Raw genomic sequence first — 122,369 nt, 5'->3', positions numbered from 1 at the left:
GAAGCCGGAGGAAACCCACTCCACGTAAACTCCACACACGGTCCAAACACACTACTCATCACAATAACACCCATTGCCAGTCAAACAAAATTTGTTCACTTACAGAGAAACAATTTTATGCAATGTCTCAAAGCATATAGGCTATTTGCATAAAAAAATGTATATATTGTGGGTTTTCTGGGTCACCAAGGTCAGTAATGGTCAACCAGCCGCATTAATGCATGGATATTTATTGTTTTCATGAAGAAACAAGAGAAATGAACCTGAAGAAATTAATCTGAAATTAAACTGACTACGAATCTAAAATGTAGCTGACTACGTTACTCCCTTTGAGCAAAATCACAAGCATCTAATGATGAACAAATAAAATACTAAAAATCTATGAAAGAGTCAACTTTTCATTCAGATAATTCACATAGGATTTGAAATATATGCAAAAATATAAAAACTCAACATATCAGATCTAATATTCGACATTCTACATCTTGAGCAGGCCCAGCTGGCAGGAGAAGTCTGGGACTAAGCCTTCCTAATTATGCAAGATTCTTCACGTAAGGAGAAGGATGAAAATGAAGTGGCATAACTGATGGAGCCACATTGAGGAGATTAAAATTCTAAAAGGAGAAATGGGAATGTGCCTGAGCTTGTGTGGGAAGACGTGGGCCAGCCAAACCTCGGTGGATTTAATGCTGCGGTGACAATTTCGCTTGTCTGAGGTTGGGAACCTGGCAGCGAGGCATGTCATAACTGGCAGTTCATGTAGAGACACCATCATGCAGCAGGCCTGGGACTACTGTCGGTGACTAATTAAAAGCCCAATCAGAAGGTCACTCATGTAGGGGGTTCAAATTTAGGGGTTGGTGAGTGTAGAAGTCAAGTACGGAGTAGCTGCACACTACAAGTCAAAAGAACAAAACTGAAGACATAGAGCTATGAAAACACACACATCAGGTTATGTAATAAAAAATAAAAAATACCCAACAAGAGGAAAAGTTCTCTCCACCACCTTAAGTTAGAAAACAGTGATGGTTTCCAACAGTCCTGAAGGTTTATGCTGAACACTTTCTTATCATTCTGTCCCCTAATGAGCATCTCATGAAGTGGCTTTGATGATGACAATAGTGAACAGTGTTTTTGTTCTTGCGTTGGATTCTTCTAAATGCCACAGAGTAGAGGCATCCAAACGTTTGACTGGTTGTGTTTAATGAAGATATTGTTAATAAATGTTACCTGGTACCTGTATATACGTATTTTATTCTATAGACTCTGCTTATTTAGATCGATTTCTCACTACATAATTAGCTTGAACAGAAGCAAATCACAGTAATTAGCTTGCTTATCCCATGAAGGTCTCAATGCCTTCCACTTCTGCCACTGTCTCTGTAACTCCTTATTAGGGCGCTTGCAGAGTATTCGCCAGTGAACTCAGCCGGCTCCCATGCAAACTCAGATCCTACTGCTACCATTCTGTCCCTTAGCAACACACGCAGGAAAATGTAAATGTCCCCCACCTGACTGGCCACGTGACCTGCTTCCAACGTGCAGATGTGGGCGTTGTAGAGACATTTCTGTGGCCTTTACAGGCGGATCATATCACAGACAAATACGTGTACGTGCTGATGGACAGGAGCAAACGAAACCCATCCATCCGTTCATCCGTTTTAACAACTCGTTTATCCGGCCACTGGAACCTGTCCCAGCCATCTGTGTCCAAAGGCAAGAACAACCCCCAGTCCACTGTGGAGGGAACGGTGAAGCTACACACCGTGGAGTGCATGTAAAAATCATGTAAAACGCAGAAAAAAATCCAGACAGGAATTTGTCTCATCCAGCCAATTGGTTAGTGTTGCTAATTAGCTGCATTTAAGAAAATATGCAACAGCATACAAATGAATAGCCATAAGGAAGGCAAGACAATCACTGGGGCAGTGGTGGCCTAGTGGTTAAGGAAGCGGCCCCATAATCAGAAGCTTGCCGGTTCGAATCCGATCCGCCAAGGTGCCACTGAGCAAAGCAAAGTCCCCACACACTGCTCCCCGGGCGCCTGTCATGGCTGCCCACTTTTTTTTTTTTTTTTAAGTGTACGGTGAAAACATCCACACGTGCACATTTCTTAATCCGTCAAACAAGCTCACACACTGCTGTCTGGCTTTGATGCTCTGAGTCCCAGCGCAAAGAATAAGAGTGCGAATCACACCTTATCATACCAGCTTCAATCCTCTTATCATCATTTGCATATACAGAATGTGAGGAAGGGCGGAGGCTTTATTAAGCCCGGCTCGGGCATTCGGTGAAGTGCGGGCCGTCCTCATGGCGACTCCAGCGAATGGGGCTGCTGTGCATGCTAAAATATCCGCATAATAAACTGGCAGAGACGCCAGGCCTGCCGAAGCGGGATGCCATGGTAGATGGTAGACGTGAACATGAATGAATAATTCAGCGCTCGGTTGAAGGTTCTTTCATCTCATCTACAGCACATGACTCAACGCTTTGCTTGTGTTTGGTTCAAAATCCAGATCAAAAATCTGCTGCGGATCCTGCAGAATGCTCAGGTCATAATTTTGCCTCTTGTGCACCCCCACAATGGACTTGGAATGAAGCGATTGGTGTTCAATTAATTTATGGACTTTCACCTTTAATTTGAGGGCGTAAGATGAAGGCGTTCTGGCAAATATTGAATGCTCCTTTTCAAATGTTTGTATGTGTATATTAAAGAGACTTCTATTTAAAGCAGAAAACAGTCAGAACCGAGACTGCAGGAATAGGACACAACAGAAATCAATGCTCTGTTGTGCTCCCTGGAAGGCAGATGCTTTACAGCTCACCCATCATGACAAAAAGTCTAAGTGGGCAATCTGACAGGGCTTCTCTGAACCATTTATTATGCGCAGTCAGATCCAGGTCACATATCCAGGCCAGGGTCAGAGAGCGGGTCATAAGACAGCATATATGTCATCAGCCTTAAATTTGATCTTCACACAGATTTAGAAAACTAAAAGAAGACCCCCGACACAAATATAACTGTATATCAGAATTTAATATTTAAATGTAAGCTACATTTAATCAAACAAAAACACATTTATACATGCTCTGCAAGATGTACAGGTATTTAAAAAAACATTTGTTGAACACATAAAAAGCAGCATGACATTGTCAAAGCAGTAATGCTGAACTTTGGTATAAATTGATTAGAGTGGGGGACTCACTTTTGATGCAAAACATCTTGTTCAGAAAACAGAAAATTCAGATCATACTCAGTTTTTGCTCATCATTCAACACAGGACAAAAAAAGCACTTTTATTATAGACTTCAACTTCTGGTCTTCGGAAACAGGCTTTAAAGGAAGTAGCTAGTGGCTTCATTAACAACAGTGGTTACTTGAAGAATCTCTACAGATCCAATAAAAGGCAGAGGAGCAAGTCCACAAATTAAATTGCTTTACTTTAATAAGGGGGGTTGATTGTTGTGGTATCTTGGATATTAATGCAACATTTTATTGCCTCTGACTTGCTTGTTGCAAAAAGCTCAGGAACATCAGTATTCTAGTAACAAGGCGTGGAAATGCCTTTACTGGGAATAAGGGGAGGAACGATTATTTGAAACAAGGATGAATGTGAATTTTAAATGTGAAGGAAATGCACAAAAGATGTCTTTAAATATTGTGTCACAACTCCCCTTCAGGGATTTTTTTATAGCACCATTTGGAGATTAGAACTTTTCTAAAGTAATGCTACTGAACCACTGATGCAAAAAAAAAAACAAAAAAAAAAAACACAAATAAATATTTCGTATCAGGGGGAATGTGTGTACAAGAAAACAGTAACGCACATGTTACATGGCGGCAGAACATGCTCAACAAAACCAGGACTGATTATGCATAAAGAGCATTCATAAATATGCATGATGCATTTGCTTCTGGACTTATTGGATTTAAAGAGAGCTCTCTTTAAATCCACGAAAGTGGTGTAGGTCTGGTGGAGCATGCTCACCTGGAATCTGTTTTTATGGGGACAGCAGGAATCATGAAAAAGCACAATAGAGATGCATTCAGCACATGTTCAATGAAACATACCCTCTGGAATGAGGTTCATGTGTTAATGAAACTCAAACCTGAAGAAAGCAAAGAAAATGCATATTTGGCCAAGAAAAATATCCTGAACTCCCAAAAAGTAAAGGATTGGGTCTGCATAAAAAAACAACAACCACAAACTACCACAAGTAAATTGGCAATACTGTTCAACACCACTGATGTGTCACCCATTTACTTTGATGTACCTGAAGGACTCATGCTGGGAATCAGTTTGCAGCATATCACATGAGACTTTTCCTGAATTATTCACGACCCAAACGTATGTAACCACAAATGCATACATACACGCTAAATTTGCATAAACATGCCCCGGAGACAAACATGTTTAACTGTACCCTCGGTCCCATTAAAAGATGTGTGCAGACTGCATTAAACAACCTTCTGTCAAACAACTGACAGAGGGAAAAAAATAGCCTGAGTTGCATCCAAATGAAAGCAATATGAATAATTAGTGAGGATTCAAACCAAGAGAAAAGACATGGAGCCACAGTGATCAAAAGACATGGAGCCACAGTGATCCAGGGCAAACTTGCATGCCCCGTGTTCTAGCACATTCACATACACATGCCCTAAGAGAGCCACTAAGACACCACAAGAGCCTGATTGTCGAAAGGTGCAATATGCGTCTTTTTAAGCTTGCTTCATAATGCGCTTTCCTTAAAACAATAAAAAAAAGATATATAAAGAGAACATAACATTACATATATATATATATATATTTATATACTTGCTCTGTTTATAATGCAGGAAAAAAGTCTGGAAAAAAATTAAAAAACATATATCTGCAGTGGCAGAGCAGAACCTTCGTACCACAGCAGCGGATAATGAACCTTAGACTCCCATAGGGGTTGTAAGGAATGTAAAAAGGCCGCAGAGGAGCTCATTTCATCTGGACAAGGGAGCAAGACACCCTGACAAAGTACCTCAGAGAAGTCTGACATCAACTGTCAAGTCCTCGACAAAATGCCACAATCCGGTCACAGCGCACTCATCACACACACACACACAATTTGATGCTTTGCCGTCCAGACCACAGACGAAGATTGTGGGGATGAGGAGTATTTTCAGAGTTTTAAGGTTAGCGGTGTACAGTGAGTCGTGGGACGAGTACATTCACAGTCTCAGACAGGGTTGGGGAGTGTTGAGCCCGCCGATGCTCGGGCCCTTGTTTGTCGTTCCCTTCTGCAGGATGTGAAGGTGTAAACACACAAGAGTAGACTTTTTTTTTGGCAGATAGTGAAGCTCGTCTTTGGAGGTAGTGGGGTGTAAGACACAGTGACAAGGGTGGGCGAGGCAAAGGATGAAAGTTGTGACCCCTAAGTGGGTGCAGAAGTAGGCTCCTGGTGGTTAGTCCTAAATGAGGCGCAGTTTTGCCCCTCCTGCGAGTGTGCGGAGGGGGTGCTGTCACCCTGCTCTCTCCTCTCCGCCCAGCCCTCACCCACAGGACACACTGGGGGAGGCTTGTGCACAGTCACTGCCTGCTGCTGCTGCTGAGGGGCAACAGCAGGGGGTGCCAGAGCGTGGTCCTCGTGGTCTGACCAAAAGAGCCGAGGTGGGTCGCCTGGAGGAGCAAAGGGGAGATGCAACGTTAGCCATGACGTGCTCTCAGAAGTGGGGTGTGTGTGTGTTTGGTTCTCCCTTCATCTGTAAGTATGAGCACAGCTTCAGGGCCCTTCAGGTGTGTGTGTGTGTGTTCTCCTGTAGTACTAGAAGTTACTGAAGTTAAAGCTGAAGCTCCAAAACCGTGAAAATTTGAGCATGCATGTGCCTGTTCCACAACAGCTTCTGGCAGTGTTGGGAACACTACTTTAAAAAAGTAATTAGTTATAGTTTATTTAAAGCTGAGTTTGTAACTGAGTTGTAACGTTAAAGTAATGTTAAAAAATGTGTAGGGCACTGCTCCGGCTCCTCCTTCATTAGCAGAGCTCATGTTAGCCCCACCTGAGTTTTCACTGCCATCAGCTTCCACATTCTTGGCAGCTAGTTTTGATGAAGCATGAGTCGAAGAGATGAGCTACGTCAGATTTTAATATCTTGTCATCAATGTGGATAAAAACTCACTTCCTGGGGATAATTTACATTTAACATATACATTCTACCTTCAATAAGGTTCAATCATGTTCGTATTTCCACTGTACAAACACTCCTGTGTCTCTCTTGCGTCTGTATATTTGAATTCATGGAAACAAAACACACCAGCCTCTGGTTGGCTTATCATCAACCATAGCCAATCATCACTTATGCAGTTGTCTTACCCGTCCTCTCGCCCCTCACCAAAGACAATAAAATGCGTTCCTGCACTTGTGGCTGGTCGGACGAAAACAGCTTAATTAATTACAGTAACATGCTATATGTTACTGTGAGTAACGTATTGCCGTGGTAACGATGTAAACAGTAAATGCTTAAGATTTTGTAGCCCTTCTGTTTTTCAGTGACGCCGTTATTCCCATCACTGGCTATCGGCTCTGCTGCACTGTGTGTAGGTGGGTGTGTTCTACAGCAGTGTGTAATGAGTGTGTGTGTGCCTTCTCACCACAGCCGCAGGGCTCTGCTGCAGCATGTGTGCTGCACTGAGGGTCATGGCTGGCGAGAAACACTGAGGCGTCAGGATTGCTGATGAGGCTCTCCAGTGCCGTATCCTCGTGTTGAGCATGGCCACCCCCATAGCCCTCGGGTGGCAGCTGCGCCATCATCCCAGACAGGCTCTTGTCCAAGGGGTCGTCCTCAGCCAGGTATGCATATGGGCAGTACTCCCGCGTACGAGAGTAGATGTTGGCATTGTCGTAGCAGTCGGGACAGATAACCAGTGGTCCGGCACCTCCTGTTGAGGAGAGACAAATGCCCCAACCAACCAATTCCATGAGAGTACTCACAGCTCTCTTACTACACTGTAAAATCTATACCTCATGCATCTTCTACGGATTAATCAATTTTTATTTTTACAATGTACGCTTGCACAAAAAGAGCCTCACATCTAAAACGACATCACTTAAGGATCCTAGTGAGCAAGCCAAAGGCACCAAGGGCAACAAAAAGCTCCCTGAACAGATCAATCACAATATTCAGTAAATGCTCGGTTAATATCAGTATCACGATATTACATTACATATTACTACATTTTGGACCTCTCTTCCTCTAAAAACTGTAGGCCTTTTTTTTTCTTATAGGACAATCACAAACCCTGCACTTCTCTCTCCTAGAGTTTTTCCTTGTGTGCAGAAGGGTCAAGTGTGGGGGCGTGTCAGCTGTAGGGTCTGTCCAAACCCATTGAAACATACTGTATGTGATGCTTTGCTCAGTGGCACCTTGGCGGATTAGAACCGGCAACCTTCTGATTACGGGGCTGCTTCATTAACCACTAGGCCACCACTGCCCCTGTGGGTGTACCTGCCGAAGTCGCCAGCCCCTCCCGTGGCTCTGCGGGGTGCAAGCTGGTGTGGGTGTGGAACAGGGAGCCGACTCGGTTCGGCAGCAGCCCGTTCCCCTCTGGATCCATCTCGCTGCTGGGGTCTCCGTAACACACACCTAACAGTCAGCACACAAAATGTTTTTGTTAGAAACACATTAATTGGACCATTTGCCCTGCCAGAATGAAAACAGCATTATATCGTTGTATTTGACAAATTACAACACAGAATCACACCCAACCAATACATTTCTGGGGTTCCAGGGTGCTAGTATCCTAGACACTCAACTTTGAACAAGAAGACCACAAAGTCACAGGTTCAAACCCCACTCACCACCATTGTGTCCCTGAGCAAGACACTTAAGAGTGTCTACAGGGGGTCTGTCCATCTCACTACTGATTGCAAGCTGCTCTGGATAAGGGGGTCTGATAAATGTAAATGTGAATTTCTATATCATGTCGTATATTTTTTTGTGATATCACTGCTTTTATATCACTCACCTGTTTTTTTCACTCAAGCATTTCACTAGTTATAAAAAAATGATTTGATGGTCGCATTGTAAAATTGGGAATGTTTGTAATTCTGATTACCTGAACCCAAAACCCTTGTGAAACAAATTGCTATATACTAGAATTTATATTGCAATACATTGGTAAATATATATCAATATTTGAGAAATGTCCCCATATATTTGCAATGCACTTTTGCAATGCCCCTAAATATATAATCTAATTTAATATAATTTAAATTTAATATAAATTTAATAATTTTTCAGTATATATAATAATATATTCAATATTATAACAATGTATTTATTCAATATATGAAAACAGCAATAATTGCAGTATTTTCATATTTTGTCATATATCCTTTTTCATATATTCACATATTGCATACAAATAAAAAAATATTATTATAGAACATATCAACATATATTACTATGTACAATTCACAATATATGAATACACACAAAATATATTGTCACATAATAGACTGAGAAATATGTTATTGTTGCATATGGGATCCCAGACTAGTTATTCATCCATCTCGCAAACCCCCAAAGCCATTCATATGTGAATCAATGGCAACGTACTGTCCGTGCCCTTGTGTGCATATCCGTTGGCCAGTGGGGGCATGAGCTGCTGATGGCTGCCGGCCTCTGAGCCACTGTATCCCTCCTGAGGCTCAGACAGGGTGCCCTGAGAGGACAGGTAGCTGGGTATGTCCGCTGGGAGATTCATTTCATCTGTAAACACAATACACACAGACACAGAGACTGTCACGCCCGTCACACCCTGCAGTTCATTCTGACAGCTGAGCAGCTAGTGTCTGAAGGTGGATTTGCTTTGAAACAAACACATCAGAAGCAGGGTGAACATCGTGTTGACTTTTTTTTTTTTTTTAAATGATCACAGAAGAAAAAAGGGAAGCTGCTACAGTAAAAGAAACTACAAAAGTGAACACTTTGATTTAACTACAAAGCGAAATTTGTGGCACCAGTCAACTGGAACCACACTTTTTTCAGGTACGATTCCTTTCCTTTTTGTAAAAAAAGGCCTAGGATTTTTATTTCAGAGATCTGTTGCAATAGAACCACAACAAGAAGATTTACTTATCATTACTTTCATTTTGTAACTCGGTTCTCAAACTGTGTGAGCAGTGGGCAGCCATGAACTACAAACTACTGCACACACACGATGCCATAAACTCACAACCATGTGGGCCACTGTGGACGACATTCAATAATAAATAATACTCATAATAAGAATGAAACTGCTTCCTGCGTAAACTAGCTAAATATACCTAAACTGTGCTGCTCAAACCCCATTTAATAATCAATAAAACACCAAAACACCCTCCAGTAGCAGCACTGGACAGACTTTTATTGGCTAAACACAACACCACTGACTGTGAGTTTAGCCCGGTTGGAGTAGTTGGAGTCAAAGGTGTAATGTACCCTGCTAACTCGTGAGAACATTTGAGAACGTGTATTTGATTGGCAGAAGGCACTGACCTGTGTTGGTAATGCTGTAGTCTTCGCTCCTACGACGCATGTGGTAGATGACTATGACCCACACCAGGGAGGTGCCCACCACGCAGCACACCACCACAATCACCACAATGCCCACCATGGCCCAGCCGTCCTGCTCAGCTGGGTCGCAGCTGGCGGACGGGGAGACGCTGAGGTAGATGTGTCCACGCTCTGTGCCCAGTGTGTTGGACATGATGCACGTGTACTTTCCAGCGTCTGCCGGGCCAGCGTCCACGATGATGAGTAGCTGGTTGGCAGCGGCGAAGAAGTGGCGATCAGTGAGCATCAGTGGGCCATCGTCTTTGGTCCAGTTGAGGCGGGGGGCCGGGCTGCCTCTGGCAATACACTGCAGCACTGCTGTCTCACCACGAGCAACGGTACGATCCTCCAGCGGGCGCAGAAAAAAAGGAGTCTCTGTCAAAAGAAGGAAGCGTCGCAAAGTAAACAACTTGAACACAGCTAATATTATTACAAAACCGGATTCCAAAAAAGTTGGGACTCTATACAAATCGTGAATAAAAACTGAATGCAATGATGTGGAGGTGCCAACTTCTAATATTTTATTCAGAACAGAACCTAAATCACAGAACAAAAGTTTAAACTGAGAAAATGTATCATTTTAAGGGAAAAATATGTTGATCCGTGAAATTTTGAATCAACATTTTTCCTTTAAAATGCTACATTTACTCGGATTAAATGTCAGACCTGTCATCTACGTTCTGTTACAAATAATATATGGACATTTGCCATCTCCACATCATTGCATTCAGTTTTTATTCACAATTTGTTTAGTGTCCCAACTTTTTTGGAATCCGGTTTGTAGATCACAACCAACTTCTCACATACTGTTGGTACTTCACAATGCATCCAAAGCAATTCCAGGGAGTTGTTGGTGGAGAAATGAAATATACAACAAAAATCCTAGACAATCCCATGATACAATAAAATCTCAATATGTTCTCCACAATAACAATGTCATGACACTGCTGTTCATTGTAATTGCAGGACTGTTCTCTATGAAAAAATGATCAGCTTTTAGAACTTTTACCATAAATTGCTGCGTTTTTAAAAGCATTGAAGAAATACACCATTACTGGATACCACTGTATTGAAAATAAATTACCAAAGGAAACATATAGTCATGATATAATGCAGTATAATTGTTGTCCTGTAACTATGTATCTAACTCAAGTCTGTGCATTTATTCATGCACAGCTATAGGGCATGAATAGGGCAGTGGTTGGCCTAGCGGGTAAGAAAGCAGATCCATAATTGGAAGGTTGCCAGATCAAATCCCGAACCGCCAAGGTGCCACTGAGCAAAGCACCGTCCTCACACACTGCTCCCCGGGCGCCTGTCATGGCTGCCCACTGCTCACTAAGGTGACGGGTTAAACCACATTTCACCGTGTGCTGTGCTGCATTGTATCGCAATCAAGTTTTTTAGCTGGCAACTGAAATAATTCTGACATGCCTACATTGGTGTGCGTGACAGAACAGGAACTCACCAAGCACAGTGAGGGTGGCATTGGCCGACAGGCTTCCAGCAGCATTCTGGGCCGTGCAGCTGTACACGCCCATGTCCTCGGTTTTCACGTTGGCGATAAAGAAGATGTGGTCATCGGGCATGACGTGCATGCGCCGCTCTCGGGCAGCTGGGAAGTCGGTGCCCCCATCCTTCTGCCAGGCGATCTGGGGGGATGGGTGACCGTCTGCTGCGCACTCCAGCTTGGCCATAGTGCCGGTACGGATGGTCAAATCCATGGGAGTCTTCAGAAAGGAGGGCAGCTCTGCCAAAAACACACACACACATATGCAGAAGCATAAGCCCCAGGCTGTCACAGAGTCCAGCTTGCAGCATAAAAAACATCTGAAATCACTGTAGTGTACCACGGCAGCATACGAGCTCCTGCACAACCCCCAGTCCACACTAAACCGGCAAGATGGTAACAGATAATTTAATTTGTAGCCATTTCAGGCCAGATGCTCGGAGGGCAGGATAAAGATGTTCCATGGACAGGAAATCAAATTCTAGGTACTAAGTAAGGAAAACACACACACACACACACATAAAATGAAAACATGTAGGGTGGTAGTAGCCTAGTGGGTAACACACTTGCCTATGAACCAGAAGACCCAGGTCCAAACCCCACTTACTACCATTGTGTCCCTGAGCAAGACACTTAACCCTAAGTTGTTCCAGTGGGGACTGTCCCTGTAACTACTCTTGATAAGGGCGTCTGCCAAATGCAAACATATTCAAACATATTCTGACTGACCTCCAAGTGAGGACAAAGCAGAAGAATGTGATGGTCAAGCTGCCGGAATCTCACACATTTCCTGTCTAATTTACGGGTTCCCAGCTAATGTAATAGTGCTGATCTGTGGAAGATTAACTAACTGAAGTCGGCACCATCAGTTTGGTGCAAAAAAGCAATCACACAAAAAATCTATGCAGACAAGTGTTAGACGTGCCTTGTCATAAAGCTGACAACATGTCAGCACACACCATATTCATTTGTATGATGAATTATTCTAGCACAGATGCAAAATCACACAAATAATAACATCATGCTCGTGATTGCAGACTTAATCTTGACAAGCACAGATGCCATGGAAAAAATAAGGCCTAAATGGTTTTTATTTCTTTATTAAATTGGACAAACACCAGTGACAACTAAGTCTCCACCGTCATCATCATTATAACACCACACGGAGGTTTCGATCCCTCCAGTAGATTAACAGAGACTGCTCCTCTAAAGCAGCACTTTATTGACTAACCAGCATGGTGCTCTACTCACCATTGACTGTGAGTTTGGCCCGGTTCGAGTAGTTGGAGCCAAAGTGGTTGGAGATGACGCACTGGTAGCAGCCCTCGTCCGTGAAGTTCACGTTAAGCAGGTGCAGTAGGGTGGTGTAGTGCAACTGGCCTTCCTGGTAGCGGGCGTAGGTCTGCACCTCAGCCTCATAGAGCACCTCCCCATCCTTCCTCCAGGCCGTGGTCATGGCGGAGTCGCTGCTACTGGAGGCGTGGCAGCTCAGGGTCACGTTGGTCCCGCGCAGAGCCACCGAAGTCTCCGGGTGGGTGGTGATCTGCGGTTTGGGGAAGTCACCTGTGGGACCAAAGGAACAGTCTCAGCTCAGTGGACAACTTCACAGCTAAATGTGCATTGATAAGTCCCTCCAGGATTTCGTGATTAACTTTAATGATTGTTGCGATCTAAAATGCCTTTGAATTTGCCAAAAAGTTGCAATTAAAAGCTGTGGTGTATTTTTCTGCTGTAAAATAAGTGAGACTCCATCGCGGTGAGTTGCCTTGGCAGGTCACGCATATCTGCATCTCTCTGTGAGGGCTTTGCGGTAGAATTTTTTTCAATTGACGACTATAGATTTTGTTCCACCACATTGCATGCTGTACTAAATAGTGTAATGGGAAGACTGAGAGTGACATTTGGCTGTCCAGTATAAATAGTTCCAGAGAGGCAGATGTGAGAGTGTTTTTGATTGTGATGAGCTGCCCGCCATGACATCTAACATGAGTTCAGATGTTGGAGCTAGACCGTCCATGTTCTGCAACATGTGATTTGCCAGTAATGGCGAAGCTGAACAGGATTCCTGTCACGTGGTCCAACAGCAGCGTCAGCCATTATAAGAAAAAAGGGACACAGGTCCCATGGGGGTAAATGAGCAGCATTCCTATTGCAAGCATTCCTATTGTCTACTTGTAAAACTGATTTCATTTCAGTGATGCAAAATGTAGGAAGTGCTGCAAGAGTTGCAGTGATTTAACAAAAGTGCAAAACGCAAATAATTTGCACTGTCAGAACTTTGGCTAATTGTTGCGATCGCAACATATGAGAATTCTTGGAAGGACTGATGTAACCAGGAATCAGTGTATACGTTGAGGGAGATAAGGGCTGGGGCCAATCACCTGCGGCAATGAATGCTACCTCAGACAGTATTTTTCCCCTATTTTACGCATGTTAATTATTTTTTCATTTAAGTATGTTCATTAGAATGCATAAATTGCTATATTAGTTAATTAATGTGAAAATAATCAAAAATTTGGGAAAATGCATTAGATTAGTTTAATAAAACAATTGTTTTGCCTGGCCCTATGGGAGACAAATCCTAGTTAGCTCTCGTTTGGATGGGAGAGAATGAAAAAAATTAAAATATAATATTTCAGCCCCACTGATTATACTGCATGCCAGCAATTTATAACACACTGGACTTTACTATCCATATAACCTGTGGAGTTCAGCTAAGCTTAACCCTCTTTTATTCTTTTACTGATGGCTTAAGGCAGTTTGGCCTAATATTATGAACAGCTTGTCTATTATTCTGATTTCACATTTACCAAATGTCAAATCCTGAGCTCAAAGAGATCATTGTTATCCAATAAGAAACAACTTGATCTGTGCAGAAACGACAAAGGCTTACGTAAAAAAAACAAATCCCACACAAAACCTTAAAGTCGACACAAATCAAATGTTGAGCCATGCACTCTGAATATTAACAGTGGAAAAGGCGCAACTGCATTCCCACGGTCCCCTGTGAAAAACACTCACCGCAGACGAACTCCTCCGGGCTCAGCGTCAGCACACTGCGGGCGAGCAGAGCGGAGGGGTGAGCGCACACCACCACCGCTGACTGGTCAATCCCACTATCCGCCAACCACTGGCCCAGCCACTGGAGGTGGCAGTCGCACAACAAACTGGTGGTGTTCAACAAGCTGAAGGGGGAAAGGAAGAGTTGCGTTTTAGTGGGCAAGAGATATGACAAAACGATGAAAACACATGAATACTGAAGTGCAGGACAAAAGTGTCCAATGCTCAAAAAGAAACAAAATGGAAAAAAGGATAAAACTTACAGCACTTTGAGTTTCATATGGGAGAAGGCATTAGGGTGAATGGACATAATCCTGTTCTTGCTCAGGTCCCTGGAAAATTAATAAAAAACTGATAAAAAAAACATCCTAAAATATTATGACTAATGGAAAAAATATATAATACAAAAGACACATTTTTGGTATGGAAATCCGAGCTGGTCACAGCTAGCTTTTCCACACCTCATGAGTTTGTAATGAATGTGGGCTTCATTTGTAATGAATGTGGGGACTCACAGGTGTTGTAGCTCCGACAAGCCTTCAAACGCTTTACTGGTGATGGATCTGATCTTGTTTTTCTGTAGAACGCTGAACAAAAAATAAAATGTATACATGAATAAATGACAAGACACAACTTTTCTGTTTTGCACAGAAGGCGAGGAGTTCTTACAGAGTGTTCAGTGCCTTCATTCCTACAAACACTCCGACAGAGTCCTCAATGGCCAAGGAGATCTCGTTATTGCAGATATTGCTGCAAGACACAAAATGACAATTAAAAAAACTGGTTGGATTAAGGTTGTTAAAAATAATGTGCATTTCAGTAGAATGTCAAGCCAGAACAGCTCCCCAAAGTGGAGCAGCCTCACTGCACACTACAGGACGAGGAGAACCCGACCCTAGACTCAATGTGCTCTCTGTTCTGCGTGCCCAATTAATACACTTAGCCCCACCCCCTTCCCAGGAATGTTCCTTTCACTGCTGGGTTGTAAATGGTTAATTGAGCCTAAATACTTTGTTAATGCTGAAGGGGTAAACATTAATTATTTTGCTCTACTTATGAATAAAATAGCTTAGACACAAACTCATTTTCAGCCAAGGGCAGGTCACATGACAGTAGCAGTTACAATGATTAATGTGGTAAATTAAAAAAAGCGGAGGCGTGCTTTGGCTCTTACAGCGTACGCAGGCTGGCCAGGTTACTGAAGACCCCTTCACCCAAGTGGTTGATCAAGTTGTCCCCCAGGTTCAAGTTGACGAGTAGGCCAAGGCCCGCAAAAGCAGACCCTTCCAGCCGGGTGAGGTGATTGAAGGACAGGTCCCTGGAGAAAAACAATTATGAAGCATGAGGGACCACTGGGAAATGCTTCCACAAAACTAGTCTGTGCTCAAGGGTGCTCCTGAGAAAACATACCTCCATGATCGTTTTACAATAGCACGGGGCGACACCGTGCTTTTATTAAAACGGGCCCGGTGCCATCACAGCAGAAAGGGAACAATGAGAGAAACGCACCAGGGGCCTGGAATGTATGTGGGAAGACTACGCGCCAACAATGACGTTTAGCCAATCAACATCCAGAGTGTTTCATTAGAGAGCAAAGCCAGTCCACACCGGGACTCATGGATCTTCTATATTTACATTTACATTCAAGGCATTTACCAGACGCCCTTATTCAGAGCGACTTACAATCAGTAGTTACAGGGACAGTCCCCCCCTGGAGCAGCTTAGGGTTAAGTGTCTTGCTCAGAGACACAATGGTAGTAAGTGGGATTTGAACCCAGGTTTTCTGGTTCATAGGCGAGTGTGTTACCCACTAGGCTACGACCACCCTTATTTCAACAATACAGTCAAAACCAAGTGACCATTAGCACAATTAACGACAGGCAATTTGAAATGACATTATAATGAATGAAAGGTAATTGAATAAAGCAATCGCCCAAATGTCAAGTGCCTCTCACGGCAGCTCCTCTTACATGGACAACATCAAGCAGAAATGCAGTGAAGCAAATTAAAAGTGGAGGCGTGATTCTTGTATGAACAGAGCAAAATCAAGAACTTAAGAAGTAATAACATCAAGAAATAAAAGAGTCATACCAATATTTTGCCTTGAATGAGGAAATGCGATACACAATTCTGCCTCCTTCTCATTACGTGGTAGAAAACCGCAGATTCCTCTATCAGTCTGAATCATAATAAACGGTGAACCACAAAGTCCCAGGTTCAAACCCCACTTACTACCTGAGCAAGACACTTAACCCTGAGTGTCTCCAGGGGGACTGTCCCTGTAACTACCAAGGGCGCCTGAAAAATGCTGCATTAGGATCAGTACTCCGTGCAACGCTGGTAGGGTGAAACGGGTCGGTAAGGGAGCACTGGACACTCACAGCTCTTCCAGCTTTTCGCAAAACTCCCAAGCGTCGGGCCGGATGAGGCCGATGGTGTTCTGACTGACCCGCAGCACGCGCAGCATCCGCAGACCGTACAGCCACACCTTATTCACCTCTGTCAGGTTGTTGTGCTCCAGCTCTCTGTGCATGAATCACAAATATATAATAAACTTAAAAAAAAATAATAATGGCATCACAAAAAAATATAGATGTACATGCAGTTATAAGTATTACTGCATGCAAACAGAAGGATATAAAAAAACAATTGTACAGTATTATAGGTATTAGGTAGGTATTATACAGTTGTGGCCTAGCGGTTAAGGAAGCAGCCCCGTAATCAGAAGGTTGCCGGTTCGAATCCCGATCCGCCAAGGTGCCACTGAGCAAAGCTCACACACTGCTCCCCGGGGCGCCTGTCATGGCTGCCCACTGCTCACCAAGGGTGATGGTTAAATACAGATGGTTAAATTTGTTGTGTCACCGTGTGCTGTGCTGCAGTGTATCACAATGACAATCACTTCACTTTCACATATAATAACCATTTCTCTCCATGTTAAACATGACCATGGGCTCATGAGACATGGATGGTGGATACTAATACAGGGAATCACTCACAACTCTTCCATGTTGTTGAGTCCAAAGAAGGCTCCATCCATAAGCTTGGTGATGCCGTTACGCTGCATCTTCAAGGACTTTAATGAGTCGAGCCCTTTAAAAGTCAAACTGTCCACGACCCTGATCCTGTTGCGTTTCAGTTCCCTGAGAAAAAAATATGGAAAATTACAGGGAAATACCAGGTATATTCCACCAACACTACACCAGCCACTGAAATAAGGCAAAAGGCAAAGCTGTTCTTACAGGTAGTGCAGGTTTGACAGCACAAACACTTTGGCTGGTAGGACATTCAGTCTGTTCCTGTTCATCTTCAGGACCACCAGAGAACTTATGTTGTCAAAGCATCCAGGTTCCAAAAGTGTTATCTTGTTATTACTCAAATTGCTGAAGAAATAACATAACAATAACACAAGAAAAAAATTAAATTATTGACGCTGCCTTTTTAAAAAATGATTTCTGAGAAGGACACCCACAGGTACTTCAGCTGCATGCGTGGAAAGGCGCCAGCCCTGATCTCAGAGATAAAGTTGGAGGTCAGGTCCAGGGTCTCCAGGGAGCCGAGGAGCTGCAACTGATCTGGCAGCAGCTCGGATATCCGATTATGAACGCTGGTCGCAGAAACAGAAGAGACATCAAGACAGGTCCGACAGAATTGAGATTTAATTTTTAATACGTTCTGCATGACTGCCGATTGGAATAATATTTCCACTAGAAATAGTATGTAGACCAGGAAATCAAGCACATCCAAATTCAAATGCATGGGGGGTGACTTACAGGGACAACGCTGTGATGTTTGTGCTTGCATCTCCAAAAGAGGGTATGGAGGTCAGGTCATTGTGATTCAAAGAGCTGAAAATAAATATATATTTAAAAATTATGTTTTTTGTCATCATCACAAGCAAAAAACTACTTTTCAAGAATAAACGCAAAATGACACTCAGGACGTGTTTACTGATCGCGACGCAGCGTCACACCACGTGACGCGCCGTGCAGCAAACGTAAACACATATTTACAAAACTAAAACGATGAAAAATCTAGCTTGGAAAAAAAATATGCTCACAGTCCATACAACACTCGAACGAATTCCCAGTTTCCCCCCCCCCGCAGGTGTCGTTTAACATTGTACATCGGATGGTGCGTCATTACTCCGTTACTACGGGTTACTTACACTTGCGTTACCCAGACAGGGACGTCTGCTGGGGCGGACGTCAACTTTTTCCTGCTGCAGTCGGCCAGGGGTCCCGAACAGGAGCAGGGAGCGGGGCAGAGGTCCGAGGCCGCGGCGCCCAGAACCAGCAGGAGCAGGGCCGGGGGGATGGGCCAGGCCTCCGCCATTTTGAGTGTCCTCGCCGCCAACACCTCTCCGACAAAGTGCGCCGCGGGTCCGTCTACAGCGGGCGGCCGGCGCGGTGGACGCGGGCCGCGACGCGGAGCATGCCCGCAAAGGCGTGCCGGTCCTCCGCCTCTACGAATTGCCCCCCGCCTCGGTCTCCGGAGCGCCGACGGCTCTTCCTCAACGGGACCTGGAAGTCCTGGAAAACCTGGCGTCCCGCCCCGCGCTCAGCCCGAGCAGAGGCGCTCGGCATGTGATGCGGGCGGACAGTCCGCTGGAATTTGACAGAAATAAGCCAAACGCGGCCAGAACCGCTAGTTATGGCCGCATTTCGGCGTCATTCCCCACGACATTTTTTTAAAGGGAAAAACAAAGGCGCTTCCTTCTGTGACACTGGATCCCTTGGATAAGGCCCGCCCACGCTGCGCGCTGTACGGCTCTCCCATTGGCCAACGGAGACCTCAATCAAAGTCCGGCCGGTCCGGAGCGAGTGGTGATGCACAAGGTCACAAATCAAAGAACTCGCAGCCAAGTTCGCGAAACCCTGCAGCACGAACCATTTTTCAACCAAAAAAAAGGTGCAACTGAGGTTAAAAGCAGAGGACACGTTTCGTTGTGTACACCGTGTGCTGTGCTGCAGTCATTTATGCACCTTTTTATAAAAACTTTGAACACACAGTGATTGGCTTAACAACAGCCACGACCTTTGGGAACATCTTGGGACAAACAACAACCGCCTTTATTTTTTCTTTAGCCCCAAATCACATACAGTATGACAAGGTAAGCTTCTCCAGGCCTTTGCAGTTGACATAACCCCAACTGGAAGAAAATGGAAGAAACCTTGGGAAGGACTTGCTTAGAAGAGGATCCCCATCCAGGGTACAGAAAGCATGTGGTCGGTGTCAGGGGAGGCTTGGACAACTACGAAACTTCCATAGACCAGAAGAGCATGAAGTCCCAGGTTTAAACCCCACTTATTACTCATTGTGTTCCTGAGCAAGACACTTGACCCCATTTTTTTTCTAGCATGATCACAAACACCCCAAAGCTCTCAGAAATAAGGCTGTAGGCATGGCAGGCCTACAGGCTTATTGACTTTTATTTTTATACCGAACCGTAATCGGCCCCCGGGGCCGCGCACGTCGCGCCCCTCCTGGGGCGTCGTCCGCAGATCCGCAACCAGGAAGAAAAGCGCCGGTTCAGCACAAGCCCGCACCACCTCAGCGCAGAGGCATCGCGGACGCCGCCCAGGTGCGAAACTAGGCCGTGGGGCCGCAGAACCGGCAGAGGGCCGCGGGGAGAACATGTTCCGGAGGACGGTGCGGCTGGAGGCGGGCGGGACGCGGACCGCGGTGTACGTGCTCGGCACGGAGCTACAGGTCAACCTGCACAGGTGAGAAGGCCATTAAAACTGCGAAAAACATGTTACGAAAACATGTCAATTAGTATTATTACAAATGCAGTCGTGGAGTCCAAATTAACGCATAAAACAGTTATAATGCTGTAAAGTGAGTTTCTTAACATTATGTATTATGTGTTTGACTTTATTTTAAATGAACCTTACACACGTTCAGTCGGCTATTTTATGTTCTATGCAACAGTGTATGCCTAGTTCATATTTTGTTTATAAAATTATAGAATAAACCTTTTTAAAAATTGCTTAATAAAATGATTGTATTTAAAAGGTGACGCGCGAATGTGTTTCTCGTCCTATGGGCTCTGTCGCCCCCTCGTGGTTGCGTGTCACCGTGCGTTTCCATTCCAACCCCACACGTCTCGAAGCCTAGACTCGTTTACTGTCAGGCTATTAAGGAAAAACATGAGCACGATAAAGCATCTCAAGAAACACTGCTTTATTCCATCGCGGGACCTTTAAATGTGCTGGAATATGAGGAGGCCACACCCACCTGTCTAAATGGTAATGGGTTGATTAATGTATAAGAGCGGGGAAAAATATGAAGTTGACACAGTGTTGCAGTGTTGTCTATGTTTTGCTGGCAGCAGGCAAATGTCACATCACTCATCGAGCCACTTAAAAATGGTTTGGATTATGCCGGAATAACAGGGATCATCAGGATTTGCACAAATTTGTGGAGACCACAAATCCATAATGTATGCAGTTTTTTCAAATGGTCACAAGACAGCACATTTCTGGAATAACTCTGCACATATATTCTGTAGTAGGTATTAATTTGTAAATTAATAGAAGTATTGACTTGATGCTTAATTCCAAATGAGAGTTTCTTAATTGTAAAAAATATACTCATTGAAGACTAGAACCTAAAGATATTTTCAGTTTCTGGATATCATGTTTCTCGAGTATAGTGTAGGATTAAGGAATGCACTCCTCCAGCCTGGCGAAGTGAAAGGATTCATTGTGTACATAGGGCAGTTTTTTTTCCAGTTTTGACTTCATTGTCCTGTGAAAATGTGTGTGATTCTTTTGTTGTTGGTGGTATTCTCGTTCTCTATTTGCTCTCTGTTCTCCCCAGTCTTTCATGCGAACTGCAAACATGTTTCTGCAGTTTCAGCGAACGCCCAGTCCGTGTCATGCTTCAGTGTTTCTGTATGAAATGATCTATTGAACGATTTTGCAACACTAGGCAAGGTAAAGATTTTTGTCTGTCTAATTTACAAAATCTAGCAAATCAAATAGTCAAATTAATATTTTATGTACAATATTCAGAAACCTACTTTTTTAAAAAAATTTTTACATGAAAATGTCACAGTTGTGAGATTATTTAACATTAATACGAGTTCCCCTAGCCTGTCTATGGTCCTGCAGTGGCTAGAAATGGCGATAAGTATAAAGTGTTCAGAGATCAGCAGCTCAGACGGCCGGATCTGGAATTTGTCCCCTTATGACATCATAAGGGGAAACTTTACATGATGTCTCGTCTGTGCCAAACATTGTGGTTGTGAATGGTGTTGATGACATTATTCCCACAAATGCCTGCTCACTTCTATATGCCGCTCTCCTCCTCGTCCCACCTCTCTCCTCTTCATTTGCATTTAAAGCTACAGACACGGAAACGGCGCATCCCGAGGAAATCTCATTGTTTGACTGGCTCAAAGTGGCTATAATTCTGTACAATATTAAGACACAACTAAGACCGATATAAAAGCAAAAATAAAATGTCAGCGGACCTTAAACCCCTCCATCTTTATGTTATTGCTCCACATTTAGGGTTGATAGTCAGGTACCTTGTGACCCTGGTTTGGAGGAGCAGAATGAAGACAATGGAAACTGGTTTGTGTTTCTTGCAGGTGTGCCCCTGCAAGGGCTAAGTACTTTGCCGTACAGTACACCCCCAATGTGCGGTGCAAAGTCCCCACCACCGAGGCGCCTCAGAGCGATGGCCTCCAGCGCCTCCTCCCAATCTCTGTGCTGACCATCAGTATGAACAAAGTCAGTGAAGGTGTCAACGACAACAAGGTAGCGACACATACAATCCCCAGTTTACTTTATTGTGATTTAGTGTGATATGAAAAAAAGGAAAACAATGTACGGATTTAATCAGGAATTAAAAAACACCAAATATCTTGTGTGCAGCTGTCCATTGCTTACTACCGAGAGAAGACCGAGGAGCTGGGAAAAGCGGTGCTGCACCTCACTGCAGTGGGTGGGTTTTCGCAACGACATGCTGGATAAACCATCAATATGTTGAAATGCTCTTAATCTTTATATAACGATTACATGTTCAGCATGAAGACTAAAATATACATTTGCTCTCGAAAAGACCCCCGAAACCTGTCTAAAGCAATCTGTTAAAGGGCTTTACTGTCATTTCAGCTACATACATGTTAGAGGGCACATAGTGAACTTAAACAACGTTTCTCTGGAACTAGGTGTTACATAAATCATTTACACAAAGTTATGGTCTGTGTGACATAGACAAACATAACATGCAGTGCAAGACTAGCATTTAAGGCAAACAAAATGTGGACAACAAAGAAGACAGAGCAGTGAAACGAGTGTAATGTATGGTAATGTAAAGTAAAAATAGTGTAAAGATACTGCTGATACTGCCACAGAAGATAAGGTTGAGAAAGTAAACAAGATCTTGGCCGACCTGCTGCGGTTTCTGTGAAGGAGGCATTATTGTGGATTCATCAGGGAGTGCCAGTGTTGATGTCGGAGGCAGTAATTGATCTGGGGCGAAACACTGAGCCTTTTCTCCTGCAGAGATCTCTCTGGATGTGGACGCCGACCGAGACGGTGTGGTGGAAAAGAACAACCCCAACAAAGTAAGCTCTGTCATCAGGACTCCTCCACTGCAAAATCACGTGGCCACCAAATACTAGTGGTGTGGAGTGCATGCAGCCCGCATGGAGAAATTGTGTTACTGAGACTACTGTCTATTGCATTTTGTTTGCGGATATTTCCTTTCATGTGGTTAGATGACCAGCCATATTTTTTTTATTGATATTAACATTGTGAAGAGTATTGGTCCAAAACCAATGAAATAGTATCATTTGCTGGCAAAGTATATGCAACACCAAAGACTATATAATCATAAATGCAATTTTTATTGAAAAATAGGGCTCATGGAAGTGGGGCCCTAGTGGACATGGTGCCATCCTCCTGGTCAATTGCGACTCCGAGTCCACATACATGAAGAAAGTGGACAGTTCTACTGACAAAGTAACCAAGGTTTCAGGTACAGTAGGTCTTGAGGGTTAAAGGTAATAAAGGCAAAGTGTTACCTTTGCCTTTAAGTGTTGCCATATGGGAATATTGATGGTTGATTAATAATTCTGAAAAAACGTAGACCTCCTGGACATGTCACGCATGGTTCTGCGCACTAACGGTCCCGCTGAGCTCCCACAAGGTTATAAGCTGGCCCTGCAGATCTCTCAGAGTGATGGAGAGAGCATCCGCGTCTTCAAAAAGAGAAAGCCGGAAGGAGCAATGAAGTCACTTCGTAAGTCTGCACCGATGTTTGCAGAAAACCCTGCTCACTGCTCTCAGCTTTTACTATAATAAGGAATATCCCACAGAAATGAGAATTCTAACCCCACAATATGTCTTTCTCTCTCTTTTTTTTGTGCCATTCAGACAAAATATTTTCAATGTTTGTGAAAGAGTTTCCCCTGGTGCTGGGCAATGATGTGCTCTCTCAGGAGGTACCCTATGTGGGGGGCAGCAACGAGGTGGACTTCTTCGTGGAAGGCCTCAGGTTCCCTGACAAGGACTTTGGCGGCCTGGTGACTATTAACCTCAGCTTGCTGGAGCCCAGTGCTCAGGTATGTCCGTCGGGGGTTCTAGTCGGGTTCTGGTGTGAAATCAGATACCCGGTATTCATGCGGCGATTCTTATTATAATGCTGCTGGTTGCAGGACTTCCCAGAGACCCCGATCTTCACAGATAAAGTTGTGTTTCGCGTGGCACCCTGGATCATGACACCCAACACCCTTAAACCAGTGGAGGTATTTGTATGTAGGTGAGACACCTTTAACTGTAAAGCTCCGCTGTCATTCTACGAATCTGCATTCTCTCAAGTGAGTTCTGTACTCATTGTAGTAATGGTGACTGGTCTGTAAACGTGTAATAACAGCACATCAGATAACAACAAATTCCTGAAGGAAATAAAGGCGCTGGTTGAAGGAAGTGGGTACAAGCTGAATATCTGCAAAGAGTACATGAACAGAGGAGATCGATGGATGCAGGTAAGTTGCCATCATATCCTAATTCACGCTGATATAATATATGATGTATGATATAATTGATATAATACCTGAAGAACATTACAGTAGAAAACCTGGGACTGTGTAAGGTTGCGTTTTTTTTAGAGTAGCTTCATAAAGACATTGCAAATTAACAGGATGAGTTGGAGTTTGGCTACATTGACGCCCCTCACCAGCATTTCCCTGTCGTGCTGGATTCACCCCGTGATGGAAAGCTGCAAAATTTCCCCTATGAAGTTCTCCTGGTAAGGAACTGGTCTGCTCACAATGAGCCTGTGCCCATTGGCAGTTCATGATCTTGTTTTTTTTGATGAGCAGAGGTGGTGGCAGTGGTGGTCTAGCGGTTAAGGAAGGTTGCCGAATCTCAGTCCGCCAAGGTGCCACTGAGGTGCCACTGAACAAATCCCCATCACTGCAAACTTGGTTTGGAAATTGAAGGATGAAATTTGCAAATATTTCACATTTGTTTAGCCCAAAGTTAACTTGGAGTTTTGATTCAGGCATTCTTGTTAAAAACAACCACAAAAACTTTATGCTGGATTTAAGGTAACATCTGTAGTTTAGCCCAGAAATCTTGCTCTGGAATGGTTGAGTATATGACTGATATTTACATGTTTGATTATTTCACACATTGATGTTCAGTGAATGTTATTCTAAACGGGAGGGGGCTGAGATTATTCCATGTGTCTACTTGTAGGGCCCAGATTTTGGCTATGTGACTAGGATGGCTTCGGATGAAAAAGTCACAAGTCTTGACTCATTCGGGAACCTGGAGGTGAGCCCACCTGTCACTGTGAATGGGAGGGCCTACCCTCTAGGCAGGATTATCATAGGAGTGGCCTTCCCCACGTAAGTATCTTCACAACCTTAAATGGAAGTGGTGTTAAAACCCTGCAGCTACAAATGCATGCATTCTCAAGTCTTTTAAATCCTGTATAGAAATGTCTACTCTAGAGTGACATCTTAATTCCTTTAGAACCAGTCAGGGCCGCAACATGACCAAAGTGGTGCAGGACTTCCTGTGGGCTCAGAAGGTTCAGCAACCAATCGCGCTGTACTCTGATTGGCTCGTAGTGGGTCATGTCGATGAGTTCATGACTTTTGTTCCTGCACCTGACCGAAAGGTAAAAATCTTTGTGCTGGTAAGATGAAGCTTGGCATCTGAGGGAAGACCAGGATACAAGACAATCTTATCACTGTGTTTCTTGGTTTGTCTTGTGTTGGGGAATACTAGATTCTGATTGGTTGATGAGAGACTTTAAACAGCATTCAACAAAAATGTATATTTATCATTGTGGTACATGACCAAGGTATAAGATAATAATTCAGAAATACTTTTATATGAATAAATTGCTAATCAAACGGAGTTGGATTTTTTTTTATCACAGTATGGAAATCATTAATTAACAGTAATATATTAATTGTATTAATTATGTTTTCCTTATATTTTCAATGAACAGGGCTTCCGGCTGCTGTTAGCCAGTCCTGATGCAGGTTATAAACTTTTCCATAGGCTTCAGAATGAAGGGTATGGGAAGGCCAAACAGTTTGACGGTAGGCTGCCCACTGTGTTGGAGTGATATTGGGTTCCATGTGTTTCCTCAAGCCTTCCTGGGACATGAAACTTGTGTGAAATGTACGAAACTTTCCTATTCAACAGGTCTAGGCAAAAAGCATGAAATTACACTGGATGAACTTCTGAGTGACAAAGCACTCAGAGCAGAAAACCTTTATGTTCAGGTAAGTAAGGAATGCTATTGACAATTTTCTACAGTAGAACCAAGTTTTGACAAGATTAATCGCCCACAGAAATATGCACTGTAAAAACACAAGTGATTAACTCAGAGTAAACAATAGCTGCAGGGCTCAGTAAAGTTTAACCTGATCAATTGTGCATAATCTAAAATAAACATGTTCTGAAATGAAGGCTCGGTGAAGTATTGTCGACTCCACGTGCGTGTGCTTTGTCTCTTTTGTCGGCACAGAACTGCATCGACTGGAACAGAGACGTGCTAAAGAGGGAGCTGGGTTTGGATGATGAAGATATCATCGACCTGCCCATACTCTTCAAAATCCTGGAGGACAACAGAGCTGCGGCGTATTATCCAGACATGGTGAGACACAATGTAACACAATGTAACACAATGTTGCACATGGCCAACACACCATTCTCACACGCACTCACACTTACAGACAAACTAGCATGCATGGATGAACTTGGGGAAAATCCACACCAACACGGGGAGAGCACGCAAACAAGCTGCACACACAAGGTCTGAGCTGGGATTTGAACTCACAATCTTATAGGTGTGATAAATGCTGAGCCACTGTGCTGCCTTTCAAAATACTATTTTTGCTATTTCTTCCCAATGGCAACACAATAGCTTCAGAACATGCATAGCCTTGTGGTATGGAAGTTCTGTACAAGGGACATTTTAAAACAGAATCATTTTCCTCCCACCAGGTGAACATGATAGTGCTGGGGAACAAACTCGGCATCCCCAAACCATTCGGACCCAAAGTGAACGGCCGCTGCGCCCTGGAGGCGGAGATGTGCTCGCTGATGGTGCCGCTGGGCCTCAGCTGCACCTTCATCGATGATTTTGCCTCCTACCACAAACTGCTGGGAGAGGTGCACTGTGGCTCCAACGTGCGCAGAGAGCCCTTCAAAACCAAGTGGTGGAGCCTGGAGCTGTGAGGCGTGGAAAAGGGAACTAAATTCCAAAAATATTCTGTTACTGATAAACCTTTGGTGATAGGGAGTAGTATGCATAGAAGTATATATAGAAGCTTTTATGATGGGAATTTTTTTTTCAAATGTCATGTTTTAACTGAATTAAAAAAAAATTCACCTGGGCTTAATAGGTCTTATTTTAATTTCCCTCGCCAAATAGTTTTACTTTGAATGCCTTGTGATAAGTGTTAATTTGTTGATGTAATGTAATTGACTTCTTAATAAACCATGTAAAAATGTATATGGATCTTATTCACATTATTTCTTTGGGTGGAATATATATATATATATATATATATATATATATGTGTGTGTGTGTGTGTGTGTGTGTGTGTTTCTTTGGTTTATGGTTTTATATATATATGTGTGTGTGTGTGTGTGTGTGTGTGTATACATACATACACACACACACACACACAGTACAGGCCAAAAGTTTGGACACCTTCTCATTCAATGTGTTTTCTTTATTTTCATGACCAGTTACGTTGGTAGATTCACACTGAAGGAATCAAAACTATGAATGAACACATGTGGAGTTATGTACTTAACAAAAAAGGTGAAATAACTGAAAACATGTTTTATATTCTAGTTTCTTCAAAATATCCACCCTTTGCTCTGATTACTGCTTTGCACACTCTTGGCATTCTCTCGATGAGCTTCAAGAGGTCGTCACCTGAGACGCTTTTGCAACAGCCTTGAAGGAGTTCCCAGAGGTGTTTAGCACTTGTTGGCCCCTTTACCTTCACTCTGCGTTCCAGCTCACCCCAAATTCATTGAGAATCTATCAATGTAAATGGTCATGAAAATAAAGAAAACACATTGCATGAGAAGGTGTTTCCAAAATTTTTGTCTGTACTGTATGAGTGTATGACCAAAGTAGAGGTGTATCCACTTTCTGAACTTGTATCCAGTATCATGGTGAAATAAACTCATGAATGAGTAAAGAGTGCGCAGCCAATCAGCAGGCGGTGGGCGTGGCCTACGCGGACGAGCTCCGGTTCCCCCGAACTATCCCAGGACTTTCCGAACGTACGAGCGCGCGCGTTACGTAAGCCCAGCCGTTTTACTGCGCGCACACGTTACTGCTCGGCACAAGGACTAAATCTGGAGCGAGTCATGATCCCCCCTCGCACCCTGCGCATCGAGACGGGCACCGTCACCCGCGCGCTGTACGTGATAGGGACGGAGCTGTGCGTCAATCCGGGCAGGTGGGGCAGCGTGCGCGCCTCTTACTTACTTTCTTTGGTTTATGTAGCATTAAAAGACCTCAATTTGCACAATTTTATTCTGTTCGGAGCTATTCGTTGATGCCAGTTCTCTAACTTTTTTTTTTTAATACTTGTCTCTTATAGTCTAGTACTGCAGCAGGAAATAGGATGCAAGTAGTATATTTCAAAAAGGAAGCTTGTGCATGAATTGATAGAATCAATAATTTAATAATTGTTGCTTCAAAAATGTTTCCTGAATGTGTAGAAGCCTAAATGATCCTATTTGCTGGAATGACTGTAATAATGTCTTTTCCGGCTGCAGAGCCCCAGTGTCGGCATGGCCCGTGGCCGAGCGTGTGCATTGTAGGTGCATGATGGTAGAAACTCCAGATTCAGGGGCGGAGCAATGGCCTGAATTCCCAGGTCGGGTCCCAATGTTGCTGAGATTAGGTGGAAAACTTCTTGGTAACACAAGACCCCACTGTGCCGTTGGCACCTGCTGTCTCTCGAAATAGACTTCATGAGTCATTTTGAAAAAGCACTGATAAGAACTGTCCGCCCCGACAGGAACGCTCCCCCCGGGGCCGCTCGCTTCTCTGTGGACAGCACCCACGCAGTGCGATGCAGAGTTGTTCCGGGCATTCCGGACGGGCACGCGCCGCCCGGGCTCTATCCCCTCACTGCTGCCTCTGTGCTATTCATCACCATGGAGACCATCAGTGAGCTTGCCAATGACAGCAAGGTAGGTTATCCCTGGCATTCTCACTGACACAGCGGATAAAAAGCTGCAGATTGCGAGATTATAGGGCAGCTATTTGTCTAGACTGTCTAGGCTGATCAGTGAAAGTGATTGTCATTGTGAAACACTGCAGCACAGTACACGGTGACACAACGAAACGTGTCCTCTGCTTTTAACCCATCACCCTTAGTGAGCAGTGGGCAGCCATGACAGGGGTATGGGGACGGTGCTTTGCAACCTTCTGATTACGGGGCTGCTTCCTTAACCGCTAGGCCACCACTGAGACACATTTGTCTCATTGGCATTATTTTGGTGCTGGTTGTAGTGTCTCTGTTTGTGTCAGCATCTAACGATATAATTAGCTGAAGTTGATGACAGTGGCAGATCGTGTAGTAACGAGGTGCTGTGTGTGATGATTGACAGAAATGTGTGTCTGTGTTCTCCGACCTTTAGTCTGAATGGCATGAGGCAGTATTGCTGCTGGTGAGTAGGGTGGTTCAAACCCCACTTACTACCATTGTGTATGTGGGGACACTACCATAAGTGTCTCCCGGGAGACTGTCCCTATAACGTATTGTAACGTGACGTCACTCTGGATAAGGCCATAAATGCCATAAATGTAAAGTAAAGACTTAGTAGATGAGTTGAAAATGACACTTGACAATGCAAACTTTTTGTAGCTCTCTGTGACGTTTTATGGAGAAAAGAATAAGGACCTGGGGAAAGCGGTCGTGCATATCACTGCAGTGGGTATGTTTGCTTCAGGCACAAAAAAACTAATAATTTTTTCTATCTGCTATAGATTTTGTGCAATGAATTATGGAAAATGATGTACTGTACATGCAGAGAGGTACACCAGCCCTCTCTGCGTCTGAATGTTAAACCCTGCGTGTTTTTACAGAAATCTCTCTAGATGTGGACGCCGATAGAGATGGTGTGGTGGAGAAAAACAACCCAAACAAGGTCAGAGGGCGTGTTCGTATTCATGTATGGGCACATCTGTCTATAGATCTGTGTACACATTACACAGATCATAGCATTAGCATAGCATTACCAAAACCATTTTCAAGAATTTTCATGAAACTGTATGTAATAGAATTTCTATTAACTGCATTAATAGAAATGCACACACTGCCTTGCCTGTGAAAAAAAAAATTGCAGGGCTCTTGGCAGTGGGGTTCAGATGGACACGGGGCCGTCCTTTTGGTGAATTGTGACTCTGAGTCAAAATTCAGGAAGAAGAGGGACTGTGAGTCAGACGCTATCGTTAAAGTGTCAGGTATGAATCATTTAGGCTCGGACATGCATAACATACATGCAGGATATGAATGCACACATAATATAATGCATAAGTATAATGCATGGTTCATGTGCCTCAGATCTGAAGGACATGTCCCACATGATCGTGCGCACAAATGGGCCTTCTCAGCTACCAGAAGGCTACAAACTGGTCCTCCACATTTCCCAGACCGATGCAGAGAGTGTCCGCATCTTCAGGAGAAGATCAGAAGGCACCCACGGCGTCATCAGTAAGTCCGTCAGGGACTTTTATTAGGAACACCTACTGCTGGAGTGTAGAGGTTGAAAAGTGGGATTGGGAAAAAAGAATAACTTGACCTTTTGGCATTTACAGGCACGCTGTTTTCCATCTTTGTGAAGGAGTTTCCTGTGGTTCTGAGCAGTGACGTGTTGTCTCAGGAGGTGCCCTACCTTGGTGGCACCAGTGAGGTGGAGTTTTTTGTGGAGGGACTGAGATTCCCGGACAAGGATTTTGAAGGCCTGGTTACCATTAACCTCAGTCTACTGGAGCCCTGTTCTGAGGTCAGCGGCTTGCAATTTGTTGGAAAAGAATCCATTTCTATTTTTTAATGGTCAAATAACGTCTTTGTACATTGTACATTTCTCTATTTTAATGGTCGTGTAGGTCCGGAATCTCTCATAAGCATGACTGATGGACAATTTTTTTGTCAGGAACATGAAACAACACAAAAACAACACAACATCAGCATCATAACTAAGCCAGCAGTACTGTTTGTTGGGTGCAAAAAAAGGGATGACTGGTGCAGAAAAACAATTGGTCTCAGTAACTTCGCCATTAACCTCCACCCGTGATTGCATTGGCTGTGACTTTTACTCACACACCTCGGCTTCCTCTACAGAGCTGCCGTTTCACCCATGAGTAGCTCTGCGCCCCTGCATCAATAATGCATTTGTTATTTTCAGAACTTCCCTGAGACGCCCATCTTTACCGACAAGGTTGTGTTTCGTGTGGCCCCCTGGATCATGACACCGAATACCCTTAAGCCGGTGGAGGTGTTTGTGTGTTGGTAAGAAGTGATGAACAAGTACTACATTTACTTTGTTTCTATTTTTAAAAAGCATATAAATGTGTTATAATACCAGGCAATAAGCAGCAATCCTCAAGCTACCTGAAGCAGACATCTATGCATTTCATAAAAAAAAAAATCCATTCCAAATTCAGTGCAAAGTCCAAGTTCAAACACCAGTTGTTCCAAAGAGAAAGACTCCAAGTGCTCCAAGACTCCATCATGCCTCCTGTCATTCACAGATACATTTAGCATATTGACTGATACTATATGAAGGCTAATCCTTTCCTCCATCTGACAGTACTTCAGATAACTACCCATTCCTGAAAGGCATGAGAAAACTAGTGGAAGACAGCGGGCCCAAGCTCCGAGTGTGTTCTGAGAACATGAATCGAGGCGACCGGTGGATGCAGGTAGGATGTGGATGAAATGAAGCCTGCTTCCTTACCTGCTGAGCCATCATTGCCCCTAGACTATGACTTTAGCAGTGTGTGCTGCCATTGGTTAAGAATAATTAAGAATAAAGAAAAGAGTGTGGATATATCACAAGTTGAGCTATGTCACATGATTCCATCCACGTGACCGGGAGCAACACAGTGATGAGGTAACGCGACTCCCATAAATTGGCAAGTTGACCACTGCCATTCACCTTGTCCCAAGAGTAAGATCTCTCGTGTTTGGTCTCCTCTCCTATCACCTTTGCCTAATCATCCTGTCCCTTCCCAAATCCTGCCCTGACACGAACATCAACATCTGTGTGCTGTTGCGGTTATGTTGTGTCACATAACCACAAGATTAAATGACACTGGTAGATGTTTTTAGTAAAGTGACCAGTGGCTGTACAATGACGTCCTGACAGAAATGTAAGTGTTTCCTAAATTCACCTGGATCTGTGCACAGGATGAGTTGGAGTTTGGCTACATTGACGCCCCACATCAGGGTTTCCCTGTGGTGTTGGACTCACCACGGAACGGAGAGCTGGGTGACTTCCCTTATGAGGAGCTTCTGGTGAGGAAGCTGGCTGTTTATGAAATGCAAATTCCTGCAGGAAAGAGACAGTTTCCTGAAAGCCAAGCTCCATTTGTCTCAGGGCCCAGACTTCGGTTATGTGACCAGGGAGCCTTGGACTGAAGAAGTGACAAGTCTGGATTCCTTTGGGAACCTGGAAGTGAGTCCTCCTGTGGTTGTGAATGGGAAAAGCTACCCACTGGGCCGGATCATCATAGGAGTTGCTTTCCCTACGTGAGTACTGGTGGTCAGACCTCAAGCTATGGAGCTCATTTATGGAGCGACACAGGAAGAAAAAAAACTGTATTCTATAATTGGCATGTATGCCCGGTGCTTGAATCTTTATGCCGCGCACTCACCATTTAGTACCATATCGGTATAACCCAGTGTTCTGCCCAAACCTCTTTAAAATTGAAGCTGTCTACAGTACAATGCAGTATGCAAGCCCCAGCAGTGTCTGAGGAGATTCTCAGTCATCCAGGTGAATTTGTCTGAAAGCTGAGTCATGGCAACTGGACTTTCTTTCTTTAATGTAGAGACGTTACATCAACAGAACTTTGTCAATCTGACAGATCTGACAGACTCAACTTTCAGACAAGCCACAGCAGTGTCCAATGGATCTCAAAATCCAGTTTATCCTGAAATGAAATGCTTGCAAGATGCCACATGTCCAGTTGCCATGACTGTCATCCTGATGACTTCTCTCCTCTTTAGAGTGACTCAGGGCCGCAACATGACCAAAGTGGTGCAAGACTTCCTTTATGCACAGAAGGTTCAAGATCCCATCAGACTGTACTCTGACTGGCTGGTGGTTGGACATGTGGATGAATTCATGACCTTCGTTCCAGCCCCTGACAAGAAGGTAATAAGATTTAACAGATCTTCCACCACCGTGAGTTGATTTCATTTCAACCTCAACATTCTGCAGAAAACCAGAATAGTTAATAACTACTTGTTTGCTGTAATATGGCTTATTCTTAATGAATGCAGGGGTTCCGGTTGCTGCTGGCCAGTCCTGATGCAGGGTACAAACTCCTCCGAAAGGTGCAGGAGGAGGGTCACGGACAGGCCAAGCTGTTCGAGGGTGGAGAATGATTTTACCATGGTGTTTACTTCTGCTGGACACTGATAGCTTAAGAGCTTTTATTAAGCCCAGCTCCTCTGCCTCTACAGGGTTAGAGGACGCAGACGAGATCACAGTGGATGATCTTCTGAGCAATGAGAAGCTTCAGGCAGAGAACAGATACGTACAAGTACGGGGTGGCTGATTCTGTCAGATTTATGGTGTCTTGATATTGGATGCTGGATTTGCCAGTTTTGTGTCTCTTTACTGGCACAGAACTGCATCGACTGGAACAGAGACGTGCTGAAGAGGGAGCTGGGTTTGGATGATGAAGATATCATCGACTTGCCCATTCTGTTTACAATTCTTGAAGATGATAGAGCTGCAGCGTATTATCCAGATATGGTGAGATTGCACATCATGATGCATTTCACCGATTATCTTCTGTACCAGGTTATGCTGTGAAGATGTGTGCATTTGCCCCGCCAGGTGAACATGATAGTGCTGGGGAAGAACCTCGGCGTGCCCAAACCGTTCGGACCCAAAGTGAACGGCCGCTGCGCCCTGGAGGCGGAGATGTGCTCCCTGATGGCGCAGCTGGGCCTCAGATGCACCTTCATCGACGATTTTGCCTCCTACCACAAACTGCTGGGAGAGGTGCACTGTGGCTCCAACGTGCGCAGAGAGCCCTTCAAAACCAAGTGGTGGAGCCTGAAGCTGTGAGGCAGTGAGATTTAGAAGAGGCAGAGAATGAATGGTAGATATCAATGTGTTTTTCACAGCGCTATAATAGATGTGTTAGCAAATCTTCTGGATTACAAGACAATTTAAACCCCCTCCTAACATCAATGCATATCATCATCTCAGGGCCATGCCTGCAACCAACCATGCAGATAAATGACCAATGTTTTAAATGGTTTAAGTCGAGACATTGTCAACACTCCCCATGTGCCACATATTATATAGCACCATCTGCAGTGCAGTTTCAGCTCACACTAACTTTACTGCTAAGAAAACAAGTCTGCTTCAATGCAACAATCTACAATCTAATGCAACACCCTCTGCATTGCAGTGTGAAATTTATTTTATTCAGATTAACTCACTTTAGTACACAAACCTTGATAAGGAGTCTTTGTTCTCATGAGGCTCTCAGAATTGAAGCGTGTTGGCAAAGTTTCTAAAAGTGCCTTCATCCAATAAAAATGTCCACCTGATGTGTGTTGAGCTTGTGCTCAGGTACTGTAGTGGGCTATGAGGGAAATCTCCCACTTCATGGTTAAGGAAGGTGAGTGAGTCAGTAAGCCTGGAATGGGGATGGACCACAAAACATACAGCATCATGTGCCGTGAGCAAGACTGAATTCAAATAAAAGCATTGTCCAGATGGATATTCCTCAAGAGCACAGCATTTATTTTTCACACGTGTGTAAGAATGTTCCTACCCTTTTCCTACGACCTTGTGCAACAGTGTCACAAACAAGAACTTATATACGTTATTCAGCTTTACTTTATTTTTTCTTTTTGTCAGTATATACACATGGGAGCAAACAATTATTTACAGACAAAAGCTTTTGTACAAGGACCTACTGAAAAAGAAGATGTACATTTGAAAGACAGGCGCATATTGCAGGCCAGCTGGGAACCTGTGTGCAAGTCATCTGCATGTAATTGTTGTCGACATTAAGCAACACAGCAGATGCGAGGATGTAAATGGTGTGAACAGTAATACACCAGCACTCTAATCAGACCTGGCCATGAACAGCAGGACGCGTGGTTTAACTTGAGGAAAAGCTGTTCAAAACAGCCCAGCTGGCATTTTATCTAAGACCAAAGATACTCACAGGAATCAATACAAGTATATAAATGTTCAGTGTTTCGCATTTAAATATAAATAAAAATAAAAAAAACAACAACAGAGACATAAACCTCCACGAATTCAAAAAATGCGGAACTTGACATTCAAGTTTAACTGCAAACGCAAATCTAGATAGCAGACAGGAAGCTTGTCTCAGAAACAAGACATTCAAAGACCACATGAAACGCAGAGATGTTCTGGTTCTGAAAGAGGAACAAAAACCTTTTATACAAATTCAGATATTTAGCTGGAAAGAAGAGAACACAAAAGCATCTGAAGTCCATTTCACAGAAACGTCAACTGTGACATCACAGCCATTTTTTACAGACACGCATCCCCAGCAACAAACCACCGAGATTTACATTCAAGCAGCTTTCTGGTTCAACATCGCACAAGACTCACAGGGGAAGAAAGAGAAAGAGAGAATTGAATCCACCTTCTTCCTACGGCTTCTCCCGTTAGGGGTCGCCACAGCAGGCAGTTGATTTGGCAAAGATTTTACGGCAGATGCCCTTCCTGAAACAATCCTCCTCATTTACCCGGGCTTGGGAAACACACTGTCACATGCATCCAGACAAAAATGAATATATGATGAAAACATGGTTTATTTGCTAGTGCTAAAGACTTCCAAAACACAAAAAAAAATCACGAGAAGAATTGATCTGAAAAAAAACTCCTTTGCCTGTAATGAGAATTAAATTTCCCATGTAGCCTGTGTGTGATTGGTACGCTGGAATTGCTTTTTAAATGTGAGAGCCATGTTTCTTTGTCATGTTCAATGTAAATTGGGAATAACTTATTTGCAATCAGCAACAATTCTTTAGAAAGTTGTTGTAGGAAGAATATGTTGTGTGCACTGTGCAAATTTGTGTCAGTTTAAGTTCATTCGTCTCCACTAGCAGAAATGCATTTGCTTTAAAAAAACACAGAGAGTCTAGGCTGTCTGATCTCAACTGAGAAAAAAAAAAATGTGATTTTTTATATCAACACAACAATCAGCATATCAAGCAACTAAATGAATGCTGAATATTTATCAACGAGTCATGAGAAAGCAATCACAACGCAGCTTTTTAGAGGCTGATGTTGGAACCCTAGTTTAGGGTTCTATAGGAACATTGGGGGGGATCCTGCAACATGATAAAATTATATGTTTTACTTTATTACACATGTATAGCAGACAAGAACAAGTTCAAATAGGCCATTGTTTTTTTTAAAAGCAAGGCCCGAAACGCAATCCAATATCTGTCCCTAGTAACAAGCAGATTAGGCAACCATGACTGTCGCAGTGTGTGCTGCCATTGGTTGACCAAATTAAGAATAAAAAAGTGAAACGTTGCAGACCTGATGTGTAAAAATAACAATTGACCATTAAATAAAGAAGCATATTTTTTACAGGCAACTTTGAGACAAGTCACAGTATAGCTTTACAATGGAAATCTAACAAAACGTACAAAAATTTGACACAGTTTTTGGTGTTAAAAGATGAATCTGCATCTAATTTAAGAATATCATTCCAATGTATTGAAAGAACACCCTGATATTATTTGTCATCACTAATTCTTTTCAACAGTAATCCTCATCCTAGAGTTCATACCCCAGTTTTCATCAGGCAGTTTCATCACTGAAAAGTGTGATGGATATTCGTTATGAGACTGAATCTCATGGTCTGTTAGCATGTAGCCAGTATCAGCAGGTAGTGACACTTGCCTTGAGTAGAACAACATGGCTGAAATGAATAGGCCATCTACATAGGCCATCTTTGTGTGTGTCAACATTGTGTTATCTACACAGTTACTAACAATTAACAGAATATTGCTGTGTTTTTTTTGGTTTCCTTGATCAATCGATTGAGAACAGACAGCTTGAGGTGACAAATTCAGCGTCACTTAAGGGCACAGTTGTGATGAGAAGGGAAACGAAACCAGCCAGGCCAGTCTGAGTGTGTGAGAGATTGTTTACAGGAGTCGGATTTCAGTGTCTACTGCTTACATACCACCCAGCACCGCGCTGAAATGACCTTCTGCAACCCCGCAAGGCAAATACATGAAATCCCAGGGTGGGAATTCTGTCTGGTTGAGCTACTCGTGAAAAGCAAGGGGAAACACCTTTGAGATGCTTAATGGCACTTTCTGTATACTGAAGGCTATTAGACTATGACCTTTGGATAAATAAATATATAAACAGACTGGAAAACATGAGGATCGCACCATTAGTGACGGAACAGACACTGATGCTTACAGACACGGGTTCAGCTCTGGGGAAGGAAAACCGGAGGGTACGACACCATCTTCATTTTCACGGGAAAATGGCAACAGGCCATTCCCCACCCTAACACAGCCACAGCAAGGCATGCTGGGAGAGTGCCTATGGGGCTCATTTGATGATGGCTGAAGGTACATGTTCACAGGTCACTGGGTGGCCACGTAACATGGGCCCGTCCCCTAGGGCCTTGTTGTCAAGGCGACTAGCTGTCTTCTTCCTCTGTGTCTCTGGAGGAGCTCACATGTGCGTATCTGGTTTCCTCTAATGGGTGTTTTTTATGGGAATGCTGTGGACACACAATAATAAAAAAATTATCGAAAGTTCTATGGGCTTTAAGCCCAATTTCACAACATAATTTTTTTTTAATATAAACGTGAAGCAAACCTAAGAAGTTAATATAATCATTGTATCTATCTGTAAAATATGTCATGAAACATATATCACAGTAAGTTTCTCATATCAATGTGCACTACAAAAAAAAAAAAGCACACTGAACACTTCCAGACCCTTGATGTACCTGGAAATGGACATCCATGAAGTGAACAGTGGGGAGAGGCTAGCAGTTCTGGACAGGACAGGCATGAGGACACACAGACAGACGCACAGAGCAACAGGATGGACAGGGTTAGTAACAGGAATACATATTTTCTGTTGCTAACCTTGCATTGTTAGACAAATAAACGGTGTGTAGTAGGGATGGATATGGACAGATTGTGTATTAAAAATAACTATTTTTTAAATTAGGGCTGAAAATATAATCACTTGTATCATTTAAATGCCTGGAATTCACTTTCAGTAGAATTGCCCAGATATTGTTTGATGTGGTATACGGTTATGCTGTATGTTGATCTATCTGTAAAAAGTTTATTATACAACTTCCTGCTTCAGTGCCTTTGCTATGGATGCATGTTACCCTATCAAAACAGTTACATTTAATTGTACTTATCAAATTATATACCGCAAAACATGCTGTCTATGTTTATATATGGCAATATGAATTTTATTCCATATCGCACAGCCCTAATTTAAATGTAATTCCTATTATGTGTATGTCATACAGTTGGAGATCCATTTGTTAGAATAACAGCTTTCAGCAGCCACAAGGGGGTGATATAAACTGGGCCTTATACTGTAACCTTGCTTCTTCCTTGTATAACACTGCATACTGACAAGCCTTCACAACGGATATGTTTCAATTGATCAATAAGCAGACACACAAGTGTCTAGTGTAGTGTTGTGTCATCAGAGTGTGTCTTTCCCTGACTTTCTCTCTCACCGATGATGACTTGTAGTCATGTACCCGCTCTGCTTTGGCTCGGATGTCACAGCGAACAGGTTCAGAATGCTGGGGCCTGGCAGGTGCTGTGGCACGCACACACACACACACACACACACACACACACACACACACACACACACACTGAGTGTAAGTTCTATCAAAAACATCAGAACAAATTGGAAACACTAAATTGGTTCAGTAAAATCTCGGTCTGACCTGGGGAACAGGTGGACCCATCCTCTGGCCACGAACTGTAGGGGAAAGAGTCTCTTTTGTGTGGCGTCCCTGAAGAGGACAGACTCTCCTGTAATAAGCCAGAGATACTTTATTACAGACACCTACCCAGTATTTACACAAACTCATTAGTGTCATTTGAGGTGTTAAATTTAATCTAATAATCCGCACATCGCAATGCAGATGTGGTTGATTCTGCATAATCAATTCTGCATAATCATCATAATGACGTTGCTTGGTGAAAAAGTCTAGTTAAAACATAGTGCCAGTAGTGATTGTGGCTGCCTGTACTGAGAATCACACTGCTCCAGATCGATGTTCAAAACCGCTTGTTGCTGTTTAATGCTCGTCGCTGCCGACTGAACGCTGGAGCTGAATGGGTGTGTCTGTGTTCAGTTCATGCTCACCTGACACAATGAATGCCAGAAAAAAGCCTGGTTCAGACATGGAGGCCTCAACTCTCATCCCACTGACGTATTTGAAACATATAAATTGATAGGGGTGCATCGTGATGCATTGAGGTATTGAATTGAGTTGGTGACATGATAGTCGTAATCAAATCGATTTGTGAGACCAGTGAATGCTCACACACTCTAAACATCTGTGTCAAAAGCAACAAAAGCAACCCACCAGGCCAGTGTCGTATTCCTCCAGAGCCTCAGCCTCGTTCTCCTCCACCACACTGGCAAAGCTGCTGGCATTAGATGAGGAGCGGGACAGATCCTGGGCCTCAGGTATGGATGGAGCTCTGCAGCACATGAAAGAGCTGCACCCCCAAGTTATTCTGCTTGTAAGCCGTCCTTTCCCATTCACACAACCAAATGCCTGCGTTTACAGTGGTCCAAAACACAACTTTAATGGATGGTTAATCACCTGTTCCTAGTGGTGGGCATCTCTGGGGAGCTCTGATTAGACGAGTTCTCTGATTTGGGGTCCTGTGAGACGTGGCCGCTGTCAGGGGTTTTTTGTGTGCTTGGAGAGACATCCCTGCTACTGCCGGGGACAAGAAATGAAAATGGACATGAGCAATTGCATGTAACGGCTTTATTATTATCCAGAGATGGTAATTCTTTGTTCTCAGATCCCCGAGAAGCCTGGTCAAATTGTCTGTCTCACCTCCTCTCCTGCACCTCCTGGATGTTCTCTATGCCGATAGCACTGCTCCTCCTGGAGCTAAAGGGACCAGACTTCTTCCTGGTGGGACTTTTGCCAGGAATAATCAAAGACTGTGGGAGATAAGGATGTCTCTTTCAGCCACGGCACGAAGCCCCAACGTCACATAATCAATACGAGAGATCTACTGTCTACAGCACAAACACATGACAAACTGATGATGATTTTTTTTTGTTTTAATCCAAATCTAATCCAATTTTATTGTCTGAAAGATCGATAAATTAGTGCTACTCCTTCTGCAAACTGAGGGCTGGTGCTTAATGAAGTTGATCTGAGAAACTCTGACAGTCACCCCTAGTCTCTGTCTGCTGGCAGCAATTTAAAGACTCAATCAGGCTGACATTTCAAGGGTATGACGCAAAACGTCTCAACTGCTTATATCGTCGGACAAGTCTTACGGCCACACTGTGACCGAACTGCAGGGGTTAGTGTCTTACAGATGTGGCCAATAATGTAAAAATAGTGACAGACCTTGTTAAAAATAATCATTATCAAACATGCAAACTAATGGGGACACAGAAAACAATGAGAGTAGTAGGGAGAGTTTTACATGGACCTCTTCTATGGTTCCTATCCCTATGGCACTGCCGCGGCGTCCAAATTTACTGGGACTTTTCCCTGGGATAAGCAATGACTGAGCCACACAGTGGTGAGAAGAGCGTTGAAAGAAAGACAGACAGAAGGAAAGAAAGAAAGAAAGATAATGGAAGGAGGATGAGAAAAGAAGACATTGTGAAATTTCATGCAGCCAGTAGCTTAAACAGTAGCATATGACAAACTACAAATATTGCCAAATAAAAACTGCAAGTTGAAAGCATGAACCAGAGGTTTAGGTTAGCACACGACAGCAAGTGCACAGAGACCCCATAAAACGAGGGAAGGGGAAAAGGTCACAATGGTAGACAAGATCATTCAGCAAAGAAACAGGGTCAGAGAAGGTAAAGAGAACTAGAGAGAGAGAGAGAGAGAGAGAGAGAGGAAAAATGTGTACAGATCTTAAAAAAGCATCAGACATTGGGTGGATCTGGCAGGTCTTTATGAAACATTGAGCTTTATTTTAATGGTACTAAGAGCGTACATCTTCAGGAAGATATTGCTTGGTTCATCCTCTACTCCCATGTGCCGCTTTCTCCTGAAATGCTCCTCCCTTGACAACACGGTAAGAGAGTTCTGTTTTAAAATGAACTTCAATTTCATCTGTGGGTCTGTTTGAACCCACAATTTAACTCATATCCCATCAGCAGGGGGCAGTGGTGGCCTAGTGGTTAAGGAAGCGGCCCTGTAATCAGAAGATTGCTGGTTCGAATCCCGATCTGCCAAGGTACCACTGAGGTGCCACTGAGCAAAGCACCGTCCCCACACACTGCTCCCCGGGTGCCTGTCATGGCTGCCCACTGCTCACTCAAGGTGATGGGTTAAATGCAGAGGACAAATTTCACTGTGTGCACTGTGTGCTGTGCTGCTGTGTATCACGTGTGACAATCACTTCACTTTCACATTCCAGCAAATGCAACAAATGTGACACTGAGACAACTTATCTTCACTGAGAACCTGGGTAGCATGAGGAAGTGCTCTTTGTTGGCTCTGTTTATTTATATGTCCAAATTCTAAACCTGCAGCAGAGTGTTTATGACTGCTCAGCGGCGGTTCAGCTAGGGCCACTGGGGTGAGCGCCATCTGTCTACATCTCCATAATAAGTCAGTACTGCGGGGCAACCACTGGTCCTGTGCCGGTCAAGCGAACTGCAAGTAACAAGAATAACTGGAACCGGGAGCAACATGCGCGGTGCTGCAGGTACAGACACTCCCGTCACATGCCAAGTGCTCACTGATGAATTCTGCAGTTACACAACCAGGGCTCACTCTTCCAAAGCCTGTCTTCAGAAAAAGGCTGAATGACATGAACTTATCATGACCAGAGACCTTAAAGCCTTATGAAGCACTATGGCAGCTCTTTATGAATACAAGACATATAGCAACATCTTGCATGCAATAAACAAACAAAAATATTACAATTCAGTAGTATTAAACACCAGCTTCCATTTCATGGTAAAAGAAAATTTGTATTTCCAGAGAATTTCAGTTTCAAATTTGCCATATAGTGATTGCTAGGTTGCTTTATATTGGAAGAGCTCATTTCTATTTTTGAAATGTATAGATTCTGTCATAGGTGGGCTTAAAGCTCAGTGCCCTGGAGCTCCTTTACCCCAACCAAAATAGTTACTTACTATCCCGGGTGTTTTGGGGGTATCTGGTGGGTGTGTGAAGCTGCCGCTGTGACTGGTGGAAACAGTGTGTGGCTTCTTGTTACTGAGGCCCATGGCGTCCATCGACTGGCTCCTGCTGCGAATCACCCGCTACAAAGAAAAGACGAACAGGCGCACTGAGTCCGCAGTACCACCAGTGAACACTCAGGGTCAGGCTAGTGCTGCAGATGACAGGAGACGAGGTTGAGGTGTTCAGAAAGGAAATAGGAGAACTATAAATAAAGAATGCAGAAACAAAATGATTGCTAATTAATTGTGAATGCATGAAAGACACAAAATTTGTCAAAATTCACAGAAACATCAAACAAGTTAAAATACAAATGATATAACAATAACATTTTCATTTAAGAAGGATTCACCAGACACTGGAGGGTAGGGTCCACAGCAGAAGATCCCAAATCTTTCCATTTTTGGTGAGATTTGGTTGAGCTGATCATCTATTTCCAGAACTCCATGTATTTACAGTTGAAGCTCTAATATAGCCACAGTGCGTTATTGCAGTAAACAAATTCTCTTTTTTACAGAGGACGCTGTATACAGCACTAAGGGGAGTGAAGGACCCTTGTGCGGAACAGAGGCTCTCCAGCACAAAAAAAGCACAAGACAGGGAAACGCCCTCAAGGTTCACAGGAAGTGTGGAACCCGACCCAATATGCCTGTTCTGTTCCAGGTAAGTCGCTCTGGATAAGGGTGTCTGATATATGCCGTAAGGTAAATGTATACTGGAAATAAAAGTCTGGGGATTTAAGTGACACTACCAGTCATAGGTTTCAGCATCTTTAACTTCAGAGAAGCCAAAAGTGTGAAATGCCATCACAGCAAAAGTTAGTATTTTTACAACATATGAAAAAAATATGAAACATTTATTTACATTTTCTTTAGTTTATTACATAACATCGTGTGTGGTATTCCATAGTGTTGTGCCTTCGGTTTTATTTTACAATGTAAAAATAAATAGAAATAGAGAGACCCACATACGAGTAAGTAGTGTAAGTGTATAAGCTCCACAGGGTGTGAGTAAACACTGTGGAGAGAAATAAATGAATAGCTGAAAGAGGGCGCACAGTCGCCTCCACAGATCAGCTCTATAATGAGAACCCATTAGTGTGCTCATCAGAGACCCATGATCACAGCTCGCTGCGCCCCAATTCATGGCTCTGAGCCCATCCACACACTCTTAATGGATATTGATGGGGTGTTTGCGTCAGCGACTGAAGAGCAAATGTAAGTTATGTGTACCAAGTGTAGGAAACGATTACAAAATGCAGACTGGCAGTTGCTTGATGGAAGAAACTGAGAGGAAGAACTTTTGCTCAACAAGAAAAAAGCCGCAGGAAGACTTCAACTGGGCATGAATTATTTAACATGGTTACATTAAGGCATTTTAAGCAAAAAAAGCTTGGAACTGATGTATGATTAACAATATATATCACCATTTTCAAATAGGAATTAATAGGCATAGACAAAAGCAGACAGGTTCTAATAGAAAGCACCACAAGATGAAACTTTTATTTGGAAAGATCAAACAAATAGACAGGCAAGTAAGGGAACTTGTGATATCTGTAAAGCTAGAACTATTTTATTACTAGTATTACGCTAGTATTTTTTTAATAAATAAACACACTCAAAAACATATTTCTGAAATAAGATACAGATATATACGTGCAATAACAATATCATAAATCTCTCTTTTTTTTAGATAAGGGATGCACAGCAGGCTCAGGGGATTTGTGTTTTTGGCATCAGCTTACCTTAAAGGACTCAAAAAAGCCTCCACCTCCACCGCCCCCATTCTCCAGTTTATCTTCATCGCCACCGAGGCCCATCATGGACTGACTGTTGATGTGAAGTTCCTCATAAAGGGTTTCCAACAGGGCAGTGCGGGTGCGCTCCTGAGAACAAATGGTAAATATGAAACAGGATCACCTCGTTGCTTACATAAAATAACACGTACACCCAAAATGGAAACCTTAGATGTCTCACCTCTAGCTTGGCAAACTTCTCAGCTTTGTAGCAGGCGTACTCTGCATTGATTAGCTTCGTAAAGAGAAATTCATGAAACTCTTGACCCTAAAAAGCAGCAAGGCAGGAAGAGGGATGAATATATTTCACCACACCACACACAAACCTTACTCAGAAAATACTACCTTTTTAAATATCGCAGGGTCTGGGAGAGTCGGCCCGAAGAAAGGCACATCATCTCGGGCTGTCACAGACACCTGCAACATGAGTCCAACAGCACATAAATCTTCAATTTGTTGAACTGCTACTGGTCACAGATTTCTCCAGACTCTGTTACTGTATTGGAGGAATAGATAGCATTATTCCAGAAGATGCTGCCACATTGGCAAAGCTGCTTAGGTGTTGGTGTAAAACCTTGCACAGTTGCAATCTGGTGACTGAAGGTCATGTTGAATAGTTTACATAATTGATACTCATCAACCATTCAGTGATGAATTAAGACAGCACTCCCATCAGGACAGAACTGGTTCTTCATGGAATAATGTTGATCAATCACATCACTTTGCATTGATTTGCAGTGACCTTCACTCTGAGGGATCAAGTGTACCAAAACCATGCGGCAAAAAGCTCCATAAAGTAACTGGTTTATCAACTCAGTGGCCCCTTTAAATTAGTCATCTGTCACATGGACAAAAGAACCACAGAGAGAAGTTTTATGATTTAGGATGTGCAAAATGTCTACCTTATACAGCACGTTGTCGGTGCAGGCGTTCTCCACCTGCACAACCACGTAGGCATGCAGGAAGTTTGATGCAATCATGTCCGGCACAAATGGTGTGTTTTCCTCCTGGAACACGATGGCCACGATGTCATTGCCAATGTGTCTCTTTCGCTGGAGCTGGCGACACGACATACTTGATGTTAATGTCTACTGGCTGAACCAGCGACATGAGAAGAATGACAAGCCAAGACGCTTGGCACACAGGATCATATTTTTCCTTTCTTTATGTTCCAAGCACACATCAATACTTGGGATAACTTTTCAACACATACAGTAATGTTTAATCAATTTTGTTAACAAGAGATATGTATAACCCTATGTCAAACATTGATCGAAAGATGATTTATCTAAACCATTTACTGCAGAATGTCCTTATTTCCATTAAACAATGAAATTATGTCGTATTGTTCTGTGAGCAGTAGCACTTTGCAGATTTTGTTTCTTCACAGAGTTACAGTTCTCAGCAGTTCTCCAAATATCAAGTTTTTCTGAAATCCACTTTCACTTTTGTAATAATTACTAGTCCCTTCCTGAACAATTCCACTACTGTCTACAATGTTTGCACAGTATTGTGATAATAATTGACCCTATTATTTCTATTTTGGTACACATCTTCTGATACCTGTTGTCTGTTACATCAGATTAAAAAAACCTGCAGGGACAAGGCGAGCATTTGGCAGATGCAGCCACTGTAAATAGCATCGATAAAAACGAAAAAGTGCTTATTGATTTACTCCCTAATATATCAGTGCAACTATTGACTATGTCTTTTACTGCTGGATCCTTCCAGGTCAGTGGCACTGAGAGACCAATGTAGTCACTGGTGCTTTTCATTTAGAAATTGTGACCTGAAACAAAATTGAAATGAAATTGAAACCAAAATGCATAAAAAAAGCTTCTTCTTCTTCTTAGTTCCGGTTTCTGTGTAAACTTGTAATTATTACAATTATTATTAAACAAATAATAGGTTTATTAATAAAAAAAAAATTAATTGTTAATATGCTTCATAGTCTGAGAGGCAGCTAACTTAACTCAACATAAGAAGCAGGCATGACACACTTGACACTTTCCAATTTCAAGAAAATTTTTCTTCCCTCATTTGCAGAACTATTTGCACAACTAACTGAAAGTGTCTGTGCCAATAAAAACATCTTCTCCAAACATCTGCATCAATACAAAAAAGAAAAAGCTAAACACAAATTCTATTAAAATGTAAAAGGTGTCAGCATTGTAGAGATGACCAGAGCACACGACGCAAACAATTGGAAGACATGCTGACAGTCACCACATGTGCGAACACAAATACACATTATAATGAAAGTAATAGCAAATTAAGCAAATTAATTCCAATTTCATCAATATAAGTACACAAAGACTAAATTAAACAGTGAACTAAATTAAAGTTCTGCTGAACTTTAAAAAAAAACTTTATGAAGCATTGTAAAGTGAGTGGTTGCCCACAACATAAAATGATAATACAATGATCAAATACAACCTTTACACAAGGGACATGATGAAAGTTTCCCTTAAGCTGTGTGTACAGTGTGGGGGGCACATGAGACTGTGGGAAGGGCTGTGGGATGGCTCTGTGGTTTCATGCAAGCGCAGATGGCCAAAGAGCAACGAGGGTGGCACTGCCATCTCTGACAACATGACACCATGTGTCTTAATTAACTGGGCATGAGGCAGGTCAACCATGCCAGCTTTCATGGTCACACAACTCTGCTCTCTGTCCAGCCACACAACACCCTGCCTGTCTTTATAAACACAAGCTTTTGTCTTATGGAGTCCCATTGTGTCTTCTCTCTCCATTCGGCTATGTTTACCTTCCATCCTTGGTCCAGCTCTTTTGTCTGATAAGATAAATGAGGCCGACTCTCGTCATGACAATATATCCGAGGGTAGAATCTGATCTCAGAATCACCCAGTAGCTCAGGGTAAGAGAGAGATAATCGTGTAGGACAGGAGATAAACTGAGAGATGAATGACAAGCATGTGAGCTCTGAGCCGTGACATCAGATCTATTCTAGGAAACTGTGGGTTTTGTTGTCGAACTACCTAGTGAGTCACTGCGGGACCCTTGAGGATCAAAATAATTAAAGGGTGTGATGAAGACATGTCCCCCGAGAATTTCTGCCACTTCTGATTTACAACCCTGACCCCATTCCTCATATATGTGGCAGTCATAAGGGGACAATGCTTAAGATTAATGCTTTGACCATCCTGCTGCTCAGGATAAAAATGATTACTTTGTGACCATACTGATTTACTTAATTTCTTTGTAAAGTGTGAGAAATTTAAGTGGAAGTTTCACATTAAATGCAAGTAATAATATAATGTTCTTAAGCCATTTTGTTGTCATTTCTAATAATTTTTCCTGCTAAAAGGAATTTTTGTGTTATTTAACAAGTTGTGACTTGAAAGTGAAAAGTATTGTATTTGTCTGTGTAGGAACAGTTGGGTCACAAGTGAACTTCAATTGAAGATAAACATAGGTTTCAGAGAAAAGTCAGTGAGGGGATCTGCCCGTTCCTTGAATTCTATATCATGCTGTGGGTTCACAGTTAGTGATGTCATGAAAATAGGAACTTTTGTTTAGTTATACAGCAGCATCTTATGCATTTCTAATAGAGATAATAAGGTACCTGCTGTGAGTCTCCCTCGGTGTAGGGCAGCTTAGTGGACACGTGGAACATGATCTCCTTGTTGTGGAAGTTGTGATAGACAGACTCTGTGCCTGTCTGACCATGGGTCACATCCAGACCACCTCGGAAGCTGAAGATTAGAGATGGAGACGGAGAGTTAACCTTCTTGCATCCACCCCTACTCCCGCTCTTACATTCACACAAGAAAAAAAATGCCCTTGAGCACAAGTCTGGGTGCAACCATGGCATCCCAACACAATTACTCAACATGAAGGTGTCTGTGCCACTGTCACTCTGAACTGCCCATGCATCATTTTAAGGACTTGCCTGGCAGTAGCTCAAGAACCTGTTTAATGATGACGGTCATTTGAGAGCTTTCTGTTTCCCTTTGAGGGTGTAAATTAACCTGGAAACTTTGGCCAGGCTTCAGAAAGATGAAACCAACAGACTCACCCTTTGAAGTCGCGAAGGTCAATTTTCTCTCCGAGAAATTCAAGAAATTCCACAAAAGCAGGACTTTCCTCACTGTTCCCAAACAGTTCCTCCTCTGAGGTCTGTAAGAAGGAAGCAGAAAAAACAAGGACAAAGAAGTTACATGTAATTTTGACCCTCAACAAACCAAATGTAACAATTTCCTGAAATCACATTTGAATGGGCTGAGTTGCAGCAATACACACCTGGCCAAACTTCTGATATATAACTCCAAATTTGAAGTTGTTGCTGATGACGTGTTCATCAAAAGTGACAATGAGCCTCGAAGCCTGAAGACAGAAAAATTATAAAGATGTACATGGAGAAGACTGCAAAAGGTTTGACCTTGTATTTAGAATAGAATAGAGTGGAATAAAAAGTTCACCTTAGGGTAAAGAACAGGATAAAATCTGTCTACATTCACTTCCTCACAGACCAGCTGGAAAATGGACAAAATTATGAGAAAAACAATCGAAACATATCTGTATAAACATTAAATTTGACTGTACATTGTGGCCTACCTTTGCCATTTGAACCACGTTAGGGAATTCAGTCAGACAGGAGATGGGAATCACATCGTGGTAGGTTTTAAACCTCGTACTACATGGGTGCAACATTTGTATTAAATACCATCACACTATCGAAATACCAAGGAGCAGACAATAGAATGTTTAGAAAATCAAAGGTATTAGCAGTTTCAACAGAACAAAAGGAACAAAAACAGTCAATAGCTAAATGCAATGTTTGCTTTGTAGCATGCAAAAGTTCTGAAATAATTTTACATTTGTATTTTTAAAATGACTTAAGCCTATAAATACATCTGTAGCGTATTGTTGCAGAAGTGTTATTAACTCTACTATTATTTCATTCCAACAATTGGAAACAATGAATCATTATCAGGTTCCACACAGTTACATCAGCTCTGACACAAAGCCACAACTACAGATAATTTCAGGTGTGTACAGGCTTTACTCTGTCTATTTATGCCGAGTGGCCCTACCCTGGGCACTTGAATGCTTTGAGTGCTAATTGCCATGATAAAAAACTAACCTGCTGATTCACACAACGGTGAGAACCCTCACTGACTTTCAAGTAGCACCTACATAGTAGCTATAAAACTCAAGGGCTTTTATTTCCATACTGTAAAAAATGACTCTGGCAGACGCTGTTAACATTCTCTGCTGTTAGGGGTTTGATTTCAGCTTCGGTTGGACACATCGCATGTTCATCAGAGATTGAGTGAAGTGAGTGATCTGCATGGGAGGCGCTCTGCTCTATTTGGAAAGCTTTACTGCATGCAAACAAAGAGAACAGTGAAAAGGGCCTGTGTTGGCTATATGGAGCTGGGAATATGGTTCTGATATGCAAGGACCGAAGATGAAAGCATTCTTTGTTGAGTAGATAAGTGATCTAAACAGATGGAATTGATGTGCACTGCTACTATATGGTGTATGGATATACACTTATGACCAACAGTATATAAGAAAAGAGCAAAAAAGTATAGTATGGAGAGATTGGAATGTGCTACCGTATCAGTAGACGAAGGTGCTCTTGATCACCAATCACCTCGTACTTCACAGAGAAGACCAGGTGGCCGAGGGCACTGTCCATGGAGTAGTAATTAAAGTGTTCCTGTTGAGACAGCAGAAGCCATTAGCAGGACTGTAGCCGCACTTTAGCCACATTACAGTGAGACTCCTGGTAACTCCACGCTAATGGCCTTTACTCTGCTCCCTGACTCCCATCACATGAGGGGATTCCATACAAAAGGGGAATCCTCAGCGGTGCTGTGCACGGTTCATTTATTTCATTTATATACCATATTCATATATACTAAATAAGTGCAGGTACAGCTCCCTTGGAGCAACACAGCAGATTTGCTAAGACTGCAGTTCACAGCAAGATGAAGGCCATAATTCTTCTTTAAAAAGTCCAATATCACAGAAGCAGGATGAGCACATTTATGGATTCAGGTTTTTATTAGTTATAATGACCAATATGTTGGATCTAACAATATTATGCCAAGATAATGTATGCAAGTTGTAAAAGGAACACAGGCAGGCTTTGATTTGTCCATAAAATTACAAACAAAACAGATCTTAATCATATAAAAAAGTCATTCTTCAACAGCCCCTGAGTCCTCGCCTAAAACTCAGAAATATACCTTTAGTTGTTACATGACAAGGCTGAAGCTTGCAGGGAATTGAAGCTTTGACAACACTGAGAGTGGTATTTTGTTCTAAGGAGACAGCTGTGCAGACACTCAGTATTTGTAATTATTTAGTATTATTGGTACATGTTTTCCACCTTCCATACAACCTCTATTGAATATTGAAAAATTAACAGCGGAAATCTTTACCTTGCCCAGGAACTGCTTTCTGTAAATCTTGGCTATGTTGTTGGTCTCCAGTTTGATTTCTGATTTGGGATATGGCATCTGGTCTGACTCAGATCCACCCGCTAACTCATGGTTGGTTCCTTCAATCCAGTACCCCCCAAACTGGGGCAGCAAAATGAGCGGGAAGGGACTCTTACGACCCAAAACCTGCAGATTGTAAGAATTGCAAAACCTCTGCATCGAAACCAAACGATTCTTCATCAAATTTAAATGTCTTAATTTCTTCACCTCATGCACACTGGGGTAGGGTATGTAGTCTTCTTCAGTCTGAATAATTAAAAGAAAAAAATAATGTAAATAATATCAGTAATGGATGGTAAAGTCGTTTTTCAAACCGTCACGCCCAACTTGCAGTCATAAAAAGAATAAACAGAGGAAGCTATTAATGTGTGATGCACATATCTATGACAGGATCTGTAGATATTTTGAAACACGTTCCCCATGCGTTCTTTATGGCTACGCCTCAGAACACTTACATAACAGGAAAGAGCTAAACATTGGAATATTACACTTGCGTAAACTACGGTGTCCTTAAACCGCATGGACCATCTCTGTGCAAGACTCGTGACAAAAGAGGAGCAGGCGCGGAGACCCTTAAAATAAAACAACCTTTGTGCTCGGAGCTGCTCGGGGGTGTGTGAGTACAGACTTACTTTGAGGGGAGGCGGGAGGGGGCATCGCTGCTCATCCATTCTGCTGCCCTGTGATGCAATAAAACAGCAGCGTCTAAAAATCTTTCAAAAATCTCTGATAATAACCAGGATCTTGCAGAACACTAGAACCATCCTAAGAACCCTTAACCTAAAGCAGAGCTTAAGCACACTCAAAGCGCCTCTCCATGGTTCCTACAAGCAAGGAAAATAAAACGTCTGTGTTCTAGTGGCCTCTTATCAAGTGATTTGTCAACGCATCTTTTGAATGAAGAACTTATGAGATTGAGTGCTGCTATTGAGGTTCATGAGCACTGAAACTATTCTGGGGAGGCAACAGATAAATGGAACATAACAAGACTAAACAGTGGTTAATAAAAAAAAAAGGAGTGATAAAAAGACAGAGTGACAATAACAAGAAGGTGTCACCAACAGGCCCATATTATTCTATAGTTTGCAGAACTATTCTGATAAATACTGAATAATTAAATGCAATTAATGTCTCTAATGCAAACGGAAGACAAACAAAAGCATTTGCATTTTATTACTTCATTTTCTTCACATTTCAGTTGTCACTAATTTGGTTTTGTTTATGATGAAAGATAAAAGAAATAATTGGAATAAACAGACTGATCATTAATTGAGGAAGTCAATGAACAGGAAAAGGCTTACCTGCATCCTTTCAATCATTGCAAACAAGTCTGAGGTCTGGGTGTGGTATGAAAAAGAAGAGGGTGTGTATTCGTTAGGAAGAGTCTTTACATCAGCGACAGTTCCACAGGACTTTCGCACTCGTCCGTCCAGACGCCACTGCTGCACACTGGGGCTATGCTCACAGACGCTGAGCATCACTGACCTGCACTTTTTGTGCCAGTAAATATTGACACTATAGTAAACAGTGGCTCAGTGTCTCCGCTAATCCCGTAATTTCAGTTGTGGCCCGTGGCAGTTTGCGCCATGAGAGCCGGAGTTTAACAACGCACGACCCACAGACAGTGGTCGAATTCATAAAAACTTCAAAGCCTTCTCCCTACGGTGCATCTGATGTACATGAGTGAAGAATGGTCAATTACTTTAAAACTGTAACGCACATTCTAAAAAAGAAAAATCTACAACAGTTTGACTATCAAGAACATTCACATTAACAATACCTACAAAAGACTTGACATCCCCGGACGGTTCAGTGCTAATCGCAAGTAGCTCCATGCGGATCCCTTTGCAGCAAACAGCGATGCTGCAGATAAGGTTTTTTCCAGAAAAAAAATCCGTCTCCCAAACATAGATAAACCTGACTGTCCTGCAAGCTGCCTCAGTAGCGTGAAACCTGACTGGACTGGGTGCCAAACTGATGTTTCTGGCTGACAACATCCATTTACACTGCACACACACACACACACACACACACACACACACACACACACACACACACACACACACACACAGTATGCATGGATATATGACCTAGGCATACAACATACACACACACAGTCTGAGGGCTGCTTTTAAACTGCCACAGGTGTAGCATATTGTTCCTGTTTGAAGTGCATGAGGTCAGCGTGGCCATATGACATGATGTGTGAGGAAATCTTTCAACCAGCCACATCAGAGCAAAACAGTAGACAGGTGGCACATAGTGAATCTGCCCATGGGTGCATCTTGTCTGATCTCGGGAGGGCAAAGAAAAGGGCACAAGTGGAGCCATGTTCGCAGGCGAAGATGTAACCATCATAAAAAGCATCAACTTGCCGCAAAAGTTGTAGTTTCTACAAATCTGAAAGAAAATTATGTTTGTGCATCGAGGCAAAAGAAGACTGATCCTAAACCAGAAGCACAGGATACAGCCATACCCTTCAACATGTGACTGGAATGTTTGTATTTCCTTTCTATTTAATTCCCTACACTATCTAAAGCCCAGAATGCAGAACACTCTGTAGAAAGTTCCATGTTAATAACAAACGGTACTTCCCCTGTTTTGAATTCCCGTTTGATTTTAATCACCATCTCATCAATGACGTTGTTCTACTATTGTTCTACTATTTCTATTTCTAATGAAACAAGCTATTAAAGGACCTTAATAAAGGCTGTGTAGAGATACCAAGGTAAAAGCTGATTTTCTAATGTCCTATGATCATTTTGTCAAATAATGTATATCACAATAATCTTTTAGTTTAAGTCTGACTTTCATTAAAATAACCAAGCAAAAAAAATTATCATAAGCAGAAAATTGAAGGTAAACTATTTCCATCATGTGAAACACTGTCAGATTTAGGGTAAAAAGACCTGGTGGTTGTATAAATTCAGAAGAAAGATGTGTATGCAATGTAAGTGGTGGGACTAGCTGTATTAATAGTTCTTGTGTAAAGCTCATATACTGCATTGAACATGAGAGAAAGGTTAGAAAACGCTTGGTTGTATGGTTGTAACAAAAAAATATTTCTCAACCAGCTATACCATATAACTGCATAACACCTGATGCCATTGCAATGAACATTAGTATTAAAAACAGGAATGAGGAATCATTGTCTGCACTTGCAAGAAGCTCTGTGTGTAGATTCCAACCAACATTCAGCAAATACAAATGTCAGCTACGTGTAAAAGTAACAATGAAGTTGCCTGGAGAATCACAAGATACCACCACGTAATATAACTCATAACTCAAAATTAACAACGGATTTGACATAACGAGGTGGAGTGAAAAGCACGATAGTTGACTTGTAATGTAGGTGAGTAAAAAGTCTTCCCAAATGGAAATAATTAAACACACACACACACACACACACACACACACACACACACACACACACACACGACAACTACTTAAACACAATAACGAATTACATTTACTTTGTTACTGTCCACCCCTGAAGGATCTCCATTAACCTGCTCCCACTGTACACCTTGCATGGGTCATTAGGACAGCCACATGATGTGCTAAGTGAGAGATCCTCTCGCCCGAGGGGGTAATCTGGGCTAATGAGTAACAGTAATCATGGCGTGTGAGTAACGGAGTCTACCCTTTGTTGTCTGCTCTCTTTGAACTTCCTGTCAAGGCTTCTGAATGTACTGGTTTTGTCTGAGCTGTGGTGTGAGCTGTGTGTGTGTGTGTGTGTGTGTGTGTGTGTGAGTGTGTGTTAAGGCATCTCAGAGGCACACTGGTGGTTTAAGGAATGCTGATGGATAAATACACATTTTCTTTTTGTTGTATTTGGCTTCTTTTCTCGCACCTATTGACAGACATACACACAATTGCACTGCTTGTGAGTAAAGACCTAAGGTCACAAATATATACCTTATGTACTATAAATATGTGACTAACTCTACATAACAAGCCTAGATGCTGGCCTCACTCCTAATTTACCATACTTTGCCCCTGTCTACCCCTATAGTTCAGCAAAATGTGATATAAGTTATCACACAATATACAGGCAGTTTTATACCTATTTCCATTTCGAAGATAGCAAATGTATCATAATCATATCTTAATTAATAAAACCAAACACACACGTTAAAGATTAGGGCTCTTACATCGCTGCATCGCCTCCTGTGGTTAGAAGTGACCACAGACAGGCTCAGATCCATGGAGAAACTCCTCTCCATCCTGATTCTGGCGGCCATCCTTTAATCCACTCCGAGGTGGGCTCCCATGTGACTGCACACCAGCCCGGCGCCACTCACAACTCAGCGTGGTCCAGTGGTGGGAAATCTACATGCTGCACAGCACTACCGGTTCCTCATATGTTTAAAAATACTTCCCCATACACATCACTCAAGCCACCAAAGCTGCTGTTGCTCAACCGCGCCGGCACTGGGCGGGTGGGTGTGTCGCCCAGTGTGAGCCCATGTGCATGTCTCTTTGAGTCTCTCCCTTCCTCTTTTTGCAGTAGTTGCCACACTAGTTGCTCTCAGGGAGGTGTGGCAGGAGTTCACTGCCCCCTCCCACCCAGGACACGGCATACCTACACAGCGCTGAACAAAGGAGACTGTAGTAACCTGAGGATGACATCATGGTTGTAAACCCCTAAAGATGCCATGTGCTGACAGTAAACAGCACACACTCTTCACAACACCCCCACATCAAATATCCCACTCAGTAACCGACACAGAGAAGTATAAAAAAAAAAAAAGGTCGCGTGGAAACAAAGGTCCGGTCTCATTCTCCTAAAGAGCGTCTTTCATGCTGACAGGCTGATAAGATGGGCCAGGGACGATAAGGCAGATAGTGGAGAGAGTCCACGGCGAGTCAGTAACCTGATTTTCTGGAAGTGCATCAGCTGCTTTGAAAGTCTGCACTCCAGCTTGGACATGTCTAACGCTTCTGAACTGACTGTTACTGGAAGTGATGGGAGATGTGGTGCACACGTCCAAGTACAAAACATTGCACATACAGCCATTGATTTTCTTAAAGGAATTTAAAGTTCCTTTAAAGTTCTAATGCAATATATAAATTCTATTACAGAATTTAAATAAGTCATGTTTATAAGCAGTTGTAATGCTGATTACACAGTGCATTTTCAGTGCATTCTTTTCAACCTGACAGTATAGTTATAGGTGGTATACTTGACTGTGGTTGTTTGTAATGGAAAACCCCATCCATCAGAGGATTTTCTTTGTGGGTTCCGGTTTCAGGGTATCAGATTACATCCAGTCTTTTCAGCATGAGCAAGTGTGCATGCATGTGTGTGTTGGTAGGGTTGGTGGAGTGGTGGTGGGGGTAATTACACTGGTTTACAAACCAATCCACATCTCATATACTCCAGGTACTCACGCAAGCACCTAAAGGTGTTTTGGTAAAAAGTACTTAAGGTGAAATATTGTTAACTGGCTATGCATGAAAATTCAAGATTTTTACCACAACAACATGCAGTGAAAGCTCCCTGAACTGCTCTGTTTTTTTCTGTTATAAAATCTATAACTTGAATGTCTTCTATATATGCACAGCCCAAAAACAAAAAAAAAAAAACTGAGCATTTCAGGATGCATTTCAGTGTGTCTTTTACTGGTATAACTATGCATGTGACAAATAAAAATCTTGAATAAGCTTCATGCATAGCCAGTTATCTGTGGAAAGGAGGATTTGACGATGATGCTCCACTGAAGGGTTGATGGGTATTGACATGATGTCTACGACAGCATTTCAAACAATTGTCTTCCAATACCATGAAGTTTCCCTGAAAAAGCAAAAAGCCTCCAACTTCCTGTTGATGGTGAAAGGTGAAAGTTACCCACAACAAAATGCATCTTCTATAGAAGTGTGCAGTGCCCTCTGATCACAGAGTCTCCTCCCAAACCAATAGGCTGAAACTGCTCGCCATCCAGCTTCAACTGGTCCCAATATTATAATTGTTTACCAAAAGAAATTTATAAAAATTAGTTGTAACTTGGCCTCTGACTTTGCCCAAGATCTTTATTCCCCCTCCATAGTCCTTCAAGAACAGTGACTGCATTTAAAGTGCTCACTCCCTCTCTCTCTGTTGTTCTACTAAATGCCCATGCTCTGTCTTTCTTGGATTGCAAATTTGGAACAGTCTTGTTGATTACCAAAGAAAAATAGGGAAAAAAGAGGAAATTGGCCCTTCGAATTGGGTGACAAGCTTCCCAGAGGGAACGTCCAGTGCTCAGCAGCTGATTATTGGTGAGTCTCCTCAAGACCACAGGATTTATACAAAGTAAAGTGCATGACTCAGCGTGATGAATGGTTTCATCCTGGAGCTAGAAAAAAACTAGGAATCAACTGATATCCAGCCTCTCGGATCAGGTCTTTTCACTGCTGCACTGCCATGCTCCTTCGTCCAAAAGAGCATGTAAAAACATCAGGATGAATAGCAAGACAAAATCCATCATTTGTTTTGTTGTCTAACAGATTGCTTTTACAGAGCGCCTTACAATCAGTAGTTACAGGGACAGACCCCCTGGAGACACTCAGGGTTAAGTTTCTTGCTCAGGGACACAATGGTAGTATGTGGGGTTTGAATCTGGGTCTCCTGGTTCATAAGCGAGTGTGTTTCCCACTATGCTACTACCACCCAATAAACTCCAAGACGGTGCAAACAGACGTGTGCAAGGACAACAAGTTCAATATTCATGGGCACAATTTTACATGTTTCAGGTTCTTCTTGCAAATTTGCTGTTGGCCTGTTCACTTGAAAGTATACAAAGCAAATAAAACTACCCAAATACCCAGAGACGTTCCCACAGTGGATGCTCATCACGTTTATCCCAGAGTCAACGGGGAGCCCAAGGGCACAGCTGTTACTATCCATTAGGATCCATACTGTAAGCACAAGATTTCACATGACCCTCCATTAAAACCTTTGGACAAAGGATCCTTATTGAGCATAGACAAGGCAGGCCATGTTGGAAAATTTCCCACAGAGAAGGTGTAAGAGCTAGGATGTAATGAGACACACTTTCCACCGATTGAAGAATGAGTACTTACAAGTACTAGTCAGGATTCTTAAAACCTTCATGAAACTAACAAACAGTGTTGCACACTGGAAGTAAATGACAGCCACACTTGCCAACATGCCCACTGATGGCATCATGGTTTGAATTTTCAAGGAAACCAAACATTTGTTGGGTCATGCTGGTAATCAACTGTTCAAGCAGTCAAGCAAAAAAGCTATGAACAGTTCAAGACTCGGTGTGAGAATCTGAACAGAATTTCATAATAAAAAGAAATATAAATTCAATTAATCAGAGTCATTTTATCTGAGCAGAATCAAATGGAATAACCATGAAAAAATCTGAACTGAATCCAAATAAACTGAATAAAACATGAAACCCACAGCCCAGCCAGAGCTGGACTACATTGAGTGGCAGTGATTTAACCGAGAAAGTAAAGTACCAATGTCCTATATCTCAAAACCCCATGTGCTCAGTGAGATATTCCCCTCCTGGACGTTATTTTTTTCAGTGTCTCGTAAATCAGCCCTGGTGACAGACCCAGCAGCAGTGGAGAAAACCCAGACGCAGACAGTGTGTCCTCCAATAACTTTTACTTTGCCACATGAGTCCTACTATAAACTCAATTCCACCTTTACAAACAGGATCATCTAAATCTCCACTCAAGTCCCCAGCGCCATTCAAAGTAATGGCCCTTAAAGCCACGGCGCAGATGGGCTGTGCAATGGCACACTCTTCTCAATTAATGTGAAAGGCCTGAAGCCCAGGAGGCTTAGCTACGAAAAAAGCAACCATGCTTCAGAAACACACTCATCATTAAAGATGCTCAACATCTTCACCCAATTAACTGAAATGAAACAAGCAGCGAACGAGTGTCCCGTACTTCTGAACATAGACTATTTGCTGTCCGCATGTGAGCTAGGCCACATAAATGGATGCAAATCCTGTTTTCCTTCTGCTTCATACTTGGCATTATCATTATTCCACTTCACAGTCCTGGGCTTACTGGTGACACCTTCATTTAAAAACAGGACAAAGAGAGCAAGGAGGCAGAGGAGAAAGGGATGAAGGTAAACGCAGCAGATGGTGTGGATAGGCTTTAGGCTCCTACCTTGAGAGTGGCGATGCCTGCTGACAAAGGAAGAGACTTTGACAGGGGAGACTCTAATGGTCCAGAAATGCGGGGAATCCTGCCATCCTGTTTCCTGTGGAGTATATAAGACATGATTAGGAGGAAAAATAGAACACACATGCTTCTGATTGGTTGAGCTGCGGTACAACGCATCTCGCTCCAATAAACCTACTAAGATCTCACAATACTGAAAAAATGGTGTTGGGAATATTATTTTATATATTATACATATTTATTAAGTCTTTTAAATGAGGTAGGCCACCAGAGCTGCCAAATACCTTACTGTTTCAGAAAAAAAGGGAGAAAATACACACAAATATATTGAAACATATGGTTAGACTCACACTAAGAAAAAGGTATTATTTGCACTTTAGTTTATTTGAATAAACAAAAGGCACATTTATTTATTAACAAATAGTGAGCACTGGGCAGCCATATAAGGCTCCCGGGGAGCAGTGTGTTGGGATGATACCTTGCTCAAGGGGACCTAGGTGGGACCTTGAGGGGTCTGGATTGGAGTCAACTTGGTAAAAATCCTTTGATTTGTTGTAAGGCAACCTTACAGCAGGGCATGAGTTGACCTCAGATTTTTTAAGCCTTCATCTAAATACAGATGTATTCCCTTTCATTTTGTTTCTTTGTTAAAAGGTCTTACACAGCACTTTTTATATTATGAAATGTCACTACATCTGTCAGTTTTTGTTCTCTATGTAACGTGGATCACACAGGGGTGTTTACCAGCCACTGCCAAAAAATGTTTATTGTAGGTCAGTGGCTTTGCAACCTGAGCAGCAAAGAGTTAAATATACATTGACAATGCCAATGAAATCTGTTTATGCAATGTACCTAGAGCACAGGCCAGCCAATCAGTGTGGTTTATGCTTAAGATGGCTGTGTTAAGACGGCTGTGAAACAACAATTGATTTCAAATAATCATGTTTCTAGTTTTAGTTCTAATTTGTCATCTAAAGTGTTGGCGCTTAACAGATGTTGATATGCAGTAATCAAAAGAATAAGGCCAGATCTAAGACATAGGCCGGCTGAAATATCGGTGACAGAGACTCCCGACTCACACCTTTCCAGCTGAGAAAAGCCCATTATCACACTTGGGTAGGAGTCTGTGACCGTCCGTCCAGACTCATTACGTTAAACCATGTCTCACCACAAAACCGGATGCCTGTGTTTACTTCTCAAATCCTATCTGTGTCTGCATCACAATTTGATTCAGTTGCCAGACAAGGTGACAGATGAAGTACAAAAGCATTTGAATCAAACAAACATGACTGTCTGTCATGATCCGGACCTGCAGGGGTTACTCTGGGTCCGGAGTTCCGACCGGAGTTTCATGTTAGTCTGGTGCAATGTTCCCTGATTGTGTTCTCCTGTGTACAATTATATAATTGTATAAAGCTATCCTGTTTGTGTCTGTTCACTGTCGGGTCATTGTTTTGTGATGTTCCCTTGTCCTGTTTATTATGTATTAAACCCATGTCTCGTGACGTCGTGCGTATGCGTCCTGCTTCCTCGCCTTGTCCAGCCAACGTGACACTGTCATATCTCATGACTGCAATGCTTTATCAGGAAATATACTACACTCTGAATGAATTTATGAACATGAACCATGCAGACCCTGATTTTAAAGGTGCCAAAATGAACGTCACATGTATTCCTACAAAAACTGAACTGATTTAAAAAAATGTCTTAACCCACACACTTACAACACAAGAAGGAGGTTTTGTTCTATACTATTGTAACCTATAGGAACATAAAAGGATAATTATTAAAAAAAAAAAAAAAAAAAACCAGTTCCTCCTTATAGAGTAAAAAAAACAGATCTGTGCTTATTTTAAATTGCCCCCTTAAAGGGACGGTCTACAGATATTACCATGAAACATATTAACAAGATGCAAAGCAGAAAGGCTTAACAAAGCTATAATCCCACATTTGAGTCCATTTAAGAGTGAAGTGATTGTCATTGTGACACACAGCAGCACAGCACACGATGACACAAAGAAATAAGTCCTCTGCATCTCCCTTGGTGAGCAGTGGGCATCCATGACAGGCGCCCGGGCAGCAGTGTGTGGGTACGGTGATTTGCATCAGTAGCCCCTGGCAGACCGGGATTAGAACTTTCTCGATGAGTGTGCTAGGTATTTATAATCATAAAAGCCAGGAAATGATGTTGAATTTCATTATGTTTAAGTAAATTCATATTCAGCAGATGTATATCATATTCCCTTAATCACTGGGACTTCCATTACGTTTTCAAATAATATGTGAATATGATTATTTTTGGCAGGGTTTCACTACAGGTACAAATGTATTCTCTGTAGATACTATTCATTAAAATTTTAATTTGAATTCCACTTTGAAGAAACGGCTGTGGAAAGAGAGGAAATGCAGCCTCTGGGGCTGACACATTCTCCCATACAGTTATAGCTGTACGCCAATCAATGAGCGTGCTCCCTTATCAAATAAAAAATAAACAAAAAACATAAAGAGCCCATCCGCAGGTTATGAGCATCAGCCTCTCAGTCTCCACGGGCACCACTGCTGCTTTAATTGCTCTGATCAGAGACCTGCCAGCGTGTGCCGCGCCCCTAACACAGATTAAAGTCCTTTTGTCGCGACAACATCCTGCCAGTTTGTGAGCCCACATAGAGGGCTCTTGATTGGGAGAGTGTTGCTGTGTCCCAGCACGAACCCACTCTCCTCTGCCGGCGGGGCCGTCACGGCAGTGCTGCCGATGGTTGAAATTACGTGCGTGAATACAGATTTTATCCTTGTCGTAAAATACCCCGCCATGCGACGGTTATCGACTAGATTCTGCCCCCATGCACTGCATTTTGCACCTGGTCAGACCTATGAATTTGAATGTGTTTGAATGGATTAACAATGAGAAGCTCAGCACCCACAAAGTGCAAATAGAAAGCCTGCCAACGGGTCACGCCCAGTCAAATCTAGTGCCCTGCTTTCCAAAGTGCATTTAATGAAGAGCGAGACCTTTTTCCCCATGTCCCTTTTGGCCTTGGCCTTCGGGGAGAGCTCCGGCAAACAATCAATCGGTGAACGCATGAGGTTATCGCATCAACAGTCTAACCGGCAGTGAGAAAAACACACCCAGGGCCTGGTGAAGATAACAGAGGACGAGGCTAAACTGGCTACTGACCAGTGGTTCCCTTTTTTGCAAGAATAAGCAAAAAAATAAATAAAACATGATGCCAGCGGTCAAACGGACAGGTAAATCCCGCTACTTGACCCCGCCTAATCAATAGTCATTTATCATGTGGAACACGTAATGTGAACTTTTCTGCGGGTTTGCACGCACGCTCCTCCTTTTTTTCAAGCGAACTGTTACGAATGCATTATAGATGTGTAACGTCTGCAGTTACATTTGCAGGGAAGTTGACAGACAGCCCCTGAACCCAACTTGAACTCATGCAGCGTAGGAACTGTGGCGACTGAACGAGAAAAAGAGACGTTTACTCACACTCCGGCAGAATGATGCTGACCATGAAGAAAGGAAGCCTCCGAATGAACGAGTGGAGTGTGTGTGTCTGGGTGTGTGTGTGCGTGTCGGTAGAGAGGTGACAGACAGTGTGGGACGGTATGTATGCTTTCCTTTCGCTCCCTCTCTCTCTCTCTCTCTCTCTCTCACTCTCTCCCTCCCTCTCTATCTATCTTTATATATAAACTCCCGTCCTCCTTCCTTCACTCACTCCCTCCTCTCTGTTCAGCACCTGCCCTTCTCTGTGCACCTTTACAGTGTGTGCTTGTCCAACACTCTGTCCTCAGAAAGGACCAGAGGTCTGGGCATCTGCTGTCTGAACGCCGCTCCTTTGTTCTTCATCCTCGTCCCGTTCTTTCATCATCTCCGCTTCTCTTTGCCACACTCTCTGTCGTCCTCCTCTTTATCTGGCTTTGTCTCTGTCTCTCGCTCTCTCTCTTTTCTCTGAGCCTTTGTCATTTTCTCCCTTTTCTCATTCTGAGTGGAAGCTGTTTATCTGCACGGTTAGTGGCTGACTCACACTGAATTCTTAATGCCCGGCATGCAGTGGCTCGGGATACAACCAAAGCTGCTAGGTGAACGTGCCGGACGTTGTCTGTTCTTTTTAATGCTGATTATTGAATGCAGTGAAGAATAAAACGAAACAAGAGTTGTATGCAAAGAAATGCAACAGGTGATACTGTACAGTTCCTGAGTAATGAGAACCGCCCCCAAGGCTCAGGTTCATGCATGATAATGGGCTGGATAAACAGAGGAAGCACCGCCCACTGAAACTGGGGTCTGGCATAAACACATTTACATTTACATTTACATTTACGGCATTTATCAAAAGCCCTTATCCAGAGCTACTTGCAATCAGTAGTAACAGGGACAGCCCCCCCCCCCTGGAGACAATCAGGGTTAAGTGTCTTGCTCTGGGATTTGAACCTGGGTCTTCTGGTTTATAGGCATGTGTGACACCCGCTAGGCTTCTACCACCCCTACCACACGTACCGAAAAGTGGAATATTCACTTCAGAATGATTTGTACTTTCGATTTCTCTCAAGATGCCATGAAGCATTTAACTTGTGATGTCATTGGGGCCATACAGGATGACAGAGTTCCACCCCCCAGGGCAAGACCCATCACAAAATAGCAGGATGATGACACCTAGAACCCAATGTTTCACCAACGTAACACCTAAAATGAACTCCCAGAAGGAGAACCTATTCATCCCGACATGTCTGTCAAAATGTGCTAAACTGTCCAAAATATCACAGCTCTTCCCTTCACAAGAGGACCGCAAGAGGAAATATGCTTTGAACATGGTGACCTGACAAAACTTACAAAACAAGTGATCTTTATGCTTATAGGTTGACAGATCAGAAAGACATTCACTAAAGAACTTAGAAACAGACATCGGTGCTACTGAAATCTACTGATATAGTTTTTTCCCCCCAAAAGTTTAGATGATGCAAGCCTTACCAGAGGTGCTGCACCTTCCTCAGGACAGCGTCTGAGAAGCTCCCTGTCCTGGAGCGGGGCTCGACTCTGGCCCTGCTGTCCTGAGGCATGTCCACCAGTGTCTGTGTCTGTCACGGGAATGAGGGCCCTGCACAACAACTGTCATGGTCTACAGGACATCCCACCCTGTCTGGGCAATCCCCTTTCTGCGTCCCACACCCGGCTGGAAGTGTAGTCTTACACTGGCACTTAGGAATCCAACTCATTGTCTGGAAACACTGGCTCTTTCACACCCAACTCAATAGAAGGATAAAACCTGATTTTCCCCCACCTTTCCAATTGCAGGGACACAGGATACAGGGGGTTGTGTTGCCTAATCTCCCCATAGGTGGACCTGTTTTTCACTTGTCTTTTCTTTTACTACTAATCACGGCCTCAGCACAAATCAACGGGGAAGACAAGCAAACCCAAGCAGGGATCAAGTCCTCCGGTTTCTTCCCGGATATGAACACCAGCAGCACTGAGGGCAATAATACATAGACCCTTGCCAAAAGTATTTTATTAGTAAAAATTAACATAAAGTGTGGGGCTTGTGTTCTGTAAATCTTGAGGACGAAGCCCTACAAAAATTGATAAAATGATAAAAAGATTGTTTTGGTGGTTAACTGTATCTTGAAGAAGAGAAACTAGCTTCCCTTTTTGTTGGCGTGGGCAAACTAATCTTTTTTTTTTCAATTATCATTTATTGAAATCCTGATGATGCCTTTTTGAGTGGCACTAGGTCTGCTCTTAGCACCATTTCAAAACAGTGTAGTAAGAAATGAAGAGACACAAGCAATACTTTTGCTTATTTCAGAACTGTTTGTGTCAAACATATGTTGAATATGCAATAAATAATCCTGATCCAGAAACATCTAAAGGACTACCTGAAGAGGTAGTTCCATGTTCATGAGACACTGCCTACCCCATTATGTAAACTTATGCAATTTTAAAGTCTGATGGCTCACTTCAAGCTGGCCTGCTTCAAGCTCTAAAGCAGAAATATTTCAGATGCGATATGAAATTCATAATCTTATGAAATTGGCGCAGGGAGTCACCACCATGTCATGCTGGGAATGTTATTGCTCCCTCTGTTGATCTGAAGCACTCAACATAGACATGTTTCTGAGTTCGAAAAGATTTCACCTCCATAACGCGGAAACATGTCATTACATCCAGCCGTTTCAGTGGTTTCCCCTGGGTTTCCTCTGACACCACGTCGATGGCCAAGCCAGCTATTTCCTCTTAAACTGCCGCAAACATGGAACAGTGCCATAACAAAGAACAATTCCACATGACTCACCTGATCAGACTTGAGTGAATGATGAATGACAAAGTAAGCATTGCTTAGGTGGCCATGCACTATGAATAGATGTTTATGGATCACCCTGTGCTAGAAGATTTACTGACCAAGGCAGTATATTCTATAGCTACTCAATGAACCATAATTAATTGAACTTTGCAAGGCTGACTGCCCTGTACACTCACAGCCGTCACGGCGATATGACAAAGGGGAGTCACATGACTATTTCGGTAGCTGCTGGTGTCTGGGCGAGGGTGAGTTATTGTGGCTGCAGCCGGGGTAAACTCTCCAAATCAACATGCTGACCCCATGGGTCGTAAGTGAAGACCCTGCTCTTTCAAATCAGTTTTCATCACAATTCACACTCATTTCTTGATCATTTTTATGGAATAAATCCCTCTTGTTATTGATGTTTAGCAGCTTTCTGAAGATAAATAGCTTACAGATTTCAGATTTTCAAATGCAAAATTTTAACAGTGCTGCTACTGTTCCAATGAACATAATCATTACAGGTAAAAGTTTGAAAAAAGATATATACTGTATATACTGTATATGACTGGACTACAAAAGGTTCTGCAGTGCTGCAGAGCTGCACTGGGATCTTGAATGGCTGCCATTTCAGTATTGATCTAGTCTTAGTTTTGGTTGTCAAAGTCTCACCCTGAAGTCTCACCATGAAGTCTGAACACTTCAGAATTCTACAATTATACTGATCTCAATAGGCCTCTCTTAGTTACTCTCATCAAACTCCCATATACCAGCTAAATGAAAAGCAAGCCGACACTTACACTTGAAGATCAGTCTTATTAAAGGTGACACTCAAGCAAATTACTGTCTTAATGCCAGACAATAAAGTAATCATGAACAGACAAACTTGGAGGCCTTCATGGGGGTGTTTACTGCAATTAAAGAGACTGGGGCTCAGATGACAAGTCTCAAGTAGTCACATTAAGGGGACCCTCTCATGACTGAGAATGACCCCTTGTCTTAGACCGTCATGGACTGACTCCGGAAGGGGCACCCGGCTCCGTGATTCAGGCCGGAGCTTCGTTGAGTTTTGTTCATTGTTACCCTGATTGTGTGCAGCTATTGTGAGTGTTGAAATATCGCCTCTTGTAGCGCCTTTCTGTCAGGTCCTTAATCTGAAAGTCCTGTTCTGATGCATGTACCTGTTTTATGCAATAACCCCACCTGTTTGTGAAACCGTTTCTAATCGATTCATTTTGGATGTGATCCATAAGTGATGAAACGGTACAATTACAGCTCTGAGAGCACTACAGGAAGATGTCATGGTATCACAATAAACGGTATCACAAATGAACAGACAGCAATGTTCGGTGTGATGTTTCTGATAACAGCATTAGTGTTTTATTAGAGATAGGTCCACACTGTGTATGTGAATAAAATGGAGCCTACAGCCAAGTGCTGTTGTGACTGAAATTCGCCCCAACACACTGCACCAAGTGCGCCAAATCCCACACTTCAATAAATACTGGTCAGCACGACACTGGTCCTTAGATTTAATAGAACATAAACATTCCGTTACATTCACTATGATACATACAATGTTAATGAAGTGCCAATAAAGCTCACTGCTTCTTTATTTCAATGCATGTGAAATTAATGTGAACGCTGTCAGCATGGAAAACCTTACAGGTGTACTGTAACCTAACAAATGCTAATCAAGGTTCAATGTCTATAAAAGAACATATTTTGAACACATTAGTCAAGCAAACTAATTATGGTTTTATACAAAGAACAGAGCATTAGGAAAAGGATTAAAGATCTAAGACATAATAACGCTGAGTGTCAATTTCTCAACCACATCCTGTCTGTATCAACCAGTCAACGTATGAGGGCTCACCCCAATCTTCTCACACAGCAGTGGGTTATTATTCTGTGTGCCCCAAATTCAATATATTTCTAAAGTATTACATTATATTACACAGAGAACTTCCTATTTCAGCAATATGATTCTTCCCTGAGGAAAAGCTAATTAAAACAGAGCTTCAGGAATCATCTGGCTCGGCTCGGCTGCTGCTGCTGACAGCTGTTTCTGTATGGAGAGAAAAATGCAGGTGTCCAATGCCACAGTACTCCAGCACTCTGGGATGATCTTTAAGAGAGTGCATCTCTAAAAACAAAGACCTGGCTTAGCAATGGTGAAAGTGTTTACATGACACACAGCATAGCACACAGTTCACACTTTGAAATATGTTCTCTGCACTTTTTCCCTGCTCCATGAAAGAAAACCTCCACCTCCAACCTTCCACTCATGAGCCAGCTTTATACATTCACCTCTGGTAAATGGACTCCTGAAATGCCCAAAGGCTTGCATACGCGATGAATTGGTGACTCTAAATTGGCCTACTGTGGTGGGATGGTGCCACGCCCTGGATTAGTCTCTGCCCTGCACCCAGTGTCCAGGAACAGGTTCCAGTAAAGATAAAGTGAAGTTATTGTCACATGTGATACACAGCAGCACATCACACGGTGCACAAAGTGAAATTTGTCCTCTGCATTTAACCCATCACCCTTGGTGAGCAGTGGGCAGCCATGACAGGCGCCCGGGGAGCAGTGTGTGGGGACGGTGCTTTGCTCAGAGGCACCTCAGTGGCACCTTATCAGATTGGGATTCGAACCGGCAACCTTCTGATTACGGGGCTGCTTCCTTAACCGCTAGGCCTAGTAGCCGGGAGCCTAATCGGATGAAAGCCGTTTTGGATAGTAAGTAAACAAGTGAGTGATTTGAATGGATGTTGATCAAGTCATCCACTAGAGGGCATCTTCTACCAACACTAGTTACACGTGCATATTGAATTGTGTGAAGATATGGGACTCCGGAAACCGTCTTCAGTGCTCTGCATACCATTACATCGCCACCCTGCCGCCTATATATATATATATAGCTCATAATCGCAATCATGCAAGCAAAAAAGACAGACTCAACTCTGCAATTTCTCTACAGATGGGAATCCACTGAGATTCAAGGAAAAGGTGATTCCCCTCCCACCAGCTGATACTCATGGGAGCAAGAGCGGCACGTAGCGATTTAAGTGGATGCCTGTAATCTCTGCCCCACCGCCACAGTCAGCAGGACGCAGGCTGAAGGACACGGGCCAGAGGACATTTTGTCGGAGTCTGGTGTCACCTGTCAGAGGGCAGCTGTCTGAAATGGATTTCTCCCTGGATGTCTGTCTGTCTGATTCGCACTCTGTCTCAAAGAACCCTAAAGGGAAGGTGTTGGGATGGTTGCTATTGCCAGGTTCTGTTTCTGCTTAATGGTCCCAAAGCAACCCTGCTGTGCAGCACTCAGGTAAGTCTGAGTGAAAGATCATTCTACAAAAGGAACCCAACAAACAAGGAAATAAAAAACCCTATAGGTAAAATAAAAAATAAAATAAAATACAGACCAAAAACCCATTCAGGCCAGGGTCTTGTAGAAGCCAGAGCATTTTCCCCAAAAATCTTCAGGCTCAATATGTGAATGACACCTGAACAGGACAGCAATCCACACACATACAAGTGCTAATTTAACCTGCATGTACCTGGACTGGTCAGAGGAATGTAGAACTGCACTGTGCAGACAGAGCATGAAACCATCTCATGGAGCAAATTAAAAGACTAATTTGGCTAAATTACAGTGACGGAAGTCACTTATATCTATATAACAGATATAAGTGTACGAATGTTCATGTAATTTTTTAGAACACATTCAAATCTAATCTGAATCAGAAACTGTTCATAGTAAGGCAAATATTTGCACCTCACACACATCGAATTAAAACAGACACTTTAAATGGCATCAGGCTTTCCAGTCGTTCATATGAAATCTGGGTGAATGTGATTATGAAATTGGCAGCCAAGTGGCACTCTGGTAGGCACTGGGGAGAGGAGGAAAAATAAAAGAGGATGTGGAAGGGGCCTTGCTCTGCGGCCATATTTAGCATGCGTCACAAATCTGAGCTGGAACAGGGGGTAAAATGAGAGCTGTATCTGCTCCTAATAAAATTTGGGGTAGGGAGGCCAAGCACCCCTTTCTGATGCTCCAAAGCAGACACCTCCTCAGCGCACTTCTCCATGCCCCCTATCCCTCTGATGAGAGCCACAGCGGACATGTAACAGTTTTATTGTGCAATAGCTGATTATGAAACTGAGAACTGACCTCAGATCAGGACCATCTCTCTTCTTGTTATCAAAGTCTGAGTCGAAATCTGAAGTGCACCAGTCTAATTTCTTGCAGACTCTTGCAGCTCCTCTAAAATTGGCTAATAATCTAATATCTAGATTATATCCTTATGTTATATCTATAGCTGCATAACACACCAAATTCATACTATTTGCATGAGAAACTTTATGTTCAAGTATGGATTTTTAAAAGGACTATATAAATGACAACCAAGGAACTAATATCAGGCAAATCCTTCTTGCTAATATATTATCATAAAGGTGTCATGGCAAGTGTTATTTCATGGCCAAAGTGGGTCTTGGCCATTAAGACCCACTTGACATGGAACTCCATTTGAGTTTGATTAGCAGTTTCAGTTGAGTTTTGTTTCTCATGTCTAATTTCATGTTGTCCCCACTTTTTTCTGCTTCTCCTGAATCTATTTGTGAGAATTACATCCTGGTGTATACCCTTTGGGGCCAGAACTTCATTTATTAAAAATGTCTTATTCCACTTGCAACTGCATTCTTCCAATTCTTGTTTAACAAAACGTTGTGCCCCATTGGGTTCTGAGTTGCTGCCTTAGGAGTATTAAGAACTGTTGGAAATCTAAAATGTTTCCAAATTGCTATTGAGATTATACAATTATACATAATTTTAAGACACTTTGTACCTGAATGCATTGCATAATATAAGAAACTCTAACACACTGCTTTGTTATGAGCCTTGCTTCTCACTTCCTGTCTACTTCCTGCCCCAGGTCAGTGAAAGTTGAGTCAGCTGAGAAACGCTCTCCTCTATTTAGGCAGGGGACTCGTATTCAAGATTACACAGGACACAGTGTCACCGCAGGACAGTCTGCAATGCTTTCTCACACCCCAAGCTTAGATCGAGAATATGAGCAGAAGATGAGATCATCCTGAATGATTTAGGTTTCTTGATTCCATAATAATAAAACCACGTTGGTGTTTCAGATTGTTTGATGCTGTCTACACTAATCGTGGACCTGCATTTGACTTGAACTACTAGTGCAGTAAAGCGTATTACATGTTTACCCAACATCCAATCAGCATCAGAAGTATTCATTACAGTTCTTGTTTTTAAGAAACCAATTTTGCTGAAATGTCTGCTCTCCAGTGCCACGCGGTCGAGACCATTTCTCTATTCATTATTAATTTCATGGCCTTCCTTAGTGCCAAGTTCCAGCATTTTGGTACTTGTAATGAAGTGGCCAAGTAGTGTAGGCATCAGATGAGGAACAAAAAAATCAATACAGCAATTTACTGTCATTATAAGCTGTTATCAAAGTGACCAGTGAGTGTATGACATGGCACGCTATAGCCCATTTAGTTACACTTACTCTCTGGTTGCACCATCTGTTCTGTATTTACACTCACAGAGTATTGCTGTGGACCTTGTTGAGGGGAAACATTACAGAATCCACCATTCCTTTTCACCATGAACCATATGAGATTATGGCTTTCTCTAGAAACCCTTGAATAGCACATAGCAATAATATAACAGTATAAGTAACCCAGCATTAATAAGCTCCTTCATTCCAAAAAAGGTTCTGTAATCGGTGGCTGCAAAAAGGGATTGTCATGTTGAAACCATAGACTCACCACAGACTTCTGGTCCTGGAAATGGATTTGTCAACCCTGAAAAAAAAAGAAACAAAAAGAGAATGATGGGTTTGTTCAATGAAGGTGGGTAGGCAGATTACAAAAACAATGTCCAAGGATATCTGCACTATGGTAACTGCACATAAAGAAATTGCACTAGAGCAACCGCACATAACTCAAATTAACATAACCTTCTTAACAGAGGTAAAGAACAAATCAGTATTTATGAGCATTCTTAATTGTACAACAAGGATAATAAAACGAAACTGTATTCTTGCATTTGTTTCCTCGTTTCTATGTGACTGGAACATTAAAATTTTAAGATTTCTTTTATCACCTGTACAGAAGGCCAAATGAACACCATTTAATGCTTTGAGCCTCAAGGTACAGACCAGTTTCTTGAAACTATTAGTTTCACTGATGTCAAAATGTCAAACAGTCCCTTTAAGGAAGACATCTTCTGCGTCCATCTGTTCCAAAGTGCTGTCCAGTCCTGGGAGTTGGACTTTGATGTGACAGGCCCTTGTCTGTCAGTAGACAACATGGTGATGAAATAGCCCCTGTGCTTCAGCTCCTGATGTCTGAATGCTTAGAGAGTGTCTCTTGCCATAGAAGCTTCCGGCAGTTTAAGGTGCTCCTCAGGCCTTGGTGCAAACATCTCTGAATATGAGCACATGCCTCAGCCTGCTGCACCAAAAGCTCACACTTACTGCCAGACCCTGCAGTCCAGCCTATGCTCCAGGAGCTCTGAACCAACTGCTGACTTTATTTGAGCCACAAATGTGGTCAAAAGCAACCAGATTGGGGTGCAGCAGTGTAATAGGCAGCCTGTTTAATGAAGGTAGGGGGTGGTGGAAGACTAAGCAAACAGACAAAAATCTCTCGATCTCTTACCATATTTACATTTATGGCATTTATCAGACGTCCTTATCCAGAGCACCTTACAATCAGTGTTGCTGAGTAGCTCCCCTTGGAGCACCCCTGGCCGTGGCAATTCTCGAGAATTAATAAAGCTGCTGGACATTTATTATTGTTATCTGTTCAACAGTCTAGAATTTTCTTTAAAAACAAAATAAAAAAGAACAGTAGTTGCAGTTTAAGAAAAGCTTAAGATTTATACCCTAGATTTATACCCTAATCTAACACCAGAGGTCCCTGTGGAGCTAAAAATGGTAATAATCTATTAACTGTGATTTCTGCATGTTTAAATAAACCATTGCTGCATGTTTAAATAAACCATTTGCAATTTTGATCATATGCTTTTGATCACAGTAGTTTTAAAAGTGTTGGCAACTCAAAAAGTACAGCAGACAGAAAAAGATGATTTATTGTCCTCATCACAGTAACGTCTTATTCCCATCATTCTGACAGGTTAATACATGCACATCGACTGCATTTAAATGCCAAGGCAATTATCTGCTCAGTAACTTCTTTCAGTCTCATTAAACGAGTTTCGAGTCAACTGGACTCAGGAAATCAGAAATAATAAAAAAAAATTCAATTCAAGAAATCATTTAAAAATAATGGCTTCCTCACAGTGGTTATACATTCACACACATTCAAAATAAATTGTGATATAACCTAGTTATATCAGATGTCAATTCAGTTCGACAGCAGAACATGAAAACATAAAGCTTTCCTATAGTGACCATCAGGACGATGTGATATTTAATATAAATGACAGCCGCTGTGTGTTTAGAACGTCTTGGGTGACAAAGACACCCCGATGCGCTGCAGCTTAAACAGAGGGACTTTATTTACCTCTGTGAGGAGTGAAAATATTAGGCCCCTTTGGACATGGAGGTTGTCACTCAGGAACCTGCGTCTCCCGTGTTTTTTCCCCGGTTTTTTTCTGCTGACGGGAGTCGAGACCCTGGCTGTTGTGTCAACAGTAGGAATAAACACACTTGCCTGGGGCATGCATGCATAACCTTGACATGATGACCAACAACACGATGATGGTGCAGGTAGCCTATTGAAATTGACACCATGCGTCAGGCATTGCGTTGTGATTGGCTGATGGGGCACTGATGGCTGGTCAGCACTCTGACCACATTTCTCTTATTTACCTTTTTTTCCCAGTCATGGTATACTGTTTCAAGAATTTCAACTTTTACAGATAAGCAGAAGATCTGCTGTGCATTGCAATTTTGCCACTGGAAGCGTATATTGGCTCCCTCTATTATAACATTTTAAATTCACAAACAAAATGACTCACAATTCTAGCAATGCACTCAATGAAATGCTCACTCACTATTTCTTTATATTGCATTATTTTTTTCCCTTTTTTAATCATATGCCTTTTCCCATGAACGTTGGTGCATTTTATGTTATTTATGTATTTTGATTTGTGCTGGATGGTCAGCTGACTTACAGATTGTGGTAAATAGATATTTAACAATAATATATGTCATCATATACAGTGTCATTCACTTGTTCAAAGTATGTATATATACACACACACACTTTGTATTATTCTTTGGATATTAAATGACTCCGTTTGCTCAAAATGTAGGTAAAAAGGCATAGAACCATTTTCAAAGTGAAAGTAAAGGAATTGTCATTGTCATAACCAATACAAAGAAACTCTTTGTCTTTAAGCCATTAAATAGCCAGCTTCCAGCATATATTGCAAACTTACTCCAAAAGAAAACTTCAACCAAAACACTAAGACCATAATGTGCTGCTTCTGGTTGTCCCTCGAACACGCCTAAAATCAAAGGCCGATAGGTACTTTGCAACTCTGGAATGCCTTACCACTGTTCTTCAAACTCTCTTCATCCATCCTAGCCTTTAAACATACCTCTATATCCAGGCTTTCTGAGATCGAGTTTTTATTTCTGTATTTCTTTTATTTCTTGTTTTACTCTTGATGTTAATGTGCATCTTCATCCATTGTTTTTATTCAGTGTATTGGTTCACTTTGGTGAACAGCTTTTTGTTTTCGAAACTGTGCTTTATATAAATAAATGTATTATTATCATAAAACACTGCAGCACAGCACAGCACACAATGAAATGTGTCCTCTGCTTTTAACCATCACCCTTAGTGAGCAGTGGGCAGCCATGACAGGCTGTGTTACTGCTCAATGGCACCTCAGTGGAACCTTGGCGGTTTGGAACCAGCAACCTTCTGATTACGGGTCTGTTTCCTTACCTGCTAGGCCACCACTGTCCCAACTTTACTCTTCCCACAGCTTTACGCAACACAGGGTTCAACAGTGTGGAGCAAAACCTTCAGTGTTTTATGAATAAACTCGTTAAGGTGCACATGCTTCAGATAAAGAGCACAGCTTCTGTCTGAAGACAAAATAACTAAATGTCAAAAAGAGAAAAATGACTGGCAAATGACTGGCCTGCAATTACCGGAGCACAATTTTCAATAACATCCTCATGCAATCTGCTTCACCAAACAACCTTGCCCTCCGTGCCGGACGTCATCGGCTACCAACAGCTATTCTGCCGGATGTAATAAAAAGTGTGAAATATCGTTTTGATAAAACAGGGTGTACAAGTAATTTCCTTGTTTTATAATCATTATTAAAAAACACAGGAAAACAACATGCAACTGTCATCACGTTATTTTCTCAAGGCTGAAATCAGAGTAATTCAGCCTTTATAAAAGGTGTTTGTGAATGAAGCAGAGAATCAGCCCTGAATATTCTTCTATACTTGAGTGCACTGTTTGGCTATATTCAAATATGTATCCCGATTGGCTGTTACAAGTTCAAATTGAAATCAAATTAAATTTAAAAATGAAAAAAAAAAAAAAAACTGGCATTGAGAGCAAGACTGAGGAGCCAACATGATCAATGCTGCCTGTGCTGCGGGGTCTACAGAGAAATCGAACACCGTGGGGAGAACAGGTTGGCCAAACATAATAATTTATGCTTAATTAACTCTGACAGCGTCAACAGGGCCCTTGACATTACAGCATAATAAATGTTTTGATGTCATAATCATTGAAGGTGAGCAGATAGGTCCGCTTCAGGGGAAGCATGTGCGAGGACGTTACATAAATTTGAGATTCGATGCTTTATCTATGCCTCCTCCACAGTGGCCTTCCAGCTCCCGACCAGGACTGCCAGTGGCACCTGTTTTCCAAACTCTCAAGGAATTCCCACATTGCCACTGGTCAAACTGGGTCAAGTCACCTGTTTCTTAGGAGTTTATAAGGAGTTTGTGGGTCACGCTGTTGGCTGGTAAATCACTGAAGATTATGAAATTATGAAGATATGGAACTCACATTTAATCATTCGGTTGCATTCATTTAGCGCTAATCTAGATCCACTTACGTTCGGTCCCCGTGCAGCAAGACGGGGTTAATTGAGTGAGTTGAGTAGCAGAAGCAGGATTTATGGGAGATGGGATCCCACACAGGGTTTTCTGGGTTTTCTGGTTGTTTTATTTTTATTTATTAGTATTAATACCATGCAGTTATGTCTTTTATGGGGTGGTAGTAGCCTAGTGGATTAAACACTCACCTATGAAACAAAAGACCATAAAGTCACAGGTTCAAACCCCACTTACTATCATTGTGTCCCTGAGAAAGACACTTAGCCCTGAGTGTCTCCAAGGGGACTGTGCCTGTAACTACTATTTGTAAGGAGCTCTGAATAAGGGCATCTGATAAAATATATAAAATGTTTAAATCTCTGTCTGGGTGGATGAAGAGTCAAGCTTTAGTCACAGGCAAGTGGTCATTCTGTCCAAATGCTGTAGCAGGCAAGAGTCAAAAGAACACAACAATGTCCTCAACATGAGGCACTGAGTCACACGAATACTGATCACCACACAGTGAGATGAAAAGCTGTGATGAGCTGAAAAAAAAAAGGTCCATCTGCTTTAACAAACTCCAACAAGTCCATTTAAAAAGCGTTTATGAAATTCCAGTCAGTCAACTTTCTTTTCCAGTTCCACAATGTTCTCAACAAAGGTTGCAAATCCAAAATTCTCTTGATTAGTACTAATTGTAGAATGAGGGCTAATCCTTTTTCCACAGGACAGGCTGAGTGGAGATGTGATGGTACTGGGTTCATTTCTCCCGATGTATGTACAGTGTTTAAAAGAGCCGGAGTGAGGGGAAACTCCGTTCAGCTTGGCAAAGAGCCGAAATGAGCAGCTTATTCTCACAGCTCTGAATACTCCAAACTAACCCTACGGTGGAAAGTACAGTGTGGCTTCTGTGCGGAAGGGTCACAAGAGTCGCCTAAGGTTGCAAACTTGACGGTTCAAGGTACGTTCACTGACTGTCATCTGTAGGTGACATAACCATGACTGGTATACGTTATGTAAATGATCAATGGCTTAAATGATCCAATATAAGAATTGACAGAGACAGTCCACTTTATACAATGGTTGAACCTCAAATACAAATGGAACCGTATTAAAAGTAATGGCTTCTACTGCACACTGAGCCCTTCAGATCTCTTTTTTTTAAGTTGCACATTTGATGCAGTGTCCAGTTGTGATCATTGTCATTCCTGATGGTTCTCAGTCATAGCCTCTTAGTCCCCTGGGATTCAGTCTGTTCAACAGTTCTAAACCAAGTGTCAGCTTTATCTTTATTTTTATCATACAATATTCACGGTTCCGAGCTGAGAATAAACCGCTCTGACGTTCTGAGATGTACAAGGTACTGACAGTTTTAGTTCCTCACTTCAGATGTGTACCACTACCAGTCATTTATAAAAATGTCCCCATTTAATCTATTAAAAACCAAAATGTTGTAAATTACTATGGTTGCTGGAAATGGCTGCTAATTAATGGAATCTATGCATAAATTATCAACAACAATTCATCTTGAGTTCCAATAGAAGCCTGTGTTCATGAATGAAAGTCTGTCAATGTCATTGGCGATTAGGATATCCTTTTAATTATCTTCGTGCTGATAAAATAATGTAAGATCATTATTTCTAACTGGTAGTGTAGGCCTCCCCATACCAACTTATCAATTACCCTCAGCCAAACCACCAACGTGTACGGTTTTCTGCTTCATAGGACTTTGTAATTAGTTTTTTATGTGAAACTTCTCAAAAAATTCCCACCAAAGGGCGTCTGCTGAGCACTTTGACCTCAATATCACCTCAGCATCACAATGGCCTCCTTAGAATACAGTTCTGGGATGTTCTTTCTCCAAGACTATTAATTCAAGTTCCTCTTTGACCTTGACATTGTGCCTCCAATAACTATCAGACCTGATTGCGAGGGTCTGGATGATTACTTCTTCCATGTCAATTAGTGCAATACCAATCTACCAGTCAATGAGCAGCCGAGTGTGTTGAACATGCAGAAGTTAGTCTGAAGTAGTGAGGGTCTCTTACCCCCCATACGCTCCAAAAGTGAAGGCTCGCTTTCTCCTCTCCATAGCTGAGGAACGTCAGGTGCTGGACAGACAAAGACGTCCGAAGGCACAAGCGTAGATGAAACCACGACACTGCACGACAGTGAGTTCACACACCAGCCTTCCCTCTCTTTCTGCCTCACACATCCACTCTCCTGCTTTTCTCTTCCCTGTCTCTGTCAGCTGACTCTGTGTTTGCTGATGTACTGTGTGTGTGTCTACCCTCTTCCACTACGCTGCCCTCCTGCTCCCTCCCTCTGCCGTTTGAGGCGACTACGATTACGAAGAAAGGTGCATCTGACCATCTCGGTTGCCGTGGAAACCAGCAGGTGCCCCTCTCACTTTGGCTGCTATTAGCAGAATTAATTTTCAACGGCGGTGGACGTGTCCTCAGCCGTCCCTCTTCAGAGAGGGCACGTCTTTCCCTCACACCAGACGCCCACATCATCTGTTCTAAAAAACATCAGTGAGTAAGTGGGTTGAGGGCGTCGTTTCAGCTCTCCACCATGCTGCACAACTACACAACTGTTCAGTTTCATAACAAATACCCCAATTCTTAATAATATATATTCATATTGTACAGAAAATGACAGGAATGACAAAAATAATTACATAAAAAGTAGCAACATGTAGACCTCTCTTGTCTATTTATTTCTGTAAATTGATGGGACAGTAGCGAACACTCTCCACTCTTCCACAGTTCAAGGGAAAAAAATCATGCAAATAACAAAAAGCCAGAAACAAGAGTGTAAACAGCAGACTCTTCTGAGCCCAGAACCCTGATGAGGGCATGTTGATGCAACAGATGGTCCTCAGGCGATCTGCTGATGGAAACTGTAGCAGGTCGCAGCGAGCTGCAGATCCTGCAGGTGGAGGCACCACAGACAAACAGCCTCGGCCGGAGCGACCTCCCTCTCCTTCACCCGCTGCCACGAGACTAGTAGTGCCCCCCCGTCTGGCGCTGTGTCTGGCTCGGCGTGCCTGGCTCCACCCCCCCCAGCCCACTGCTCTGCGCCCCAAAGAGCAGCGGTCACCGGGTGCAGCGATTCCATTTGGGTGCAGACCGAGGTGCTTGATCGTAAATCTAATCACGCCCTCGCCAAAGTGTCCTTTCCCGGGGGTCCAGACAAACTCGGACGCTGTCAGTGAACATGGCTGCACTGTGTAAATTACTAATGACCTCTTAATCCTAACAGTAATTAACAATGGTGACGTTGTTTAATGAATACAGAGGAGTACAGAAAGTAAAAGCATGTCCTCATTCACAGTGAAGTCATAACCTGCCCCCGCCAAATACCATTCCAAGTTCCCACTATCTACTATACTAACTTAGGGCCACACTGTGCATGTGATGAACAAGAACATGTAGGACTTTTTTTATCCCTCCTCACCAAATAGAAGACCGCATAAAACCAATGTTTACGTGCTTGCATTTACTTATAAAAAGCTTATTAAATAACAGACATGAAATAATGTCATAAGGTGCAATTTATTCGTTATTTTGAATACAAGTTACTATTCATGCCTTTTTTTTTGTAATAAACGCAATTTAATGTAACACAATTTAGAGGATGTACAGCCATCAACATTTTGTGCATTAGCCAAAAAAAAGTCATAGATTTAGCTATAGTGTTTCAGTGTTCAACACATTATACAGTATACCAATATACAGTTTGTAGTTACGGTTTCACATACCTAAAAAATATATTTGCTTAAATGTAATTTTTTTTTTTACAATTAGATAAAAAAATCTGCAATATATCATGATATTCTGAATTATTACACCTCGTGATATATATTCTATGCAGGACCCTATATATAAATTACAGCTACTGATATTTCATGGTGCAGCCACCCACTCGCTCCCTACTCACAGGGGCAGTGGTAGCCTAGCAGGTAAGGAAGCAGACGCATAATCACGTTCAAATCCCAAACAGTCAAGGTGTCACTGAGCAAGGTACCGTCCCAGCACTCTGCTCCCCGGCTGCCTTTTGTGTGCTGGGTGTCACAACCATGGTGGCATGACGAGGCAGGTGAACAGATGAGGACGAAGAGGTGACGAGATGACAAAGAAGGATGCAATCGCATGACATCACAAAACTGGGGTTTAATTTGTGAAGAACAGGACAGGGGTGACATCCAAGATTTTGGTGAACATGTAACATATCAAAGACCTGACGGAGAACAGAAACGAACAGGGCAGCTTTATACATTCGACACAGGTGAAAACAATTAGGGAACATTACACAGGACAACAGTGAAACTCCAGTATGGATCCTGGACCGGAGTAATCCCTTCCGGACCGGATCATGATAGTACCCCCCTCTTAGGCACGACCCCTGGAGGGCCAGGAAAAGCAGTCCACGAAGGAGGGAGGGAAGTCCATACACTGAGTCTTAATGATTCGAGTGGAGGATTAGATAAGATGAAAAGTGATGAGATGAACAGCTGAGATGAATGATAAATGAAGGATGACTGATCCAGTATTCATGATGGACGAGCGGCAGAAGTCCTGCGCAGACGGCTTCGGGTCAATGTGGTCCTTGTACGCAGGCGCCCAACGCTCATGGCCAATTTCCAGCTCGCCCCGTTGAATTGCCGCTCCTCACCTTCAACACCACCAGACACGGGACTGAGAGGCAGGGGTCGGGACCCTGCAGAAAATGAAGCCAAGGCTGGCCAGGGACAAGGAACCTTTTGTCCAAATGTGCGGTCAGGTCTTTCTGTCACAACCATGGTGGCATGACGAGGCAGGTGAACAGAGGACAAAGAGGTGACGAGATGACGAAGAAGAAGGACGCAATCGCATGACGTCACGAAACTGGAGTTTAATTTGTGAAGAACATTAGTGAACATGTAACATATCAAAGACCTGACGGCGAACAGGAACGAACAGAGCAGCTTTATACATTCGACACATTTGAAAATGATTAGGGAACATTACACAGGACAACAGTGAAACTCCGGATCATTCCGGGCTTGCTCTGTATGACAATAACAATCACTTCACTTTCACTGTTCACTTTTCACACTCCATAACCTATTAATCCACTTCGGGTTTGTGACTGCCGAAGTCCATCGCGTGAATGGCCAAAACTATGACACATGAAGTTTTCTATGCTTGCCATGTCTTTTTGCAGCTGGATTTTTGAGCGGAGGGAAAAATATATATATATAAAATTACTGAGGCTAACTTGCAGGGCATGGACAAGAAGGAGAGGTTTGCCAGCATAATTAGCCCACGTCTGCCAAGCTCGATCGACATTCTCCACGCAGCCTAATAAAAGCAGGTCAGACTCCACTTTAAGGAGCTCACCATCGGTTGCGGCAGGCCAGGGATATAATGAGATGCTGCCCTTTAAAAGCCGGGTTTGAACACACCCAGATAAATACAGTGGCAACAGCCTAGGCTGCTCAAGCAGAAAGGGGAGCAAATTGTTATGCAGTTGAATTGACGCGGCAATGCCACAAACACAGGTGTTCGAAAGATCAAAGCCACGTATCAAAAAAATTACCCTTCATTCCTGTTTATTTACTGAATTGCATTGGAGGTAACTATGAATCTGCAGTTGCATCCTCCAACTGAAAAAAAACTAATTTTATTCAAAAATAAAAAAATAAAGACAGTAACATCCAGCCAAGTTTTCAAAGGCAACTGTGACGAGCCATCTCCTGGTAAAATCTATGGCTTAAGCTGCCTGTGACACAGTTTACGAACAAGACAGACCCCTGGAACACATTAAATATTTATGGAGGCGCTGCAGGGCCCAACCACAAACAAGCCGCACATAGTGGCAAACTTCATCTTCACAGGTCAGTCTATCAGCAAACGTGTTCTGTGATTTGTTCACTCACTGCCTTTAATTACTGGAACAGATGTCTTCACTGAACAGTCTGGAATATATGGTAGGGATATTGGGAGAGAGGGGATGAATGAGAGAAACCCCGATGACCAGTAAACTGAAATCCTGTCGCTTGTGTTAAGATCATCTTTCCAGGAACAATGATGGTATTCAGATTCTTTTGGAAAAGGGAAAGCCTCTTTTTCTGAGCAATGTCGTCCCCTGCTGTACAGAGGAGGAACCAAAGTGTGGAGTCTTATACAACACACTGTTTTTCTGTGAAAAGAAATTAAATCAACTTTGATACTAAGACAAACTAATATTTTTTTAAAAATTATAATATGATACAACAATGAAATACTTTTAAATTATATGGGAGTCCAGGATTTTATTTAATACACATTATATGAGTGTATTCAAATAATCACAGGATATAGCAATTTATTGAATGTGAATTTATAATTATTTATGAAATAAATTACGTAATATGTCACCAATTACCAGTGCTGTAATCCAGATATAGAGCAAATTAACTAAGTTAAATGAATAGATAACATTCAACTAATAATTTCCCATAATTGTCCACTTTTACCATTGTCATTATACCAGTCTCCCCATAGTGGAAGAAACAACCCCAGATATTTGTACATTTCATTTTTGTAAGATATGTTTTTAGGACTGTTTTCATTGTCATCAAATAAATCAAGTATTATATAATTATTATGAATAATGGCCCGGATCTTCTGCTAACCATCCAGCTTGAATTAAACAGACAGATCAAAACTGATAAAGCATCCTCATGGACACGTTTACATTACATTTAAGGCATTTGGCAGACACCCTTATCCAGAGCGGCTTCTGCAGCGACACGGGATGCATACCTGCCCGGTGTGACACAGCATCCTGGTGACATGGTGAACTGCATAGACTGTCCCTTATTAATTTCTTGTTTCTTCTTACATTTCTATTTATTCTCCAGTAGCACCTCCTTGCTTCCCTGAATACCAAAATTGCTGAGCTGCAGCAGAGAGGTGGAGATGAAGAAGCCCATTTAGATAACAGCCGAAAGTTGCTCTCCAGAGAGAGAGCATGCATGCGTGCAGCACTCACAGGAAACAGCTAGCAAGCGAGGCAAGGGAGAAGAAAGCAGGGATGAAATGATCAAATCACTGCAAAAAAAGAAAGGAAAAAGCTTTCAGATATCAACAGTGTAGGAAGGAGCAGAAGCAGGGGGCAAGGAAAATAGAGATGCAGCGAATAAGCTGTTCTTTCGAGGGCCGAGCAGTTTCAGCCTCACATGCTGCTGCTACAGGGTTAATGTCCAGATGACAGGCGTGGCCAGAGGGATGCAGCTGGAGATCCACCCCTGTCCAGCAAGCTTCGGTCTAATACAGACTTTCTTTCTATCCCAAACTAGACACGAAAAAACAAAGGTCCCCACAAGGAAACACATAAAGCACCTCCATTTCACCCATCTCCAGAACGCACCACTCCAGGTAGGAATATATCAGGGTGAATCATAATGATTTTAAAATATCTCTGTGCCTGCTTCTAATTTTATCCAGTCGGCATGACACAGCCACTGGTCTCCAGAGCCGCTGGAGATAAAGAAAAAACAACTGGCTTCTGAGTTACACTCCACGCTGGGCTGATACGAAGATCCGCAATGAAAATTAAAACAGGTCTGCTTCAAAAATAATTAAAATAAATAAAAAACTTTTTCCCCAAAGGGTGTCATGTAGTTACCAAGCAACACCCTGCTTTCTAATGTGGACTCCCCCATCAACTCTGTTTTCAGAAACTTTCAGGACCATGGAGAGCAGAGATGGTGCCTCAACAGAGACATTCCTGCTGTCACCAATATAATAAATTAAAAACTGGCTAAAAACTGCATTATTTAATGAGCTTCTCATTTCTTAAGAAACATATAATTGCTGCTGTGCCACAGTACTCAGCTGGATGAGGTTAAGAATGTTCACTCTATAAAAACAGTGAGATTTCATGATACAGAAAAAAAAAACCACCAGAGTATTCCATATATCTGTGTTAAATATATAAAACCACCTCTAATACACTCAAAATACACAGAATCTTTGAGGGTCAGTGACCCAGCGGGTGGTGAGGGATGAGAAAAAAACAGCTGATAGAACAGAAGCTGGGTGAACGACACTGTTGGAGGGGATCAAGGCTTTGATGCTGCTTTTGAGGCAGTGAGGGGTGAGGTTTTGCTGAGGAGAGAGAGGACACATGCAGAGATCAACACAACAGATGAACCTGCCTCCTTAAACCTTCATCGCTCCCCCAGGCTTGTGAATGTGTGTGTGTGTGTGTGTGTGTGTTTACTAAACTGTGGATCTGTGTATAAGAGTATGTAACCAATGACTTTTAGGTATAGTACATTCTATGATGCAATTAAATTGTTCCAATCAAATCAATGTGTAAGTCAGAATGGCCGAGCGGTCTAAGACGCTGTGTTCAGGTCACAGTGTCCCCTGGAGGCATGAGTTTGAATCTCATTTGATAGAGCAGTGGTGGCCTAGTGGGTAAGGAAGCGGACTTGTAATCAGAAGGTTGCTGGTTCGAATCGCAAGCATCCAAGGTGCCACTGAACAAAGGACTGACCCCACATACAGCTCCCCAGGTGCCTTTCATGGCTGCCCACTGCTCAATAAGGTGATTGGTTAAATGCAGAGAACACAATTCGTTGTGAGCACTGTGTGGTATGCTTCGCAATGAAAATAAATTCACTTTCAAAAATTACAATACAATCATTTCTTGTGTTGCAACACAAAGACGTCTAGTAAAAACCATTACAAATGTCACCATTATGCAGCTGGTTATATTTTTTTGCTATGCTCAAAAAATTAAGGGAACACAAAAATAACATATCCTGAATAAATAAAATTACTCAATACTTTGTTCTTTTACATAATTGAAGGCGCTGATAATTGTTTTTTGATGTAAATGTATCAACCTGAGCTAGTCCATAGCATCAACGACTTTGTGTTGCAGGAACTACTGTTTGGAGGATGTTGCAGGTAGCAGAATGTTCTCTGTCACATGTGCTCAGTGTGAACCTGCTTTCATCTGTGAAGAGCACAGGGAGGCAGTTTGCCACTCCTGGTGTTCTCTGGCAAATGGCAAATGTGCTGCAGGGCAACCCCTCCCTGTTGATGTTGGGCACTCATACCACCCTCTGGTCAAAAGGTTTTGGTCTTTTTCTGACCGTTTGACAAGACTCCTGCACATTTGTTGCCTGTTGGAGGTCATTTTGCAGACATTCTCCACCACCACAACCCCTATTCTTCCCTCTGAAAACTCGGTGACTGCCCTAGAACAATTTTCAAAAGTCAAATGAGATGAAATCATCCAACCATCCTGACCTTATCCCCTTCATTTCTCACACCATAACAGCCATTCTGGCTGTTTCTGAGAAGCTACATGCGGCCAGATCAGCAAAACTCTCATCTGTTCTTATTCTCATTGACCTCTTTTCAGCATGAAAAGACTTGGAATTTAGGGCTCAGCGTTGAAATGTGTCATGATCCGGACCGGCAGGGGTTACTCCGGATCCGGAGTCCGGACCGGAGTTTCATGTTCGTCCTGTGTAATGTTCCCTGATCGTGTTCACCTGCTGTCTATTTATATAATTGTATAAAGCTATCCTGTTCGTGTCTGTTCGCCGTCGAGTCAATGTGCATGTTAATGTTCACTTGTCTCGTGAAGTTTGTATTAAACCCCTGTCCTGTGATCGTGCGAATGCGTCCTCCTTCATGCCATGTCCAGCCCACCCGTGACAAAATGGTTTGCTTCCTACCTTGATGAGCGGTCTTACCAAGGGACTTGGAAAGGATCCACGTCTGCTTCACAAAGAATCTCAACTGGTGTTGCTCAGGGCTCAGTACTCTGTCCTCTCATTTTCTCCCACTTGGTGAGGTCATTACCTCACATGGGATTTCCTCCCACTGCCATGTCGATGACACACAACTCATCTTCTCTTTTCCTCCCTCAGATGTACATGCCGTTTCTCTGCATGTCTAACTGACATTTCATATAGACTCTTCTCTGTCTTGGCCTCTAGGTCTGCAGCAGAGGTCAGAACAGCAAAGTCGCTGAGTATTTTCAAACGGCAGCTGAAGACCTTCCTCTTTAGAGAGTACTTAGACTGACTTGTTACATTCTTATAATCTGACTTATGCAAAGGAAAAACTACAACAGACTGAATAAAATGTATTGTATTCATGGTTTGAGTCTTAGTGAACCAGAACTGATAACTTCATTGATGGTAACATAAAAGGACGTCGTAAGGGTGTCTGTAAAATGCAATGAATGTAAATGTAAATATGTTCATTTCAAAAAGTTGTGACAAACAACGGTAATGAAGAATTCATTCCTGAAAAAAACAGCTACTTCAGTGTAGAGGTAAGCGATGTATAGAAACCACTTGATCTTACTTGGCTTGTTCCATGTATGATGTAGTAAATGACTACATCATCTACATTATGCATAAATCCTAATGTTATTGTTATTGTTAAACAGACAGCATGTACATCGCTTTCAAAGTTTGCTTTGAAAAAGCTTTATAGGTGATCATCAGAATCAATACGGACTTACTGGAAGCCAAGGCAAAAAAGACAATACAGGCGTGTGTGTAATCACCCAGATCTACACCATCGTCATCGTCATCTAATCTCTGTTCAGAGGACATGTGGGACAACATGGACATGACTGGCCTAATAAGAGCCCAAAAAAACGAGCTTTTTGGCTTCAGCGTTAATTATGTTGGCTTTCACCATATATCATTCAGACAGTCCCACCCAGATGTGCAGGTTAATCTAGCCAAGTGAGGCTATAGTGGTGCTTTTCTCCTTCAGGGACCAGAAAGCATATGAAAATGGATAGAGCAAGGTGTGGAGAAATCTTCTACGAAATGCCAAAAGAGATGGCACTTCCAGTATGATGACAAAGCCCAGCAGGCAAAATCATCATCAGGAATGGAGAAACTGCGATTTAATTTAGACAAGGGGTATGGCCAACCAGAACACATAGAAGTAAAGTGATTGTCATTGTGAAACACTGCAGCACAGCACACGGTGCACACCGTGTCCTCTGCATTTTACCCATCACCACATTGAGCAGTGGCCATGACATGCGCCCTCAGTGGCACCTTGGCAGTTTGAACCCGCAACTTTCTGATTACGGGTCCACGTCTTTATCTGCTAGGATGATAAAATAAACTGACAGACTGATTATTATTTAATTAGTCACCAATTTGTTAAGTTAAATTCTATGAAATTAAATGAAAAAAATCAAAGTGAAATCTTTGGATGACGCAGACCCAAACATTTTCAAATGTATCAATGTATGTAGACTACCAATGGGGTGGTAGTAGCCTAGTGGGTAACACACTCGCCTATGAACCAGAAGACCCAGCTTCAAATCCCGCTTACTACCATTGTGTCCCTGAGCAAGACACTTAACCCTAAATTGCTGCAGGGGGACTGTCCCTGTAACTGCTGATTGTAAGTCGCTCTGGATAAGGGCGTCTGATAAATGCCATAAATGTAAATGTAAAATGTAGACTAATTCTGGTTAAGCCTGTGGCCTTTTGTTTGAGGCTTCCTGTAATTTGGTAAAATGCCAGTCTGGATTTTATGCCCAAATAAGATAATAGATCAAGACCAGTTTTTGCATAATTCCGTATTTTATATCATAACGGTTATATGTATTCATCCATTTCTTGACCTTTATTCAGGTCAGAGAAGCTGAAGGCAAATACATTTGGACTCAAGGCAAGAAACAGCCCTGGCTGCTGGTCCCATTACAGGACAAACACACACAAACACATATACTAGGTTCAATTCATAGTTGCCAAACTACCCTTAATCTGCATGCCTTTGCACTGTTTAAGTAAATTATAGCATCCAGAGGAATCCTGCACATCAGGTCTGCTTGTGGTCTCCTTGCTGCAAGGCAGCACCACTAAGCACTACATCCCTGTACACTGAAATTACATAATTTCCATAATACTGTATAATTATGCACGTAATTTTATAATACTGTTGGCTTCATTTATCCTGATCCTCAAGACAACGTTATTACAGACATTACATTTTGGGGTTTAATGACAAATAAACTGCCAATGGCTGATATAGTCTACTTCAGGACACAGAGAAAAAAATATTCACATGACTCACACTAACATGACTCACATGAGTCACATTTTAACCTGCCTCAGTCTTGGACATTTTAAAAAGGTCAAGACAGAAAAAAAAACACAATTTTAACATCTCACTCAACAAACAGGAGATTAGGAGGCAGCATGCGGGGATTTGGCACGGTGAAAACAGGGATGGGTCATTTATTCCTGTCAGGACACCAAAAGCAGGATCTTTACACAAAAAGAATCACCCCAGACATAATAAACAAAGGAAGAAAAAAAAAACTTAAAACTGGCAGACACATTAACCCACCCAACCCTGGCAGCCACCACCCAAATTCAATTCACCCACTCTGCTGCAGACGAATGGGGGAGGGCTGCCTGAGGTTAATGAATTGGGTTTAGGAGCGAGAGAAGCCTTGAAAAGGATTGTGACAAAGGCTCTGGTCCGCAGAGAGTCGCCTTATTCAATAAACACCGCAGAAGAGCCAGAAATTAGAGATCAGGCACCCCTCTGCCTTGTTGGCCTCTTAATAAAAGTGTCCCATATCTCTGTATGACATATATAATGCCAAAAAAGCCAAACCAAATCCAGTCTTCTGACAGCTACAAAGGAAAATCTATCAATTAGCTAATTAAACTAAAGCATGTGCAGCAGTTCACAAGAATGAATGTAGGAAGTAACATGAATCTGCGTGTTGATTAGTGAACTGCACTGCTCTGCTAATCTTCTGCTAAATGCTGTCAATTCCTGTAATTCCTGTTGCAACAGAAGCTGAACCATCACCATGGTACTGGTGCATGGCACAATCAATTCTTTGCAGATCAACAGGAGTGCCGCTCCTAAAGAGCCTGTTATTGAAATCATTAACACTGATTGGTCATATTATGGAGACATCTGGTGTGCTGTAAGCATGGTGAACTGCCGAGTGTAAACTGTCACTGGGCGACATGAGGGAGTGACGCAACCAAGAGGGATCCCACAGGAAAGTCTTACGGTGCTGCTGGAGTCCGTAATGAGAGCCAGCACCCTGGGGAATGCCGGGCCTCATTAACTACCCATGGTTCTGACCTGTATCCAACCGAGACCCCCGCCTGTCCCTCAGCTGAACAATACAAGGAGGTGGTACACACAGAGGCCATCAATGCAGACTTCGACCCCCCCGGGGGATGCATCACACTGCTGTGAACTAGGAGGGAGGTAACAGAGTCACACACTGGCTAAAGGCCAAATAAAAATATGTCCCAGATAGTCAGATCCAAACCTCATCGCTGTATAACTCTATATTCTCTGAATATCCTACCACTGCTATGGCGATGACACACAACTCATATTCTCTTTTCCTCCATCTGATCTACATGCTGCTTCCAAAATCTCTGCATGTCTCTGCCCATCACCTCAAACTCAATCCCACCAAAACTGAACTAATATTCATTCCAGCAGATTCTTCACCACATCAGGATCTTGCTATTTACCTGGACAACTCACAGCTCTCTCCTTCTACAAGAGCCCGCAACCTGTAACAATAGACAACCAACTCTCCTTCTCGACTCACATCAGCAATCTTTCCCGCTCATGTAGATTCCTCCTCTACAATATCAGACGAATCCGCCCTTATCTGTCAACTCCCTTCTAGCTGGTCTACCACTATGTACCATCCAACCTCTACAACTCATACAAAATGCAGCAGTACGACTGATCTTCAACCTTCCCAAATTCTCCCACACCACCCCTCTGCTACGCTCCCTCCACTGGCTCCCAGTAGCTGCACGCATCAGGTTCAAAATACTGATGCTGGCCTACAAAGCCAAACATGGAGCAGCACCATCCTACCTCACAGCACTTATTACACCTCGCACTGCACCTCGTATACTCCGAGCCTCCAGTACTGCTTGCTTGGTCCCCCCATTGCTAAAGGTAAAAGGAAAACATTCATCTAGATTCTTCTACGTCTTGGCCCCTCGGTGGTGAAATGAACTTCCCCTCAAGGTCAGAACAGCTCAGTCACTGAGCACGGCAGCTCAAGACCTTCCTCTTTAAAGAATATTTAGATTAACTTGTAACCTTCTTATTGTCTGAATTATGTATAGAAACTACAACAGAGTGAATAAAACTTCATTGATCGTAACTTGAAAGCAGGTTGTAAGTCGCTCTGGATAAGGGCTTCTGCCAAATGACTTAAATGTAAATGTAAAATATAACAGATATAGTCATTTCAGGTCTGAAATTACATCAAATTAATGCTGTAATGCCAGAAGTGATGTCATCTGTCTGACCATATGGGAGATACAGGAAACCAAAACCACGATTAAACGAGAGGAAATAACGTCTCGGCTTGTTTTAGTCAACGAAAATGAAGTCTCCTTTCTCAGTAGTAAAGGTGGTATTTGCACACCTACATAACACCTATAAGTAAGTCTCTGTTTATAGACATTAGGAGTAGTGGGTGGGCACCAACAAGACCCCTATAAGTTTTGGAGGGTCAGGTAGCCTGTTTGTTATTAACAGTTACACTAGGGTTTTTGTAGGGCTTGTAGTGTTTATTTCTTTCTTTGTTTTAGCACCATCCATGGTCCCTGCCATGGTGGTATGGTGTATATATTGTAAATACACTCTGCTAGGCATGCATGACAGCCTGATTGGTGACTTTAGATTGGCCAGAAGTGTGACCATGTGTGAGTGAATGGTCTGTGTGTGTTTGTGGCATTTGGTCTGTGACCTTTTGACCATGATTGTGTTCGACTGTGTTTGAATGTAAATCAGCTTGCCTCGTGTTATAGAAGGTGCATGAGTTTTTTTTATCACTGCATACTGGTTGTGTCATGACTCTGGGTCGTGTGGGGAAGAAAGTGTAAGAAACCTGGAAAGGGCTTTTAATCAACACATAGAAAAAAGGGCCAAAAGCAGCAGTCTCTCCATGACAGTGCCGCAGCCCCATTCTGTAGCTGCTGTCCTTCTTTAAAAAGCCCTGATCAATCAGTCTGAATTGGGCTAAGCTGCGATCGACCAAGACTCCCTAATCAGGTCTCCCAGCACCGGCTTTGTGCGCCCCCCCTGGGCATCATAGTGAACCCCCCCCCCTTCCCAAGCTCTATCACTGGCAGAGGGGGCAGTCGTGGCAACCACAGGGCTCCAGCACTGCTGGTCCTCCTTGGTTCTGGAGGACCCGGTCCCTTTGACTGCAGCCCTCTTGTTGTCTGGCATGGTGACCTGCACACAAAAGTCTGGTGCCTCCAGCATTATTCCTTGAGTTCCTCAGTGAGGCGGTACTGGACCGCCCAGCGACCATTTACCGTACCGCAGGGCTGTACTATCTGGTTACCTTAACACAGGGTGGAATTCTTTCGCTGCATTCTGGCATGACTTGGGGTGGCGTGGGGAAGAAAGCACAGGTAAAAGTTTTGCTAATAAACACGTTCATGCCACCAGATTGACACCAGCAGTGCTTATTGATGTGCACATACATTCTATTCTACATTCTAGACCTTTAATAAAAAAATGGAATGAGGGACACGTCGCAACGCTGGCAGGTAGAACTGAATGTGCGTAGGGCCCCGAAATTACATGTGGGTAAAGATAAGAAATGAAACAAGATTCCTGATGAATTGGAGCAAAAGCAGCATTGTATGCAAATTCAAGACTTTTTATGTGTTCTTGTCACTTGCGATACTTCAAACATAAATGCCTTTCCCTTTACTACTGCCCCTGCAGTGAGAGAGTCTGGGTATTAACTGATAAAGGGTAGGAAACTGGTTCCAGATGGATTGGGCACCATTGGCAGCTAAATCAGACAGGAAAAAACAAGAGCAATCAATTATGTACATAATAACTCCTTTTCCTGTCCATACTGAAGCTACAGACTATTGACTGTCCTTGTGATGCATAATTCCATAGTACAGCGGTTAACAGCTATCCTCAGCAGAGATTTATTTAGTGAATTATGGCGGTTGTGCTTTACTGAGCAGATCATTTACGAAGCAAGACACAATATGACAGCAAGGAATGGCTTAATGGACTGGAATAGCTCCTTCAGACAGAAAAAAAACTAATATTTTTATGTTAATCTGCATAATCTTATTATCACATTGCCATAGCAAGATTAGCCACGTGGTCCTGTGTGTACTTTTTATAGACATGGGTGCCGTGCCAGATAGTGGCTCTCGGATTTGTTGGAATTGATTGCAGCGATCGGTGCGCCGGTTTACTCAGGCTGTAAAGCAGATGGGCTGTGAACCAGAGCCCACCCCCACTCTCAACATTCCCCTCAGATGAAACTTCATCTCCCCTGTGATCTGCGGGAGCCCACGGGCATGCAGACAACCCCGCCACAACGTGGCCTTATTTACAGCCATCTCAGGAGAACGCCGCATTCACCGTAAGAGAATGAGAGCGAGGGAGCGATGGGAACACAGAACAAAAGAGCTCAAGGGAAAGAGATGGAAAGAAAAATGGACAGGGACAAAGGCAGCATCAGAATTAGAGTCGGACAGATGGAGAAAACGGGTCAAATGCACACACAGAATGGAAGAAAATGAGATTTGGTTGGGAAGATGTGGGAGAAGAGCCAAAGCAGCCCCGGTAGGGTTGTGTCTGGTACGGCAGCGAGAGCTGGCAGAGGGAAGACAGCCTCTGAAAGGATGCTGGCTTTTAATGAAGAAGCATAGCTGTCTCCATCTAGGAGAGGCGTGGAGAAGGAAGCGGCGATATGAAATTTATCCACTCGACTCATTTCAATGCATCCTGCCCCAATCTCAGAGATGTATGCTAGATCAAAGACTGTGTGCAAAAAAATGGAAAATGATGGACAATTTGTGGGCTGAACTTCACTTTAAGTGCTGCATTTGAGTGAAAAAAAACAAAACTTTTGTGTGTGCATTGATTTTGAAATTGTCTGATCATGTCAAACCCAGGCAGGCAAGACCTATTTTGTCTCAAACACAAACACACACACACACACATGCTGGTTCCCCAGATTGGGCAAGGAGCTAACAGAATCCCCATAGAAGGAGCCATGAGCAAATCCTGAACAGTATTCACCAGAGGTGCTCAATCCTGCTCAGTTCTGCTTAACAGGCATGCATGCGGTGTTCATTAGTGAGACAGCAAGAACCACCTATGCTTCAATCTCACATGCAGGCAACAGACCATCATCCCGGTCAGTCTACGCCTGAGATCCACGATCAGGACCCATAGAGCAGTCAACACTCAGACACAATCTATCTCCAACCTATTTAGCTGCCCTTTCATCCATCCACAGGAAAACCAGGCCCAATTCACACGTCCACCAGGTTGGCCACATTTAATGACCCGCTTAATCGGGGCAGGAGGAGCTGCCAGGGCAGGTCTGTCACATCCACCCGACCCCTCACCCTGCCTTTGTTTCACTTAATGAGCCTAATTAAGACAGCATTAGCACTACTAATGCACTACTAAAAAAATTTATATTCAAAGCTTGAAAGTGTTTGATAAATTCTAAAATTTATCCTCCTCCTTAAATAAGATGATCTGAAAATGTTTCGGCCAACTGTGCCTTTCAGCCATTGATCAGAGCCCTTTAGTTACAGGGACAGTCCCCCTGGAGACACTCAGAGTTAAGTGTCTTGCTCAAGGACACAAGTAAGTGGGGTTTGAACCTGTAACTCTGTGGTCTTCTGCTCCATAGGCAAGTGTGTGACTCGCTAGGCTGCTACCACCACCTTCGGCTATATATCATCGAGGAGTCGAACCCCCTGTTACATTTTTGTGTGGACACAAGGTCCTCGTGTCCAATGCTGCAGATGATTTAGGCAACAGCCCCTGACACTCAGGGATTAATTACTGTGCAACAGGAATGATGTGGAGATGGAGGGAGTGTTGGATCCAGGCAGTCAGACCTGAAACGATCAGCTGCATGAGGGAGCATCATGAATATCAATTATTTAATAAGAGAAGCTGTGAAACTGAAGCAGCATCTGCACTGTGTGGGCAAATGGGAACCCATGGAGAGTGGAGCACAGAAGGGTTAACCCACGAACGGGTAAATAATGGAGAAAAAAAGCAATACAATGGAGACCGCAAGACCACATTTAAATCAACATTTGCATTTAGCACAGCAAACAATTAAACAGTTATAGACTATGGCTTATGCATCTAGAATGAACATGAAAGCTTGTTATCTCTAGAGTCATGGCGACCAGACAAGCAGTGCAGGATGTGATCTGCAAAAGAAGGAAATGAGATGAAATGAGTTGCCATTCATGGAGAATTTGATGGGCGAAACCAGCGCGGCTGTCATTTTACCCATCATAAGGTGACAGATGTCACTGCAAATATCTTAAACACATGAGGAAGGAAACCAACAAAACCAACATGGCTGGCTGAAAAAAAAAGCCCACATGATAATGATACTCATCAGAAACGATAATGCAGCACATCAGTTATGGCACAACTGGCCTTGTCAGGCTATTTGAGCTAATGAGCATGAGTAATGGGCTTCAATAATTCCCACCAGTACCATTTCTAATTAGTATGTAATTAGCAGCTATAGAAAACAGGGGTCTGACAGCAGGAGGAGATAAGAAGATCTGGCGTGGAGGACGTCCCGCAGAAGCCAGACGAGTCAAGAAGCAATTGTACACCCAGTCACGCGCACAAAACTTTTACACACTGAAAGCGAAATCACTGCGCCAGAGAGGAAACACAGTGCAGTGTGGCATCTGCAATAACACGAGAGTCACAATAAATGTCCCGTCCCCTATCAAGTCAAGTAAATACGTTGCTTATAAAGAAATAATTTATACAAGATGTAAAATGTAATCAACATGAGTCTTTGTATTGCGCTGCCCAATCAGATTCTTCAGAAGAAAAAAATTAACCCCGTTTGCCTTTTGCTTAACACTGAGGTTGAATGTGAAAACTTTCATATGTACATGAGGTGGGCAGGAGTTGGTTTTTTTTACATCCCTTTTAAACATGTGCAAACCTTGAGATGAACAAAGACCCACTTTCATTCCATTTATCTTGACATGGAACAAAGGGACGGCTAGGACAGTTCATCTGTCCTTGTCTGTGCAGAGCTGCAGCCTCGTTTCTGAAACTCAGTGCTTTTATAATGAAAGCCGCAGTGATGAAGCTGAAGATGAATTTTCTTCTTTTTTTTGTTAATCAGGAAGCGACACTATACTGTCACGTGCACAATATGAGCTGCAGCCACCTGCTGCAAGCAACTGCTGTCTGATGTCCTTTTATAATAACATCATCAGGTCCCGTGATTGCCTTCACTGTGACCCTTGACCTGAGACAGATGGTGTGTCCGAGCCATTTTACCTTGTTATACAGGTTGTTCTACAGGTGTCTGAACAGTTTCTCCCAATCCTGATCCTAGAGACCCACCTACCAGAACATTTATATTAATCTCATAGTATGGGCAGTGTGGTCTAGATGGCAGGAGCTCTTTGGAAGAGCCCAAAGGCTTAATGACCTTCAAAACAAAAGCTTTAAACTTAAATGGCAAGTTAAAATGGCATTGTGATGCATAATTTCAAAACATTCATATCCCTACAACTAATATTCCTATCACTCTCCTTTAATGTGTTTGTTTTTAGCTCATCCTATGTCAAATCATCACCCAGATTTTAAGCAATCTTGCATGCTGATTCGGTCATATGAGTAACCTAAGACATTTTCTTGGATCAATACTGAATGTGTCAGAAATGGTCCTCATATAGTTTTTAAGTTATTGTCCAGCTCTGTGGATTGAAAAAATGATATGCCATCACCTTATCAATAATTACTGTGTAATCACTGATTTACAATTATATGTCTTTTTTTACTAACGTGTGATGATTTTTACTCTAGTAAGCAGTTGCTGATTGGTCCTGGGACCTGTGGCAACGCAATCCGACCATCCATCGTGGCTGATGTAAAGCATAACGGAGCTGAGGTCTCCCCAGTCAACTTTAATAGCACTCAGTGACTGATCATGTGTCACAAACCTGATGTGGCCTCCATTGACCTGGGTCATCGCTAATCCACCCCCCCATGAGAAGATGTACAAAACCTGTGCAGGCTGTGCAGACGGTAGCCGGTCGGTGCATTCGTCACGAGGATGAATTAACACCATGACACATCGTGCACTAGCACCTACACCTACGTGTGGCCTGCTCAACAGAGCACCCACCCACACAGACACAGACACACACAACAGAGATCTGCAGGCTCGAAGAGGAATGAAATAATACAGAATCACTTTGGTTATTATTCCATTATGCAACGTCTACATTTAAAGCAATGAGAAACTGCAGAACCATTATCTGATCCGTAATAGCACAATGCTTACCTGGAGTAAATATGCTATATTTCAAAATAAAACCGGGTGTAATGATATTTAATAAAATCTAACAATGCAATTGTATGCAAATCCACACAAGGCCAGATAATAAAGCAGAAAAGCTAAAAGATTTTTGGGGAAAGGCATGGGGAGGGCAGAGGCACTGGAGAGCTGCAGGCATTCCGGACATTAGTTGTACACCAACAGAGATCAGAAAAAAAGAGATACGCTCACAAGAAAACATAATAAACTTATGGGACTGAACAGAATGGCAGACATAATGGTGCATATAATGGTGCCAGTGGGCTTCAAAACAAACAGAATATCAAGACATTTGGAAACAGCCTGCCGAGAGACAAAAACAATATTGGAGATGGATGGAGGAAAGAAAAAGATATTGAGGATGGAGGAAGAGCAGATGAAATAAATGGCTGTCAATCGATTAAAAAATTGCATTTTGCAATTAATTATTCGCTCCCTCTCATACTGTTGTAACTGGAAATAATGCAGTTATCTTACTATCCCTCTATTAACTACTGGTGTTTCAACATCACTATGCTCAGTTGAATGACAGTTCAAAGTGGTTCTGTTAAAAAGTGAAAGCAAAATACACCACATAACACAGCTTGTCAACTGTTACAAACCACAGCAAAACAACAATAAAAATGCTTTTGAACAGACCTAACTTGGCACTTCAGATAAAACACAAGAAAATAATGTGCAAGCTGTTCTCTTTACGCACAAATATGTGCCGAGAACTAACCGAAATCGTGGCCCAAAAAATTAGGTACCTCTATTGCAAATTACATTTACAGCCTTTACAAGTCGCCCTTATCCTGAGTGACATACAATCAGTAGTTACAGGGACAGTCCCTCGGAGACACTCAAGTGTTAAGCAATTTGCTTGAGGAGACAATGGTAGTAAGTGGGGTTTAAACCTGTGACTTTGTGGTCATCTGGTTCATAAGCAAGTCTCTTACCCACCAGGCTAGCACCAATTACTTTGAAATTCTCAATAGCTCAGTCAATTCTCAGTTTGTATTGTTAAACGCTGATTCATATCACATTTCCGAAAAACGATACCACTCTCTGTTGTGTTAGCTGGGTGGTAGTAGCCTAGTGGGTAACACACTCGCCTATGAACCAGAAAACCCGGGTTCGAATCCCACTTACTACCATTGTGTCCCTGAGCAAGACACTTAACCCTACGTTGCTCCAGGGAGACTGTCCCTGTAACTACTGATTGTAAGTTGCTCTGGATAAGGACGTCTGATAAATGCTGTAAATGTAAATGTAGATATACAATGTGTATGATAATATCGTAATTGCTGTTTTAACAATGTGTGAGATTTAATTATCAATTGTTGGTCAACAGGACAGACGAATGAGCATGTGTAAAGTAACTTTGCACACATTCAGCAAGCCGCACCTTTTGCTGCAATGAAAGTGAACAAACTGCACCAGATGATAAAACAGCCCCACAATCTACATCATTAACCAAGAGCCCTGTTGCATCTGTTTCCGGGTGACACATGGCACATCGACTACCAGTCTGAATGTAAACACAGTTTTTTTTTCTGCAACTGGTTCAGTCAGTTTTGATCAGTGAGTACCTCAGTCTTCAGAGTGTTCAACCCGATACATGATTTAGCACGTAGGCCAGCAAGGTTTTTCTCAGACTTCTGCTTGTTTGCTTGTTTATGTGCTTGCCATTGGAATAGTGTTTTGTTTAGGTAGATTTAGTTGTTTTGTGCTTTTAGTTTCGATTTTTCCCGTTACGTGGATATGTGACATGTACTGATCTATACAGGCTTAGCGAGAATTAAATAATTTTAAGGTAAGATGCACTTTGCGGCTCCTAGGGCCGCAGGCTTTTGTGCTGAAAAGATTGCAAAATGGAACTATCGTTAATCCCATCATCCAGAAAACATACTGAAAGCGTATAATTGAAGCACGAACATAAACTTGCCACTCTCCATCATCACTAAGATGTCATTCCTGCACAGAACGTAAACAAAATTGTTAATTGCGTTAATTTTTAAATATTCATTTTGGCTGCCATAGAAATAAACCACACCTTTCAATTGCACTGTGGACGTATTGACATATGGAGTGTGTGGAATGGGTGAGGCGATAAGGGACTGGGCGAGATAAGAGGCTTTGCCTTGTTCACAGCTCGTCAAGCAACAAAAAAGATCTGTTGATTGTTTGTGGTCCTCTATGTCATGGATGTTGTGTGTTGTACTACGATGACTACAAATGATTCTGTTTGTGCGTGGCGATGTATAACTGGCAAAGAATGGGGGAATGGGGGGAATGTGGTGTCAGCCTTTTCTTCTTGATACAAAAGAGAAAAAAATTTACATATTTTTAACACAGTCACATGATGCCAGGGGCTCAGGAAACTGATTTAATGACTCAGCATGACCTGAATAAAGGTTTCTTTTGGCAGTCAAATGAGCCTTCATTTAATACACATATGCTCGTTTGACCCAAAATTGTCACTTACACCACTCTGGTTCCTGTCCGGGGGGTGGTCAGGAGCTTCATTACCGTATTTCCAGCATTTCTGCCACAAATCTCTTCTGGCTCATCTAATATTCTTCCCATATGTTCACTACAGATTAATTGATGGATGGGCCATATGCATATTATTTAAAGCCTAGATTAAACATTTTACTCAGCCTTATATTAATTTATTTATAACACTCACATCATTAAAAGATTACTCTCTCATACCCACTCATTATAAGAGAATTATACTCTACTTTTTAATTAAAAAAAAAAAATTAATGAATTAAACTGCATTTTACTCAGTAAGGCCAGAAATATACTCACTTTTTAAGAGAAATAAATACTGCCCCTGTAAGAGTATATTGCATCTTGCTAACATGAATGAACTTCTGCCAACACACAAAACTATCACCTGTACATCTACAAGAGATGAGCCTAACAATAGGACAATAAAAGGCTATGAAAGGGTTACACCAGAATGTAGTGAATGTATATTTATGCAAAGATTCTCTGGTATTGGGGGGTCCGTAAACAGTACAGGCTGAATGTAGACCATCTATTCATCTGCTCTGAAGTGGATGTGGATAGGAGGGAAGCTGTTGCCAGTGGCGTGACTCACATCTGAGACTATAACCTCAACCTTGCGACATTAATGATTCTGTTAAGCATACAAACAGTTTCGGCCTCCCACTCCTTCTGATGCAGGTCATATTTATAGGTCTGACTCTCACAACTGCAGCACTTCACATTTATAATTTTCCATAAATACCTTGGAGGGTAGGTGTAAATCGAACATCTCAACATCCAGTGTTCCTAATAACCCTCTAGAGCAAGCCTTCTATATTATAAAGCATGGCACGTACAAACAGGAGAGCAGAAGGAATTTGAAACATTCGGGAGGAGGTGGAACCAGGAAAGGTAGATTTCTCTGCAGGCTTTGTGCACTTTTGATCTCCAGTCCAAGGCAGGCGGCCTTTGCAGTAATCACTACATCTGGGGTTTTGAAAACAGCAAAGATGGTCATGCCAGTGGTCAAAGCCAAAGGCTAGACTGACTACTCTTCAATCCACAGCTCCTGCTGCTCTGACCTTTTGAGTCAGTGTCTAGGCTGGTGCAATACGCTGCTTTTTCACTTTGGAAGGTGGCGGAGAGCCATGTAAAGCCAATGTGGCAGGAAATCTGGCTTTTGCTTTATTATGTGCAGAAACTGAACATCTCTTGGCCCATATGTACTGCATTAGTCACTGAATTCACAGTATATGCTTAGCAAAGAATAGGAATAAAAGGATGAAACTCTCACAAAGAGAATATTTTTAGCTGTACAGTTCTAAGTGAATAAGGAACAGACAATATACAAAACAACATAAAAGCAGAATATGCACATGAATATGAACAACATCCTAAATACATAAATGACACACAGCAGTTATTATGTTAAGAAGTGACTCACACAACAAAATGTAAACAGAGGCCTTGGGTTGGGGGATATGTAATATGCCACATTATATAATGCATAATGTATAATATATAAATTCAATATCACTGCATCTTAGCATTGATTTCACAAAACTGGAGTTGCAACCCATGTGAGGAAGCATGCAGCTGAATTGGTCAAACCTTGTAAGCTGCTTACTGTGTCGCCTCGGTGGCCCTGGGCTAACCAGGTGTCACCCATTTACATGGGTCACGCCAGGTCCTAATCACCCACATGTGATGCCTGTTAGGTAGGAATGATTAGGACCAGTGGCAGTGGCAAGTGAACTTGTAATTGAAGGGTTGCGGGTTCAAATCTCGATTCACCACTGCTCCAAAATGGTGATGGGTTAAATGCAGTGGACACATTTGGTGTGCAGCGTGGGCTGTGCTCTGTAACACAGTGACAAAAACGATCACTTTGACTTTTCATATGTAATTCTCTCCCACATCCCCATGTCCTGCACTAAATGAATCTTATAGTTTTGTTCATTTGGGTTTCTGGCCATCGCACCGGCTTGTTCATTTATTCAATTATGCTGCGCTCCTGTGCCTCTTCCTTCATCCTGCATGGTATGACACTAATGTTAAAATTGGGAAACAGAGGCAAGAATACACTAACCTCTTCATTTATGCTATAATGCAACATCAAAGACGGGCAAATTGCATTGATATGCTAAGCATAACCCTAATGAGAAAAAAACTCTTTTTCTCCTTGTAAGCCTCTGTAAGCCATGGATCAGCAATCAGTGAAAGGAAAAACAGGAGCTGTCACCATGAGACAGCTCTTTCTCGTGTGACAGAACTGAACGGGTTCCAGGGCCGTTCCCAGCGTTCATACTGACCAGTCAGTTCCGCCACACAGCTAGGACATGCGTTATGGAGCAATTACAACTCATCTTGATATCTCTGTGCATGGCAATGGACAGAAAGCATGCGCACAACTGCATGGGAGCTGAAGAAGATAACGGGAGAGGCGACATCGGAAAACTCCACCAGAAACTCCCATCAGAGTTCATTTTGATCTGGTGCACAGGAGAGCAAGTGGATAAAGGGGACGGCAGTTCTGCCTGGACGCGTTGCCAGCCATATCTTCACTTCACACGCAGGTGAGTGTGACTGCAGAACAGAGACAGCAAAAGCTGACAAGCGTTCAGCACCAGAAGCCTTTAAATACATGAGGGCTGAAAGGCTGAAGCGAAAGACTGGGGGGGAGGGATCTCATCACATCTCATCGCAGTATCTTTTCCGATAAACATGGGGAGGTGTACTGGATCTATGAAAGATGGATCTGAATAAGGGATCAGGCATCCCGAACTTACCCCTGTGGCCTTTAAAGGTCTGGAAGCTATTAAAACTCTAAATTTAAAGGCTTAAACTGTGCCCTTGGGGGGGGGGGGGGGGGGGGGGGGGGGGGCTGCCGGTCCCTCACAGCTCACGTTTGCTGAGACCCTGCTTTACAGAAACTACAGTCAACAAATCTGCTGACTGAAAGAAGGGGGCAGAGGGCACATGAAGCGGTTTTCTAAGACTGCAGGGCAGAAGCAGAAAGATGCTTTTTATTCAGCGTCAAGCGCAGACACTTCCAGCAGATTGTGAATGCAAGTGAATTTTGCATTCATGCAGTAAAACCACAGCCATGTAATGAGATAGTCTTCTGAATTATTCACCTCTGTCCATCCTTATATCCACCATTGCAGTCCTACTCACAACAGTAAGTCGCCATAATGCCAGCGCTGACGCGGTACCCCTTTCTTCCTCCTTTCACTTTATGCTCAGGAATTCTAATGACTTGCTAGGCTCCTTTTGAAATGCAACAAGGTTGTAATCACGGCACGAATCAGTGGCTAAAAAAGCAAAACAAGCTTCAGAGCATTCATCCCATGACCATGTCTGTGAATCTGAAACAGGAAGCAGCCGTTTGCCAATTTGTCTGCCGCGATACAAATGGAGGATTCAAGCTCAAATCGGGCATTTGTAAATAAAATATTAAAGACATACAGTGTACCCTTTTCATTCTGACCTCAGATTCTGACCTCGTGTGGGTATGTGTCTGACTGCTTATCAATTGTAAGAATGGACATCACGGGAGCCTAAAAACAATGAAGACCATGTGGTGTGAGAGAAGAGAATAGAGTGTGTAGAAAAAACTCTTTCTCCCTCCACACAAAGCACTGTATTCAACCACTCCAATTTGATGTTACCTGGCAGAAAGAGGCATGGCACAATAGAGGTTAAAAATGAACAGTTTCTAATTTATTAACACCGGTAAATAATTATTGTAGTTACATGTGAATATTGAATGTAAAATGGTACCAAGGTTACAGAGAAAATAAAAATGAGAAGAAAGAGTAAAGAGGGAGAAGAGAAAGAAAGGGGGAGAGAAAGGCTCAGAAGCCTCCCGGCTTCCGATGGAAAACCCCCTGAGCAAGAAGCTCAGAGGTCCTTTTTTCTCATGTGAGCAGACTTTTATACCCCTGGCCTACAGGAAGTTGTCACTGGCCTACAGGAAGTTGTCACTGACCAATCAGAACCTGTTGTTTCTGATGTCACGCCCCCGGTGCCTCCCATTTGGGGAAGACAAAGAGGGTGGGCGGTCCTGACGGCTGATACTTCACACGTTGCCGTCGGACAAAAGGCATGTAAAAACCGGGGTGTCGAATCTTCACCCACATCCGTCGACACAGGAATGTCACACCTCCCCCTGCAGACATCTGTTATGCAAGGCAAAAGCAGGCTCCCGTGATGTCCATTCTTACAAATTAAAACAGTGGTTTTAAAAAGCATATTGAGTGATGCAAGTGAAAACTATTTTCAATTTGTGGCAGTGCTATGCACAAAGCGTGGGGATGTTCACCAGTGTGAGGTCAGAAAATAGATAATACTAGATAAAGCTGCAAAAAACATGTTATATGTGCAGACCTTAGACAATAATGAACACGCCCTATGCTTAGCACAGCGTGCCAGATGAAAAATAGTGCATGCGCTGCTACATCTACTCCTGCTCATCTCACCATGTTAATGCAGAATTTTTGTTTAATGTATGAGGAAATATATTTAATTTTACAAGGTTAATAATTAACCTATTAAATGTTCAGCAGAACGTCCCCAGACAGCTCCTCTATATTATTCAGTAACTATAACAGCACAGAACCTGACCTGGAAAATGTTTTACAGGTTCATTTGCTGAGGACTAGGACATTCATTATTTTAATCCAGGTCCAATCAAAGCAGACCCACTTGATTAGGATCGTAGAAGGCAGAAAAAAAGGCCAGCAGTACAGCCGATGCTGACTCTTATAAGATAAGGTAAGATAAGATAAGATAAGAAGAACTTTATTTATCCCGAGGGAAATGCTTTTGTCAACAACATGCTCAATGCAGAAGGAGAAACAAGAGGAATAAATTATATTTTCAAGAAATAGTACAATATGAGCAGTTATCAAAAATGGTTTAAGGCTCAATCACAATAATGATTATGCCATGGGTACAAGCGAGAGGGGGTAGCAGCGGCAGCGTGTGCAGGGGGGTGAAAACAAACATTCAAAGACATCCAGGTGAGTAGTACTGCACATCTGAGTGAGAAACATTTGTGTTTGAAACGCCTTCATACTGATGATTGAGAGATTCAGACTGGCCAAGGTAAACAAAGAAGAGATATAGAAATAAAAGCACAAACGTAATGAATAAGCCTGCTGGTTCATTCGACTAAATTCTTTTAAGTCAGTACTGCAGGAGTGAAAATCATTTTTGAATACTCCCACTGGGAAGTGTTAAATGAATCCACTATCGCTGCTGCACAATCGCAGTCAAATTACCAATATTATTAAAAAGTCAAAAATCTATCAGGAATATCTGAAAGCAATTTCAAGGCAAATGTGAAAAATTGGTACACTTTCCAGTTGAGCAGAATTAGGAAAACTTTGGTTGAAAAAACAACAAATGCACCTCCTTACTGGTGAAGAACTGGGGAAGATAATGGGTACATTGCTTTTTCTTTTTAAAGTTTTCATCTAGAATGCCAACAAGGTGCGTTTGGCTGCATTCAACTTGTTCAAACCAGGTTATAAGTGCATTACCCGTGTCCTTTAAAGCTCTAGCAATTTCCATGGCCTTTAAGTGAACCTTAGCAAAGTTAACTAAGTTAAACAATATGTGCATACCTGTCTGTTTGTTAATTTCTGAAAAGCCTTCTATTTAATTTAACAGAGATGCTGGAAGTGCTACGGGAAGCAGAACGCATGACATCACGAAATCAATGCACACTGGCAGCAAGTGGCTATTAAAATTCAGGGAGCAAACAGAGATGAGTTCTCTTCACAGCTTCTCCGTACCTGAGCACTACTACAAAATTAATGCGCACGTATTATTCCCATGTGCATTGCCGTGGACTATGGTGTCATCCTCAGAAAAGCCCAGAGAGAACACTGTAGAGGTGTGAACCTTCACTGGTCTCACAATTCGATTCGATTACGATTATGCATCACGATGCATGCCACACATTTTCTACATGGTCACATGATGTCTTCAAATACAAGAGTATTCCCGCTTCATGTGTGTGTGTTTCGAAGTGGCAGAAAGAACACTCGCCCGCTTGGATTCTATAGATCGCACAAAAATACGTCACGCAGTCAAAGTTCAAAGTTCAACAAATGACCGTGGTGCGAGGACAAGGCCGCCCAGAGTGGCGCTGTACTCACATCAGGCCGCCACAGTCACTACCAGCACTACACTGTCTGATCTATGAAGTAATATGAGATCCCTCAACTGCACACAGCAATGGACTACCCGTCCATTAAAGATCTAGAAAAAAGATTTGGTCCCTTCGATTTAGAGTGAAATTACTTCGGCGTACAGAAGACGGGCCTCGCTTAGAAAACTGACCGTGGGGGCTGCTAAACAATCAAGAGCCAGATTGATGTACACACAGAGAGTATTGGATAAATATGTCCGATTTGTTTGTTGAGCTGTGTGACAGCCAGGGTAAGCCAAATCGGGCGTGAATATCTAAAAATAACGTTTTCACCCACAATGAGCATTAATCCTGCACCACTGACCACTGAGTCAACTACCAAAATGGCCACATTGAAAAGGTAAGTCAATACGCTCTTATGCACGTGCACACACTGAGATTCAAACAGCATTTAAATATGATGGGATTACCCAATAACACCGGGGCATCACATATGGTCACAAAACAAAAGGACAATTCAGATTAATTTTTTTTTTTTTTATTCCACCTATCTGTTTTTATTCTTCTTTGAATTCTAGATTAAGGAACCTCAAATTGCACATCTGACATGTCCACGGAATGCAAGATGTGACACCACAGAGAAAATGTCTATGTGCATTTCTTTTAATCTTACAGATTAATAATAGTCTGACTTGATACCATAGAACAGCAGTTCAGAGACACAGAGCAGGAAATTAGATAAATGTGATTTAGAGATTATTAGAGCATCAAGGCTCGCTTGGTATTTGATCCAACGAGCTGCCTGTGAAGCTTACAACATGCTTATTTGATCCTTCAGTAGATCTAGTGATTAAAATACGAAGATATGAAGCTGCTACAGCATCTTACATTTACATTTACATTTACAGCATTTATCAGACGCCCTTATCCAGAGCGACTTACAATCAGTAGTTACAGGGACAGTCTCCCTGGAGCAATTTAGGGTTAAGTGTCTTGCTCAGGGACACAATGGTAGTATGTGGGGTTTGAACCTGGGTCTTCTGGTTCATAGGCGAGTGTGTTACCCACTAGGCTACTACCACCCTCCAAAAAAAGGAAAAGAACGCATTCCATGCATTACGTCTGGGATAGCCTGACAACGCAATCTATTCCTAAACCCCGGTGATTAAAGGAACTGGATTTCCCAAGACTACGGAGAAGGCACCATATATTTCCTCATTAATTTCTTAAAACTGTCCTTCTTCAACCTGCCAGTTATAATCTCTCACCTAAATCAACAGGCCTCCAAAAAGACTGGTCATTTAAAGAGACTGATCGTCAGCGGCCATCCTTCTTTCTATTATTCCTCTATTCCTCTTTTCTATGCTGCCAAGAGATCTATTCCCCCCGGGCAGACAAACAAAAACTTATCATGCCTGAAGCAGACAGACTGTATGCAGGTTATGATACCCAGCGGGGTGAAATGCACCTGCATGAAATGCTGCCCTGCACTGCCGAGCTCCCCGCTGTCTCAGCATCTGCACAAGCAATTTGCCTTCTCTGCGCCGCACACTGCACTCTGGCCCCGGTTGCTTCGGCTGAAAATATCCCCGCCTGAAGACCCCGACACGAGAATTTGTCCTTGTCTCAAAACATCAAAGCTTCCTGCAGCTACGGTGGCAGATTCATAACATCCTGCACTAAGCAAATTTAGGGAGGCAACCAGCTTGAGGGGGTTTCTTAAGAGTGTGTGTCTCAAAGTGTCCATCGCAGTGTGTCTGTTTGCTCCTACTCTGTTTGCGTATATGCATGCATGCCTTATAAACACTTATAAATGTACCAATTCAAACTAGGTAATTATTATTCAATAATAATAGTCATCATCATATAGGGGCACAACATGTTTACCTTTTATTACAATATTTCAATAACTTCTGTGGAAAACTAGGGTCGCAGATTAACAACCGTACACCTTTTCTGCATAACGAATACAAGTTTAGTACAAACACTTCCAAATACAGGACGTAGGCAAAATACAAGACACCAAAAAAAACATTCCTTGCTTTTCTCTCCACTATCCTCTTAAGCCTCAGGTTGCCAAGATTCGTGTGACCTGAACCACGCTCTCCTCTGTGCACAGGAGGCTGCCGGACCCAGAATTTCTCTCCAGAGCTCTGACAATGGCGCGTCTTATTTTAGAAACTCACAGAGCGATGAGATCACCCTCATCTGTTATGCTAAAAGCGCAGAAGGGCTGACTGTATGCCTGTATGCTCACTTTGTTGTTGCGCCGCTTCACTCCAGGCTTTCGCTTAACCAGCCATCGACTCCCAGGTTTATTTCTGCCTCCTGCCAGTGGCTATTTACAACTGCTAGCAGCGCTCCTGGAGAGATGCTGAAAATAATGGGCCTTTGTGTTGGCTGAAGACCTGGTGCCCTATTGCATGCAGAAGGTCACCCTGAAAGCAAATAATCGGCAAACAGCATCAGGACACCCGCCCCCGTGGCACTGAAGCAGCTGTCCAGTTTACCGGGTGGACAAAGACTGAACAAAGGCGGTCTGGTGCTTAGAGGACAAAAGTTGAGTGATGCTTGAAGAAGAATGGGGATGTAGCTAGAATGAGCATATATGAGATGGGCGGTGTGCTCAATAAATACATAAATACATAAAATAAACATTAAGATGTGACCATTTCCTACTGTTATACATTGTTGTTGTTCTTTAAAATGTCTGCAGTTTATTAGCAATCGGTTATCTATTGTGACTGTAAAAAAAAAAAATCATGCCTGATTTGCACATTTTGCAGTGGTATTGTGCGCATTTAAACATTTTCATCTGGTCATGCCTGATTCCACACACACCGCTCCAGTGCTTCAGTGCCTCAGCAGCCGCATGTCTCCATTTGAAACGTGGCTTTTGGTGCATATTTCAGGTAATTATGTTGGATATAGTCCTCACGTGAATTTTACTTTGATCACGATGCACCTTCCAGCCCCCGACACACAGAAACATCTCCGAAGCCCGATCGTGCCGCCTCCACGCTTCACCATGCTGTTCTTTTGCCGCGTACTGCACAGCACACAAACAGCGTCTCTCTCAGGAGACCTCTCAAATATGAAGTCTCTCCTCAAACTCCAGCCAAGATGTGGTGACACCACACACAAAGAGAAGAACCTTCTGTTGTAGACAGATCCATTGTTGTCTCGTGGACAGAGGATTGTAGCTGTTCTAAGGGTGTTCTGCGGGTGCCTATAACAGAAGGCCAGTTGCTTTTATGACGTGAGGTCTGGGACGACCTCCGATATGCTTAGAATGCTCCTTCCACTAAAATCCTCCGAAACACCATAGCCACATTTAGACTCCAGTCAGGAGCTAATTATCTGGTGCAGGGAGGAGAATCGGTTACTTCAGGGGTAATAAAGACCACATTTATACAGTGGAGACATTATGTGGTTGCAAATGGATCTTGCCTGAAAGCTCCGGCAATTTCCCACTTAGTCCAGTCATTTGTCCTAATCTGCGTTCGCAGCGACTCCTTCTCACCAGATCAGTCGATACTTTCGGTAAATTGGATTTACGGCATATTTTATCGAGCCAAGTGGTGCTGATACGGTTCAGCAGGAGATTTCTGATGGCATCTCCTGGCGGCAAGTTCATGCAAATGTGCATGCGGCTACTCGGGTCCACTGGTAATTACCGGCACTTTTGTGGCGTTAGTCTTCTTAATCAGCATTGACGAGGGTATCCCGGGGTGAGATCTGCAAACACTTTCATGGTGTCTCCTGAATACAAATGAGTGAACACGTACACGATTAACACTTTTCTGCTTTTTTTTTGTACTATTAATCAATAATCTTGGTTTCACTTGGAAATTATATGGTGATTTGTACTAATGAGATGTAATGAATGAGCTCTTGCTTATCTATGGAATCATCTGTGGGTTTCTCAGGAAGGTGCTATTGAGTTCAGAGGTAGGGGTACAACACAAGACCATTTCTATTATGCTGTCTGCAAAAATTCACTTTCAAGTGCTCATTACTGGAGCTGTTAACACATTACGACCACATTAAAGGCAATCATAGGTACAAAATAAAATGTTGTAGGTAATAGGTACAAAAAAATGTACTTTCTGTGCCCGTTATATTAAAATGCCAAGGAAGATGCAGACACAGCCACAGCTTCATCAAACGGCCATCGCACGAAATCCCGGCAGGTAACGAGTCCTCTGAGATGGTCGGTCACTTCTCAGCATCCTCCTTTTATTCTCCTCACCTCCAACGGGTGAGCAAAGCACTTCCAGCAGCTCCACGAAGGGATAAAAGAGCCCGTCTCCGACAGCCCGCTTCAACCACATTCTGCTAATAATTCAAGTCGAATTAGATTAGGTCCAGTTAGGAAACAGAACGGTGTACGAGTCACGAGAGGCAAAGTGGCACCGCGCCGCAGACACAAAGAGTGACAATCGCGACCAATCTAGCCCTCCAGCAGGAACACGAAGAAATAAAATAAAAAAAGAGACATTATTCAGGCGGACTTCTGCTGCTCTCAGAATCAGCAACACGCCGAGCTGCTGCAGGTTGGCGTTCTAAATCTATATGGCAACACGGTTAGTAAAAACCGAAAAGAAAATTAAGTTACAACGTAACTGTTCCGGAGTAACACGTCACTCCCGCTATTCGCCAGTTTAGTTTCTCCAGAGACGTAAAGTACCCCGCGAGCTTCTGTTGTCTCCGTGCTCGATATAAATGTAATAAATTAAAAACCACGAACACTTACCTCTGTGTTTAATCTCCAGTTCGGTTGCGTCCGCGTATCTCTGAGGTCCAGGGTGTGTGTGTGTGTGGGGGTGTGTGTGTGTTTGTCGTGCGTAACCACAGGTGCACGTTACTCCGCTCCACACGCCGCAGGATGTGCTGCTAAGCCCCTCCTACCACTACTATTACTATTACTATTACTATTACTACTACTACTACTACCGCTGCTACTAACCCGGAGTAAAGACGGCGTCGTAACGCGTAGTAGCCCGCGCGTGGCGTGGCGTTCGCGTCGCGAGAGCTCCATCAATACGACGCCGCGCGTCACGTGGTTCACTCGGAGAGAAGAGAGGGAGGGGGCGGAGCACGCGGGCTTGAACGGAAGGGTGAAATGATCGAGGGGTGACCTGTCCTAAATGAGGGTCACTATTCCCAGTCGGTCAGTTCGTTCATTCGTCACCCCCACCTTTCCGCGGACAACTGTGACCTCTGTCTTAAACGATGTGACTTATGCAAATGACGTTTTCGTGGAATGGAAACCCATGTGTTGATGATGATGTGATGATGATGATGCGTGCATGAAAGTGAAAGTGAAGTGGTTGTCATTGTGAAACACTGCAGCACAGCACATGGTGACACAACGATATGTGTCCTCTGCTTTTAACCATCACCCTTGGTGAGCAGTGAGCGGCCATGACAGGTGTGGGGATGGTGCTTTGCTCAGTGGCACCTCAGTGGCACCTTGGCAGACCGGGATTCGAACCAGCAACCTTTTGATTACAGGGCCACCACTGCCCCATGTGGGACCCACAGCAAGAAAACGGAGCTCCATTATCACCCACTTCCTTGGGAATGAACTGTAGTTGTCCCTGTTTAAAAAGACATTTTGACATTGATTATTCATTGGTAAATATAGCATTTAGGACTTAATTTGCATTCAAATAAAAGGAGATGGGTTGTAAGGTGTAAAAAAAATAACAATGCAGTGTGTAGGTGGCCAACACTACTCACTCATTAGGATAATGAGAGCAAACTCACTGTCAACTCGAACACGCAAGGACATCCACAGACCTGGAGCAAAGGTAGAAGGCTGTGAGCAACAGCAGAGGATCAGCTCGAGCTGGAGACCGTTCTCATGCAAAAAAAAACCCCAAAAAAACCAACAGCGCTCCAGCATATATGCAACGTTTCACCAGAGCTTCTCATTTATATTAACAACCAGGTGAGATTGATCAGATGACCTGAAGATGCACCAGTCCATTGTGGAATAGAATGGACAACCCTGAGCTACTCAGAAGCAATGCAATATTCCTGTACTCCTGCAGCAGGAACAAAAAGAAGAGTCAAGCTGGTGGAAATGAAAATTGTTCTTTTCCAGCGTTTCTGGCTGTACTGTGATTGTTGTGGTAATGGGTAGGAACTCCCTCATTGCCAGCTATAAAAAATACCGTGTATGGGAAGTGCGGCTTTTTTAAAATGTATTTTAAATGCCAGTCTCGAAATATTGGCTACTGCAGCTGGTACTGGAGATGTGGGGTATGTGCTCACCGCAAAACAAAAGAAGCCTTGTTGTCGAGGAAAAATCGATCTTTCTTACCTCGAGCTGCCAGTGTCAGTGCGGCTCATCGTTTGCATGATTGCAGCAGTCTGTTTTATGCCCCACACGTTGAAGTGACGTAGTCCTGAATCAAAATGCAGGCATCTGGAACAGGGCACAACTGAGGTTAGAGGTCTAACCCGGGAATTGGCTGGCAAGATTCTAAATTAAAATTGGGCTTTGGAGCACTTCCTCCGGCCACATTTTTGTGTGAAAATGTCATTAAGCGCTGTGAAACGGTGCACCCATAAACCTGTCATTAAGCGCCACAGAATCCACTCGGCTGATGTAACATTTTCTTTTTTCTTTTTGCTGTAATTAAAAAGCTTCTGCTAGACCGGGTCCCCGGTGGACCGTCTCCTCGGCAGTAAACGGATGCAAACAGCGCCTGCAGCCGCCTCGCTGATGTCACGGCATCAATTAGTACGTGCTTTGCAGGCATGGCTAATGAGAGGACGCGCCCCGCTCCGTCTCCGTGTGGCTGCGCCGTTTGTGACGAGAGAAGAGGCCCGGGGGGGGCCACTTTTCCCCCGGACCAGCTGATCGCAGCACGCCCTGTCGCTCAGCTGAGCCCTTTCACTTCGGATTCCCATCTCGAGCTGGAGGGCCTCCGTTCGAGTCCAGCTGTGTGCCTTCAGATACGTTCGGACCCCTGTCCTGTCCTGTTTTTTTTTTTTTTTCTGAAAGCATTTTCACAAAAGTCACTCCCGTGACTAATCGTAGTCTTGGGGTGTCTTCAACCCGGGGGGGTCTCTTCCTCGATTACAACAGTTGACTCAAGATGCTGGAAACCCTTTTCCTCCCCCACAGATTTTTTGGAGAGAACTCTGCAATCACAGCAAAGGTCGATGGAGAACAGAGAGGGGGTGGGGGACCTGCAATCATGACACTTTTAAGGAAATAACAGGGCATCGCTGTGCACCCGAGCGTCGCACGCTACGGGAGAGAAAAAAATTCCAGTCCCTCTGGCATTGTTCTTAAACACAGATTGATCTGTTTGGGTGGTTCTCAGAGTCTGCAATCCTAGATCTAAAAAGCAGTGAACAGAGATTTCATCTCGTTGTTTCACAAGAAAAAGTGCTAAAACTAAAGTGAGAAAAAAAAAAACCTGATAAAGAAATAATTCAGTCTTTTTGCTCATTTGTTTTAAATTTCCACAATTCATATTGAGAATATACATTCACTCTAATTTACATTCACATTTACAGCATTTACCAGACGCCCTTATCCAGAGCAACTTACAATCAGTAGTTACAGGGACAGTCCCCCCCTGGAGCAACTTAGGGTTAAGTGTCTTGCTTACGGACACAATGGTAGCAAGTAGGATTTGAACCTGGGTCTTCCGGTTCATAGGCGAGTGTGTTACCCACTCTCCCACCACCCATTTTCAGTTGACTGCTAAAAATGATTTTTGCTCCTCATTAGTAATTTAAATGTTACAACACATCATCTGATAAGAGAGGAAAATCAAAGATGAGGTCTCTGTAGAATCTCAACAGCTTCCACAAGGCAACGTTGGACAAAACTCTTCTCACTAAAGACTAGTTTCTGGACTAATTTATGAAAATGTCCAGGTCAATTCTAAATCCTTTTGAACTCTCAACCCCAAAATCGACTCATGTGTTGTTCATCTTAAACTGTTTTTTTTTCTAGCAATTTCAAGAGACTGTCCATTAAGTCTCCCAAGATACAAAAGATCAATGAAGTATTCCTCTAGGGTTTCCTTGAGCATTTCTTTAGTCTAACAGATATCATGAGGATGATATCTGTGTGAAACGCTTAATACCGGAGTGTAAATTTCTACTCAAGACATCTGAGGAGACACGTAGCAATGGTTATTCATGGGAATTTATTTTTCACTTCTGCGGTAGGGTGTGAGTCTAACAAACCGCCATGAGGCTTTTAATCATGGTAAGCATACACAGTTACACACACACATTCTAGATTTAAAACAGGGTAATTGTCGTCTACGGTTGTCTCTGCTGAGATGAACACTTTATATTTAAGCTCTGCTCATCACAATGCATATATCAACACCTAGACAAAAAAAAAATCCAAACAGCAAAAAGAGGAACATTAGGCAGAAAAGAATGGCGTGCAGGGGTCAACAGAAGCAGTAGGATTTATGATTAAGATAAAAAAGAAATGGTAATGTATAAAAAGACACCCTGAAATCATTTTCAGTTAAAGGATGGTTTTATTGTTAATTTTCCCTTAAAACGATGCCAACCTAACAAATATGCTTTGTATTTATTTCTTCTTTTGAAGTAATAAAAAATGGAACTTGACATGACTGAGTGGGAGAATTCAGTTGCTTCTTAGTCTTCATTGTACTGAGGTGTTTCACTGGGATGAAGGTGCTGACAGACGTAAGAATGGGGTTGGGGGGGGGATTATTCTCATGCCTTCACGCTTTGTGCCGGAAAGTGGCACTGTGTCATTCACCTGAGAGGCTCAGCACTACATCTTGTGAAAGAAGAAGAGATTTACCGAGCTCACTGCTTCATAAAACAAGCACAACAATGCCCCAGTGTTGGATTGCTCCTCGGATCAGTGAGGCACTGTTGGGGCACCGCCATTCCCCAACGACTGTCCAGAGACCCCAATGACACGCCTCATTTACTTAAATGAAAGCCGTCTTCTGCTCGCGCCCCATCATTCTGTGCCACATTTTTGCAACATGGCACAGTCCAGAGGCACCAGGCAGAGATCCGAACGTGGTCGGAGCGGAAGCAGTCAGTCCCCCTGGAGACTCACACCCTATCATTTTACCGCTGATGCATCCTCATTAGATGAAGAAGGCTTTAGCATTCCTCAATCCAGTGTATCTCAATATTGTTTTGGACACAAGGACAACGTCTTGTCTTCGTATAAAACAGATGGACCAACCTTTCTGCCTCTGTAACACAATAGAGGTGTAGCGGTCCTATTGATTGTTATGGACTCTGTATTATTGACCTTCTATTATTGGATTTTCCTGTCTTGAGAGTTCAATTTCAGGAACCAAAGCCCAACTTTTCCAAACGCAAATTGTGTTTAGAGATGAATGGCAGCGGACTGAATGTCACAGCATAAATGTCACGTCACCAAAGGAATGGCTAAATTACATTCGCTAAACGCTGATTGATTTTGACCTCATAGAAGATGGATTCCGATTTAATAAATGCCTCGATGACAGGTAACCCCCCCCCCCTTATCTGAAAGTCTCTCATTTGTATTCGTAATACTTGGTCCAAACTAGATGTTACCATCATATACTGGCAATTCAAATGAATCCTTAATTAAATACGTTGCTATTTGTCCTGCAGTGGAAGTGTGGAAACAGGTCTCCCATCTACATCACATCAAACTCTATGGAGGCCGATGGTTCTGGCTCAGCGCTATACCTCAACCCAATCAGCTATCTGCCCTCGAAAGGAATATGGCCAATGTGAAGGGAAGCCAAGGTAGGAAGCCTCATGGTAGGAAGTGAGAAGGGCATGGCGACTCTAGATTCACCACCGATGCTTCTCCACTGATGCAACCATAGACCTGGTGCCCTTTTTTTTTTTTTTCTTATTGTGAGGGACTAAAATGCATGAGGACTTTGGGGGAAGAAAAAAATAACAGATGAGTAGAGAAAAGCTTTTGTGGCCATTTTGCTGCATGACTGGGTCCAGTTATCCGCTTAGAGGGAGGAGTCTTTGCAGATCAATACAAAGTAATTGTGAGCGATTGCTATCATCCTGATGACAATTGTAATGATGACACCCCCATCCACTGGATTCCAGTGTCACTTAATAGTAGATGAGAGCGAAAATGATACAAATCCTATGTTGTGACCTCCTGTCACCAAATCTCTTATTCTGTGACAAGACGTTTTAAAGCTGTTTTTGCAAGACATCTTATTAAGACACCCAGGTTTATCGATCACAAACGTTAATCCTTGGCTATTCGAACACTCTAAGGTGCCATGTTCCATTATGGAACTCCAGTCTTTTTATATTTTGACATTTAGCTTTTAGTGAATTGGACAGAGGATGCTGGCAGCTGGACAAAAATACATTCAGGCTGCTGTCAACTCAGGAAAAGTAGATCACGGCAGCTTAATAGATTTATATCCTTTATTCAGATAGGGTTTTTTCACCGTGGACCCATTTTGCAGGGAAATGTCATCATCTACTTGAATTCTGCTGCCACTGTCCCTCCCTATTTTCTATAAGCTTCCATTTTCAACTTTTCACCCATAAAAGAAATGTTTTTCCTTTTTTGACATTGTTCTTAATTTAAAGTAAGAGAAGTGACAGGCACCATTTTGGTGATTCCCCAGCTCCAGTCGTGCAATGCCTCCATTCTTAGTTATGTGTTCTTTATTTGCATTTACATTCAGAGTCATTACTCATCGGGAGATAGGAAGAGAGACGGACTCTACATTTCTGTCGGGGAAATTCGTGGCCCATGGGCACAACACAGAATGAGAATGAAGCAATTAGCAAATATCCAGAAATCCAATGATGCACAGTGCAGATGAAGCAATAAGCATCTCCTGAAACTTACCAGGCTGTTTGGATTATCTAATGGGGGAGTGGGGAGAACCTTAGTGAGAACCTTATTCAATGACAATGACCTTCCATAACATGGTCCCTATGATGCACGCAAGGGATGGAGAGCAAGAAAACCACTCCACTGCAATAGTGGACTAATTGGCCCAATGAAGAGGAACAGGCAAAGATAATGGCCTCGTATTTCAGAGCGGGATAATTAAGCGACTTTTCAGCTCTCACTGTGGCCTAATTCTGAGCCCTGCCACTCACATAACTAGCTGTCTGATGGACGTGAAAGTAGGTGGAGAAAAAAAAAGTTTTTGCTTTTAACACAATGATTTCAGCGTGAGTCACGCTCCCTGTCAGTCAAGTCCCTGCTCTGTGCAACTGGCGCATCACAGGACATTATGTCCCACAAATGGAACTGTTGTGAGTCACGTTGGGTTTTCAGCTTGGAGGAGCACACACTAGAGTCCAGCCTGGCGCTCAGACGGAGCTTGTTTTACCCCCTGTCTCGCCCCGATGGCAAAACCCTTCAGACAGGGGGACCTGGATGAGTTTAGCTGGGCTTGATGATTGATTTAGACAAGGGGCTTGATTGGGAATTGCACAGGCATGAAATCAGGATCAGAATCAGAATCGTATTTATTGGCCAAGTTAGTGCAAGCACATACAAGGAATTTGATTCTGGTAGATGGTGTCTCTCAAGTACAATGTAGGAAAAAACAACAACAACAAACAACAGCAATGTGCAAGGATGTGTGTAAGTGCTATTATACAAGTTGTGGAATTAGTTTATACTGTTTATAAATAAATATGTATACTGACTAAATATATGTAAGAATGTACATAGGTCTATAAGTAAATATAGACCTAAATATAAGTAAATAAGTAAAAAAAATCTAAATCCTATAAACAAAGTGCAGTGTGCAATGTTGAAGGTGATTTGCAGTGTGACAGTTTCAAAGTGTATAAATAACAACAAAATGCAAAAAATCACAAAGCTACACCAGAATTTGCATTCAAACCTGTGTTGGCTTGTGAAAAATGGTTATTTAAATGTATAAATAAAGCAATTTGGCCAGAGTATATTCATAGTATTGTGAATACATTTTGGCACAAAAGCAAACTTCCTTTGTTAATGTTATAAGCAGAAATGTAGCACAATACTGAAAATACCCTTTAGAATGACACAGTATAAGCAACATGCATTGTTGTATACACAGTATACAGTGATGTATGACATGAAAATATCCAATGATAATACAAGTCCAACAACAGTAACTAGAACCACAAGCTTGCACGTGCAATAGTAACCAATAATGGTGGAAGTATTAGTCCCTATGAACAAAGGTTATTAACCACAGCAGCAGGCACTGTGTCATATACACATATATTGTACACAATATCCAGACAGCAGCACAGAATTAGTACAGCGTATTGGCATCAGAGTGCAATATGCGAAGCCAGTTCAACCAAACAATTATGGGGGCGGTCAAGCAGCTTGCAGCAGTGAACCGATTCAGATGATTTGGGTCTCTCAGTATATTCACAACATCCACAGGTCTAGATGGCCCTAAACATTTTGGAACACGACTAAAATGTTCAGAATTAACTAAAATGGGCTTGAATTACAATTCAATCTACCTGCAACAATTTACCTGCCATTGGGTAGAAATGTCCACAACTGTAAATTACATATAATATGACAAACTGATGTAATGGAGTGAGCAGTGAAAATCTTACATTTCAGACAACATGGCTGTCAGCAAGTCAAATTTAATAAACTGCCCAGATTGAATTGCTTTCATTAGGATCGCATGATTCTTCATCTGTTTAGATTTTGGAATGAGGTATGTTCCTGTCTCAATATTTGCTCTGGGTGAATGATGGCAGAGTGACAGGACCTGTCTGCTTCTCTGTATCTCTCTCCTGTTTCTGAATGAAGAATCCAATGAAAACCATTGACCGCGCCAGCCACAGGGAATGATGATGGACAGGGCATGCATGTGGAGAAACTATTTAAACTGCGTGCACAAACACGTTGTCAATACATTGATTTCCCACAGCCATGCCTATTACACCACAGTGGCCGTCATGCTGAAAGAACACAGCATCAGCATCAACTGACGACGAACTGACACACATTCAGCACAGTTTATTTTTTACAATATTGTCAAAATAAATATAGAATTTTTTGATCACCATCACATGTTATTTCACTGAGTTTACTGCTTTGTGAGCCATTGGCCGGGCGGATCGATAGCAGCCGATCTAATCCTGGCTTGTGAAATCAGTGGCACTGGCAGGACAGGACTGCCACCTGAAACCTGTGACATGTTGGGGTGCCGCTGACGTTCCTCCAGTGTTTAGCTTCTGACGAGAAGGGATGCAGACAGGATACAGGCCGAGAGGTGCCAGCATGGCTGCTCTTTTGGCTGGTGTGAGGACCGGTGTGAGAAGGTGTTCATCAGGACCAGCTGCCAACATGCATTACCTCCTCGCTGGGTGTAGTCTCACTCACCCAACCTGGAGTTTGTTTTCTGCAGATCCTCTCCACCACTGTGTGTGTGCGTGTGTCTACATGATAGCTTTAAAAACGGGGGGTTGAGATGCTCTCAGAGGAAACGAGCAACGCTCCCAATCTTGCCTTTGTGCCAGACAAGCAAATGATCATGCACTGCTCAAGCATCTTGGATATCGACTGCTTTTCGAAAGATGTGAGAATAACAGAGAGGTTGAGAGACCCCCGGTGAATATGTTTCCACTACCTCTCTCCTACTGTTCATCCCTCCCACCCATCCGCTTCGCACTATTTGAAGCACTGGAAGGCAAGGGCACTAAGAGTGCCAGTTTAGCACAAGGAGGCAGAAACGACACCTTCGCTGCAGGCAGGCTGGGTGTGAAGCAGTCGTTACAACATCAACATCGAATAAAAACCTGCTTTTTACCAACATCAGGACCCAGTTATTTTTAAAGAGGCTTACAAGATGCACTACCCCCACTGGATCGGGGGAAAACAGGCCACTAGCATAATCATAATTAACAATGCCCTGCCTTTGCTGCACAATCGTGTATAAAACGGCTGAAATTTAATCAGTGAAATTGTTTACCCATAATGCACATCTCTGGCGGCTGCTCAGGTACCTGCTGCTTTCGCATATGCTGCACGTTCATCACAGTGCTGGTCTGAGGCATGATAAGTACATGCGGCAGAGTCAAATAATATGGGGGTGACAAGGCTCACCTGAGGGTGGCCGGCCGGTCCCTTCTGTCACAACAACATGTCATCGCATTGGCAACCTGACTGATCTGTACTACAAGCAGAAATACGTCTCCACTGGGATGTGCCTCGGCTGGTGAATTATGTATGTCCTCCTCCCTGCAGCAGTAGCAGACTGGAATAGTGCTACTTCACCGACAAGACTCTCCTCACTGTGACAGGCATGTTGACCCCAGAACATCAGGAATCATAGTAAAAAGGTCGGTTTTTATTATATTTATTCCTTTATTTTTAACATTCTTTAGGAGGTTGGCTCCCTCAGAAGGTTGTAATAGAAGGTTGTGATTTCTTAAATGAGAGCACTCCAACTAATATTTTTAATTAAATCAAAGAGACAATACAGGCTAAACATACAAGTTTTTGGCAAAAAAGCAAAAGAAATTTCTCTCTGGTCATTTTCATATCAGGAGAATTAATTTGGGATGCAATCTGATTTGAAATACTTAGAACATTTTTGTATTCACGTTGCTATAATACCATAGTAAAGTGTAGGTGTATTGTGAAGCCAGTTTCCCCTTTTAGGACTCAGCACCATAGACAGCTACTCTATGAAACACCCAGATCTGGGCCCTTCGTAGTACATTGGGTGCAGGGCGGGGCACCAGTCCACTGCCAATCAAGTCACCAATACACCAAATGTGTTTGCCTTTAACCTGCGCCAACACGGGGAGTGCATGTAATCTTGAAGCCTGGACTCAGCACTAACTGTGATAACCACACTTGGATTACTTCATTATTTGAATCCAAATTCAACAATTTTGTAACCCAAAGGGCAAATAATTGCAACACACACTCCTGAAGTGACATTTTGCCTTAGCATGAAAAGTTGACTTTGAATTGCTATGACCTTAAAATATTGGATGGGAAATTGCCTGCTTCAGGGCCAATTTGTTCCCAGTGTACCTCTTTCTCTCTCTCTCTGTTTTTTCTGAATGCCCCTTCTGTTTTGCACTCTTCTACGTGCATCATCAGTGCTCACCTACTACCCTAATAAAAGTGCAGCTCTCAAGGTGATGACCTTGACCTTGCTTTTGCCATTGACGGGGGTGGGGGCATGACAGGTCTGATAATTAATTATTTATCTTCTTAATTTTGAAGGGATTTAAACAAAGACAGAAACTTTTGACTTCTGAACTTTTTTTTAAACAAAGACAGAACTTTTGATCCTTCATTGAATGAGGCTAATCCTAAATTGATCGATGTATTTCATTTAGATGTCAGACAGCACTCTGTTTTCAGCCTGTCGCTGTGAGGGTTACTGGGTTCTCAGTTCTCAGTGCTGAACTCACAAGATGGGGTCACCTTCACGCGCACGCCTGTATTCCCCTAAACGCACCACTCTGAAAAATGGAAATATATTACATTACAAATGCATCTGATTACTTTTGCACAGAAGCGATTACGGAATCTGTGATTGTGGTGATTAAAGGTGAAGTGAAAGGCCTTCCACACAGCTGCTGCAGTGCATGATGAGACGTATGAATCAAAAAGATTGAAACTAAGTTGAGATGCTTGCCTGGTGGATGGCTGCATTCTTTTTTTAACAGGCCTCTCAATTTCCCATCTGTTGTAAAGTTTAAGGAAATGCACAACTGAAAGCAAAAAAGGGTGGAAATAGCATAAACACACACATCTTACACACACAGATTTATTCAAAATATGTCTCCTTTATCAAATACAAATAATGAAACAGGCCACTTTTTTTGAACTGGCACAATGCACAACACTGTACACTAAGATTAGAGTTAGTTCATTAGCATCAAGTTAAAGGGTCTTAAGGATTTAAATAAATAGAAAACACAAAAAGAACAAATTGGCAGTTGTCTGTACCTTAAAGGAGGGAAATGAACTGGACATTATTTGGTGTGTAATTGTTAAATCGATCTGGGTGACATTGTACAGAGATTTCTGCCTTTTTTTATAGGTATTTAAGTTTTGTTTAATTTTAGTGTAATTTTCCTAAATCCATGTCTATGTGTCATCCGTTTAATACTTTTACAAATGCACTGTGGTGGGTCTGCGTGAAACAGCATTGCAAGACACTGTGTGATGCCTAGGCAGTCCTGGGCTAGCCAGGTGCCAGTCACATGCATGCATGGGTTCTAATCACCAGCAGCTGCCCCTCATTCAGTGTGATTGATAAGTTATAAGTTATAAGTTAGTTTCTCCCTCACCCACATGTCCTGCATTGTTGCTTTTCACTGTTATGCTGCATGTTCTGTTCTTCTGTTTTTCCGTTTGGATTATGAAAGATTCACCCAGTTTTCGATGTCATGCAGTTTTCGATATCGCCTCCTCCCTCACTTATGGCATGCCATACTGTACACTGTGTATACCGTGGTACTGACAATAAGCCTCTCTTGAATCTAAATCTTGTTCCTCATGCTATATCCTTATTCTGGATGATTTAAACCTGATGCACAAACCCATACATCATCTTGATCATATATATTGGAGGACTCTGCTTTTATCTTACTTGATTTATTTATTTATATTAATATAAATTGCATAGTTCTGCACACGGCACCAGTGAAAAGTGGTGGCTAGTGTGTTTTTTTCTTCTTTTTTATCATTCAGAGAACAACAAAATCCCAACAAAGCGAATACAGCATTAATCAATAGAACCCTCTCCACGCTGTCAGCAGAGTAACTGATGCCGAAACACCGCGGACAACATCATGCTCAATTTGTCTGCCATGTGAAGATTTACTGCTCCTGCACTTTTTTCATGCCATGGCTGGGAAATAATATGTTCTCTAGTAAGAAGCAGAGCAAAATGCCACTGGGAACACAGTAGGTGGGATGGTGCCAGTAGGAAAGAGTCATTAGGAGAGGTCACACAGCATTGACCTTTACTGCAGAGCCAGCTTACACTCCACCTGCAGAGGAACAGTGGGGGGACAGAATGTAAGCCTCTGTTCATTTTTTTGTGTTGCATTTATGTCTTAGAAAGGCCAAAATGATTTGGGGGGACATTTTGCTAGAAAATTAAGATAAAAACCCCACAGCTGAATTCAGATTTTGCTCTTGGATGAAAGTTAGGTGAGGGGAGGGAGGGTTTATTTTTCCCTCTTCTTGCTCTTGAAATTTTTGGAACACTCTTGAGGACCCATGGGAGACATAATTTTATTTATTTATTTTTTTATTATGTGGTTTGTCAGAGCTCCTGTGTCTAAAGAGTGTCTTATTATGGTTAAAGGTTATGAGATGAACCAGGTGAGAGTAATAAAGAGAAAATGGTGAGCTATGGTGAAAGAGGTTGCAACAATAATTGTTTATTGTGTTTATTTTCTAAGCTCAAGCTTCATTCTGCATAATAAAATATAATTTAATACCCCAGTGTATACTGGGAGATCCCTTGTGCTGCAATTCTTTAATGGGACTGGATGTTTGTGGGGCAATATTAAATTCCTGAATTAAAAATTCAGGCTCACAGATAATCTGAAAGTAACTACAGGATGGGTGGATAATTTAAATTTCATTTCAAATGGAGTAAAGAATAATTACAGTAAGAAAGGGTGTAGTGACATGCTCTGACAGCAGTCTTAACTCAAGCAAAGCAAAGCAGGACACTAATGGTTAATCATGTTTTATAATGAGGTAGGTCGTTTGAAAATGATTGGTTCCTACTAGGCCATTATGGATGAATGGCACATTATTGGTGTCATTGTTATTCATGCTTTCACAATTGCTGGTTAAATATGAACTTGTCTTTATGAAGGCCCAGGAACAACAATGTTTTCTAGTCTACAGCAGACTGTTGAGTAGGGTTGCCACACATCTTTTAAATTACAGAACCACACATTATTTCAAAAGGAAATATGTCCCATGTTTCTGAGTTGTGATGAATGCATGTCATATAAAGCGACTGTCAAAGCTAATTTCTTTACCAAGTGAAGTTTATATTCAGTTTATTTAAAAACTTTCTTTAGTCCATGGTTATGATTTAACAACACTTGTGCATCACTTAGAATTTGTGGCAAGGTAGTCTGTGTCCTTTATTTTTTTGGCATGGCATGTGGCGACCCAACATGCAAGCATGTCACCAAATCACATCGCAAAGGGTTA

The 122,369-nt window shown here is 42.6% G+C and overlaps 4 protein-coding genes across 15 annotated transcripts; 2 read left to right on the top strand and 2 right to left on the bottom strand.

The window, feature by feature from the left end:
* Positions 1–3,018: 3,018 nt before the first annotated feature.
* lrig2 (leucine-rich repeats and immunoglobulin-like domains 2) lies at positions 3,019–18,958 on the bottom strand. The gene is made up of 18 exons (XM_028997820.1): positions 18,307–18,958; positions 17,912–17,986; positions 17,611–17,745; positions 17,381–17,521; positions 17,138–17,281; positions 16,520–16,663; positions 15,313–15,456; positions 14,808–14,888; positions 14,654–14,725; positions 14,402–14,470; positions 14,100–14,263; positions 12,330–12,641; positions 11,037–11,318; positions 9,512–9,943; positions 8,591–8,743; positions 7,478–7,615; positions 6,624–6,911; positions 3,019–5,651 (listed from the first exon to the last, which is right to left on the bottom strand). The coding sequence occupies exons 1-18, from the start codon at positions 18,471–18,473 to the stop codon at positions 5,407–5,409; spliced, it is 3,186 nt and encodes a 1,061-aa protein (XP_028853653.1). The 5' UTR covers positions 18,474–18,958; the 3' UTR covers positions 3,019–5,406.
* LOC114800438 (protein-arginine deiminase type-2-like) lies at positions 18,280–27,134 on the top strand. 3 transcript variants are annotated; one of them, XM_028997821.1, is made up of 16 exons: positions 18,280–19,864; positions 21,739–21,907; positions 22,025–22,094; positions 22,658–22,719; positions 23,015–23,132; positions 23,244–23,396; positions 23,531–23,718; positions 23,812–23,915; positions 24,030–24,141; positions 24,297–24,404; positions 24,857–25,008; positions 25,136–25,283; positions 25,620–25,713; positions 25,820–25,899; positions 26,145–26,273; positions 26,624–27,134. In XM_028997821.1, the coding sequence occupies exons 1-16, from the start codon at positions 19,776–19,778 to the stop codon at positions 26,855–26,857; spliced, it is 2,010 nt and encodes a 669-aa protein (XP_028853654.1). In that variant the 5' UTR covers positions 18,280–19,775; the 3' UTR covers positions 26,858–27,134. The 3 variants fall into 3 exon arrangements, with proteins under 3 accessions (XP_028853654.1, XP_028853655.1, XP_028853656.1); XM_028997822.1 differs by lacking the exon at positions 18,280–19,864 and adding an exon at positions 20,252–20,389; XM_028997823.1 differs by lacking the exon at positions 18,280–19,864 and adding an exon at positions 20,953–21,079.
* Positions 27,135–27,903: 769 nt separating this feature from the next.
* Positions 27,904–34,630, top strand: LOC114800417 (protein-arginine deiminase type-2-like). Its single transcript, XM_028997767.1, has 16 exons — positions 27,904–28,101; positions 28,669–28,843; positions 29,521–29,590; positions 29,742–29,803; positions 30,002–30,119; positions 30,220–30,369; positions 30,474–30,661; positions 31,064–31,167; positions 31,469–31,580; positions 32,068–32,175; positions 32,258–32,409; positions 32,890–33,037; positions 33,166–33,259; positions 33,349–33,428; positions 33,515–33,643; positions 33,728–34,630. The coding sequence occupies exons 1-16, from the start codon at positions 28,010–28,012 to the stop codon at positions 33,959–33,961; spliced, it is 2,016 nt and encodes a 671-aa protein (XP_028853600.1). The 5' UTR covers positions 27,904–28,009; the 3' UTR covers positions 33,962–34,630.
* A 96-nt stretch (positions 34,631–34,726) lies between these two features.
* rap1gapb (RAP1 GTPase activating protein b) lies at positions 34,727–109,219 on the bottom strand. 10 transcript variants are annotated; one of them, XM_028997764.1, is made up of 24 exons: positions 108,921–109,219; positions 70,832–70,867; positions 58,728–58,821; positions 51,218–51,265; positions 50,793–50,831; positions 50,526–50,711; positions 49,695–49,798; positions 48,688–48,766; positions 48,552–48,605; positions 48,373–48,456; positions 48,149–48,249; positions 47,696–47,825; positions 45,012–45,167; positions 44,455–44,526; positions 44,291–44,377; positions 44,059–44,199; positions 42,269–42,397; positions 40,597–40,674; positions 39,984–40,093; positions 39,741–39,860; positions 39,498–39,633; positions 38,850–38,937; positions 38,631–38,716; positions 34,727–37,640 (listed from the first exon to the last, which is right to left on the bottom strand). In XM_028997764.1, the coding sequence occupies exons 4-24, from the start codon at positions 51,254–51,256 to the stop codon at positions 37,557–37,559; spliced, it is 2,103 nt and encodes a 700-aa protein (XP_028853597.1). In that variant the 5' UTR covers positions 51,257–51,265; positions 58,728–58,821; positions 70,832–70,867; positions 108,921–109,219; the 3' UTR covers positions 34,727–37,556. The 10 variants fall into 10 exon arrangements, with proteins under 10 accessions (XP_028853597.1, XP_028853598.1, XP_028853592.1 ...); XM_028997765.1 differs by lacking the exon at positions 108,921–109,219 and adding an exon at positions 108,417–108,429; XM_028997759.1 differs by lacking the exon at positions 108,921–109,219 and adding an exon at positions 81,897–82,012.
* Positions 109,220–122,369: the final 13,150 nt, after the last annotated feature.

Source organism: Denticeps clupeoides, chromosome 12 (genome assembly GCF_900700375.1).
Source record: "Denticeps clupeoides chromosome 12, fDenClu1.1, whole genome shotgun sequence".
Classification (NCBI taxonomy): Eukaryota; Metazoa; Chordata; class Actinopteri; order Clupeiformes; family Denticipitidae; genus Denticeps; species Denticeps clupeoides.
The sequence above is the reverse complement of the archived record's forward strand: the minus strand, read 5'-3'. Positions and strand labels throughout refer to the sequence as shown.

Bases quoted from the DNA above. Each gene is read 5' to 3' on its own strand.
- LOC114800417 (XM_028997767.1), top strand. From the start codon at position 28,010: ATGATCCCCCCTCGCACCCTGCGCATCGAGACGGGCACCGTCACCCGC. The intron at 29,804-30,001 runs GTCAGAGGGCGT...AAAAAATTGCAG, and splicing joins AGAAAAACAACCCAAACAAG to GGCTCTTGGCAGTGGGGTTC. The intron at 32,176-32,257 runs GTGAGGAAGCTG...CATTTGTCTCAG, and splicing joins TCCCTTATGAGGAGCTTCTG to GGCCCAGACTTCGGTTATGT.
- lrig2 (XM_028997820.1), bottom strand. From the start codon at position 18,473: ATGGCGGAGGCCTGGCCCATCCCCCCGGCCCTGCTCCTGCTGGTTCTG. The intron at 14,726-14,807 runs GTAAGAACTCCT...TTTTTTGTTCAG, and splicing joins ATGAAGGCACTGAACACTCT to CGTTCTACAGAAAAACAAGA. The intron at 7,616-8,590 runs GTACGTTGCCAT...GCTGACTGTTAG, and splicing joins TGCACACAAGGGCACGGACA to GTGTGTGTTACGGAGACCCC.
- rap1gapb (XM_028997756.1), bottom strand. From the start codon at position 63,809: ATGCCTCAGGACAGCAGGGCCAGAGTCGAGCCCCGCTCCAGGACAGGG. The intron at 38,938-39,497 runs GTGGGTTGCTTT...GGCTTATTACAG, and splicing joins AGGAATACGACACTGGCCTG to GAGAGTCTGTCCTCTTCAGG. The intron at 38,717-38,849 runs GTCAGACCGAGA...TGCGTGCCACAG, and splicing joins TGGGTCCACCTGTTCCCCAG to CACCTGCCAGGCCCCAGCAT.
- LOC114800438 (XM_028997821.1), top strand. From the start codon at position 19,776: ATGTTCCGGAGGACGGTGCGGCTGGAGGCGGGCGGGACGCGGACCGCG. The intron at 22,720-23,014 runs GTAAGCTCTGTC...ATTGAAAAATAG, and splicing joins AAAAGAACAACCCCAACAAA to GGCTCATGGAAGTGGGGCCC. The intron at 25,284-25,619 runs GTAAAAATCTTT...TTCAATGAACAG, and splicing joins TTCCTGCACCTGACCGAAAG to GGCTTCCGGCTGCTGTTAGC.